Source organism: Mus musculus, chromosome 3 (genome assembly GCF_000001635.26).
Source record: "Mus musculus strain C57BL/6J chromosome 3, GRCm38.p6 C57BL/6J".
NCBI lineage: Eukaryota > Metazoa > Chordata > Mammalia > Rodentia > Muridae > Mus > Mus musculus.
The window spans coordinates 94,716,450-94,820,853 of record NC_000069.6 but is presented as its reverse complement, the minus strand read 5'-3'; the positions used below and the strand labels follow the sequence as shown (position 1 = coordinate 94,820,853).

The 104,404-nt window shown below is 45.1% G+C and overlaps 1 protein-coding gene, 1 long non-coding RNA gene and 1 pseudogene across 8 annotated transcripts; 2 read left to right on the top strand and 1 right to left on the bottom strand.

Moving 5' to 3' along the window:
• Positions 1–33,128: 33,128 nt before the first annotated feature.
• On the top strand, positions 33,129–60,785 carry Cgn (cingulin). 7 transcript variants are annotated; one of them, XM_030252817.1, is made up of 21 exons: positions 33,129–33,226; positions 40,835–41,703; positions 42,375–42,475; positions 42,584–42,653; positions 42,789–42,860; positions 44,618–44,745; positions 45,822–45,954; positions 46,439–46,651; positions 47,209–47,357; positions 47,594–47,726; positions 50,152–50,361; positions 50,686–50,892; positions 51,437–51,694; positions 53,567–53,737; positions 55,194–55,355; positions 56,303–56,392; positions 57,583–57,666; positions 57,754–57,872; positions 58,187–58,295; positions 58,917–59,080; positions 59,353–60,785. In XM_030252817.1, the coding sequence occupies exons 2-21, from the start codon at positions 40,864–40,866 to the stop codon at positions 59,492–59,494; spliced, it is 3,555 nt and encodes a 1,184-aa protein (XP_030108677.1). In that variant the 5' UTR covers positions 33,129–33,226; positions 40,835–40,863; the 3' UTR covers positions 59,495–60,785. The 7 variants fall into 7 exon arrangements, 6 of the variants coding, with proteins under 6 accessions (XP_030108677.1, XP_006502124.1, XP_006502127.1 ...); XM_006502061.2 differs by having other exon boundaries at positions 42,765–42,860; NM_001293727.2 differs by lacking the exon at positions 33,129–33,226 and adding an exon at positions 34,372–34,478.
• On the bottom strand, positions 59,562–62,618 carry Gm52626. Its single transcript, XR_003954663.1, has 2 exons — positions 62,528–62,618; positions 59,562–62,430 (listed from the first exon to the last, which is right to left on the bottom strand). It is a non-coding gene; the product is annotated as a predicted gene, 52626 (long non-coding RNA).
• On the top strand, positions 62,672–100,833 carry Gm15264 (predicted gene 15264; annotated as a pseudogene).

Genomic DNA, 104,404 nt, shown 5'->3' with positions numbered 1-104,404 from the left:
TTCCTGTAAAAAAAAAAAAAAAAGGTGTTCTTGCTGTCTTAGTGTAGCAGAAATTAGCCTCATGTTGCTGGTTGACAGTGTCAGGAGACATTGTGTGCTTAATTCAGGATGCTGTTAGGTACTCCAGATAAAACAATCTGACATACTTGGTCACTGCTTTAGCAACAGTATTAGAATTCCATATACTTATTCTCTGTGCCACCGTATCTGCTTGACCTTTGTAAATTAGAAAGTTCTAGTGAAATGGAACTCTTCTTATCGCAGTGTATATTTTAAAAGTGTAGAAAATAGTACAAGTTAATTTAATGTTATTTGCTGCTATTATTTATATTGATGTCTTCCCAAATGTTTTTTTTTTAAAAGATTTATTTATTACATGTAAGTACACTGTAGCTGTCTTCAGACACACCAGAAGAGGGCGTCAGATCTCGTTACAGATGGTTGTGAGCCACCATGTGGTTGCTGGGATTTGAACTCTGGACCTTCGGAAGAGCAGTCGGGTGCTCTTACCCACTGAGCCATCTCACCAGCCCCCAAATGTTTTGTGTATGTAAAATAATAAGTACTGGTTTGGATGGGTGAAGGTTCCATACTGGCGACTCTACACATAGAGGGAATTTGAGGATGGGGACCCACTAGCACAGTAGCCATTTCACAGATGAGGCCCTAGCGTGGTGACAACTGCCTTGCATTCCTCTTTCAGATGTGGGCCCTCTTGACCTTGTAATGTGGCTCGCTTAAACATTTTAGGGGGACGGAGTGTGTCTAATCTGCAAGTAGGACCTCCCCTCTTGTCAGTATAGAACCTGTGAAGTTTGTCTAAATACGGAAAGGTTAAGCGCACTTGGTGAAGATCAAGGGAAAAAGAATTTCTACAAGTTATTCAGGCTATTGATGTCAAAAGCGATTAGAGCCTCAGCTTCCATTCCATCTTGTAATGGAAAGTATTTGCCGGAGGCTTGCATGTCACGTGACTCGCTGGAGGAATTAAGTCTGGATCTCTTTCTGCGTTTCAGCCTTGAGTTGTATAGAGTTTCTAGGGTGTGTGGGAAAGACCGACTTGGAGAGCTGTTTATTTTCATCTGTCAGCTAAACCAAGGAAACTTGTTGAAGAGATTTACTGAGCTGTTCACTTAGATTAAGACTTTAGTGAATTAATTAAAAAAGGTTCTGAGAGGTAGAATGTGCCGGACCCCTACTGGCTCGAGAGATTGTACTTTCTTACTGATAGGACATGACAGCTGAGCACAGCGCGTGTGAGCGGCAGGGGAGTAATTCAAGAGAAGCGCTGACATGTTCAAAGGCATGCAGGTGTTCAGATCAAACTGGCCTTGACATCCAAGTTCATGGGTGCTGGACTGACGTCCTTCTGCTCAGGCGCCCTAAGCTCAGGCCGAAAACATGCTGTGGCGCCATTTACCAACAACAAACTCACAGCTTTTTTTTTTTTTTTTTTTAATTGAGCATTGAACTTGAGGCCTCGAGGCCTTGTGTGTTCTGGGCAAGTGCTCTATCTCCAAGCTACAGTTATGTTCCTACCCCTTGTTTTATTTCTTTCGAGACTGGGTCTAACTACAAAGCCCAAGCTCCAAATTCTCCTGCCTCGGCCTCCTGAGTGCTGGGATTCCAGAGCTGTGCACAGCAACAAGCTCTTATGTTACTCACTGAGTCATCTCCCAGCTGAGCCGCACAGACTTCGGTGTGTTAGTGCTGGTAAGGAGTTGGGTTTAGAGTGTCCCTGGGACAGTCCTCAGTTACTGAGCTGCTCAATTTCCAGCGCAGTTAATTGAGTTGAAAGTGAACTAAACCCATAGCCCTGTAAGTCTAGACAATGAACAGAATTGTAGAAGTAATCTTCTCACGAAGTGGGGGGCAGTATGCAGGTCTGGCTAGGTTTGAAGTCATATTCCTTTTCGTGAAAACGCCAACCATGAGGCTGAAAGCCATCGCCATCTGTATTGGCATTTTGAGACAGGGTCTCACAAGATATAGATAACCCTGGCCATGAAGGACCTTGTTATGTGCCCCAGGCTGCCCTTGAATGCAGAGATGTAAATAGATTACAAAATGTGTGCTTTAGTCACCAACTTCTGTGGTCAAAGTTCTTCATTTAAGAAGTAGGAGGGCCTGGTGAGATAGCACTGAAGTCAAAATACTAATGCCAAGCTCGCTGATTTGAGCTCAATTTCAGGAACTCATTACACACACTACATTAATAAATGAATAATGCACTTAAAATATATACAAAATAAAAGGGGAAACCTTGACCTCTTGTTAGAATTAAGATTTGTTTTGGCTTGGGTTATATTCTAGCATGATCTTCAGTTAACTTTTCCTTTTTTTCTGGTGTGTGCATGTTTTTGAGTGGATATACATGCAATGTATATGTGTGCATGTGTGTATAAAGCCAAAGAACAATCTCTGTGCTTTCTCAGGTGCTGTCTTAGTCACTGTTCTGTTGTTGTGAAGAGACAGCACGAGAGGATAATAGACTGAACCTCTGAACCTGTAAGCTAGCCTCAATTAAATGTTGTCTTTATACAAGTTGCCTTGGCCATGGTGTCTGCTCACAGCAGTAAAACCCTAAGACAGTGTGAAACTGAGAGAGTGAAGCCTGTGTTATATTGGAGACACCAAGATGTTGGAGATGACAGAGAGGTGAAACATTTGCCTAAGATAGCTGTATGCACTGAGTGGAACCAGCCCAAGAAAGAGAAGTATGTGACAGGCAGCACAACTGGATGTGTGTGTGTGTGTGTGTGTGTGTGTGTGTGTGTGTGCAGTGAAGACCTTGAAGTCCAGACATCAGACACTCAGCACCAAGGAGATTTAATCAGCCAGATGGAGAAGTGAGATGCTTCTGGATTGGACAGAGAGAAGTAGCTGGCATCTGCACAACTGTTTTATGGACTCCGAGAGGTGAGATGGGAACAGGAAGAAGCAGCAGCCCAGGAGGATCTAGGCAGCAAGGTTCAGTTGGCCAGGAGAACTGGAGCAGCAAGAATGTTTAACCAGGCACATTATGGGAAAGGTGAGAAGGCACACTCAGGTGCATTTTGGAAAGGAGAGACATCCTGCTGCCATTTTAGAGGCTCGGTGCTGTTTTAAAGTGGGGACAATGGGGCAGTACCAACAGGCAGAGCCATCTAAGCCTTTGACACCGGACATGGTGTTTGCCTTGCTGGGTTGGGGCTTGCTTTGGTCTAGGGTTTTCCCACTAGGCCACCATTCATCCCTCTGAGCATGATAATAATGTAAATTCTGTACTATTGTGTGTTGGAAGTGTATAATTTGCTTTTTCTGTTTTACAGGGAGTTACAATTAAGAGATTGCCCTGAGTCTCAATAGAGACTTTGGATTTTTAAACACTATTGAAACTGTAAGAGACTAGGGAAAATTTGAAACTAGACTAACTGTATTATGCAATATGATATGGCCACAAGACCATGGAGCTCAGGAAGCAGAATGTGATGGTTTAAATGATGGGTGTCTACCATAGTCTCAGGCATTTGAATATGTGGTCCCCAGTTCTCCCTCTGTTTGGGGGACATTTAGGAGGTGTGGTTTTGCTGGGAGAAGTCACTGGGGGTGGAGAATTTAGAGATTTAGAATTAGAATTTAGGGCTGGAGAGATGGCTCAGCGGTTAAGAGCACTGACTGCTCTTCTAAAAGTCCTGAGTTCAATTCTTGGCAACCACATGGTGGCTCACAGCCATCTGTAATAGGATCTGGTACTCTCTTCTGATGTGTCTGAAGACAGCTACAATGTACTCATATAAATAAAATAAATAAATCTTAAAAAAAAAGAATTAGAATTTAGAGACTTGTTTCCTCCCCCCCCCTTTATGTATAGGTGTTTTTTGTTTGTATGTTTTGTTGTTTTGTTGTTGTTGTTGTTTGCTTTTTGTTTTTTGAGACAGGGTTTCTTTGTATAGCCTTGGTTGTCCTGAAACTCAATCTGTAGACCAGGCTGGTTTGAACTCATAGTGATCTGCCTGAGTCTGTAAGTGCTGAGATTAACGGCATGTGCCACCACCGACTGGTGTGTATAGGTGTTTTGACTGCATGTATATCTGCATACCATGCTGCTCTAGTACTTGCACAGCATGAACAGAGCCTTGGGTTTGTGTATAGACACATATATGATTTGATTTGTAGATATCATATATATGTATTTCCTGGGACTGGCGTGATGGCTCAGCACCAGATCTGAGATTGTCAGTATTCACATAAATGCTGGGTAGTGTGCTGACCTACTTGTAATACTGGAACCCTGAAGGTGGAGACAGGGGTTCTCCAAAGAAAGATGACTAATTAGCCTAGCTGGATAAGTGCTCTCTAAGTCCAAGGGTGCTACCATCTTTCAACATAAAAGGTAGGAGTCAACTAAGGAACACCCCTGATATCAACCTCTTCTGGATTCTACTGGTACCAAGCAGCCATGAGGTGCACATACACACATGCAGGCACTTATACATACACATAAAATAAAAATAAATTGGGGCTGGAGAGAGGCTCCACACTTACTAGTTCAGGTCCCAGCACCCACATCTGGCTGCTTACAAATGCCTGTTACTCTCTCTTCTGGTCTCTGCAGGCACACACATACACATAAGTAAACAATAGGGTAAATCTTAAAAAAAAAAAGCAATCTTAATCTTTAAAGTACCTCATGCTTCTGGCCAATATTTGTTACTTAGTATGTAGTTATAAGTGAATGGGAGAATGGTTTTCAAGTTTGGTGCCGCTAGTAGGATAGAGTCTTTATTTCCTGCTGCTTTCCTGTCTAAGGATCAAAAGCCTGAAGAATGTGGTACAAAAAAGAGAAAAGCAGAAGAAACCTAAGCTAGACCTCAACAAGACTGCCAAATGATGACCCTTTAATGTAAGTGTGAGATGGAGTAAGATATCTCTGTGTCTAGAGAAGGGAGGCTGCTGGTTGCCTGCTCAACCTGCCTTTGATGCTTTCTTTTATTTTTATTTTATGCACTGAGCATTTTGCCTTTGTCTATGTTGTACACCATGTACATGCACTGCCAGAGAAGACCAGAAGAGGGTGTCAGATCTTCTGGAACTGGAGTTAGGGATGTTTATAAGCAACTATCATGCCAGTTCTGGGAATTGAACACTGGTCCTCTGCAAGATCAGCCAGTGCTTTTAAATCCTGAGCCATCTCTCCAGACTCTCTCTCTTTCTTTCTCTCTTTCTTTCTTTCTTTCTCTCTTTCTTTCTTTCTCTCTTCCTTCCTTCCTTCCTTCCTTCCTTCCTTTTTAAGATTTATTTATTGATTATATGTAAGTACATTGTAGCTGTCTTCAGACACTCCAGAAGAGGGAATCAGATCTCGTTACGGATGGTTGTGAGCCACCATGTGGTTGCTGGGATTTGAACTCTGGACCTTCGGAAGAGCAGTCGGGTGCTCTTACCCACTGAGCCATCTCACCAGCCCCCTCTTTCTTCCTTTCTTCCTTTCTTTCTTCCTTTCTTTCTTCCTTTCTTCCTTTCTTTCTTCCTTTCTCACTGGTCCTGTGCAAGATCAGCCAGTGCTTTTAAATCCTGAGCCATCTCTCCAGACCCTCTTCCTTCCTTCCTTCCTTCCTTCCTTCCTTCCTTCCTTTCTTTCTTTCTTTCTTTCTTTCTTTCTTTCTTTCTTTCTTTCTTTCTAGATTTATTTATTTATTATATGTAAGTATATTGTAGCTGTAGAATGCCCTCCTATCAGTCATTGTATACATCATATTACTTCTTTTTATTTTTGTGACAGTGCACTAAAGTTAGACAGATTGTTCCTTACAAACTAGATGTCACTAGTAACTATGTTACTTCACCATCATATCCCTCAGTTTATCTGTAAAATGAAGACAACATGAGCCCCTGCTCACACAGCCGTGAAAATTACACATCTGCATATATAGTTTGCTAGAACTGTGCTTGTCATACAGAGTGCTCAGTGTTGGTCAACTGTTTAGCAACAACACGGTTGTGGTCAGAGGCCTGGATATAGCTCAGTAGCTTCCGCAACTCGTTTAAAGTCACATAGTAGGGCCCAGTGAGATAGCTCAGTGGGTAAAGTACTTGCCACCAAGTCCAATAGCCTGAGTTAATCCCAGGACAAGAGAAGAGACTGGCTTATGCTCTGCCCTCTGCATGCTAAGTGGTAGGGCTGGATTCAAGCCCTGTTTGATGTTTGAAAGTGAGCGTTTCCAGGCTGAGTCTCAGAAGAACCAAATGCAAGGTAAAAAGAGCTGATGTAGGATAAATGAACAAACGGACAAAACATCCCACATCTCTCATTCCTGAGCATCTAGTTTCTGTTCCTCTTGCCCTCTTGTGTCCATAGAGCTCACTGTAGGCTCTAGGTTTTTAGAGTCAAGCCAGAGGGAATAGGTAACCCAGGGTTTATCTCTGTTCCTCTGTGTGAGCGTGGGGTATACCAGAAGAGAAGGGCAGTCAACAAGTTCAGGAGGGCCATGCCTACCGCATACTTCTTTTCTCCATCTCCTTCTTTCTTTCCTTTATGCTGGTGACCCAGCCCTGGGTGTCACACATGCTAGACATACACTATAGCACTGCTTCTCCTCAGTGCCCAGCTTCTCAGTCTCAAGTTCACTGACTAGGGGCCAGGAGTGTCATGTCAACCTGCCATAAAAAACGAGGCCCAGGAAAGCCTATGCAGTTGATAAGGTTTTCTTAAGGACGATATAGGGTTCTCAAAAGGATAAATTAGCCTCTTCCCTCCAGAACTCACCACTTAATGAATTTACTTGAGCAATTAAGGTGCAGCAGGAAGTGTGACTGAAAGCAGATTCTAGAGCCAGACTGTGTGAATGCTGCTGTTTTCTGTGTGACCTGGGGCAGGCCATTTCACGCATTTGCCTTTGCCTAGGGGCTAGAGGTGTAGTTCTAGGACTGTTTTGGACTGGGCTAATAACCCAGGCTTTTCCTGAAGTCCTGATTTATGGAGGACTATTCCAGGCAGAACCAGAAATGGCCTTGGGCCAGGGCCTTGGGGTTGCTGTGGCTTCAGATCCTGAGAACACAGGCTTCCCACTGTATGAGGCTATGGTTATCTGTCCCAAGGCTGCAGTGTGCTCAGACTGTAATGTTCTTGAGATATTCCGTGTTCCATCGTGGAACACTGTTTAACTTCCCTCTGACTTGATCCCATTGTATGATAGTTTCTGCTGGCTCTGTCCCACTTCTCAGCTGTAAATAGTGTATACAATGCTTTACTTCTCAGTAAGTGTGCTTGGTATAAGACATAGCTTGTACAAGACCTCTCATCCCAAATTTATCTTCTGATTGCCTGGTCCTATCACTCATGACCTGCTGTTGAGATCAGATGACAGAGAACCTGCCTACCATGTATAAGGCTCTGGGTTCAATCCTAACAGCATAAGTACATACATACATACATACATACATACATACATACAAGTTTCTTCTCTTAAAATGGGGTTAGTACAGCAGGGCATGGTAGTGCATACCTATAATCACAGGAAGTAGAGGCAGGTGGATCTCTAAGTTCAAAGCCAGCCTAGTCTATGTAGTGAGTTCTAGGCAGACCAGAAGTACATAGTGAGACCTTGCCTTTAGAGGGGCCAGGGGGCGGGGATGGTTTTGGGATGGACAGATGGCTCAGCAGTTAAGAGGACCTGGGTTTGATTCCCAGCACCCACTTGGTAGCTCATAACTATCTGTAACTCTTGTTCCAGGGGATCCAATGCCAACTTCTGACCTCTGTGGGCACCAGGCACACAGATATACATGCAGGCGAAACTCCTATACATAGGAAAAATTAATTGAAACCAGGTAGTGATGGCACATGACTTTATTTAAAGATTTATTTATTATTATAAATAAGTACACAGTAGCTGTCTTCAGACACACAAGAAGAGGGTGTCAGATCTCATTACAGGTGGTTGTGAGCCACCATGTGGTTGCTGGGATTTGAACTCAGGACCTTTGGAAGAGCAGTCAATGACAGAGAAACCCTGTCTCAGAAAAAAAAAACATGAAATATGAAAATAATAAATAAATAAAATTTAAAAAATAGGGTTAATACTACCTACCTTATAAGGTCATTAAGATCAAACAAGATAGTACTTATGGAGTAACTAGAATTGTAATTAAAATAGCAAATGCTTAACTTTTGGTGGGTGGGGGTTAAGACATGGTTTCTCTGTGTAGCCCTGGCTATCCTAGAACTTGCTCTATAGACCAGTCTGGCCTTGAACTCAGAGTTCTGCCTGCCTTTGCCTTCGCCTTCCAGGTGCTAGAATTAAAGGCATGTACCTCCACGCCAACAAGTACTTAACCTTTAATACATGAACATGATCAATTAGAGATTCTAAAATAACACTCATCGGGTGTCTTAGCTCACGAAGAATTCAGAAATGAGAAAAGTCGGGATAAGGGTTCAGATTTGTACTAACAGGTGTGGGGTGACCTGGTAAAGAATGCAACGGATCCAGTGAAACTAAACAACGGGCAGGGGTAGATGGGAGGACCCATCTTGGAGGAAAACAAGCAAAAGCGCAGACGCAGAGAAGAGCAGGGCTCAGACATGCATAGCAGGCGGTGAGCAGCGAGAGGAGATAAACACAGTGGGAATGGAGAGCTCGCCTATACGTGAAAGTCCTAAGACGAGACCTGATTGCATGAGATGTTGCAAGCTGGAGCTGATAAACCGGTGATGGGGAACTGCTGAGACTTTCCAGAGGTAAACAGCCCAATGGAAATGGGGTTTAGGAAGAGCCGACTGGAAGTAGCTCTCCTGAAAAGAACAGAAAAGAAGAGAAGGGAGGGCTACTGTTACACTAGACATACAGGACAGGGGACGAATTTGATAAATGCATGCTTTCACACTTATTTTCAGAAAATAAGGTTCACTTAGAGTAGAAACATCGAATAGCACATTAAAGTATAAAAGGAAAAGCAGGGTTGGAGAGATGGCTCAGCACTTAAGAGAACTGGCTAAATTTCCAGGGGACCCTTCAGCTCCAGGGGACCAGACGCCCTCTTCTGGCTTCTGTGGGCACACTCACAAGCATGACTTAACACTCTCCCTCTATCTTTCACACACATATGTGTAAACAAAAAATAAAAATAAACCGGAAGTGGTGGCACACACCTTTAATCACAGTGCTGGGGAGACAGGTGGATCTCTGAGTTCAAGGCTAGTTTGGTCTATGGAGTGAGTTTTAGGACAGCCAGGACTTCATAGAGAAACCTGTCTCAACAAAACAAAAACAAAAACAAAAACAAAAACAAAAACAAACAAACAAAAAACCAATTGATTGAAGTAGAACTTTCTGGTTTCTTAACAACTCAGTTGTGTCATGTGATGTTTTTCTGGAAGTTGTATTGTGAAAGGGCATGCGATGCTTTGCTGAAAACAGACACTTGAGCAGGCACGTGATGTTTATAAAGAATATAAATGAAACCCCATAAACAATAAACGGACACTCTTGGATTGCTACACCTCCCCATGCTTCACTTCTTCACCAGTCTTCACTGGTCTTTGCTGGTCTTCACTTCCTAGAGAGAAATGTGCCAAAGAACTTCTCCTGGTATTCCAGCTGCTTCTGGCTGCCTTGCTGTTTCTGTTGGATCGAACTACCACTACTGATTCATGTTTGGTGTTTGCTATTGAACTGGACTGCTGGTATTCTGACCACAGACAGTGGACTTGCCTCAAAGAACTACTTATAAACAGGTCCACTAAAACCCTTTCCCTATTAATCTTCTTTCTCCCCTACCTCTGATCAGTGAGTGGGCTAGAGTGGAGGTTGAAGCATTTAAAGTTTGGGTTTTTTTTTTTAAAGATTTATTTATATTTATTTTATGTGATTACACTGTAGTTGTCTTCAGACACACCAGACGAGGGCATCAGATCCCATTACAGATGGTTGTGAGCCACTGTGTGGTTGCTGGGAACTGAAGTCAGGACCTCTGGAAGAGCAGTCGGTGCTCTTAACCTCTGAGCCATCTCTCCAGCCCAGTTGAAGCATTTAAGAGCCCTAAATAAAGTAGGCTTTGAAAAATCTAAGCCTACAGATGATGGCGATGATCATAAGGAGATATTTATGATGAAAACTTTTTCTTTCTTACTCCCAGTTCAATTCTGCAAATACATATACTCATAAGCACACACACACACTCAGAGGTGGTATGTATGGTGAGTGTGTGTTTGACTGTGTGTGCACATGAGATATACTGCATGTGTGTGTAGAAACCGGAAGTTGACAGTCAGTGTCTTCCTCAGCAAGTGTGTATGTGTGTGTGTGTGTGTGTGGTGTGTGGTGTGTGGTGTGTGGTGTGTGGTGTGTGTGTGTGTGTTTGGTCTGAGGTAGGCTAGCTGCCCAGCAAGCCCCAGAGTCTTTATTTCAGTATCTCCAGCACTGAGGCCACACATCTAATCCTTAGACCTTGGGCTTTTGCCGCAAGCCCTTTGAATTAGTAAACCAATTCTCTAGCTCTTCCACCTTATTTTTTTTTGAGTAAGGTCTGTCACTGAACTTGGAGCTCACCAATTTGGCTAAGCTGGCTGACCAGCCATCTCCAAGGATCCAACTAACTGTCCTCACACTTGACACACACACACACACACACACACACACACACACACACACACCCGTGCCAGGATTATAGAAACAGGCCACTAGGTCTGAAGTTTATATGGGTGGCTGGAGATCCCAATGCAGGTCCTCATTCTTGCTTAGCAAGAACTTTGCTGTCTGAGCCCTTCTCCCCAGAACCTTGGAGTCAACTTTATATGCATCATTTCTGTTCTCTGAACCTGCCTCAAATACTGAACCAGCAAATTTTTCTCTTAAAGAAAATTTGGGATTGGATGTTTTTTCCTTTTGTTGTTTCTTTGTTTTGTTTCTGGGCTTTTAGTATTTGTCTGTTTGTCTGTCTGTCTGTTTGTTTTTGAGACAGTATTTTATTATGTAGCCTTGGCTGGCTTGGAACTCAGTTTTGCCTACCTCTGCCTCCTGAGTGCTGGGATTAAAAGTTTGTACCACCCACCACACCTAGCTTGGATTGGGTTCTTGGGAAAATCTCTGGCCATAAAATTAATTATGGCTGGTGAGATAGTTCAACAAGTAAGGTTTGCCTCCAAGCTTGGTAACCTGAATTTGATACCTGGAACCCATATGATAAAGGAAAAAACTCCCTCTGATGGCCACACACACACTACAGTGCACACGTACCTGCACACACACAAATATTTCACTAAGGTTTGTAAATAATCATGGTGGTGGTGCATGCCTTTCATCTTAGCACTTGGAAGGCAGAGGCCGGTGGATCGCTGAGTTCAAGGCCATTCTAGTCTACAGAGCAAGTTCAGGGTACACAGAGAAACCCTGTCTCGAAAAACAACAACATTAAAAATTAATTAATCTTGAGACAAGGTCTCATTCTGTAGCTCAGGCTAGCCTTGAACTAGAGATGCTTTGTGCCTTTGTCTCCTGAGTGCTGGGATCACAGTGTACAAGTGTTTTCAACTGATCAGTATGGAAGCCATTCTATGTATATTTCTACCTAGTCTTACCTTCTGGAATGCATTTTGTTGGTTCCTCACAGGAAACTCATGCCTGAAGGAAGCTTATCTAATACATTGAAGCCTTCCCTGGCTCGGGAACCCTAGACAGCACTTCCACATGACCCTGAGGATCATTTTAAATAACAACCCTGCCAAGCATGTGTCACACTAAATATAATACATTAGAGAAAGAGATGCTTATTTATGGAGCAAGCCAGGGGCCCAAAGAGAAGCAGTGTTACCTCATTTGGCCTCAGCTGGTAATATAATAGCCAGTGACATGTTTTTTTTTTTCCTGCTCTGTGCATGTCCATCAATGACCATGCAAGCACTCCGCATCTTGTTTGGGCAATTACAAATTGGTGATAGCAAGTTAGATGAACTGACAAATACAGAATCAAATAATAGAGTGAGCTGTGTATGAAGAGAGTCTAGCTCCGTGGGCACGTGACCTGTGCTGTTCCAAAGCAGCCTGGCTCTCAAGGGTCCCAGGCTTGCTTCAGTGCTTTGCTGACCTTACTGTATGGGAACTCTTATGAACAAGGGCTCCTGTCATTTTATTTCGCACTGAGCTATAAACTATGGAACTGTTCCTGTGTGTCTGTAATTTCACGAATGAGATCATATACACATCACTCTGAACTTTGCTTCTCTTGTCTGTTCTGTCTTTTCCTTTAAAGAACTCTGACAATCTTCTCTCTCTCTCTCTCTCAATTTAGGTATTTTAAAAATGTTATTTATTTGTATTATGTATGTGAGTACACTGTAGCTGTGTTCAGACATACCAGAAGAGGGCATTGGATCCATTACAGATGGTTGTGAGCCACCATGTGGTCACTGGGAAATGAACTCAGGATCTTTGGAAGAGCAATCAGTGCTCCTAACCACTGAGCCATCTCTCCAGCCCTAGCAATCTTCTCTTATTAACATATACAAATCTGTTTTCTTCTAACAGCCCAACACCCATAGTACAGGTAGGAGTATTACAATGTATGTATTGACTCTCCTATTATGACCCTTACTTTATGTGAAAATTTTTGGAGTTTTAGAAATTATTGATCTGGGCATGGTAGCAAACACTTTGTAATCCCCGTACTTTAGAGGTAGACAGGAAGACCAGTGTAGGCTCAAGGCAGTCTTGTATATGCAGCCAGCACCATATAGAGACATGCCATTTAAAAAAGGTGGGGGAGGGGAGGCTGGAGAGATGGCTAAGCAGTTAAGAGCATCGGTTGCTCTTGGTTGCTCTTTTAACAACCCAGGTTCAGTTCCTATCACCCACATGGCTGCTCACAACTGTCTATAACTCTAGTACCAGGGAATTTGATGCTGTTTTTCTGACTTCCATGAGCAACTGGTACGCACATGGTACATAGACATACATGCAGGCAAAACACCTATACGCATAAAATAAAAATAAATCTTTTCTTAAAAAAAGGAAAAGGAGAAAAGAAATGCTAAAAGGACTATGTATGTTTATACACAGCATGCACTTTGGCAGACCTCAAAATTATACTCGTCCACTGCTGTAGCAATGGGATTTGTCAGTGAGTCAAAATATAATTGTATTTTCAAATGACGGTTATTGGATGGTTGGTCACCAAAAAGACTGAGACTCTTCACTCCTACCAGGAACACTTGAGGATGCCTGTTTTTCTCACAGTGTGCTAGTGCCCGGCGTTTCCCAACCTGAAAACAAAACAAACAAACAAACAGACAGAACAGCAGTGAAACCCTGCCAACCTGATAGACAAAGCAATGAGGTCTTGGAGTTGCTCTGATTCGCATCTGTTTGATTATGTGTGAAGCAGAGGGCTTTCCTCTGTTTTGTGTTGGCTGTGTTCTTTTTGTGAAACTACGAGTAGGAACAAAATGCGTCTTGTTTCTTTCCTTTGTTCATCTTTCCATTAGATTCCTGTCTGTAGTTGGTGCTGGTGCCAGAGACTGGACCCAAGGCCTTGTGCATAAGAAGCTGTTCTGCCATTGAGCGCCAGTGGACTCGACAACAGCAGTGCCTTGATTAGCCTCCCCAACCCGGAATTCACATAGTGACAGGCCCTTCCCCTAGAGCTTAGCATGCCAAACTATCACAATCAAGATTTCATTAGGAACTAGAACAGGTAGCCCAGGCTGGCCTCAAACTTTCTGTGTAACCAAGGATGGCCTTGAACTCCTGGTTGTCTTTCCTCTACCTTCCAAGTGCTGAGATTATAGGTGTTTGCCACCATGCCAAGGTTATTATCATTTAGTGGTGTGTGTTCTTTTGACAAGGCCTCATTATTTAGCTCAATCTTGCCCTGAATTTATGAAAATTCTCCTTCCTTGGCCTCTCAGATACTGGTATTACAGCGTGTACCACCATGCCCTGCTCAGTTTTCCAATTCTTTATATCTTAATATTAGTAGTATGACATATTTATAACGATTACTGCTACTAGCTAAAGGACAAACTTTTTCTTTTCTTAGTTTCTTTAAATTATGTGTGTGGGTGTTTTGCTTGCATGCATGTCAATGCATCACTTGTGGCCTTGTGCCTGTGGAGACCAGAAGGCAGCGCTGCACACCCGAGACTGGACTTACAGTTTTGAGCCTTGTGTAGGTGCTAGGAATTGAACCCTGGTCCTCTAGAAGAGCAAGCACCCAGTGCTGTCATGTCAGCCCCTGAGGCATCTCTCCAGCCTCCTTCATTTCTAATTTAGTGTCTTCTTTCTGTTCCAGGATCCTATCCAGGACATTATATATATTTTTCATTTTACTTATTCATATTTGTTTCAGCTGCTCGGTTGTAGCAGAGGACTTTCTGCTGCTTGTGCACAGCTGTCATTTCTGATCATCTTGCTGAGTGGTCAGAGTGAGACTCCTTCTGTACCAGCCCTGTCCAGGACAGAGTCAGCCAGAGCTGGAATCCAAGCTGCTAGCCCTTGCTGCCTCCTGCCTCCTCCCTCTTCTCTAGGTTCTCAGAGATTCCCGTCTTAACTCTTTTTGTTCCCTGCACAATCTGACCTAAGCCTAGCAGTGACCAATCTTCTCCAAAGTCCAGTGTTATTTCCCAGCGGACCTTGCTGAAGGCTGGGCCCACTCCGCATAGTCCATCAAGTTGCGCTGCACTTAAGTATTTGTTTTAGATGTTTCATATTTGGGATAGGTACTAGGTTTGTTTGGTTTTTTTTTCCTTTGATTTTAAAATTTATTTTGATTTTATTTGTGCATGTGTGTGTCAGGGGTTGGGGGTAAGAATGCATATGCATGTAGGTGCCTTTAGAAGCCAGATGAGGTATCTGTAGTTACAGGCAGTCTGTGAGCTGCTAAATGTAGGTACTGGGACCCAAATTCCTTCCTCATGATTGAGCAGCAAGCCCTTTTAATCACTGAGCCATCTTTTCAGCACTGGCTTGGTTTTTATTATTAATACCATCATTTTTTGTTTGATATTTATGGTGTTTTACTTTCATGTATGCTTGTGCACCACATGCGTGCCTGGTGCCTTCAGAGACCACAAGAGGGCACTGAATCAGATGGAACTGTGGTGGGTACTTTATAAACGTGAACTGAATGAGTGGCTAAATCTATGTTGTCAGCTGATAAATCTATTCTGGTGAACTCATAGGCCTTTGCCATCTTATTATTATAGTTGATTTTGTTATTAGATTTTACTTTAGATTTTATTTACTTTATTATATGCATGTTTTGCCTGTGTGTATATCTGCATATATATATATATATATATACATACATATATACATACACTATATATATACATATACACACATACACACACTATATAGATATAGATATAGATAGATATAGATATAGATATAGATATAGATATAGATATAGATATAGATATAGATATAGTGTGTGTGCGTGTGTGCCTGTATGTATGTATGTATGTATGCCATGTATGTGCTTGATCCCCTGGGAAATCAGTCAGAAGAGGGCATCAGGTCCCCTGGAACTGGAGTCCCAGACTCTAGGTTGTGAGCTTCCATATGGTTCTAAGAAGTGAGCCTGAGAAGCAGCATGAACAACAGAACCAATTCCCCAGGCCCTCTGACTCCACTCAGTAGCCCAGGCTGCTCTAATTCACAGCTGTCCTCTGGTATTACAGATGTGAGCCACAGTGCCCATCTGGGTTTCCTAATTGGTAGTCTCTGGTATAATTCCAAGCAAAGAGTCACTCCTCACATTTGGGTGATTGAGGGCTGTGAGAAGTGGAGACAAGAACTCTGGGTTAGAGAGGTGACACGCTGGGGAAGCCCGTGCACCTACTTTGTGCCCTAATCAGAGATGAGACAGGCAGGCGCAGAGACCCGGAGAAAGTGGGAGACAGACTTGGTTTATGGATGAGAGGCCAGGATTGACAGAGTTGTCTTGATTTAGAAGCCAAAGTAGAAAGTATGAACGTGAATGAACCCCTGAGGGAGAGGAGCCAGGGACAGAGGAAAGACCTTCCCCACGGTTAGGGAACAGGGAAGAAACACCCAGTTCAGGGGAGGTCATGGGCCTGGTGAAGATTATAGAGCCCGCAGCAGTGGCAAAGGCAAGGAGAAAAGAGGATACACAGGTGGGAATAACCCACAAGTTACCGACGGGCAGCATCAAGAGTCTAACTTTTAGTTTCCTCACAGAAAGAAGCACAAGAACTTAATTCAGGCGGGCGAAACGCACTGTTTTGACTTCTGCTCCACACCCTGAGCCTGAAACAGTGTGGCACCAGGTAGCAGCAATTTATTAAATACGGCTGAATCGTGGCGAAGAACAGGACTTCAATCTAGATGCTAGAAGGATAGGCCGGCAGGACAAAGGAGCTCCTGTTTTCTCCTCGCCACGGGGAATGTTGAAATAGCAAAGACCTCACGCCTAATAACCTCAAGCAAGAAGCAGAGCTACTGGGGAGCCAAGGGCAGGAATCTCTCCAGCTTCCACACTGAGTAGCCGCTGCTAGCTGGCCCAGAATCCCCACTGAGCTCAGCCCTCTGCATTCCCGCTGAGCCCTGTGTTCAGTGAAGAGAGAGAGCCAACCGTGTAGTGACAAGATTGCTGTTAATGAGCTAGTGAGCACCTGCCAAGCGGGTGGGTAGCACGTTAGTTTTCTTTCCTGACTACTTTCGCAGAATTTTTTTTTTTTTTGTAAGTGACTCATCTTGTTTCATTACTCATAGTACAAATTTGTGAGCTAATAAGAGGTCAAAACTCAGGGAAAACAGATCCACCCTGTACCTCCAAATTCTACAATTGCTATCTTGCCTGTAGGAGGGATTCCATAGATGTATACACACATGGGAACTTTCCCACAGTACACTTTACATTTGAAGCTGTACCATTTGTCAAACATACTTTAATAAGCTATTTTCCAAAAAGAAAAAAAATTCCCAGTAAAAATTTTAAATCACACAACTTAGATATTTAATTTATATATGCTTATTTGTATATAAAATTCATCTAATTCATGTTTGTACTCAAATAAATTTGTTTTGAAATAAGATTTTTTTTATCCCCGTTCTGGTGCAAAGGAAGAAAGCCAGGGCCTCTCCCACGATACACAGTGCTCTACCTCTAAACTACATCATAGCTCTAAAATCAAGAGATTATTTTCAGGGAAAACAAAGGAAAGCCCAGAGAGACAAGACATAAAGCACGCCATTGTGGAATTTCTAGACATTCTAGGATAAGAACCTCTCCCTTTTCTGAGAACCAAAGGAGAAAAGTATTTTGTTAGTGGGGTTGAGAACTTTTGCAAACTTTTTGTTATTTTTATTTAACTGGTCTTTGTCTTGAATCTGCAGAAAACCCTCCTGGTTACAGCCCAAGGAAGGGATGACTTTCTCCTGGGAAAGCCGGAAACTCTGCATCCCTTTCTGCTGTCCCAGGACTCCATTGCTCTAGGTGTGCTATAGGATGTGAAAGACCAGGGTGGCCCACCCACTTTCTAGAAGAATCCAGGCCCCAGTTCCCAGTTTCTCTGCATCTAGAATGTAGCAAGCAATCAGAACTCCACAGAGGAAAGCTTCACAGGACTTTCTGAAGAGTGTTGGAAATCTTCTCCCCAAATTTAATCACCAGTGGCCAAGCTTTAACAACTCCTGGTTGGGTCTCCATCATTGCAGTCTTTGGGGTTTGATAACAGACCACAAACACAAACACTTCTGGGTTCTGTTTCAAATCCTAGAGACAAGTTGGTTGAGGTGGTGGTTCTTCTTCTTCTTCTTCTTCTTCTTCTTCTTCTTCTTCTTCTTCTTCTTCTTCTTCTTCTTCTTCTTCTTCCTTCTTCTTCTTCTTCTTCTTCTTCTTCTTCTTCTTCTTCTTCTTCTTCTTCCTTCTTCCTCTTCCTCTTCCTCTTCTTCCTTTTCTTCTCCTCCTCCTTTCTTTTCTCCTTCTCCTAGATTTATTGTGTATGTGATATGTCTGTACATCACATACAATGAAGTGCCCAAAGAAGCCAGAGGCCAGAAGAGCACATCAGATCCTTTGGAACTGGAGTTACAGATGATGGTGTATTGCAGTTGTGGTAAAAACTGTACTCAGGTCCTCTGCAAGAGAAGTCAGTGTTCCAGACTGAGCAGTGGGAGTGCACACCTTTAATCCCAGCACTTGGGAGGCAGAGGCAGGCGGATTTGAGTTCGACGTCAGCCTGGTCTACAGAGTGAGTTCCAGGACAGCCAGGGCTATACCCTGTCTCAAAAAAACAAAACAAAAAGGAGGAGGAGGGGGGGGGAGAAGAAGAAGAAGAAGAAGAAGAAGAAGAAGAAGAAGAAGAAGAAGAAGAAGAAGAAGAAGAAGAAGAAGAAGAAGAAGCAGCAGCAGCTAGTGTTCCTAACGGTTGAGCCATTTCTCCACTCCAGCCTGGCTGCTCTTGCACACCCCAAAACAAAAAGCTCTCCTATTAAAGGGGCAGGGGGTTAGGTCATGCACTTGTGTATTTATTTGTGGGAGGAGATATGCCACCACATACATGTGAAGGGCAGAGGACAAGCTGTAGGTGTTGGTTCTCTCCTTCCACTGTGTGGGTCCTAGGGATCAAACTCAGGCCGTCCAACTGAGGTCATCAGGTTTGGCAGCTGAGCGCCTTAACTTTTTGCATTGTTGCTTACTTTGGTTTTTGAAGTAGGGTCTCATGCTGTAGGTCAGCCTAATCTCACACTTGTACCAATCCTCCTGCCTCAGTCTCCTGAAAGCTGGGATTAGGCATGCCCTACTGCTTCTCGGTTTTGACTTGAAATTCAAAGTCTTGAGAGTTTCAGCTGCCTGAGGAGGTGGGTAATAAGTCAATATTTACTTTGTACACTGGAGTGGTGAGCTTTATGTAGCTCATTCATGATTGTGGAGGATAAACTGAGCTCTAGGAAAAACTAACTTCTTCAATCAACAGGCCTAAACGACAAGAGGCACGGGCCAAAGGTGCCTGTCATTATCTTCCCGTCTTTCAGGCTTTGTCTCAAAGCCACCTCCACAGAGGAACACCCTACCCAACCCCCACCTCTACATCTGGTCCTCCTGATCTTACTCTTTAAAGATACTTTTATTGCTGTTATCAGCCTCTGAATATATTTATTAATCTACCTGTGGTTTTTGTTTTGCTTTTTATAATACAGTCTCCATGTGACATCCCCGCCCCTCTCCGAGTTTGAGGTCAGTGAGGGCTAAATAGTGAGACCTCTCTCTCTCTCTCTCTCTCTCACACACACACACACACACCATATCACAGAGTGGGGAGGGGAGAAGAGCAAGAGGAAGAAGAACAAGAAGAGAAAGAAAGAAAAAGAAGAGGCAGAGGCAGGAGGAGGAGGAGGAGGAGGAAGAGGAGAAGAAGAACAAAGTTGTTCTTGAAAGGAGCTAGCATTGAACTTGTCATGATTGTCCTGCCTGAGCCTCTTGTGATGTGATTACAGGTTGCACCACCACACAACCAGGAACTGAGGTCTTACCTTCTGTATCACAACAATAATGTAAAATGGTGTCCTCCAAAAGCTGTCACCACCTAAACCCAGGAGGCTCTTCATTTGTTATCTTACAAGAAAAAAGGTATTGTCAAGGTGTGACTAAGTTAAGGATTTTGAACTTAGGTTTGGTAGCCCATGCCTGTAATCCCAGCACTTGAGAGGCTCAGGCAGGAGGATTGCCACAAGTTCAAAGCTAGCCTGGGAAATGCGGTGGGTTCATGGCAACCCCAGGCTACATTTGAAACTCTATCTAGAAAAGAGAGAGAGAGAGACAGACAGAGAGAGAGAGAGAGAGAGAGAGAGAGAGAGAGAGAGAGAGAGAGAGAGAGATTTTTTGTGAAAGAGATCTTGAGATAGGAGATTATTCTGGAAGGAGAAAGGAACTTCATACTCAGAGAAGGCTCAGTCAAATTTAAGGATGCTTCTGAATATATCAGCCTATTAAATTTAGCAGAGTTTATTTGAGCAAAGACCAATTTGTGAATGAGGAAGCACTCAGGACTAGAAGACATCCAGGCTTTTATAGGCTGCACACAGAAGCAAACTAGAAAAATGGCTTGATTGGCCAGAGGCAGGTGCCTGCCTTATTTGGGTATGGTGTGACAAGTTGGTAGCCTGTGATTAACTGAGACTCAGCTCCCGCGTGGTCCTGAATTAGGATTCAGTTTGCTTACATGCTAACTTAGGTTACAGTTTGTTACTACATAGGAACTCGAAATATGGAGACTGCCTGAGGCTAATGACCTCTCCTTAATTTAACAATGCTACCTTGCTGGCTTTAAAGATGTTTAAGAGGGCCAGGAGCCAAGGAATGTGGAGAGACAAAGAGGCCAGTCCTCCCCCGAACCTTCAGACTACACAGAGCCCTGCTGAAAGTGGGAAGCTAGGATTTTTGGCCAGAAATGTGATATAATAAATTTGTGGGTTTTTAAAGCAATTAAAATTGTGGTGATTTGTTGTAGTACCCGAAGGAATTTTATGCACACGCAGTCCCTAGCAAGCAGCGGGTACCTCATAAATGGGTGTTTCTTCACTAACTTCATTGTATCTTGAACCTCAGTCAATATTTTAAAGATTTTTCATTTAACTTCTGGATTTGATTTTTGGAAACAGTGTTGGTTCTCTGTGTAGCCTGTCCTGTCCTGGAACTCACTCTGTAGACCAGGCTGACCTCAAACTCAGAAACTTGCTTACCTCTGCCTCCCAAGTGCTGGGATTAAAGACGTGTGCCACCACTGCCCAGCTTAGTCAGTGCTTTTTAACCACTGAACCATCTCTCTAGCCCTCCCAACAATAAGGACTGGTAAAAAGCTGATTCACAATCCTTTCACTCTACCTGGTTCCTTTATTACGTCTGTCTTCTTTTAGCCCTTATCTACATACATGTCTTTTCCCCTAGTGCTAGGGACTAGATTCAGGACCTTGCACATGTGAACAGAGCCCTACCACTAAACTATACCCCACCCCTAAACTATGTGTACACATACATACATACATACTCATAATTGCATTGTGCGTACACACACATACATAGTTGTGGCTTTAGTCTGGTGTGATGGCAGACACCTTTAATCCCAGCAAAGGCAGGGAGATTTCTGAGTTCAAGCCAAGTCCGGTCTACAAAGTAAGTTCCAGGACAGCCGGGGCTACACAAAGAAACCCTGTTCCAAAGCAGAACAAAACCAAAACCAAATATATATGATGGCATTTTGTTGTTTTCTCTCTCTCTTTGAAATTTCATTATTTTTTTCACTGAGACTCTGGAACATAGCAAGAGGTTTGCTAGGGGTCATGGGATGTTAGCTAAGAGCAAGAGCAGCTGGACGAGGCGGAGAATCATTTTGAAGATCTGACCAAGTCTCAGTCAACCCCATGGAAACCGGGCAAAGTCGCCAGAGTAGTCTCACGGTCTTCAGGAGTGACCAGGCCTGGGTGTGCACACCATGTCTATTAGTTTCTGGGGTGTGGGTGGGAAGAATGCAGTCTTGACTTGAACATGATAGTAAATTTGGACAGAGTTGCTTTGGAAGAAGCGAGATAAGGACATTCCAGGCAAAGAGTACTGACCTCCTTGGTGTGTGTGGGGTGGTGTGTGTGGGTGGTGTGGGGAGAAGGACGGCTTCACAGTCCTCCTGCCTCAAACACTGATGCTGGAATTACAAGTGTGCTTCACCACACCCAACCCCAAAATACCTCCCCCCACCTTAGTTTTTCAAAACAGAGGTTCTCTGTGTAGCCCTGGCTGTCTTGGAACTCTCTCTATAGAGCAGGCTGGCCTCGAACTCATGGAGATCTGCCTGCCTCCGCCTCCCGAGTGTTGGGCTTAAAGGTGTACACCACCAGCTCCTGGCACATCTCTTTCTCTTATTATATGTATTTTTACATTTATTTAATGTGTGTGTGTGTGTGTAAATTCAAGAATGCACATGCCATGCCGGGTGTGGTGGCGCACTCCTTTAATCCCAGCACTTGGGAGGCAAAGGCAGGTGGATTTCTGAGTTTGAGGCCAGCCTGGTCTACAGAGTGAGTTCCAGGGCAGCCAGGGCCACGGAGAAACCCTGTCTCGAAAAACCAAAAAAAAAAAAAAAAAAAAGAAAAAGAAAAAAAAGAAAAGAATGCACATGCTGTGTATGTGTGTGGAGGAGGTCAGAGGACAGCTTGCAGGAGTGTATTCTTTCCTTCTACCAGGATTGATTTCAAGGTGTCAAGTTTTACTTGCTGAGACATCTTTCTGGCCCCAAAGTTATGTTTTGTCTTGTCTTGTCTTGTCTTGTCTTTTCTTTTCTTTTCTTTTTCTTTTTCTTTTTTTTTTTTTAGATTTATTTATGTTTTTATATGTAAATACACTGTAACTGTCTTTAGACACCCCAGAAGAGGGCATCAGACCTCATTAAGGATGGTTGTGAGCCACCATGTGGTTGCTGGAATTTAAACTCAGGACCTTTGGAAGAGCAGTCAGTGCTCTTAACCACTGAGTCATCTCTTCACTCCCCCCCCCCCCCCAGTTATGTTCTTTCTTAATGGCAATCCAATCCAGCCATAACTATGGCTACTTCAGTCCACCCTTTGTGTCATGGGGGTTCAGTTCTCTACACGTATTTGATAAGGGTTTCTTGGCTTTCACTTCTTGTGAGAAAACATAAATGAGAGATGAAGAAAGTTAGTAGATTGTTGGGTACTCTTTTCTATTCTTCTTTTTTGGTTTTTCGAGACAGGGTTTCTCTGTGTAGCCCTGGCTGTCCTGGAACTCACTCTGTAGACCAGGGTGGCCTCGAACTCAGAAATCCGCCTGCCTCTACCTCCCGAGTGCTGGGATTAAAGGCGTGCGCCACAACGCCCAGCTCTCTATTCTTCTTTTTTGGAGGGTGATGGGAAGTTGGGGAGCAATGACTGGGTCTCATAGTCTGGCCTCAAACTTTTAACAATCCTCCTGCCTCAGTCTCCTAAATGCTGGGTTTACAGGCATATGCCACCATGCCCAGCTTCCTCATTAACTTCTCTAAAGTGTCCTTAATCCAGGTCTTGCCTCCACAGTGTATCAGATGCCAGGGTCAAAACTAACTCCTGAGGGTCTAAGATGCCCTTTGCAGCATGGATGTGCTGCTTAGGTTGACATTCCTGGTCATACGTGGGCATAAGAGTACTAAGAGATGCTTCATTGTGTTGCTACACGTTCCTTTCTCTATGTAATAGCAACCTTGCTTTTTTTCCCCTCTCTTTTTCTTTTCTTTTCTCTTCTTTTCTGATAAGAGGCTTTTTACCCTCAACAACAAGGTTGTTTTTCTTCTTGCCTGGTAACCTCTATCTACACAGAGTTCAAACCGTCCAAGTGGCAGCCATAGAATGTCTTTCAACGAGTGCCACTTGCTAGAAAGAATTTGAGCTTTTAGGGACTGTGATTTCTAACCCTGCAGAACCAGGAAGCACAAAGTCCTCTAGGAAGTCAGAGGACAGTTTCATGAAGGGCTCTCTCCTTCTCCCTTTGTGTGGGTTCTAGGAAGTGAACTGAGTCTGCCAAGCTTGGGAGGCAAATTACCCACAGAGCCGTTTCACAGGTCCCAGAGTGTCAGTCTTTTAAGTGACTAGGTCCATGGATCAGAGCAGTGTTTCTGGTGAGGAAAGGGGCTGCCTTCAGAACCTAAAGGGCTCTACCAGGCACTGTGAATCTTTTTTTTTTCTAACAGGGGAATGGAGGTGCAGCAGCTTGTGTTTGTTTGTTTGTTGTTTGTTTGTTTGAGTCAGCGTCTCCCTATGTAGCTGTGGAAGACCTGGAAATTGCACAGATCCTCCTGCCTCTTTCTCTGGGGTTACAGGCATGTACCACAACACGTGGCAGCAATGGCACCGTTTACATGGAAACAGACGTCCCATAAGTACTGGATTCTTAAAAAAATGTGACAGATGTTGCAGGCCCCGCTTACTTCCGTATCCAGGAGGTCATATATTTTACAACACCAGCTACTTTTGCTCACCCTAACTCATTAGAATGATGCCATTCACGAGATGTCCTAGCAGGTTGTTCTAAGTAGGGTAGCCTCTCTGGCAGCTAGGGTGCTGTTTGTTACCATGCCCAGGGAGGTTCTAGGTATCAGTGATGGTTCAGATGTCCAACAACCCTCCAAATGCCTGTGTCTCCTCTCCTGAGTATTTTAAAGAGGAAACATGACAAGCTCCATTTTGGAAGGATGGAGATCAAATCAGGGATGCATTGCTCATACATTAGGGCGTTGCCAGTCTTCACGAACAGTCCACCAGTCAGTGAGTTTGAGTTCTGAAAAATGACCCAGGTCAGGAAGCTAACCCAGGGAGTATGAGTTAAAAAAAATAAGCAAACAAAAATTCAGGATCTCTCCTCAGCTTTCTGCCCACCCATCTTTGTTTGCTTTGCTTTTTAATGTGTGTGCTTGGGGGTGGGGGTGCACAAGCAAGTGTATGGAGGTCAGAGGTCACCTTCCTCAATTGTTCTTCACCTTATATTTGAGACACCATCTGTCACTGAATCTAGGGCTTACCAATTAATTGAGGCTGACTGACCAGCAAGCCTCAGGGATGGTCCTTGTCCCAGCTCCCCCACTGCTGGGGTAATAGGTATCTGCTGCTTTGCCTGAGTTTTTGGAAGGCAGCTGGGTTCATCTCTATACCACCAATCCACCACTGCACCCAGTCTTGTTTTTCTTTTCTCTGGGAGCCAAGGGTTCAAACTAAGGCCCCCAAGTTTGTGTGGCAAGCACTTTACGTTTTCAGCAATATCCTTGTTTAGCTCCTCATCTGTTTTGCTGTAAGAGACGGTTCTATTAACCATTTATTCCCATTCATAGTGTCAGACTCCTCTGACTGCTGTTCTAGTCTTACTAATCACTACAGTAATTGTGACTCCCACCGCCTGGGTTCTGGTAATTAAAAGCTGCTGCAAGCAGCTCCTATCTCACCAGACCATCTCTGCTGCTACAAAAGGGCCAGGCTAGAGACTGTGCGGCCTCCTCTTTGCTCTAGCTTGCAGATAGAGGCTACCGTAAGCTCCTTCTCTTCCCAGCGCATTCCTGGACTGTTCAGGTATTTGACTTTCTCTCAGCATGGGAGGTCACTTCCTCTGTTTGCAGGACTCCCTGGGGTTCCTTACCAGTGTTAATTCTACTCCAAGAGAGTGATGCCATCCACACCAGACTTGGTGGTACAAGTCTGTCCGTCCTAGCACCTGAGAAGTAGAGGCAGGAGTACTGGGATTTCAAGACCATCTTCAGCTACTTAGTGAGTTTGAGACCAGTCTGGGCTACACGAAACCCAGTCATAAAACAAAAACAAACAAACAACAACAACAACAACAAAACAATAAACAGGGGGCTGGAGAGATGGTTCAGAGGTTAAGAGCACTGACTGCCCTTCCAAAGGTCCTGAGTTCAATTCCCAGTAACCACATGGTGGCTCACAACGACCTGTAATGGGATCCGATGCCCTCTTCTGGTGTGTCTAAAGAAATTGACAGTGTACTCATATACATAAAATAAATAAATATAAATATTTTAAAAACCCAAACAAAAAGCAAACAATAGGCCCAACAACAAGAGAAGAGTGATCTATGCTGATATCAGTTCTCCCTAGGCACTTGTACATTTCATTCTCTAAATTAAGCACATCACAATCTATTCCCAAGGATTCTGGAGGGATGGTTTGGCAGTTAAGAACCATCTTATTTCAGCACCTACATGGTACAGCACAACCACCTGTAACAGCATCTGCTGTCTCTTTTGGTACACAGACATAGATGCAGGTACAGCCGCACATATGCATACAAACACACACACACACACACACACACACACACACACACACACACACACACACAGACACACACACACACACACACACACACACACACACACACACACACATCAACTCAGGGCCTTAGTGAGTTAAAAAGAAACACACACGCACAAACTACACAAGGGTAGGATGCTCCTAACTATGGTGAAGGAGGTTTATTGTAGCTATGAGGCAGAGACATCTCAAAGGTTAGGAATGAACTGGGCCATGAAGGGGGTGGGGAGAAAGCAAGAGAGAAAGAGAAGAGAAGAGAGGAGAGGAGAGGAGGGGAGGGGAGGGGAAGAGAGGAAAGGTAAGAAGAGAAGAGAGAAGACAACTAAAAGAGGAGCTGGAGACCAAGTGTCCGAGAGATCTCACAAACAAAATGGCTGAAATTATATAGAAATCAGAGAGGCCAAGGAGAGGGTTTAGGGTAGGGGGCAGGGTATGCCAGCCAGGGGAGATGCTGGAAGAGCCTGGTGGTCAGTGTTCCCTTTCATATGTTAAATAGGCACTTGAGTTAGCCATTTGTCTGGAGGCCTAACAGTGTCGAGCCTGCTTTCATAGCATTCTGGAGGCCTAGTCCTGCTCCCATCAGAGTCCACAGCTACCTCTCAATTCTAATCACTCAAATACTTTGAGGCCTAGTCCCTTTCTCCCCTTACAAGGCCCATTATAGCCCCACTAGACTGTGCTGCAACTGAGTCTTAATTAGAATTCTGGCGGGCCAGCGAGATTCTGAGTAGGAAGAGGCCTCTGCAATGTCTCCTTCCCGTGGAGGGAGAGCTAGCTCTTAACAGACCAGAGTAGGCCCTCTTACGACTCAGAGAAGTGTAGGCAACCAAAACCTTTTCAGTGCCTTCCTAGATCTTCATCCCGTGCTTAGGGACTCCTGGCTTTCCCACCAGGACCCTGAGCCTGACTGTAGATGGGCCTCTGGGAACCCTGGAGTTGGGTTTTTGGTCTTCAGATATTTTGTAGTCACCCACTGCTGTAGATAAGGGCCTCTTTGTAAGCCATCAAAGAGGCCCTCTGACCCTTACAGTTAATTTTCAATGTTTGTTAGCTGCTCTCAGCTTTCTGTTATCTTCAGGCTGGGCTCAAAGCAACTTAATAACAGTCAAGCCAACCAATTCCACGCTCTCTGTGTTCACTGCTATCTCTCTGCCTGAAATTGTTGCAGGATAGGGTTCTCCCACTTGACCTTCAGGGACAAGATTAACACACGGGCCAACCTCCACCCAGAATATATCTGTACCTTACCCTATCCAGAAGGTTTTTTTGGTTTTTTTTTTTTTTTTTTTTTGTTACTTAGAATCTCACTTATGTTGCCTAGCCTGACCTTGAACTCTTGGGCTTAAGATGTCCTCCTGCCTTAGCCTCCTGAGTAGTTCCACAGTAAGTGTATACCAGGAGGGGTTCTTTTCTCTCTTCTTCTCTTCTCTTCTCTTCTCTTCTCTTCTCTTCTCTTCTCTTCTCTTCTCTTCTCTTCTCTTCTCTTCTCTTCTCTTCTCTTCTCTTCTCTCCTCTCCTCTCCTCTCCTCTCCTCTCCTCTCCTCTCCTCTCCTCTCCTCTCCTCTCCTCTCCTCTCCTCTCCTCTCCTTTTTTTTTTTTTGAGACAAGGTCTCTCTACATAGCCCTGGCTTATTTTTTTACTTATTTATTTTTTAAAGACCACTCTTGAACAACAGAATCCATTCAAGTGGTTTTTGGGAAGCAGGTGTTAAGACAAAGCTGTTTTGGGCAGCAATGTCTGTGTAGGACAGGAAGGACACAGGGACAGATAGAGTGAGTCTTTGGTGCAGACCCAATACCTTTCACTGAAATGAACATGAGAAACAAAATTAGGCAAGCTGGGCCTGAGGCCAAAGTGCAGATCCTACCAATGGGAAACTCTAAAGCCAAGAGAGCCCCTAAGGGGAGTCCAGCAGTGGGCAGGAACTGCCAGCCCCTTCCTCCCACCTTAGAAGCTGTGCTTATTGACTAGAGGCCTCTGGGAAAAGTGCTGTCTTAGCTCTGACACTGGAGCTGGTCCCAAAGCCAGTGAGACTGGAATGAAAGATGAGATTGTCCTTTAAAGGAGCCAAAGCTGCTCTGCCAGGTGTCTCATCCTTGAATCCAGTGCCCCCAATCTTTTCACGTGTGTTGTCTGTGTATGTGCCCACATGTGTGCCCATGGCTGTGGTTCTTCAAGAGGTTTCCAAGTCATTCATTGCTCCCAAATACCTAGAATACCAAGTAGGCTACTCTAGCTGGCCAGTGAGCTCCAGTAATCGCTCTGTCTCTGGGATTACAAGTACACACACACACTGCACCCAGCTTTGAAATTGGGCTCCGAGGAATTGAACTTAGGGCCTCACACTTGTAGAGTAGGTGCTTTCCTGACTGAGCTATCATCCCGTCCCAGTCTCTGTTATTTCTGCCTGTCAACTTGCCTCTGCAGTACAAAATGTAAACTTCGAAAAAAAAAATTCAGATGCAGAATTGAAGCAAATCAATCAATCAGTACAATTCTGCCAAAACTCTGCCACAATAGACAGGGAAGACTGGAGGGATCCTGAGGAGCTGGGGGTGTGTATGCAGATCTCAGGTGCCAAGCTTGTCTCCTTCACTGACAGAAGGGAAGAGATGCGGGGTGGAATCAGCTGTTGTTTGGGTGTGTGGGGAAAAGCTGGCTCTCTACTCAGAATGTTGTTTTAACAACTCTGAAAAAAAATTACATGGAAAGAGCCTATTCCTTTTAATTCCACCAGAATTAGGCATAGATGGCTTTCTTGTCATGCCCTTTCCTTTCAAAGGACACCCTTACTTTCAGTTTACACTGGAAACTTTGAAGATACTAGATTTAGTTGCCCAGGCTATGAGAGATAACCTGGTGAGTGCTGGAGGACAAAGGCGACAGAGGATGGGGGTGGGAGTGGGGGTAGCTTCCTGATGGGTCTTTCTTTCCCTTGACAGGAATGATGCTGGTTAGAGTGGCTTGGAATTCTTTGTCCTGAAGAGTTATCTGCTAGCTGAAGGACAAGCTGGGAAAGAACATGACACACCTGCCCTTAAGAGTTCATAACAATGATATGATTATGAATTTGGCATGCTTGGCAAACTGTCATACCAACACTCAGGATATGGAGACAGGGGGATGGCCAGGACACCAAAAATAAATGAAGGAATAAAAATATGAATATAAAATCTGGATTTATTATTATTAATTTTTGGGGGGATAGGGTCTCACAGTGGAGCCCTGGTTTTCCTGGAACACAGAGATGCCTCTTCCTCCTGAGTGCTGGGACAAGGGAAGAGTGTGACACCACAGCCAACTTGGGCTCATCTTCTTAATTCTCCGAGGAAGCTGAAGATGGAAGACTGTAAAGAACTGAGATGACTTGGATGGAACTATAGCTCTTCCAGAGGTGGTTAGGACATGGTGTCTTGACTGCAGAATCGGTGCTATGTCTGGAAGTCACTGGTCTCCATGGCTCTGCTTCCCAGGCTGAGCTGAGAAGACCTGAGAAATGAGTGAGGAGAAGTAAATACCTTGTGGAGACCCTTGGAAGTCCCCAAAGTTGGAAGGGCATACGAAGTATTGCTGTAACCCGTTCTTCCTTTCCCCTTCCCTCTCTTCTTTCCTTTCCTTCCTGACTCCTCTATATCCCTCCCGCCTTTATTTTTCCAGACAGGGTCTGTCTTACTTACTTTTCTATTGCTATGAGATACCATGACCAAGACAACTTACAGGAAAAAGAGATTATTTGGGCCTTATAGTTTTAGAGGGATAGAGTCTGAGATCATTATGGTGAGGAGCATGGCAGCGGGTGGGCATCATGCCGGAGCCAGGAGCTCACATCTTGATACACAGCATGAGGCAAAGACAGATATACTGGAAGTGGCCAGAGTCTTTGGAAACTGTGACACACTTTCTCCATCAAGGCCACACCTCCTAATCCTTGCCAAACAGTTTCACTAGCTGTGGACCAAGTATTCAAACATATGAGCCTATAGGGGCACTTCTCATTCAAGCTACACATTTCTACTCTGGAGCCCAGGTTAGCCCAGAACTCACTATGTAATCTAGGCTGGCATTGACTTTGTGGCAGTTTTCTTGCCTCAGTCTTCTGCATGGTAAGATTATGTGCCTGGCTTATCTGGGACCATATTTAAAAATTATCTTTCCTAGTCATACCAAGAATAGAAATTCAACTCAACCAGGAAAAGCCAATGTGTTAGCATAAACTATTATTGTTAAAGACTATGAATTTAGCTAGGCATGATGGTGTACATCATTAATCTAACTACCTAGGAGAAAGAGGCAGGGTTGTCATGAATTCAAGGCCTGCCTGAGCTACATAGTGAGTCTGAGGTTTGCCTTGGCCACATAATGAGACTCTTGTTTCTAAAAATTAAATAAATAATAACCATAATAAATTATGTAAGTAAAACTCAAGAGCTAAACAACAAGAGACATCCTGACAAAGCTTCTAGGTGGTAGTCTCCTGTCCCGAGAAGCCAGCCTGCCTCCATCTTGGACTTGAAAACCATCTTATTATAAAAGCAAACTAGATTTGTTCCTGCTTATGATTAAACCTGTGTTTCTCAAGGGTTGGGTTATGTCCCACCTGTAGCTTTAACTACAAATGGTTCTGTACTGCCTGTTTCAGGAATGGCAGTCATGTCTTTGTTCCAAAAAGTTGTTTATAACCATCTTGCAACCCTATCTTTGTTTCATAATGTTGTATGACGATGTTGTTATGATTACCTGTTGTTATGACTACCTGATTATGCCCACCTTGCAACCATGTCTTTGTTTCAGGAGGGACTAACTTGTTATGCATATTTTCTGCTCCTATAACTCCGCCTATTTTGCTCACCAAACCCCCATTTAGAACTCCCCTGGCCCTGATCTATAAAAGCCTTTTCTTGTCTCCCTCACATCCAGTGCTGACCTCTCAAACCCTGCCTTAGGGGAGTCAGTCCATGTCTATGAATAAAAAAGCTTGCTTTAGCTGGGCAGTGGTGGAGCATGCCTTTAATCCCAGCACGTGGGAGGCAGAGGCAGGTGGATTTCTGAGTTCCAGGCCAGCTTGGTCTACAGAGTGAGTTCCAGGACAGCCAGGGCTATACAGAGAAACCTTGTCTCTAAAATCAACAAAACAAACCAAAACAACAAAACTTGCTTTAATTAATTTATCCAAGGTGGTTTCAGACAGTGGTCTTCCTCTCTCCATCTCTGGGATTAAGAGTCCCCTTTGTTCTGCACTGCCCTAGTGTGCAAGGCTGGCCTCCTCCATCAAGCCTTACCATTGCATCTATCACACAGGCCGAGCTTGGCCTTCTGCCAGGCCTCAGCTGGCTTGCTCCAAAGCCTTCTGTAGTGGGGTGTCTTGGTGTGCTCTTGCAACCTCATGCTCTGAGGCTCAGGTTGAAGGATGGAGAGGGCCAGCCTGGGTGTCATGGTTTGAATATGCTTGGCCCAGGGAGTGGCACTATTAAGAGTTGTGTCACGGTGGGTGTGGGCTTTAAAGCCCTCATCCTAGCTGCCTGGAAGTCAGTCTTCCAATAGCAGCCTTCAGATGAAGATGAACTCTCAGCTCCTCCTGTACTATGCTTGCCTGGATGCTGCCATGTTCTCACCTTGATGATAATGGACTGAACCTCTGAACCTGTAAGCTAGCCCTAATTAAATGTTGTCCTTATAAGACTTGCCTTGGTCACGGAATCTGTTCATAGCAGTAAAACCCTAACTAAGACACTGGACTACATATAAACTGTACAGTTTATGTTGATGTTTAACACCCCTTATCTTCCCACTACTTCCTCATTCCTTTGTTCACACTATAGGCTCCCTCTTCTGGCCATTGTACATTCTCTTATTCCCATTCATCTTTCTCCAGCTTTTTTTTTTCCCCTAGGCAGGTGCTCCTCTGTGACACCTTTTCTCCAACTGGTTGACCCTAGGCCCTTAGACATGACAGGCAATACTTTTCTACTGAGCCAAATCCTCAGCACAGGCTAGGCTAGCACTCTTCTGAACCACAGACCATTAACATTACCTGTTTTCCTTTCTTCCTTCCTTTCTTCCTCTTTCTTTCTTTCTTCCTTTCTTTCTTTCTTTCTTTCTTTCTTTCTTTCTTTCTTTCTTTCTTTCTTTCTTTCTTTCTTTCTTTCTTTCTTTCCTTTTCTTTTTATCTGCACAGTTAGAGAAACCTCTCTATGGGCTGGAGAGATGGCTCAGTGGTTAAGAGCAGTGACTGCTCTTCCAGAGGTCCTGAGTTCAATTCCCAGCAACCACATGGTGGCTTACAACAGTCTGAAATGGGATCTGATGCCCTCTTCTGGTGTGTCAGTTACACTGTACTCATATTAATAAAATAAATAAATCTTTTAAAACCAACCAACCAAAACCAGAAATCTCTCTAGTATGACCTGTAGAAAAGACCCCTATGGGTATATAACCTAACCTGTTTTCTAAAAGTTCACATCAGGTTATACCTTTTGGTTGAAAAGAAATCTTCTACTAAGCAAATCATTTGTGACTTTCCACTGGCCTCTATCATACCCCTCCTCACCCCCAGCTACAGATCATTTCAACAGCTCCACGTTTTTTGAGATTATTTTCAGCCTCGAAGAGAATCAATCACATTTCTCTGTGGCAGGTCCAGCAATCAGGTGTCTAAAGTTATCTGACTCAATTTCTTCAACACCCTCTTCTTTCACAACTACTCTTTCAGAAAAGGGGTGGGGTGGGGGGTTGGGTCTTTTAGTGTCTCTCCATGACACCTTCCCCCATGGTGTAGCTCTGGTTGGCTTGGAATTTGATTTGAAGACCAGGCTAGCCCCAAACTCTCTGCTAGATCAAAGGTGTGCACCAGGATAGATTTTCTTTTGAAATCTGGGGGGGGGGGAGGGGAAGCTTCCCCCCTCTTCTTCATCTGAGCTTAAAGCTCTCTGAGTTCATCCCCCAAGGAAGAAAAGTTGATGGTGGATGACTCAGGCTCCCATTTCTCCCCACCCGTGCTTTAATGTTGGATAACTACTCTATTTCTATCTTCTATAAATACACTAAATACAGTCTAAGGGGTACCCAGGAGAATTCAATTACCTTCACTTTACTAGTATTGGGGCCAATTCATCAGTCTGTCCGTTTGATTGTTTAGTTGTTTATTTTTAAGATCTCTTTTCCAGACCACTCTTTGGTGTAAAAGTAACCTGACCCAGAAGGGACACCACCTCTGCAATAGGTCGCCCAAACCGCACATATTTCCTCTCTCTCTCTCTCTCTCTCTCTCTCTCTCTCTCTCTCTCTCTCTCTCTCTCTCTCGCTCTCTCTCCCCCTCTCTCTCCCTCTCTCTCCCTCCCTCCTTGTTCCTCCTTAAGGGCTGTATCCCTCATAGAAGGCTTCTCATGGAATGCGGAGACCTAGCAACCCAGCTACAGAACAGGTAGGTGGACTTTCCCCTCCAGGGTCCACGCCCAGCATCTGAAGGCTGGGGGAGGGGAAGGGAATGATCTCCAGCTAACGCCACAGAAATGCTGGCTGTAGGGAAGATTCCTCTTCAAATCTAAATATATTACAATAAATATTTACTGAACAAATAAAGGAGAGAACTATTCAGAGGCCAGCAAGGTAAGCTAAGCCAATCTTCTTTTAACATACCTCAGCGATTGACACTAGGAGCCAGCTTTAATGTTACCTGCCTCAGTCTGCACGCAAAGCACCCCAGAGTCTTTTCGGTGTAGTGGGACCAAAAGCCCTACTTGACAGGCTTTCAGAAAAGATGGATTTACAATCTGTAGTTGAGCTCCTTTCTGCTTATAAAGCTTATTCTGATGCGTGTAAATTTACAGCACTCGGTTCCCAAGTCATTCATTCTACACATTTTATTAAGAGCCAACTATGTGCTGACCTCTGTTATAGGCGTTTGAGATGAAGCGTACAAAACAAAAGAAAATGAAGATCTCGGCTCTGGCCGAGATTTTCATAGGGAGATAAAATGAAAATGATTTTTAGGGTGATGTAAATTGGGTGATTACATCTTCCAAAGAAAAAGGGTGCAAAATGATTATGGAGGCCAGGAGCCCGAGGATGAGAATCCACGACTGAGATTTTGGTTCGGATTGCCGATAAGGCAGGCGAGCAGAGATGCAGAACGCGCTGACATCGGGAGACTACGAAGAAATTTTCTGCGGAAAGCGACAGAACTGTATTCTGGCTTATGCGGAGGCAGATGAAGGGCAGAAAGGGCTGTGAACCGAGATTTGCTTTGAGAAGAGCACGAGGAAGGCACTTCCCACAGAACCCAGGGGATGCTCTGGCGCTAAGCTACGCGGGTCCGCAGAGCCCCGACGCCCCCAAAATGGCCTCTTAGGTCCCCCGGTGCCCCGCCCTCGCCCCACCAGTCCACGTGACCCCACCGCCCCTCCCGTCCACCGGGCTGGGGACCCCGGTTCTGGGTTCCCGCGGTGTCTGCTCCGCCCCTTGCGGGAAACTGACCAATAGAAGAAGGGGTGAGGCGGGGCGGGAGGTGACGGCCAATGGGGCGGAGCTCCTGGGGAGTAACAGGTTGGTGGGCGGGGGAAAGGAGGGAGCTCAGAGCTCGGAGGGGCTGGGCTGCAGCAGCGCGTGTAGCTCGGCTGGTCGGAGCGCGATCCCCTGCGGGGTGTGTGAATCCGGGAGCACTGATCTGGACCGGGGTGAGTGAATCTGTCTGGAGCGAGGACACCTGCGATGCGAGTGGGTCCTCAGGAGTATGCTCGAGGGCCGGAGTAGAGGCATCAAATGCCCTCCTCCTGGGCACAGGTGCTGAGTTTAGCAGGAAGGGCGGTCAGAGTGCGGTGGCAGAGCTAAGAGCTAACCCCTACTCCACGGTGTCAGAAGCGAGTGGCTGGGAAGGTGCCAGGTGTGAGGCACCTGAGGGTTAGGTTATTCCCAGGGCATGCATGCATTTCAGCGCTACAATCTCTGGAGGTCAGGCGCCAGCCCTTGGGGCAGAATTTCTCTTGGAGACCAGCATGGGGGCGGGGGAGGGTTCATCCTATTGGAGCAAATGGAAGTGCCGCCAGAGGTTCAGAGACTGAAGTGGTGATATCCGCATGTGCTGGTTTTGGGGGTAACTACCCCCTCCCCGCCCCCGTCAGTCCTTACTGGTCTCTGACACTCTCCTTCTGGCTTTGGAAATGCTGAGGTGTGGGGTCATTCCCTGACCATTTGCCTACAGGTGAAAGCAGTTGCCAGTAAGACACTAAGGTCAGAATACGAGGGCACCCATCTCTTTCCTAGGTGTGAGATTATTTAAGGCTGTTTCTTTCTTTGCTTTCATGCCAGGGAAATTTTTTCCTTCTTCCTCTAGAAAGAACTGTGTGTATTCTACAAGAGAGGGGAATGGGAATGGAGAAGCATAAATCCCTCGACCCACATACTAGCTGAAAATGTTTGCTTTCTCGGGGATGTGAAACGAGGATTGATACTGGGTTTCATATGGCCCATGCTGGCCTTGAATTTGCCATAGCCCATGCTGGACTTGAACTTGCTGTACAGCTGAGGCTGACCTTGAACTGGTGGGCTGCCTTCCGCTCCCAGTGCCTGGATTACAGGTTCATATCACCACACCCACCTAGAAATAGTCTTCTTTCTTGAGGCTGATGTAAAAATTTTTCCTTCCAGCAAATACATATTTCCTTCTTTTTTTCTGTTACAAAGTAGTCTCTTTGTATATTTTTTAAAAAGATTTATTTATTTATTTATTTTATGTATATGAGTATACTGTAGCTGTACAGAAGGTTGTGAGCCACCATGTGGTTGCTGGGATTTGAACTCAGGACCTTTGGAAGAACAGTCTTAACCGCTGAGCCATCTCTCCAGCCCTATATTTCCTTCTTTTTCTCTAGTTCTAGATTGGGGGACACTGGTGAGATCTGGAAGTGCAGCTAATTTCCTTGACCCTTCCCAGAATCCTCTTGATTCCCTGAAATCCTAGTTGGCATCCTTGATTCACGATCTTTGATAGACTAGAGTACTTACTAGTGGTGCAGAAACATAGGCAGAACTCCCTAGGAGACCAAAAGACTAGGGGACTTACACCTCCACATTCCCAGGCCACAGACGAGGTATACGTTGGGCACCAGACAACTTCTGAGGTGAATTTCCTTGCCGTAGGCAGCGGTGAAGCAGAGTCAACCTTAGCTTGGCCCCTTTGATGCTCTGTCTGAAGACAGTTGCTGTAATTGGGAAATAATTAGCAACCGCTATGTTTGTAGACAAAGCTGCCTACGTGTTCCTTTCATCCTGGGTATTTGGGAGTATGGGTCTTGCTCTGGGGCCTGCCCATTCAGAGATTTGCCTGATTCTAAGAGGATTCTGGCTTCCTGTGGTTCTCAGGCTGGCTTGCCTGCCTTTACCCTTGTGGGAGAAGAGGGGGGTAGAGCTGCTTCTCTTTGTACCAGGGAGGGGAGAACCAAGGACCTGGGAGCTGACAGAGGTAAGTGGAAGACCAGGAATGCCACTTTGGGAACTTGAGAGGGAGTGGTGGAGGGAGACAAAGTTCCTGTCACACTCTGGCTTGTCACCAAGTTCTTTGTGCATCTGTAACTCCTGTCTCCTCCTCCCCACCTCCCGCCACCTCCTCCAGAGGAGCCTCGGCCTTGGCATATAGGCAGGACAGAGCTTCCACTCTTGGTCTTGTTCCTCTGCCTTTGGTGGGAACCTCTCTGGTCTGCTTTGCAAGGTTCCAACGTAGCCTTCCCGGCCCTCCCTTCTCTTTGCCTCTCAAACCAGTCCAGCGAGTTTGTAAGGGCCCAGTTCTTCATTGTGTTTTTTTACCCCCACTGGCCAAGCAGCTCTAGTTTGGCTCTCAGGTTTCTGCTTTTTCAGTGACTATGGTCTAGAGTCCACTTGGGGAGTTCTGTTTGGGCCTAAAGGAGCCTTCTTATCAAATGATAATGTCACTGAGCGTTCCGTTTTTATTTTGATCATTTATTTGCTTTCTTGTTACCACTGAGATTGCTGTTTTGTTTTGTTGTTGTTTGTTTTGCTTTTTTTTTTTTTTCAGTTTTTTTACTTTCTAAATGTTCCAGTTATTCAGTATCCAGCATATCTATTCAGTATCCAGCATACCGCCTGGCCCTGTGTCTATCAGCCCTTCCTCCATACACCTGAAACCGCCCCACCCCCAACCCCCACCTACTTCCTGCTAGAAGTCCAGGGACCCTGTCACTCCTAGTTGGAAGCCAGATGCGTATGGCTGGGCCAGAGGTGATGGAATTGGGGCAGGGCAGGCTAATGAGTAACTCAGGAAGAAGTGGCTGTCTGGTACAGGTGTAGTGTCCTTTCTCCCTGTGTTCAGGCAGAAATGGCAGAGGCAGACAGATGGCGCTGAATTAACGTCTGTCCTGGGCTTTTCCCAGAGTACAGTTGGTGAGAAATGCCCTGGGCATGTGCCAGGGAGGGAAAAGAGGGTCAGGCAGGCATCTGGTGAGAGCCCAAGCCCTGGACTTCACATTGTTGGTCTTGATCATTGTTTACCTGCCTAGAGCTTATGCAAGGCCTCAGAGCTGCCCTGTTCTCTTGGCCCCACCCCACTGTCCTCTGTAACTGAAGGCGGGTAGGTTTCGGGTTTTCCATGTTGAATCATTTAGAGCTCTATTTTCTGACCCACCCTAAAGATCTCTCAGTCCTGTCCCCTGACCCAAAGGTCGTGGAACGGATAGTGATTGAGGCTGGGGGAAGGGGGTCTTTGGAACCTAGGGGAATCATGGGTAGCACCCAGGCATTGTCTGGCCCTCTGGCCCAAAGGGTTGGGCACTTTGCTGTGCCTACACAGGAGCTCCATGACCTGATCTGGAAGATCTGCAGATATCCTGACAGGGCAGAACTTTATCATGAATAAATCATGTGATTCTTGAGAGCTGGCAGTTTAGGTACACCTGATTATAAGATCAGGACCGAATAGGGCAGAGAGTCCAGACCAGGAAGCTGTTACTAAGGCACAAAGAATGCTGTGAGTGAGGCGTCCGCGGGCATAACTTTCTGCTGCTGGGAGAGTCTGCCTTGGTTTGGGATACAGCCTTTAAAAAGTATTTATTTGTATACCCCATGCTCCAGGCAGAGGCCAGCTAGGAGGCTTGGTCTTTGTCCTGGAGGAGTTTATTGTCTGGTGGAGGAGACAGAAAACAGTCTATTAAGTAAATGTGTGGAGGTAAACTGAGGTAAACCTGCTGGGAGTATATGCAAATGATGGAAGCTTTGCAGGAAATGGTCTGCTTTTCCCAGAGAGACAAGCACCACGCTGCCTTCTTCTCTCTTTCTTTCGGCTATCTATTGAAGCTTGGGTGGGCTTTCCCATATACCCTGGGCATTTTATTTTCCTCCGAAGTCCTCCTCCCTTCTGCCATGTGGTTGGATGCTGACCTCCACTACTGAACCTGCACACTTAAAGGCAAGGCTTTCTCCTTTTTGCTTCTGGCAACTTCTTTCCATTTCCCGTCTGCTGGCAACTGCTGAGATTGACAGTTTGTCTGCCCTATTGTTTCCTCTCTCAAACTCTAATAAAATTGTATTTAAGCATCCTTCTGAGGCCCATTTATAAATTCTTGTATTAATGAGACTTAAGAACCCAAAGAGGGAACCTCAATTTTCTCAGCAACAATCCCTAGCTACTTAATAAGTTCAAGACCAGCCTGGGCTACATAGACCTTGTCGCAAAAAAAAAAAAAAAAAAGTTTACCTGTTATAAAATTGTTGCACATGAAGATGAAGAAGGCAAGCAGTCTGTTTATTAACACCCTGTTTATAGTTTATATTTTTATTTATGTGCTTTTTTTTTTTTTTTTTTTTTTTGGCCTGCTTGTCTGTATGAGAGTGTCAGATCCTCTGGACCTGGGTCCTCTGGAAGGGCATCTCCAGTCCCTATTACTTATTTTTATTGAGACAAAATCTCACTCTGCAACTGATCTTGAACTCATGGCAATCCTCCTGCATCAGCCTCACAAGTGCTGGGATTTTATGTACATGATTTCCCAAGTGAGAGCCTTTCTCTAGTGCAGCAGTTCTCAGCCTTTCTAATGCTGTGACCCCTTTAATACAGTTCCTCATGATGTGGTGACCCCCCATCATAAAATTATTTTCATTGCTATTTCATAACTGTAAGTTTGCTGCTGTTATGAATTGTAATGTAAATATCTGTGCTTTCTAATGGTCTTAGGTGACCCCTGTGAAAGGGTCATTCGATCCCTGGAGGGTTGAGGACTCAGAGTGGTTGAGAACCCCTGCTCTCAACCTCTCTGGAGGCTCTGCCTTCACAAACTTAAAAATTCTGTTAAAAGCTTGTGTGGGCTGTGTCCTGGAGGAGGTGCATTGCTTTCTCAGTCTCATGACCCCAAGTGTGAATCATTCTCACAAAAGGGGTTTTCCTTGCCCATCCCTTTCTCCAGTTGGGAAGGGATAGGGATGCTAAGAATGCCCTCAGTACCCGTCCCTCCCCCAAACCCTTTCTCCCCTGGACTCCGGCCCTCCTGCCCCTCCTGCCTCCAGCTGCCCCTCCTGCCCCGCCTGCCTCCAGCTGCCTGTTTCCTGGCTTCCTAGAGCTACTATCTCTGAGAGGGACCTTGCCAAGTTTCCTTGGCCAGAGCCTCTCAGGGAGGTTGAACTGGGTGCTATTGTTTTTCTGTAGTGCACACCTGAGGCTCCTCCTCCAGCTTGGTGCAGGGCTCCTGTGAAAACTAGCAGGAGGAGCAGGGAAGCTACATTTGTTGATGTTAATTTGCTTGAAACAAAACCTCCCTCCCAAGTTCCAGGAGTCAGAGCACACCTGGAACACATTCCATTTGCTGACTCTAAGTGTGAGCAATGTGGACCTGGGAGTTGGCCTGGAGATGGCCGTGGCTCTATCCTGCAGCCTGCCTGTTCAGGACTGACTTCTTGGACTGACTGGCTCACTTGAATCTGTATTGAAAGGGCTAGGGATGAAGCTCTGTTTGGTAGAGTGCTTGCCTAACATACATGAAACCCTGAGCTCCAGCCTGCATAAAACCAGGCCCAATGGCTACCTTTGTAAGACCAGTACTTAAGTGGAAATACAAGGATCAGAAGTCCAAGGTTATCTGTGTAAGGAGTGTGAGGCCAGCTTTGACCACATAAGACTTTGTTTTAAAAAAGAAAGAATGAAAATCATATTTAAGTCCTCCCTCCTCTCCGCCTCCTTCCTCTCTTGGTGCTAAGGATTGAATCCCAGATCTCACAAATGCTTTACCACTGAATCACAACCCAGCCCGAAGTCCTTTCTCAGATAGGTAGTACATTTATATGGTACCAAGTTCAAAAGGGACCGAAAGCAGTACAGCAGAGATCCCGGAGAGTAGAAATTAACTAACTTCACTGTCCAGCCTTCAGTACCCTTACCCTAGAGACATCACCGAGGCCAGCTGGAGTATCTTCCCCAGAAATGGGGTGCCACATTTTATGATCTATTTATCTTAATAAACTCTTCAGTAGGAGGTTTCTTTTTTTCAAGGGAGTGGGAGAATGAGATAGGCAGGTTTTGGGGTCCACCTTTACTTGGTGGACCCATGGCAATTTGTGTTGTATGTGAAGATCAGAAGATTATCTTCAAAGTCTTAATAAGCCACAATTCTCAGGATTGCATCAAATGAAATGAATTATTTGAGGGGTGTGGGCCTCAAAGTATGTTATATGTTTCATTTTGATTTTCTTCTTGCTATGTTTGGGGTCAAACTCAGGGCCTTGTACACACTAGGCAAGCTGTCTACTAATGAACTACTTTCTTAGCCTTTTCAAAGTGTGCTATCTGGACTGAGAGTATCAGCATCACCCAGGAGAAGTTGCTGAGGAATGTAAATTCTTAGGTCCTTCTCAGGACTAATAAGTCAGAAACTGGGAGTAGAAATGAAGGGACTCCCATACCCTTCATTTCTCCTGCTCAGATAAGATATGAGAGCCATTTTCTATAGAAGGAACTAACTAGGCAGCCAGCTTCCCTGATGCTGGGTTTCTTCTTCAGGCTCTTTAGCTAAAGCTTGTTTTCTTCATCTTCTAGGAACCCTCCTACATGTGAGGAAGGCACACATGATGGCTGATCCCCGGGGCCCCGTAGACCATGGAGTTCAAATTCGATTTATTACAGAGCCAGAGGGTGCTACTGAAATGGGCACCCTTCGTCGTAGTGGGCGGCGCCCTGCAAGGGATGCAAGAGCCAGTACCTATGGGGTCGCTGTGCGTGTGCAGGGCATCGCCGGGCAACCGTTTGTGGTTCTTAACAGTGGAGAGAAAGGGACTGACTCCTTTGGGGTCCAGATCAAAGGGGGCAACAACCGGGGGTCCCCAGGTGCACTGAGCTCCGATTCAGAGCTCCCCGAAAACCCCTACTCTCAAGTCAAGGGACGCCCTGCCACTTCTCGGAGCAGCACATCTGATGAGGAGCCCAAGGACCACTTGAATGGAAAACTGATCCGTTCCCAGTCGCAAGCCTCTCTGACCGGGCTTGCCTTTATGAGTCCTAGTAATAGGAGCACCAGCTTGCTGGAACTAGCCCCTAAACCGACTTCCTCGATTAACACCATTGACACTGCCCCCTTGTCTTCAGTGGACTCGCTCATCAACAAGTTTGATAGTCAGAAGGGGGGGCAGGTCCGGGGTCGCACTGGGCGCCGCACAAGGACACTTCCCCACGAACAGCGCAAGCGGAGCCAGAGTCTGGACAGCAGGCTCCCACGGGATACACGTGAGGAACGGGAGCACCAGTCCGCTAACCACTGGACCCGCGGCACAAAGTATGACAACCATGTGGACAGTTCAAAGAACCCATCGCAGAAGCAGAGCCCGTTCAGCAGCTTCAGCCGTTCGCGTCAGACTCAAGACTGGGTGCTTCAGAGTTTTGAGGAGACACGGGATCCAGCCATGGTGCAGGTCAGATGCCATCCCTCCCCATTTCTAACCTCCCTGGCTTTTCATCAGCCCACAGACTCCTTTGCTAACTCACAAAACTAGGAGAGAAGGTCTCTCTGCCTTTTGTCCTCCATTTTAGCTACTAAATAGCCACATACACAACATACTTCAAGGGTAAGATTCTAAGGAAAGTAGACGTGAGCATGGAGAGTTCTTCAGTCATCAGCAAACGCCAGTCTGCTAGGTCTGGCACCTTTCATAATGCAGGCTTGGAGGATATGGAAAGGTCCTTGGAGGGGCTTGGTAAAGACTGTGCTTTCTCTGATTTTACTCAGTGTCGTGACCAAGTGGGGAGCATCTTTATTTTGAGACAGACTTATGTGAATTCTAGAGCTCTGTGCATGTATATACTCTAGCAATCTGTTGGCGTCACTGACAAATTACTTAGGACATAGCTCACAGCTGGTTATTGAGAAAAGCCTCATCTGCAGCAATATCGCCGAGATCTAGCCTGCTTTTGGACTTTTTTTCCTGGGCTGTTCCTCAGGCCTGAAGCATTCCTCATTCTGAGAGGCCTTGTCTGTTTTGCCACCTCTGTTCCATTTGAACCACATATAGACTTCTGGCCTAATCTTCCCTCTCTTTCTCTCCTCTCCCTTTCCTTTCTCCTTGTCTTCATTTTTCTCTCCCAGTTCAAATCAACTCCAGACCTTCTCAGAGACCAGAGAGAGACAGCGCCACCAGGCAGTGCGGACCATGTGAAGGCCACCATCTATGGCATCCTAAGGGAGGGGTGAGTGGGGTCCACCCGGTGGGAGCATACACTTTCCTCCTGCCCCTCTGGCTTCCTTGCTTTTCCCTTTCCTCTGCTCACGCTTGCTTCTTTCCTTCCGTCCTCCAGAAGCTCGGAGAGTGAGGCATCTGTGAGGAGGAAAGTTAGTTTGGTGCTGGAGCAAATGCAGCCTCTGGGGGTGAGTGGCCTTCTTGGGGTCCGAGCAAGGGTCGGGGCTAGGGCCTTGAGGCCTCCAGGGATGGGGATGCGGGCTCCCTTCCCACCCCTTGTTTCTCAATACCTCGGGCAGATGGTTTCTCCTGCTTCTACCAAGGCCCTGGCAGGACAGGCTGAGCTTACCCGAAAAATGGAGGAACTTCAGAAGAAGCTGGATGAGGAGGTGAAGGTGAGGCTGGTTACGGGAGGGATGAGGACGACAGGGAAGATGCCGCTAGCCTTTCCTGGGGATGGACGAGGCTGGCTGGCTCTTTTTTTTTTGAGACAGGGTGTCTTACTGAGTGACTGACTATATCTGGCTGGGCTTAATTCAAAGCCCAGAGTGAATCTTCCTCACTCTGCTGGAATCAAAGGCACGTGCCACCATGCCTTCCTGGGCTGGGCTCTTCTATGTAGTAGGACAAGTACTGTCTGTATTATGTGAGACAAGAAGAAGTCAGTGTCCTCGTCCCAGCAAGGACTTTGAGTTTCTCTGGATCCAAGATGGGTGGAGCACATTGGAGATCTAACTACTTCCTTCTCATTTTCCCTAGGAGTCCCTATCTCAGGCTTGCTATTTACTGCTTATATAAAGCCTGAGAAACTTGCTTTCGTTCTCCGTCTGGTGGTGTATGTAGCTCAGTTGATAGAATGCTTGCCTTACATGTGTCAAGTTCTGGGTTCAATCCCTAGTACTGAATGCCACCAATCATGGTTGTCCTTGCCTGTAAGCCCAGCACCCAGGAAGTAGAGACAGGAAGATCAGGAATTCAAGGTCACCGCTAGGGATTTATCAGGCTTGAAGACAAACAGAGTTACATGAAACCATGTCTCAAAAAAAAAATTACTTATATTCTATGTGTCTCAAGTCTTTTTCTCATCATAATTATGATGGCAACAATAATAGTAGAATTTGTTGAGTGTAGTTTTTTTGGCAGATACTGTCCTGGGTAATACATAATCTTGTCAGTGGTTGTGCAGAGTGCACTAGGACCTTCTCTGATGAGAAGTCTGAAGGTCGGAGGAGAGCGTGAGAGAATTGCTGTGACAGTAAGTGGCAGAGATGGAATGAAAAGATGCGGCCATTCTTCCCCTAAAACCTAGACCTTTTTATTTTTCCTTTGTTTTGGAGTTGGGAAGGCTTCAGAAGGGCTGGCCCTGAACTCACTGTTGGCCAAGAATGACATTGAACTTCTAATCCCCTTTCTTTACCTCCTAAATTTTGGATTACAGATGTCTATGACAATGCCCAGTTTATGCAGTGCTGGGGATGGAACCCAGGGCTTTGTCTACGCTAGGCAAGCACCCCACCATCAAGCCACACCCCCAGCCCCACGCCCTTTATAGATGCTTCTTCCACTGCTCGGTGTTGCCCTGTACACAGTTGGAGTTCAGCTTGTGCTGGTTTGCAGTCCTCTAGTTAAGGAGAAAACAGTACAGGTTAATGGTTAAGTGGAATCAACTTAATGGGTTCAAACCTTGATTCTAGTAGTTGCTGGCTGTCTAACTAATCTTAGTTGAGTTCTTCAAGTATTCAAATCCTGTTTTCTTAACAGTAAGTAAAGATAATAATATACTCTTTATCCATTTGTTGCAAAACAGATTGCCTCAAAATGGAACATCTTAAAAGAATCACTTCTCAATGTCTGATGCAGATAATCAGGGATAATCAGCTTAATTGCGTAATTTTGACTCCTGGTTGTTATTACTAGGACATTTAGGGGACTTAAGGAGGTTTGGTACATTGATTGATTGATTGATTGACAAGATATCAACTCTGTAGCCTAAACTGCCCAATTGGCCTGGAATTATTAGTGTGCCGTCCAGGCTAGCCTTGAATTCCTAGTGATCTTCCTGCTTCTGCCTCCCAAGGTCAGGATTACAGGCATGTGCTACCACGCAGAGCTATACTAGATCTTTCAACAAGCTTTTCCATGTCTCTTCCAGAAGCGGCAGAAGCTAGAACCATCCAGGGTTGGGCTGGAGAGGCAGCTGGAGGAGAAGGCTGAAGAGTGCCACCGACTGCAGGAGTTGCTGGAGAGGAGAAAGGGGGAGGTCCAGCAGAGCAGCAAGGAGTGAGTGCGCAGATGGGTCATGTGACGTGCAGGTCACGTGGGTTAGCTTCAAGGCTTGGCCTACAGGTGGGTCCTCCCTGGGTTGAAGGAGGCAGAGGGGGAATCTTCAGAAGCGAAAGGAGCCAGGATTGGTTTTCTCTTTCCCTTCCTGTGGTAATGGTGATAGTGCATGATCTGGGGTTCTTAGTTTGTAAAATGGCCCTAAAAGTAATCAGCTACCTCACAGGATTATTGTGAGGATTTACCCAGTGATGCAGCAGGTGTCTTCTGTCTGTGAGTGATGTTGTTTATGTGAGGCTCTGATGAGGGTTCCTGAGGTCCACCTTACAGACAGGGCTCTCCACTCCAGAATCTTAGCTCCCGGAGATAGGGAACAGCCAGTGAAGAAATGTAGTGTGTGAGTGACTGTAACACGTGAGAAGGTGGTGAGGACTGAGGTAGATGCAGGAGGGCTGGCTCACGTAAGGACAGCTCCAAGAATTTTTTAAAAAAAGATTTATTTATTATTATATCTAAGTACACTGTAGCTATCTCCAGATGTACCAGAAGGGGGTGTCAGATCTCATTATGGATGGTTGTGAGCCACCATGTGGTTGCTGGGATTTGAACTCAGGACCTTTGGAAGAGCAGTCGGTGCTCTTAACCCCTGAGTCATCTCTCCAGCCCCAGCTCCAAGTATTAATTGAAATAGTTGGGTATAAAAGTTCATTTAGGGCTTGGAGCTGGCATAGTTGGTAAAGGTGCTTACCACAGAACCTGAGGACCCAAGTTCAGTCCCTGGGACACACAAGTGGGAGGGAGAGAACTGACTCCTGCAACTTGTCCTCTGACTGTCACACAGATTTCTCTCCCATACATATATATATTCACAGAAAACAAATAAAGAAAAAAAAAGATTTGAATAGAGACATGGCATAGCTGGTGAAGTGCTGACCAGTTTGGCAAGGTCCTTCTATCTCCAGCACTGCAAAGCAAATTATGAAGCGAATAGACATTTAAAGGGAGTTTACATGAATCAACGTGCGGTAGATGTGTAACTGCCTGACACAGTATCCAGTGATGCTCTCTATTGTTAGACTTCAGAACATGAAGCTCCTGCTAGGCCAGGAAGAAGGACTACGGCATGGGCTGGAGGCCCAGGTGAAGGAGCTACAGCTTAAGCTCAAGCATAGCCAGAGTCCCGATTCTGGAAAGGAAAGTCTCCTAAAGGTAGGAAACAGGGTGTGGGGTGAATAGTCTCGGTTCCCTCAGCATCCCCAGGCCCACTCGCCCACTGTTTGCTTGAAGTACGGAAAGCTGGTAGGTTTTCTCCAGTGCTTCTCCGTGTGCAGACTCAGAGGGAGTGTGAGGCTTGAGCCCAGAATGACAGTTTTCCTTTATTCTATGGGCAGCTTAGAGGGCAAGAAGCACCTAATACTAGACTAATACAAAGTATGAATGCATTTTCCTTTTGGAGGTGGGACTTGGCTAAGTTGTCCATTCTGGCTTGTAACCTGTATTCCTTCTGTCTTGGCCTTCTAATTATCAGGGTTAGATGCATATGCCACCCTGCCAAGCCTGCAATAATTTTATTTATTTATTTATTTATTTATTTATTTATTTATTTATTTATTTATTGCTTAATGGGTAAGTTACTTAACAGAATGAGTGAGTCCTAATATGACCATATTGTTTTCACCTTCCTGATGTCCAGGACTTGTTAGACACCCGGGAACTTCTAGAAGAACTCTTAGAGGGCAAACAACGAGTAGAGGAGCAGCTCAGGCTGAGGGAACGGGAGCTGACAGCCCTGAAGGGGGCCCTGAAAGAGGAGGTGGCCTCCCACGACCAGGAGGTGGAACATGTCCGGCTGCAGTACCAGCGAGACACGGAGCAGCTTCGCCGGAGCATGCAAGATGCGACCCAGGCATGTGACAGGAACTGGAGCTGGAGGAGGAAGACACGGCCAGGGAATGGGGCTGCCTTATTAGTGTCCTTTTGAACTTTTCATGGTTGCCACTAGGAGCCTTCCCTAAAGGAGATATGTGAGATGCAGTGAGAAGCCTTGGTTAGGAAACCTACCAGGGCAGGGAGAGGCATCACAGGCTTTAAGAACCTTAAGGATGTGTGGCCAAACTCCATAGGGAGATAATGGAGGGAGGCTTGTTGCAGATGGCAGAGAGGTGAACTGCAGCTTCCCAGCATTGTACGTCTTCTGTCTTAAAGGTGAGCTTTGGGGCTGGAGAGACGGTTCAGCGGTTAAGAGCACTGACTGCTCTTCCAAAGGTCCCGAGTTCAATTCCCAGCCACCACATGGTGGCTCACAACCATCTGTAATGGGATCTGATGCCCTCTTCTGGTGTGTCTGAAGAGAACAATAGTATACTCATATGCATAAAATAAATAAATAAATAAATAGATATTTTTTACAACAGTGAGCTTTGCCCCCTGAGCCTCCTGGTACTCATTTTTATCTTTCCTCAGGACCATGCTGCACTGGAGGCTGAGAGGCAGAAGATGTCTTCCCTCGTGCGGGAGCTGCAAAGAGAGCTAGAGGAGACCTCTGAGGAGACAGGGCATTGGCAGAGCATGTTCCAGAAGAACAAGGAAGAGCTGAGAGCCACCAAGCAGGAGTAAGACCCTCCTGCCTTTTGCAGGGCTATTTAACCAACTCTTGTACCCCTCTTGGACCCCACCCATGCCTTCTCTCTCACACTGACACTCGTGTTTCCTAAGCTGTGTGCTCTCCTTGAGTCAGTGTCTATGGCAGTGGCCTCCGGAGGGCTAGTTTCCATTGTCCTGTGAATCTCCCCTGTGTGAAGTCTGACCTTGATCTTCTATCTTTTGTTTAAAACCTTGCTGAACTCAGACTGCTGCAACTGCGGATGGAGAAGGAGGAGATGGAAGAGGAACTTGGGGAGAAGATGGAGGTCTTACAGAGGGACTTAGAGCAGGCCCGAGCCAGTACAAGAGATACTCACCAGGTTGAGGAACTTAAAAAGGTACTTGGTACTTGGTACTTGGGGTGTAGAGTGGCAGGTTGGGATGCTCTGCTGCCTCACTTGGGACCCCTCTGCCCACGCTCGTGGGGCTGCCTCCATGAGCGTGACTTTCAAGCTTCATCCTAGCAGCTCAGGTTTGGGTTCACAGCTTTGCGGGGCTGCTCTCCTTGTTGGTTATAGAGCTCTCTAATAAAAAAGAGCTGTCAACAGCCAGTTTATGGTACAGGCAAAAACTGCTGGCTACCTCCTATAAGACATCTTAGCTGAATATAGGTGGATTTGTAAAACTCCAGGGTCATTTTTGCAGGTTCAGAACCTTAATTTGGTCAGCACTGCAAAACCTGCTCTTTGAGGGGGAAATTCATTAACTATATGATAAAAAAACAATTTTTTTAGGATGTTTATTAATTTACATTGAGAAATATAATCCCTGGACTGGGATGCTGGTATCCGCTTGGCTCGCTGACCTAATTGCGGAGTCCAAGTTGTAATCCAAAGGCTATTTGGAAAGCACACAGCCTGGACATGGGGCTCAAGGGGTGTAGTGGGTGATGTGCATCTTCCCAGTATCCCAAGTCACAGTTTTGCTGGCGGGTTGGTGACACAACACTCCCAAGAGTCTCACTTCCACCTTTTTTTTTCCCCTAAAAGTCAATCTTTTTTCATCATGCATGGATGATAGTTCATGAAAGAGTTATGAGGAAGTCATAAAAGTTAAAATAAACCCAGTTTCATACTCTTGGTGTTGTAGTTTATGAAGGATAAGAACACAGCTAATAGGTCGGGTGTGGTGGTTGCATGCCTTTAATTAGCATTTGGGAAGGAGAAGCAGTAGATCTCTGTGAGTTCAAGGTAAGTCTGGTCTACATAGTGAATTCCAGGATAGCCAGGGCTCTATAGAAAGAACCTTTCTCAACTCCCAGGAAAAAGAACCCTCCCCCAGGAAAAAGAACTTCTCCACAAAAACAAAAACAAAAACAAAAACACCAAACCAAACCAAATCAAAAAAGAGCACAGCTAATTATTTTTGGATGACATATAACGTGTTGTTGTGAAGTTAAAAATACCTATTAATATATTAGCTGACATGACACAGCTTGACACAGTCCTCCAGAAAAGCTTATTTATCATTATGCCTCAGGTAGGAGGTATAATTTATCAAGTATTTGAACAACATATAGGTTAGGGACGCAGACGAACCCAGCCCGACACAGACGAGGCAGTGGCTCTGTTTCTCTGTCTTTGTAAGGGATTTTGTTAGTGTCTACATTATAGTCACTGCATATTCTGTGACCCTTTGGTCTTATTGGCTATTGCTAAGTTTGAAAAGTGTTAATAACTAAGTAGAATAGCTACTTATAGTTAAAATTATAACTAAAGAGAACCATAATTTATATTTTAACTGCCCTTTAAAAAGAAGTTTAAGATGTATTACTATTTACTGTGCTATAATTTTGTGTTTTGGTTTATTTATTTGGCAGCCAGTCATGTTTTATAAAGTTTTATACTATAAAATTCCTCTTTATTTTTTAGTTTTTTGAGACAAGGACTCACTAGATAGGCCAGGCTGGCTTTGAACTCACAGAGATCTGCCTGCCTCTGTTTCCTGAGTGCTGGGATTAGTGCACCACCATATTTGGCCTAAAATTTCTCATTTGAAAGCAGACAGTTGGTATATTTTAGAATATTCATTGTATTGTGAAACCATCACCATTCTCTAGTTACACGATGTTTTAATAACCCCAGAAAGCGCCCATGCCCATTGGTGGTCCTTCCCTATGTGTCCCGACAATTTTGTATCTCCAGACTTGCATAAGCTGAATATTTCAAATAATTGTAATTCTATAATAATGGCTTTTTATTTATGGATTTTTTTTTCATCTGGTGTAGTCAAGATTCAACTGTGTGGTATCAAAAATCTTTATCTTTTTGTTTATGTATGTGTGTTTAGTTTTTTGAGATAGGGTCTTATGTAGTCCAGGAGTGCCTGGAACTTGCTCTGTAGCTGAAGATGCCTTGACAACCTGATCCTCCTGCCTCTGCCTTCTGTGTGTTGGATTATAGACATGTCCCATCACACCTGGCTTCATCCAGTTTTACGGATGTATGATGTTCTATTCATTAAAATTTAAGGACATGTGGATTGCTTCTGGGTTTGACATACAGTGACTGATCTTGCTGTGACATTTATAAGCAAGTTTTTGTGAGAATTGCCACTTTTCTTAGGCACATTACTTGAACATAGTATTGCCTTGTCATGTGATTAGCCTGTGTTCAGCTTTTTTGATTCTCCCAATTGCTCTCGAAAGCAGCCTTATCATTTATATTTCTTCCCATCATGTGTGAAGTCTTATTTTCTCCACTTTCCAGAACCTCATTATAGCAGAGTCTCGCCACTGGGTTTTTTTTTTTTTTTCCTTTCTAGGAGCTTCGACGCACCCAGGGGGAGCTTAAAGAGCTTCAGGCAGAGCAGCAGAACCAGGAGGTGACTGGGCGACACCAGAACCAGGTGTTAGAGAAGCAGCTGGCAGCGCTGAGGGAGGAGGCTGATCGAGGCCGAGAGCTGGAGCAGCAGAACCTCCAGCTACAAAAGACCCTGCAGCAACTGCGGCAGGACTGTGAAGAGGCTTCCAAGGCAAGGGGAGTGGGCCCAGGGCTCAGGAGGTGGAGGCTGAGGGGTCAGGAGGGCTGAGAAGCCAGAGGTCCTGCAAACTTAACCTATCCTGGGTATGTACTGAGGAGCTCTGGAGGCTCCTGTGTGTGGGGAATAGCAGAATTTGGCAGGGTGGCTGCATCTGTGTAGGGGTAAGATTGTCAGGAAGGTTCCTGGCTAGGGCTACCCCTCTATCCCTAGCTCCTGTGAGCTTTTAGTGGGTTCTCAGGTACCCCTTTTTCCTGGGTGTAAATGCTTACCCATAGGAGCCCCTCGGTCTGAGCCGATTCTCCCAACTGCCCGCAGGCTAAGGTGGCATCAGAGACAGAGGCCATGGTGCTGGGGCAGCGTCGGGCAACCGTGGAAACCACACTTCGGGAGACACAAGAGGAAAATGACGAATTCCGAAGGCGCATCCTGGGTCTGGAGCAGCAGTTGAAGGAGGCCCGAGGTCTGGCGGAAGGTGGGGAAGCGGTGGAGGCACGGCTTCGGGACAAAGTGCATCGGCTGGAGGTAACACTTTTGTCCACCTTGGGGTCTCCCCGCTCTCTCTCCTGCCCTCCTCCTTTCTCAGTTGTGTGCCCTCATGCACTGCCACCCCTCGGTACTCAGCTTAGAACGCCCCCATGTACTGTGCTCCCATCTCGGTATGTGGCCATCAGTTTTACTGCCAATGTGCACTGCCCTTTTCCCTCACCGTATGTATCTATTAAGCTTAGGTTTGTTTTCTGAACTGATTTGGTGTGAATGTTTCAAACTCTGCGCTGGTATTGTTGTCTCCCACCCTTTGCTTGTTCAGTGCTTTGATTTCTGAGTCGGTTTGGATGTCCACTTTTTTTTTTTTTTTTTTTTAGGCAAGATCTGACTATGTAATCCCTCCTGGCCTGGAACTCACTATGCAGACCAGTGAGGTCGGCCTGTGTCAGCCTCACAAGTTCTAGGACTAGAGATGTGTGTCACCACACCCAACATTACCTTTTTCATCTTCCTATCTCCAATGCTTCAGCCTGAGTTTTCCTTTCTCTCAGCCCAGCCTTCCTCCTCTCCCGCCTCCCAGGTAGAGAAACAGCAGCTGGAAGAGGCTTTGAATGCTGCCCGGGAGGAGGAGGGGAACCTGGCAGCAGCCAAGCGGGCTCTGGAGGTCCGGCTAGATGAGGCCCAGCGGGGGCTGGCACGCCTTGGGCAGGAACAGCAAGCACTGAACCGGGCCCTAGAGGAAGAGGGGAAGCAGCGGGAGGCTCTCCGGAGGAGCAAGGCAGAGTTGGAGGAGCAGAAGCGTTTGCTGAACAGGACTGTAGACCGACTCAACAAAGAGGTGAATATGGGTAGTGTGGCCCCTTAGGAAGGGGTGCGAGCCCTACAGAAGCTAACCCTGGAGGTGGGTCAGGATGTATGGCACTACTTTTTCTCAGATAGGATTGGACCAAATTTTTCTTTTTTAAAAAAGTTTTAAACTTTACTATTACTGTTATCTTGTTTGTTTGCTTTTTGGTTGGTTTTGTTTTGTTTTGTTTGTTTGTTTGTTTGTTTGTTTTTTCTGAGACAGGGCTTCTCTGTGTAACCTTGACTGTCCTAGAAGTCATTATATAGACCACAGCCTGGCTTTGAATTTACAGAGATCCACCTGCCTCTGCCTCCCATGTGCTGAAATTAAGGAAGGGCGTGTGCCACCATGCTTGGTCCTTATGATATATCTGTCTATGTGGGGGCTTATATGTGTGCATATGAGTGAGTACGGTACCCCAGGAGGTCAGAAGAGGACATCAAGCTCCCCGGAGCTAGAGTTACAGGCAGTTTTGAGCTGCCCGATATGAGTGCTAGAAACTGAACTCAGGTCCTGGAAGAGCAGTATGTACTCTTTTTTGCATTCATTAATTGATTTATTCACTTCAATCCTGATGGCAGCCCCATCTCTCCTCCTAGTGCTCCTCTCACACAGCCCCTTCTGCCATCCCTTCTTCTGAGAAGAGGGAAGAAGGGGAGGTCTCCCCTGGATACCAACCCACCCTGGCACCTCAAATCACTGCAGGACTAGACACATCCTCTCCCACTGAAACTAGACAAGGCAGTCTAGTAAGGATCTACAGGCAGGGGGAAAAGTCAGGGTGAGCCCTGGCTCCAGTTGTTGGGGGACCCACATAAAGACCAAGTTGCACATCTGCTGCATATGTTTGTGGTGGGGAGAAGCCTATGTATGCTCTTTGGTTGGTCAGTCTCTGGGTGCCCCCAAGGGTCCAAGTTAATTGATTCTATTGGGAGTCCCTATCTCCTCTGGGTTCCTCAGTCCTTCCCCCAACTCTTCCATAAGAGTCCCTTTGTGGACTTTATCTAATGTTTGTCTATGGGTATTTGCATCTGTTTTGGTCAGCTGCTGGGTGGAGCCTCTGAGAGGACAGTTATGCTAGGCTCCTGTCTACAAGCAAGACAGACTATCATTAATACTGTCAGGGATTGGTGCTTGCCCATGGTATGGGTCTCAAGTTGGGCCCCTCATTGATTGATCATTCTCTCAGTTTCTGCTCCATCTTTGTCCTTGGATTTCTTATAGGCAGGACATATTTTGGGTGGAAGGTTTTGTGGGTGGGTTGATGTTCTTATCCCTCCAATGAGAGTCCTGCCTGGCTATAGGATGTGGCTACTTCAGGCTCTGTATCCCCTTCTGCTAGGCGTCTCAGCTAAAGTCACTTGAATAGACTCCTCAGAGACTCCCCATCCCAGGTTTCTGGCATTAGTAAAGATTTAAATTGCAGGAAGAGCCAAAGAGACACAGTAACTGAGGGTTTGTGGTAGTTTAGTCGGCAGATTTTCTATCTTAGAAGTACGTCTTATAACTTGAGTTTGCAGAAATGTGGTCATTGAAGATTTACTTAGTATCAGCCACTTTATAGGTATTTTAAATCATTAACATAATTCAGTATCAACTCAGCAATGTAGGTGCTGTTATTATCTCATTTTATAGACAGGAAAATGAGATCAGAGATGATAAGTAAGGGCTAAAACTCCAACGTCCAGAATTTGAATATATAACGATTAGCCATTCCAGGGATCTAGACCAGGCAAGCTAGAGACAGCTGCTTGGCAGAGCGGAAGCTCATGGGAGACTCTTGGAAGCTGGGTCTAGAGAAGGGACTGAACATTTGTTACAGAGGTGCAGTGCTGACAGAAACCTTTTCCCTCTGCGTTTTAGCTGGAGCAGATTGGGGATGACTCCAAGCTAGCCCTGCAGCAGCTCCAGGCTCAGATGGAAGATTACAAGGAAAAGGCCCGGAAGGAAGTAGCTGATGCCCAGCGTCAGGCCAAGGATTGGGCCAGTGAGGCTGAAAAGAATTCAGGGGGGCTGAGCCGGCTTCAGGATGAGGTAGGAACGTAGACAACAGGAGCCTGTCCATGGCTTTGAAAGTCTTTGCCTTCTCACTGAACCTATGGCTGGAGTGCTAGGCCCCAGACTCATGTGGAACCACAGAAGAGGGCATCCATCTCTAGAGCAGCATCCTTCTCTAGAACAGCATCCATCTCTAGAGCAGCATCCCTCTCTAGAGCAGCATCCCTCTCTAGAGCAGCATCCCTCTCTAGAGCAGCATCCCTCTCTAGAGCAGCATCCCTCTCTAGAGCAGCATCCCTCTCTAGAGCAGCATCCCTCTCTAGAGCAGCATCCCTCTCTAGAGCAGCATCCCTCTCTAGAGCAGCATCCCTCTCTAGAGCAGCATCCCTCTCTAGAGCAGCATCCCTCTCTAGAACAGCATCCATCTCTAGAGCAGCATCCCTCTCTAGAGCAGCATCCCTCTCTAGAGCAGCATCCCTCTCTAGAGCAGCATCCCTCTCTAGAGCAGCATCCCTCTCTAGAGCAGCATCCCTCTCTAGAGCAGCATCCCTCTCTAGAGCAGCATCCCTCTCTAGAGCAGCATCCCTCTCTAGAGCAGCATCCCTCTCTAGAGCAGCATCCCTCTCTAGAACAGCATCCATCTCTAGAGCAGCATCCCTCTCTAGAGCAGCATCCCTCTCTAGAGCAGCATCCCTCTCTAGAGCAGCATCCCTCTCTAGATCAGCATCCCTCTCTAGAGCAGCATCCCTCTCTAGAGCAGCATCCCTCTCTAGAGCAGCATCCATCTCTAGAACGGCATCCTTTTCTAGAGCAGCATCCCTCTCTAGAGCAGCATCCCTCTCTAGAGCAGCATCCCTCTCTAGAGCAGCATCCCTCTCTAGAGCAGTGGCTTTCAACCTCTGCTGCACATTAAAGTCACCCAGAATGATTTTTTAAAATCTTTTTTGCTTTTTTTTTTCCTGCTTTTTTGAGACAGGATTTCTCTGTAACTCTGACTGTCCTAGAAATCAGAGATTGTGTGCCTGTCTCCCAAGTGCTGGGATTAAAGGCATGCACTGCCACTGCTACGCTGAGATGTTGAAAAATCTTAATTCTAAACATCATCTCATATTACATAGATATTAATTTGGGACCTAGAGCCAGTAGATATTTTTTTGTTTGTTTGCTTTGAGGTAGGGTCTTAACTATGGCTGGCTTTGAACTCACAGAGATCTCTTTGATCTCTACCTGCTAATGCTGGGAGTTAAGGCCTGAAAGGATTAATAGTCTTAAAAACTCTCTAAATAGGCATAGTTATGCCTGCCCCCAAGTTTTAAGACAATAAAGAAAACAACCTAAAAGTGACTCTTCCTTCAATACTTTGCCATTAAGCTGTGGTCCCAGCCTGGCTCTAAAGAGTGTCAGTAGTGAAGTATTTCTCCCCTCGGGCAGGGCACACCCATCCCCCATATTTCAATTAGGCTGAGCTGTTGTGTGTTATCTTTGGGTCCAGCTGCAAAGGCTGCGGCAAGCCCTGCAGACATCCCAGGCTGAGCGGGACACAGCCAGGCTGGACAAAGAGCTGCTGGCCCAGCGACTGCAGGGTCTAGAGCAAGAGGCTGAGAACAAGAAACGCTTCCAGGACGACAAGGCTCGACAGCTGAAGAGCCTAGAGGTAAAGCCGCTGCACAGGTTAGGTAGGGACAAAGGGCTCTGGTACAGGTGAGACTGAAGTGGGGAAAGGAGCCAATTTATTCCAAGCCTTTCTCTGTACTAGAGAACAAAATCGAGAAGCCACAACTGATGGTTTTACTCGGTTACAGTGTTTTAGCAATTGTGAACTAAATGCAGATACTAAGAAATTTATAGATGTCCTGAAAATTTTTGATTTTTGTCCTCTGTTGCGTTTGGACAGTGGTAGCACTGACCTTCTAGACCTGAGTTCTACATGTTGAATGGTAGTCTTCAATTTGCTGTACTTGGAAGTGAGAATAATAGCAACAAGGGTATATTGCACTGTGGGTGTGGCATGTAAGACTCATCTCATCCTCTGTGTCACCCTGTGAGGTAGATAGTCTAGTCGCCATTTTACAGATAAGGAAAACTGAGGCACAGAGATAATTAACTTTCCAGTGAAGTGAGTCTAGTACTAGAAAGCGGTAGGTCTGATTTTCAGGCCTAGGTGGTTGGCTAAAATCTATGCTCTTAGCTTCTACCTGGTACTGTGTGGCTTGAATTTGCTCCACACTTTGGAAATGCCTCCTGAGCCCTTCCATCTTGGCTTCTGCTGGGAGACTTAAATTTTACTTTGAGGTTTTCCATTAGGGAGATAGTTCTCCCAGAAGAAATAGCTGCTTGCAGACTTAAATTTTACTTTGAGGTTTTCCATTAGGGAGATAGTTCTCCCAGAAGAAATAGCTTCTAGGGTTTGCCTTCCTGGTCAGCAGAGGGCGCTGGCTCCATGGCAGCACTGAGCAAGCTGGAGCAAGGACCAGAAGGGTTCTGGAAAGTACCAGCGAGAAGAGTCTGTGGGGCTGAAGTTTTGATGAGGCTTTGGTCTGGGTTTGCCATTCTAGGGTGCAGAATTAAAGACAGAATTGGCCTTTTGTTCTCCTGCCACAGGAGAAAGTCTCGCGGCTGGAAGCGGAGTTAGATGAAGAAAAGAACACTGTGGAACTGTTAACAGATCGGGTGAACCGTGGCCGGGATCAGGTGACTCCTCCTGACCCCTCACTGTGCCTTCTCACTTAACACCCCAGCTCTGTCAAAGACACCTTAGCTCTCCTGTGATCCATAACCTGGACAGTTCTGGCAAGGCAGAGTCTGCTTCAGGCTCTCGTCTGCTTTGGAAAAGGTAGACTGGAGGAAGGAAGCCAAGAACGGGAGTCTGGGGAAAGGGTCCCGGTGGCCTCGGCTGCTCTAACCCTACTGAGGACTTTGAATTCAGGAGTGCTGGCTGTGGAGTTTCCAGAGCCTTCTTTTACATGAAGGCTCTTCCCATTTGAATAGCTCTAATCTAATCTTTCTCCCATTTGAATAGCTCTAATCTCTTCTTTTACCTTGACACCCAATCACTTTTTATGTTTTGTTGTTGTTGTTTTTGAGACTTGGTCTCTCTATAGGTCTGGTTGACCTTGGAACATGCTATGTAGAGCAGGCTGGCCTTAAACTCACAGAGATCTGATCACCTTTGCTTGCCTCCAAGTACTGGGTTTAAGGGGTGCACCACCATGGCAAACTTGCAGACATTGTACACTTTAATTTATAGTAGTTCATCCCTTGTCTCTCTTCCCATATCCCTATCCCTATCATAATGCAAAATGCATTCAGTCCAATTTCCAAAGCCCCTATTCAGAAGTCCAGAGTTCAAAATCTCTTCTGAGCCTCAAAGCAGTCTTTTAAGTGTAAGCTCCACGCCCACGTCTGGAATCCAAGTCTCATGGTGACATCATCTGGCTCTAATAGTCTCAAGATCTGCTACCTGCAGCACACATACTTCTCTCACCAGCTCCTCTGGCTACCTCCATCTTTCTACTGCAAATGTCCCACATGTTCCCAGTACTTTAGACATTTTCGGGTCTTCAGTGCAACTTAAGCTTCACTTTCACAGATTGTGCGGCAGCCTTTCAGGGCTTCTTGCTGGAAATCTAACTGATTTACAGGGATACAGTCCATCATCGTGAGGCAGCTTCATGGCAATGGGAATGGCTTTCTCAAATCTCGTTAGGCCAGGGAACCCTGAGAGAGGAATGCTGGATTCTAGGTTGAGAGTTCTTAGTTACCTGAGAACTCGGGAGACTCGGGGTTCAGAGTGTCCGTCAGGAATCTGCTTCTGCCGATTCACTTTGCTGGTTTAGCCTTTGTCTTTTCCAAGTTTGATTCCCTTCGCCCATCCCTAACAGGTGGATCAACTGAGGACAGAGCTCATGCAGGAGAGATCTGCTCGACAGGACTTGGAGTGTGACAAAATCTCCTTGGAGAGACAGGTGAAAAGGAGTCTTGGGAATAGAGTCAGGGGACCAGTCAGAGGACCAACTGGCGAGTTAACCATGGGATCTTCCTGTCTCTCACAGAACAAGGATTTGAAGACCCGGTTGGCCAGTTCAGAGGGCTTCCAGAAACCCAGCGCTAGCCTCTCCCAGCTTGAGTCCCAGAATCAGCTGCTGCAAGAGCGGCTGCAAGCTGAAGAGAGGTGATATGAACCTGTCACCCAGACCTCTCACCCTCCCTTTCGTCCTCTGGGCTTTTCTTCTCTGGGTCTTCCTCTGTCCTCCATCTCACATCTGGCCAACCTGGCCTCATCTTCGGGGAGTCCCTCTTGGTCCTGATAGAGAGTAGAGCTGTGGAAATTCTGGGGTGTGAATGGCTTCTGTCTTCCTGGATCTTCCCCATCTACTGGTGACGCTCAGGACAGAGATGTCTTTGGAGGCAGTACAGTGCTAAGTAAAGACTTCCTTAGCAATAGCAACAGCCATAGAGCGCCCTTCCCTTCCTTCTCCCTCTTAGAGAGAAGACAGTTCTGCAGTCCACCAATCGCAAACTAGAACGGAGGGTTAAGGAGCTCTCCATCCAGATTGATGATGAACGGCAGCATGTCAACGACCAGAAGGACCAGGTGACGACATGACACCCAGGGTTCTCTTAGGCCAGGGGAGGCCACCATCCCCCATAAGTCTTCCACACTTACATTTTGCTTTTGGAAGGACCAAGATTAGCTCAAGAGTAGTCATGACCTCTATTGAGTGTGATGGTTTCTCTAAGTGTTCTATGTTCATTACTTCATTGAATAGCTTTCATGTTGTGCTTGTGTGGGGTGCATATGTGTGTGCACATGTACAAATGTGCACATGTGTTTAGAGGCTGGAGGACAACCTTGGGTGTTATCCCTCAGCATATTCCAGCCTTTTTTTTTTTTTTTTTTGAGGCAAAGTCTCAAAAAAATTTTGGAATTTGCCAAATAGCCAAATAGGTTAAGGTTGTCTGGCTGGCTAGTGTACCCTAGGGAGATTGAACTTAGATTCTATGCTTGCATGGCACACATTTCATTGTCTGCACTATCTTCTCAGCTCCCTAACCCTTCTCAGAAATTTCCCTGAGATTGGAGAATTTACACAAGGTTACAGTGCGAGTTGGGGAGGTGGGAGAGTATATGGATTGTCTGAGAGTCATTGCAAGGGAGGTCCCATCCCTTGGTAGTTGATGCTTTTGTAATGTGCGGACATGGTACTCTGCTTAGCTAACCCTGAGGGTGAAGGCTTTGAAGCGGCAGGTGGATGAAGCAGAAGAGGAAATTGAGCGGCTGGACAGCCTGAGGAAGAAGGCACAGCGGGAACTGGAGGAACAGCATGAGGTCAATGAACAGCTCCAAGCCCGGATCAAATCCTTGGAAAAGGATGCCTGGTATGATATGGCAGCCCTTCTGTACCCCCTTCTGCACCGCGCTCTTGGGGAGTAGGGAGTGGTCCCTCCCAAGCTGGGGAAATATGTAGTACCTTATCCTGCCTAGAAGTCAGTATGGTTAGTTCTTAGTATCTTAGCCTCTGTCCTTCACTTTATCTTCCTAGGTCCCTGACTAGCAGGAGACCATGTGAGTAGTATTAGGTCTTAGAAGAATGACTTCTTTAGTACGAAAGTGTGATTGTCTCAGTCTGTTCCTTTTCTCTCTGACTCAGGCGGAAAGCTTCCCGCTCAGCTGCTGAGTCAGCCCTCAAACAAGAGGGGCTGAGCTCTGATGAGGAGTTTGACAACGTCTACGACCCCTCATCCATTGCATCACTGCTTACTGAGAGCAACCTGCAGACTAGCTCATGTTAGCTCAGGCTCTGCTCAGGATCCCAGCCAGCCCTGCTCTGCTCTGCTCTGTCTTGCCTGCTTCAGAGTCTTTTTTTTTTTTTTCCTACAAGTGATCCAATTCAGACTTAAGACTGGTACAGGTCAGAGTGATGGTGATAAACTTTAGCAATGAGCGGATGGGTGCACTTGTCCTTTTCACTGGAGGAGTGGGTGTTTATTCCTGCTGAGTCAGTCCTTCCTATAGGACCTCTCCATCATCCCTTACAGTGGGACTAATGGTCAGAATATACACTGACTGGGACTGTGAAGGACAGGAAGGGATGGATATTGCCATGTATGTAAAGCTTTATTTCTTTAATATTTAACCATATGGCTCAGGGAAATACCCAATGTTGTTCTGCTCCCTGGATCCCCGCAACTGTTTTCCCTCCCACTCTGGAGCAGGGAGGGAACATTATGGGTAATGGACATGCAGGCGTGGCGCTACCCACTTCTCAGATACTTCTTTTTGCACAGACATAGGTCCTTGCATCTCTTCAGTTGCAATATTTTTGTTTTCCCCCAGTCACTGGGTCCAGGAGATCGTGTGTCTTTCTTTTCCATCCCTGCCTTGCTGCTTTACTCTCAGTGCCTTACCAGTGTGAGATGGATGAGGATGCTGTTCTTGCCTTTTATAAACCTGCACATTCATACCTCTCCAAAGACCAGCCTTTCCTCATTGGGGGCCCTCAGCCTGTCCTCCTACCCCAGTGACTGAGCAGCTACAGGCTGCTCTGCCAAGCAGCCCCTGGGAGAAGGGCTTTGATACGCCTGGTAAGGTGGTGGGGACTGGTTCTGCTCAGGGTTTCCATCTTCCTTGCCCTCTGTGACTGAGGATGCTGCCATAAGGTGGTTGTACCTGGGAACCATGGCAACTGTTGATACAGGTTCTAAAGTCCAAACATCTAGTCCCTGTGGCCTCCTTATGGCTTCTCAGATGTGCCCAGTTCTGTGGGAACCAACAGATCCTTGCTTTTCTCAAGAAGTGGGCCCTGATTCAGAGCCTCGCCTGGGGTTGGAAGCTGACTCTCAGTAGAGATGGGAAGGGGTCCTGGAGAATGTATTCCTCCTTTGAGTTTTGGGGTGTGCCAAGCTCTTGTGGGTGAAGGTAATGGGGATGGTTCGCCTCTTATCTCCAAAGTAAGTTCTGGTCTCATCAATGACTTGTAATTTCATGATTTAAAAGAAGATATTCTGCAAATCAGATATTTTCTCCCAATCCAGCCTTGGTTTATTTTAAATTAAATATTAAAAATGGCATATCTATATGAAATTCTTGTCTTCATTTTTCTGGTTAATTTGAAGGCCTACTCCAAAAAGTTTTTTTTTTCTTTTCTCTCTCTTTTTTTTTTAACGTGTGGTGTGTGTGTGTGTACACATGTGAAGACTACATTTGTAGAGGTCAGAAAACAACTTTTGAGAGAGAACAACTTTTCTCATTTTCCACAGTGTGAATCCTGGGATTGAACTCAAGTCGTCAGGAGTCTTGGCCACAGGCACCTTTCCCTGCCAAGTAGATCCTATTCCAAGAGTCCTTTAAAGTGTACATTAAAATGAGGCTTTAGCTCATTTTTTAGAGGTCTCTTGTGGCTGATCAGGGATCTAGGAAACAGACTACTTGTAGTAGAACCATCCTGTCCTAAGAAGCTCTGGGAATAGCTTATACAGAGTGCTGTATGAGTTACTTGTCTGCTGCTGTAATATAAAACAACAGCCAAGACAGCTTAAATAAAGAGGTGTGTATTTGAGCCTACAGTTCCAGAGGGGTAAGAGGTCATCACCATCATGGTAGAAAGGTGATAGCTCAGATCTCAAACCACAAGCAGGAAGCAGAGACCAAAGTAGGAATGGTGGGAGTCTTTGAACTCTCAAAGCCTGCCCCTGTGACTTGGCTGTCCCTCGAAACTACATTTCCTCCAAACAGTACCTCCAACTGGAAACCAGGATTTCAAATGACTGAGCCTGGGGGGTGGGGGGGCTTTCCCAGTCAAACCACCACAAATGCCTTCTTTGAGGATAGAGAAAGGACCAGAATTGAGTTTTTCTCCTATTCTGGGTCACTGATATCCCTAGTGATTATCTTCCAGGTATAGACAGAGCTTTGTATCCATTTATCACTGGCAAGTGACTCAGAGTCCAGTCTAGTCCCCGCCCACCTCGTTTCCCCACACCCACCCTAACACTTTAAGGACCTAGCTGTTCACCAAAATGAATTGCTACCTCTAGTGGTACTGCCTATTCAATCCGATTAGACCTTATACACAGCGCCTGCTGTCCCTGTGACCATCACTCAGTGAGATAGCCTTCTACCCGAGGTCAGCCCTCAAGATCCCAGCCTAAGCATGGGAAGCGACTGCCTTTGGTGCCACTGAGACTCTTTTTCTCTAGGGTGCAAATTCTTGTTTTCTTTTTTTTTCTTTCTTTCTTTTTTTTTTTTTTTTGGTTTTTCGAGACAGGGTTTCTCTGTGTAGCCCTGGTTGTCCTGGCACTCACTTTGTAGACCAGGCTGGCCTCGAACTCAGAAATCTGCCTGCCTCTGCCTCTGAGTGCTGGGATTAAAGGCGTGGGTCACCACGCCCTGCCTGGGTGCAAATTCCTTTTAAGGCCATGTGTCCCGCCTCTCCCCACCATATAAGTCTAGTTTCTGCAAAGCAAGCCCCACCCAGAGCTTAGCTGGCTTTGACTTCGACCTGGGCTACTTGCCAGGAAAAAGCACCTGCCAGACTGGCTTAGACTAGTCCGAGTGAGCTGGTCTTTGGTGCCTGCCTTTCTACCTGTGTGGTAGAACTCTGAGGAAAGATGTACTCAGCTCTAAAAAGCCTACAGGCTGGCTTACATTTCAGGAAAGACCACAGAAGCTTGTGCAAGCCCCAACTCAGACGACCAGACCGATTCTTTCCCGCACCGAACCTGGAAAACTGAAAGGAAAAAGACCAATGAGATACCACAAGATACCTTGTCGTACCCTTAGTAAAATTCCTAAGCGGTCACCCGACCTTCACTCCCAAGCCTCACCTTTACGTAAATCGTCCATAGCACGGGTAGGCGAGTCCTGAAGCCTCTTGGCACCGCCCACCTCTCGCTTCCGCTCTACCTCATTGATAAATACCGCCCTGGGCGTGGCCCATCTTCAGCCCCGCCCCCGACGCGCCTATACTAGGGGGCGGTTCCACGCGCGCACCCGCCTGCGGGCCTAGTTTCCCCGGGACCTCGGAGTTGAGGAAGCTCATACGACCTCCGCGTGAAGATGAACGGGACGCGGAACTGGTGTACCTTGGTGGACGTGCACCCGGAGAGCCAGACCGCGGTAGGTCGTCACCTTCACCCCGCCTTCCCACTCAGGCACAGTGGCTTTCCAGCTCCGCCGCTCGCGTGCCTCAGGCTCAGGTAGCCCATTTCACCTGACGCCGGGCTCAGTGCGGTCAGCCCCGCGTCGCTCCGTGGGCTTTTTCCTTTGCCCTGTGGCGGACTGTGGAGTGGGAAGCACAGGACGAAACACTGGCAGCTCCAGGGCTGGGGAGGTCCTGTCCTTGGCGCGGACACTGTAGCCCCGGCTCGGGCATGGGGCGCGTTACTCAGGCGTCTCGTGGGCAGCTAGATTGGGTCGTGGAAGACGCTCGAGGGACCGGATCCCTGCGCTGTTTCGGACGTTGCGCCGGCCCAGGTGTGTTACGCCTTTCCGCGTTTCCCGATGGCCTCAGAACCCCTTCAAAGCCTTCTGTGATGGCGATCCTTTAACTAGGAAAGGGGGCAGAGGGTCGAATCCTAGGGGTGGGAAAAGAGAGGGGAGAGCTTGGGTGGGCGGGATAGGTCTCAGACAACTAAGAAATTGGTCCCAGATTTTACCTTTCGCCCAGAGGATGTATGGGGCTCTCCACTCGATGGTCACCTCTTTTGGATTTCTCCTTTTTTTTTTTTTTTTTTTTTAAAAAACTTGCTTTTCTGATCTCCAACCCCCTTTTGGCCAGCCAGTAGCTTCCTTGGTTTTGCTTCCATGTCCAGATGCCAAGTCCCGGTAGGGGATGAAGGGGGTGCCTCGGAACTCCGGTGGAGACCTGAACCCACCTGGAGTGGGTTAGGAAGAGAGAGGGGGCGTTCTCCAGTGCAATCCAGTCTGCCCTGCTCCCCTTATGCCCTCCTCACTCCCTCACTCCCTTTATGCCACCCTCAACTGACCACATGATTTTTTTTCTCTCCAGAGGGAAAGGCCTGTAATTTGATGCTGTATGTTTCTAGGCGTTGCTGGGGGATCCAAATACACCATAGATCTGTGCTAATTAATTTCCAAGTTGTTGTGGGAGAATGAAATGAGAGCCAAAGTGATGGGGAGTTTGTGCGCCCTCCCCCCCCCCCCCCCCCCCCCCCCGCCCCATGTGATTCCTATGCGCCTGCCTGTCTCAGCATGTCCTTGAGGCAAAGCTAACTCAGCTACAGCCTGATTATGGCTCTTCAAAGAATAGTTGTAGAATAGGTGCTCATTAGAAGTTCAGAGTACAGGTGATCATTGAAGTCTGTTCACTGTTCCCTTGACATTTTTGCCTAGAAATATGAATGTTTCTTCCACATTACAAGTCTTGACATTGCCCAAAGCCCAGCCCACCCCCCCAACCTACCCCAGGTAAGAGAGGTTGACCAAATCAGATAAACAAAACCAAAGTTCAGCCAACCAACTAGTCATACCCTATTGTCCCAGCCTCAAGTGCTCAATGCTCTTGGTGCTTTGGAATGGTTGAGTCAGGGAAAGAACATGGAATGAATAAAAGGCGTCATGGGCTTTAAAAACAAAAAAAGAAGAAGTATTTATTGTATTTATATGCATAAACTGTAGCTGTCCTCAAACACATCAGAAGAAGGCGTCAGATCTCATTACAGATGGTTGTAAGCCACCATGTGTTTGCTGGGAATTGAACTCAGAACCTCTGGAAGAGCAGGCAGTTCTCTTAACCACTGAGCCATCTCTCTAGACCCATGGGCTTCTTTTAGACTTAGAAAAAAGACCCACCTCATATAGAAGAAGGATCTTTAAAACCACAATCCTGGCAGTACAGAGAAGGATATGTCACCTGTTGCTGTCCCTTGATGCTTTTCTTTCTTGTTTGTTGGGACAGAAAGCAGAGGTAGAAAATAGCAATATGTCAGAGGGGAGACAGACTAGTCTTGAGACTTATTTTATGGCCAGGTGGTGGTGGCGCACACCTTTAATCCCAGCACTTGGGAGGCAGAGGCAGGTGGATTTCTGAATTTGAGGCCAGCCTGGTCTACAGAGTGAGTTCCAGGACAGCCAAGGCTACACAGAGAAACCATGTCTTGGGAAAAAAACAAAAGAGGGAGAGAGAGAGAGAGACTTATTTTATGATAAAGCCAGGAATGAAATAACCCTTGCCTGGTTTACTCTTGGAGACATTCCTGGGCTCTTGAAGAAGGACAGAGAGTAAACAATCAGTCAGTCAGGAGGCAGGCTTTGTCCTAGATTCTTCTCCTCTGAGCCAACCTCTAAATAGAATTTAAGGCTCTGGACAGTCCCTGGGAACCTGTCGTGTCGTCAGTCATTTACTCATTCCATTGAGCATGGTCAGTGAGGGTGCAAAAGATGTGAGTTAGGAAATGAATCAACTGATTTATGTGGTGCTGGGAGTCGAACCCAGGTCTTTGGCCACACTAGACAAGCATTTATCTAACTGAGCTATATATATCTCCAACCCCATCTTTGTTTATTGGGAGTGCCTTTTTCTTCCATAATCAGCTGTTTTTATTCCTGTTACTTAGCAACAAACAAAAAACATAGTGGAAATGCTGGGCATAGTGGTAAAAGCCTTTAATCCCAAAACTTGGACAGCAGAAGTCGATGGATCTCTGTGAGTTTGAGGCTAGCCTGGTCTACATAGTAAATTTCAGGCCAGCCATGACTACATAGAAAGACTTTGTTTCAAAACAAAAACTTTAATGGAGGAGAAATGGCATTTAAAAACCAATAATAATAACTAACATGCCCAGAGCGATGGCGAGGATAGTCTTTCTGACAAAAGCTTTGTGTCAGCTGTATGTATGTTTAATGGGATTTAAGGTGCAGACCACCTTATCTGGTTGTAAAGTGTATTTTAATGTCAAAAGTATTTGTTTAAAAGTGACATTGGTAAGTTATATTGGCATATAAAGTACAAATAAATCTCAAACCCATTAGACAATCCTGTTACCTTCCTTTGGCTAAAGTAAACAGCAGAAAGTAACCTAGCTAGCTAAAGAGGAGTTTACTAGAAGGAAAAGATCAGGGCCTAGAAGTTAAAGGAAAGCTTCAATTAAAAGGTCCGAACCGAGGCAGTCCAGGACAGTAATGTGGATGATCCCTGCTTCTGGATGATTCTGGCCAGTTCAGGTCATTTTGCCATCCTGAGATTCCAGGGAAAGGGGCCATTGTCCCCTGAGATTATCCTTAAGTAGGAATGGGCAGGGGTCCTTGATTGGCAGGGTTAGAAGATTGTCTAGTGAAGGATGACATGCTCCAGAGCAAAGCCAGATGTCACCAGTGGGGGACCGTGGAGGCAGTGTATAAAGGAGCACATGGCCACATGGAGTCTGCGTGGGTGACCTCTGCCTGCCTTCTCCTTCGCTCCCTCATTTTCTCCCTCCCTTTGACTTTTTTGTTGTTGTAGTTTTGTTTTGTTTTTTGAGACAGGGTTTCTCTGTGAAGCCCTGACTGTCCTGGCACTCACTTTGTAGACCAGGCTGGCCTGGAACTCAGAAATCCGCCTGACTCTGCCTCCCGAGTGCTGGGATTAAAGGCGTGCGCCACCACGCCCGGCTTTCCTTTGACTTTTTTTTTTTTTTTTTTTTTTTTTAAGATTTATTTATTACATGTAAGTACACTGTAGCTGTCTTCAGACACACCAGAAGAGGGTGTCAGATCTCGTTACAGATGGTTGTGAGCCACCATGTGGTTGCTGGGATTTGAACTCTGGACCTTCAGAAGAGCAATCGGGTGCTCCTACCCACTGAGCCATCTCACCAGCCCCTCCTTTGACTTTTTAAAGGGAAAGAATATATGTTAGAGGGATAGAGAGATGGCCCAGTTGTTCTAGGCACTAGTTACTGTTACAGAGAGACCCTGGTATGATTTTCTGCATCCACATAGTAGCTAACAACCATCCACAATTTCATTTCCAGGAGATCAGGTACCCTTTTTTAACCTCCATGGGCACCAAGCGTGTATGTGGTATACATATATACATGTGCCGTACATATTAAATAAACAAATAATATAATGTAAAGAATACTTGTACATAGTGTGTATTTATTTTTTGGCATTTTGAGACAAGATCTCCTGTACCCCAAGCTAACATTAAACACCTGCTCCCTCTCTACCTCCCAAGTGCTCAGATTTCAGCATGGGCCACCATGCCACACACATCCTGCTCTTGTACATGATTTTAAAAACAAAACTAATATCAAATGTTTTTTGAAGGAATGTATGTGTTCTCTACTTCTAAGTTCTGCTACATGGAAGTGGCCACTTTGAAATCTTGGCTGTTTGTTCTGGTGCAAACCTCTGTTTCTAAATAAAATACTTATAGTAGCGTGTTTCTTTTCTCTTTTGAAAATTGCAGTTGTTTACTTGGGGGCAGTAGCACAGGCATGCCACGCACATGTGTAGAAGTCAAAAGACACGTCAGGGAAGTCCATTCTCTCCTACCACGTGAGTCATGGCATCAGGTCTAGCAGCAGACACCTTTTTTACTGCTCCATTTAGTTAGTTCCTATTCCTCTCCTTCCTCTCCTCCCCTTTTCATCAGTTCTTGTATTGAGGCTGTCTCACACCCAATGTTGATATCTTTAAACTTCTGATTTTCCTGCCTTCTCCTGATTCCTAAGGTTGCAACCATTTGACAATGTGGCTGATTTATGTGGTGGTGCAGGTCAAAACTAGAACTTTGGGCATGGCAGGCAAGCCTCTAATTGAGCTATACCCCAGCCCAGTCCACACCTATTCTCCACTGGGGAAACAGGAAGCATGGAGAATTGAATCTGGGGCCTCATGCATGCTAAGGAGGTGTTCTACTGCAGAGCTGTGCCTTCTGTTTTAGCTTTGTTTTTGTCAGTTCTAGGCAGTCATTGGCTCCTATTGTAGGAATTAGAGGAAGGTTAATATCCCCTCCCTTTTTTTAAAATTTTTTTTATTTTTTACAAATTCCTTTCTTGTGACTGCAGTGTAATCAGAATTTTTAGTTAACCCATGATCCCCATTAATAGGATTGTGCTTGACAGCATGAATCTGGGGCTGTTAGGTTGCTTGCCTGGCATCCACTAGCCCTGGATTGGATCAGACTGTGCAAACTGGGTGTAGTGGCACATGCCTGTAATCCCAGCAGTCAGAAGATTAGTCAGGGAGTTCAAGGCCAGTGTGGGATACATGAGAACTTGTCTCAAAATAAATTAATAATTAAAAGTAAAGAAAAAAAGCTGCATAACTGTGAGTCTGACTAAATGCTTTGCCAGAGCACTTTGATAACTAATTTCTTCATTCTCAGTTTCCTCATATGTAAGAGGAGACAATAATCATGCCTTCTCATAAGATCATTATGAGGATTAAGTAAGATAATATGCAGGCAACATTAAACACAGTGTTTGGCACGGGGTTAGTGCTCAGATGTTAGTTTTATTCTCTGTTTGCCACTGGTGTACTCTGGATTGTCCTAACTGGATCTGGGCACCCAAGCCTAGGGTGGAGGAAATCTGAGGATGCTGTGTGTCAGTACGGTTATATGTAGAGGGCAGATGCTGACATCAGGATGTCTTTCTCAGTCTCTGGGGATCTATACTCTGGTTATCATCATGCTTGTATAGCAAGCACTTTACCCACTGCCTGGTCTTTATCTCTACCTACCCCCACCCCACCTGAGGCAATGTCTCACATTGTACCAAGGCTAGCCTAGAGCTCATGTTGCCCAGAATGGCCACAGATTTGCTGTGATCCTCCTGCCTCAATCTCCAAAATGCAAGGATTGTAAGCATGTGTCACTACGCCTGTCCTGACTTTGGTCAATTTTTATTCCTTCTCATATTGGCATTTGTTTATTCTTATCTGCTTATTCCCCTTTCCCTGATATTACAGGACCTGTAATATCTGCCAGTGGGGCACCGTGGGGAGATCCAGGATGGATTGCTGAGTGACCTTTGCTAGTCAAGAGGGCTGATTTTTCACAGTGACGTTGATGGTTAATGGACCCTCTCCTCTTCTCTTCCCTTCCCTTCCCTTCCTTCCTTCCTTCCTTCCTTCCTTCCTTCCTTTTTTTTCCCTTCCCTTCCCTTCCCTTCCCTTCCCTTCCCTTCCCCTTCTCCTTCCCCTTCCTTCCTTCCTTCCTTCCTTCCTTCCTTCCTTCCTTCCTTCCTTCCTTCGTGTAGAATAAAGAATAGAGTTTATTCAGGGCATGGGGGGAATTAAGAGGATAATAGAGGCAGAGAAAGGCGGGTGGTGGTGGTGGTGGTACAGGCTGGCCAAGGGCCAAGAGTATGCAGTGAGGGGGGGGGGCAGGGAGTGGGGACAGAGGGAGCAGGAAGGCAGGAGAAAGAGCAAAAGCAAGAGCTCTCTTCTTTCTCTTGAAGCCAAAGCATGGCAGACTCTGGGCTCTCTGCATCATTTAATGTTACCCTTATCCTTATTTACAACACTTTTTCCAACCTTCACTTCCTCCCTTCCCTCCCCTCCCCTCCCCTCCCCTCCCTCCCCTCCCCTCCCCTCCCCTCCCCTCCTTTCCTCTCCTCTCCTCTCTCTCCTGTAGGAAGCCAACTCTAAGATGCTGCCAGTTTCCGGTGTGCCTTTGTGGTAAATAACAGCACTGGGCTGGTGCTAGCCTGAATCTGGCGCCAACCCCTCCAGAGTGGGTGCATGCAAATTTGATGCTGGCAGACTGACCAATCCCAGGGGGCCACGGAGCCTTCTCCTGTGCTGGGGTGCATATAAGCAGTTCTCCCTGGGTGCCCAGGGGCCCCCGTAGCAGCATCTTCTGACCGTGTTGTGTCTTCCTTGCTGGCTGAGGTGGGCGCAACAACTGGTGGCCCGTATGGGGACCTGAGGACAACGAGCATATGAGCAAGAGAAAGAAAAAGGGTGAGAAAGAAAAAGGAAAAGAAAAGGGAGGAAAATTAAAAGGAATCAGTCATAAAGAAAAGAAAACAATGAAGATATATCCCTCTTTAAAGGATTTAAATTTATCAAGCTTTGCTTCCAGTGACTCAGAACTTAGCAAAGATGATGAAGCTGACCTAGAGGAAGAGGCAGCTCGGTATGAGAGGGAAAGATATGACCCGGATTGGTCATATAGAACCAAGCCAATGAAAAGGGGGGCATCGGCTAATAAAAGAACAAAATCGAAAGTGCCAACAGCTCCACCTTAAAACCCTGATTACACAGGAAAAAAGGAGTCCTCTAGTGCTGTTAGACTAGGTACCTCCTTCTGTCCAGAGGTGTGGAAAGAAATAGGATTAACCTTTCCGGTTTTTGTTGATAGACAAGGGCAGCAGTATCATGAGCCAGTGGATTTTAAAACTATCAAGCAACTGGCTGAGTCAGTCCGTACCTACAGTGTGAGTGCAGCCTTTGTAGTTGCACAGGTTGAGGTGCTTGCTAGATATTGCCTCACCCCGGGGGACTGGAATAATATTGCTCAGGCTTGTTTGTCGTCCGGACAGTATTTAGACTGGAGGTCCTTGTACTATGAATATGCAAACAGTCAGGCAGCAGCAAATTTGGCCACAGGACAAGATCCCCAGAGACATTGCGATGCAGATATGCTCCTGGGTCTGGGGCGCTTTGCATTAGATCAGACAAATTATCCTGAAGCAGTCTATACCCAAATAAAAGAGGTAGCTACCAAAGCCTGGAAGGCATTGCCGAACAAAGGCACAGCCTCAGGCAATCTTACGAAAATCTTGCAGGGTCCCACAGAACCATTTTCAGATTTTGTAGCACGCCTCGTTGAAGCAGCCACTAGAATTTTTGGAGACCCTGATACAGCTATGCCTTTGATGAAGCAGCTAGTATATGAGCAATGTACTAAAGAATGCAGGGCAGCCATAACACCCTATAAACATAAAGGCTTAGAGGTATGGATGAAAGTCTGTCGAGAACTTGGGGGCCCGCTGACCAATGTGGGCCTAGCAGCGGCTGTAGTGCAATTAGGCAAATCCAATAATGATGCTTGTTATAAGTGTGGCCAAAAAGGACATTTTAGAAGACAATGCCCCGAAAATGAGAAAAGGACTCCATTAGATAAACCTAGGCAGCCAGGATTATGTCATAAATGTAGAAAGGGAAAATATTGGGCTAATGAATGCAGATTAACAAAAGATATAGAGGGTCGACCCCTACAGACAGGATATGGTGGCGCCAGGCCAAAAAACAGACAACGGGGCCCACGTCCCCAGGGCCCTCAAATATATGGGGCTCTTCAGAAAGCGTCTCTCCGTCATCCGAGAGACCATGGAGAGCCACTGCGGGTTCCGCAGGATTGGACCTCCACTCCACCACCAGACTCGTACTAACCCCACAGATGGGGGTGCAACCCATTGATACAGATTTTAAAGGCCCCCTTCCAAAAGACACCGTGGGGCTGCTGCTTGGACGTTCATCGTCTGCCTTAAAAGGATTACAAATTACCCCTGGAGTGATTGATCCAGATTATATGGGGGTTGTGAAAATCTTAGTGGCATCCTCCATTGACATTTCAGCTATCTCTCCCCAGGAGATAGAATTGCTCAATTATTACTGTTGCCAAGATTACATAAATATTTCTCAGCTGATAATAAAATACGAGGAGAGAATGGACTACGTTCTACAGGTTCTCGATTTTCTTTCTTATCTATGGAATTAGGAGACCGCCCCATGTTAACTTTGGAGGTTGAAAGACGATTCTTTCTGGGGTTGTTAGACACGGGTGCAGATCGCAGCATCATCTCCACTCATGATTGGCCGTCTAAATGGCCTTCACAAACATCATCTCAAAGCCTACGAGGTTTAGGCTATGAGACTGCTCCTCTTGTCAGTACTAAGGAATTAACCTGGAGAAATGAGGAAGGTAAGTCAGGAAAATTTATCCCTTATATTGTAGATATTCCCGTGACTCTGTGGGGCAGGGATGTCTTGACCAAGATGGATCTTAGATTAACTAATGAATATTCCTCACAAGCTCGGGAGATGATGTCTAACATGGGCTATACTCCAAGTAAAGGATTGGGAAAGTCATTACAAGGCAGTACTATGCCAGTACCAACCAAGTTTAAACTAGATAAAAAAAGTACTGGGTTTTTCCTAGGGGCCATTGTGGGCAGTATACCCATTACTTGGAAAACAGAGGAACCTATATGGGTTCCTCAATGGCCTCTTTCCTCTGAAAAATTGGCAGCAGCCAGGGAATTAGTAAAGGAACAATTGGAATTAGGACATATTAAACCCTCCCAGTCACCATGGAATACCTCTATATTTGTAATCAGGAAAAAAAATCAGGAAAATGGAGGCTTTTACATCATCTTAGAGCTATTAATAATCAAATGCAAATTATGGGCCCAATACAAAGAGGCCTGCCCCTGCTCTCTAGCCTGCCTGCTGATTGGCCTATAATAATAATTGATATTAAGGATTTTTTTTCTATTCCCCTTGCATTGTGTGATAGTGAGCACTTTGCTTTTACTCTCCCTCTGTAAATAACGAAGAGCCTGATAAATGGTATCAATGGGTCGTTTTACCTCAAGGCATGGCCAATAGTCCTACTATGTGTCAACTTTTTGTAGGAGAAGCATTGCAACCTGTCCGTGACTCATTTCTAAACTTGAGGATAATACATTACATTATATAGATGATAACCTCCTTGCCTCCAAGAATAAGGAGAGTTTAGATAAAGCTTATATAAAGTTAGTAAAAGAATTAGAATCGAAACAATTGTTTGTAGCACCTGATAAAGTTCAAATGGGAAAATTAGGAGAATTCTTGGGCACCCGAGTTATTCTACATTCCATCACACCTCAAAAGGTGGAATTGCGCAAAGATCATTTAAAAACATTAAATGATTTCCAGAAATTGCTAGGTGATATAAACTGGATTCACCCATATATGAGGCTACCCAATTCTGAATTAACTCCACTCTTTGCTATGCTGAAAGGTGACCCTCAATTGTCATCCCCCCCGTGCCCTCACTCCTGAGGCCCGAGTTGCCTTAGGAAAGGTAGAGAGGTGCTTAGAAAAAGCTAAATTATGTAGATGGAAAGAAGGAGAGGACATACATTTGTGTGTCCTGAAGACATTTCACCAACCGACCGGAGTATTGTGGCAATCAGGTCCACTATTGTGGATTTATCCTCATGTGTCTCCTAATAAAACTCTTGAATATTATCCCACCGCTGTAGCCCATTTAGCAATCTTGGGCATTAAGTCATGCATTCAACATTTTGGAGCCCCCCCCCAAAAAAAATTATTACACCATATAATGCTAACCAAATACAGACCCTGAGCTCTTTAGTTGATGAATGGGCTCTGTTGCGTTGTAGTTATGATGGGGAATTAGATAATCATTATCCTAAAGATCCTTTATTACAATTTTTTACTGAACATCCAGTGATTTTTTTCCAAAGGTTACAGCATCTAAACCCATACCAGGTGAATTGGATATTTATACAGATGGTTCTAAAACAGGTGTTGGCGCTTATGTGGTTAATTATCAAAACCCTGTTTTATTACAATATGATCCTGGCACCCAGCAACTAGATGAATGTAAAATCGTATTAGAAGTATTTAAGAGGTTTGAAAATTCCTTTAATTTAGTGTCTGATTTAGCATATGTAGTGAATGCAGTAAAAGCATTGGAAGTTGCAGGACCCATCAAATCTACCAGCCCTGTATGTGCCATTTTGTTAGAATTACAAAACTTGATTTGGAATAGGAAAAGTAAAATTTTTTATTCAGCATATTCGGGCTCATTCTGCTCTGCCAGGCCCTATGACTGAAAGGAATGCCCTGGTAGATGCAAGTACTTGTATGGAATTCATTTTTCATGTTACTCCATTAGAGCTTGCAAAAGGTTTTCATCAATTGTATCATGTCCCCGCTGCCAAATTGCAGCAAAAATTTAATATTTCCTGGGCCTCAGCCTGAACTGTTGTATTGCAATGCCCACAATGCATGCAGTTTCATCACCCTCCCCATGTTGGGATTAACCCTCGTGGATTGATCCCTCTAAAAATATGGCAAATGGATGTTACACATGTTCCAGCTTTTGGAAAACTAAAATATGTCCATGTTTCTATTGACACCTGTTCAGGTATCATGTATGCCTCCCCTATGTCTGGTGAAAAAAAACCTGCAATGTTATTAGCCATTGCTTAGATGCATGGGCAGCTTGGAGAAAACCAGCTAATTTAAAAACTGATAATGGACCTGCATATACATCAACATCCTTCCAAGTCTTCTGCAAAACTATGCAAGTTAGTCATGCCACCAGCCTTCCCTATAACCCACAAGGCCAAGGTATTGTGGAAAGGGCACATCGCACCTTGAAAGAACTGTTACAAAAACAAAAAGAGGGAATTGCCTACGGATAAGCACCCAAAGAACAATTATCTTTAGCTTTATTTACCTTAAAATTTTTAATTTTGAATGATCATGGTCACTCAGCTGCAGACAGGCATGCCATGACCTCGCCTGTAATTCAACATGATGTAAAATGAAAAGATGTCTTAACTGGTAAATGGTATGGCCCAGATCCCGTTATTTCGAGATCTAGGGGAGCTGTTTGTGTTTTTCCACAGGATAAAGAACATCCGATTTGGGTACCAGAAAGGCTGACACGAAAATTGCTTATCTTAAAGGAAATTGGTCAGCCAAGGCAGAGCAGCTGTCCAGAAAGTTGCTCCTTCAGATTGCCAAACTCAACGGCACTCGACTCGACCCTGTCACCCTGGGAGACTTCACCTCCTGGATCACCAATGCCTTCTCCTTTTTAAAGGAGTGGGCAGGAATGTTGGTCTGGGGAGCAGTGGTCCTCCTGGGGTGTGTCTTCTGCATCTGGCTATTGTGTCGACTAAAAAGAGAGCATGCTCAGCATAAAGCAGTGGTCTACCAAGCTTTGTTGGCAATTGAAGATGGCGCATCTCCCAATATTTGGCTGGCCTCTTTAAAAAATAAAAAGTTCGCCCTTGGTCATTTGGCAGTTGTAGTCACACAGATCCACGGTATCCAGAGACGGGTAACTTTCCTCATGCACAGACCAACCTAAGACAAGGGGCTTGGAGGCAATACGGTAACCCTATGACGGGTAAGGCTTTGATACTAGAGGATCGACCTAAGACAGGAGGCCTAGACCAGCCTCATTTTATTAAAAAAGAGGGAGATGTAAGAAGCCAACTCTAAGATGGCGCCGGTTTCCTGTGTGCCTTTGTGGTAAACTGTGGAGAGCCGCAATAACATTTGCCATCACAAGATGGCGCCGGCTTCCGCAGTGCCTTATGCCACCTAAACAAAGAACAAGCTGTGTGCAAGAGTAATGCGCGCCAAGTCATAAGCCCACCCTGGGGCGTGTCTATGAGATCTTGGGTAAGCGACCAGTCAGGCGTGGACACGCCACGCCAGGGTGTATATAAGCAGCGCCTTTCTGAGGCACTTTGTCTTCCTCATCAATATGCAATAAAGATTGGCTGCAGAAGGATCCTTGTGTCCCGTGTGCTTTCTTGCCGGCGAGGAAACAGCACGGGACAGTAAACAACACCACTGCGCAGGCGCTAGCCCGAATCTGGTGCCAACCCCTCCTGAGCGGGTGCATGCAAATTAGATGCCTGCAGACTGACCAATCCCAGGGGGCCATGGAGCCTTCTCCTGTGCTGGGGTGCATATAAGCAGTCCTCCCTGGGTTCCCGGGGTCCCCGTAGCAGCATCGAGGAGTTCCTGCAATAAAGGCTGTTAAGAAGAATCCGACCATGTTGTGTCTTCCTTGCCGGCCAAGATGGGCACGACATCCTTCTTTTTCTTTTGTTCTTTCTGATTAGAGACAGATATCACTGTGTAGCCATGGCTGTCCTAGAACTTGCTATGTAGATCAGACTAGTCTTGAACTCACAGAGATCTCCTGCCTCTACTTCCCAAGTAATAGGGTTGACAATATATACTACCACATATGGCTTTTTCCCCTCTTCCTCTTCGCTCTCCTCTCCCTCCTTTCTTCTTCTTGGCAAACATGATAGTAGGTTTGAAATTTGTTTTATCTGCTATAGGCTGAGCCTTTGTTTTTCCTGTGGATCAGATGTTTCCTGTAACTGTAACAGAAACTGAAGTAGCTTATGCCTGAGGCTACTTTTTCTTTAGTTAAAAATTGAGCTGAAAGAGGCTAAAGAGATGTCTCGGTTAAGAGCACTGGCTGCTCTGCTAGAGGTCGTAGTTTGATTTCCAGTACCCACATGGCAGAACTCAAACATCTGTAACCCCAGTTCCAGGTGATCTGACACCTTCTGGCCTCTGGGCACCAGGCACTCATGCATTACATAGATGTACATGTAGATAAAATACTTATGTACATGAAACAAAGATAAATATTTTAAGAATTGGGATGTGATTTATTATAAGTTTGCCATGAGTTTCAACCATTTTTATAAGCCTTATTAAATAACTGTGCTACATGATGCACCAGCTTAAGGTATATAATTCTGTGGTTTTCTTTAGTGTATTCAGAGTTACATGGTCATCACTGAGGCAATTTTAGAACCTTTTGCTCACTTCATAGAGAAATCTCATCCATTGGCAGTCACTTCCCATCCTCCCCAGTCTCCCAAGCCCAGGCAGCTACCTGTCTGCTTTGTCTGTATTTCACCTATTCATATGGACCCTTCTTGTAGGTATAGTCATGTGTTTCATGGTCCTCCTGACTGGCTGCTTTCAAGTTGCATGCTGCTTTAAAGGCTCATACACATGTAACATGTTAGTTCTACATTTGTTTTATTTGTTTATTTTGGTTTTGGGTTTTTCAAGATGGATTTCTCTGTGCAACAGTGCAAGCTGTCCTGGAACTTGCTGTGTATACCAGGCTCACTTCTGAACTCAAAACTGCCTCCCGAGCACTGGGATTAAAGGCGTGTACCATCACTGCCTTTGTTTTTTAGAACTGAATGATAGTCCATATCTAACTATATTATCATAGAAATATGTTCATCATGGAATAACTGATGGACCTTTGAGTTGTTTCTACTCTTTGGCTGTTGTAAATATTACTGGTATGAAGTTTTATAAGTTGATGTGGACTTATGTTTCCTTTTTACTTGGGAGTGAAATACCTGGGAATGGAATTGAATATTTTCTTTCTTTTTTTTTTAAAGATTTATTTATTTCATTTATGAGTACACTGTAGCTTCAGACACACCAGAAGAGGACATCAGATCCCATTACAGATGGTTGTGAGCCACCATGTGGTTGCTGGGAATTGAACTCAGGACCTCTGGAAGAGTAGTCAGTGCTCTTAACCTCGGCGCCATCTCTCCAGCCCAGGAACTGAATATTTTCAAAGAGGATTGAGGGGCTGGAGACATAGCTTTGTTGTTCGAGTGTTCAAATAGCATGCGTGAAGTTTCTGGGTTCAGTTCCTTGAACCACGTAAACGTAGCATGGGAGGTAGAAAGAAGCAAGCTGATTAGTTCATCCTTAGCTACATAGTGAGTTTGAAGCCAGCCTAAGATACACACAAAATAAGAGCGCTCCTTGATCATTGGTGATTACTCCAATGAAATGAATTCTAATATGATTGAAGGCCTTTTACCGTGACACCTGGGTGGGGAAGAAACTCTTGGGTGGAGGAATCTTTCAGGTTTGGAGACTATTGTTTCAATCCCTGCCCCTGCCCCTGCCCCAGACTCATCCAGTAAGTCCTTCCCTCCCCTCCCCTGCCCTCCCCTCCCCTCCTCTCCTCTCCTCTGTAATTTTTATTATAGGAGTGTTAGGTAACATTTCCATTAATGTTTAAAATATCACCAGAAGGGCTGGGGAGATGGCTCAGTCAGTACAATACTTGCTCGGCAAGCTGAGGACCCACGTGTATAAAACCCAAGCCTGATGGCAGGACACTCGAAACCCTGGTGCTGGGAGATGGAGACAGGAGGCTTCCTAGGCTTCACTGGTCAGCCAGTCTAGCCTACTCTGTGAACTACAGGTCAAGGAGAGACCCTGACTAGAAGAAACAGATGGCTTGTAGATGGCTACCTGGGAATGACACCTGATGTTGACCTTTGGCCTCCACAGACAAGCACACCCATGGGCATACTCTCCTACATGAACATGCACACAGACATGCACACATACAAACCCAAAACCACAGAAATATATGTAAGAATAGGTCTTTCTCACCCCGCCCCCACTCTTGTTCTTTCCCTTGATCCACCTTTGATCTTCTCCTTTCTTTCCAGGGTCTCATACATAGTTCAGGCTAACCTCAAACTTGCTGTGTAGCCAGGATGACCTTGAACTTCTGATCCTCCCCCAACCACACTCGCTCTCTCGCTCTTTCTGTCTGTCTTTCTTTAGTGCTATTCTTGTGTGTTTGTGCAGCACAAATGCCATATGCATCTTAGTTAGAAGCTCAGACTGGAGCTACAGGTCTTAGATTTGAATCCTGTTGTGTGGAGTAAGGTTGCAGGTGAACACGTGATGGCTCGGGAACAGCTAGGAGGCAGGCAGTGGGAGTGGAAAGAGGATAGATGGGCGGCAAGTTCCGTCCTGATGCTCTCTAACATTGAAACCTGAGCAAACAGGTTTCAGGCCGGGGAGGGGAGGTTACAGAATCCTCTGTCTCTGATTAGTTGCATGATGATACTCTTAACTTCTCAACCTGTTTTTAAAGTTGGAACGTTGGTGCCTACTATATATGATATTGCTAGTATTAAATGAGTTAGCACATGTAAAGTCCTTGGAACAGATCCCAATAGGGTCCCACACAGAGTAATTGCTGTGTGTGGGAGTTGGCAATTACTGCTGTGTTCATGTACTTAAATAAATGAAAAGCCATGTTTTGGGAATTAGTGTCTATTTGTTTTCTTTAATTTAAAAGCTCAAACTCTGGATCACTGTGTAGCCAAAGCAGGCTTCAAACTCTCATTTGCCAGTTTCTCAAGGATTGAGATCACAAGTGTAAACCAGTTTTTGGTCTTTTTGTGGTTTAAAATTTTCAAAAATTTTTATTTTATGTATGTGGGTGTTTTGCCTGTATATGTATACTGTGCACCACAGTGCCCATGTGTTCACAGTGTCCACAGAGGCCAGAAGAGGGAATCAGATACTCTTTAAGTGGAGTTATAGACAGTTGTAAGCCACCGTGTGGATGCTGGGATCTGAATCAGGTCTTCTGCAAGAGCAGCCAGGGCTCTTACGCTCTGAGCCATCTCTCCAGCACCACCCCACCATACACCCTAGTGTTTTCAGTCTCACTGTATAGCCAGGCTGGCCCTGACCTCTCTGCTTCTGTATCACAGATGTGCCCGTCCCAGAAGAGCATCCATCCTTTATGTATCTATGGGCCATTTGTATTCCTTTTTTATGTGTGTGAGTACACTGTCACTGTCTTCAGACATACCAGAAGAAGGCATCTGATTCCATTACAGATGGCTGTGAGCCATCATGTGGTTGCTGGGAATTAAACCTGGGACCTCTGGAAGAGCAGTCAGTGCTCTTAACCACTGAGCCATCTCTCTAGCTCTGTATTCCTTCTTAAGATTGCCTTTTTTGGCTTTTGCTGATCTCTTCATGATAGTCCTTAGCCACCGTCTGTTGGCTTTGTCCAGTATCCCTGACTGTTTGCTCTAAATGAAAGAGCCTGGCTGGGCAGTGGCCGAGCATGCCTTTAATCCCTGCACTCAGGAGGAAGTGGCCGGTGTCCAGAACAGTCAGGGCTACACAGAGAAACCCTGTCTCAAATAAGCAAACAAACAACACTTCCCACCCCCACCCTCCCTGTTTCTTAAAAAAAGGGAATCTGGAAGATTCCCTCGGTGGATCACCTGAATCCATTCAAGTGTCTTCAGAGAAGCTGTGGTGACAGAGGTGCCTGTCACTGCTAAATAAACTGTTCAAGGATCTATAAAGGCAGCCAGACATGCTGGTAAACTTCCATCTGATCTCAGTACTTGTGTGGCTGAGGTAGGTACATCTCTGAGAGTTTGAGGACAGTCTGGATTATATAGCAAGCTCAAGGCCAGCCAGGGTTATACGACGAGATTGTTGCCTTGAAACAAAACAAAACAAAACAAAACGAAACGAAACAAAACAAAACCAACAAAAAAGGAAAAAAAAACCAAAAGGTTATAAAAGAATAGTCAAGTGCTTGTAATATCATATAAAATGTGGAGTTTCGCCGTGTGTGGTGGCGCACGCCTTTAATCCCAGCACTTGGGAGGCAGAGGCAGGCAGATTTCGAGTTAGAGGCCAGCCTGGTCTACAAAGTGAGTTCCAGGACAGCCAGGGCTATACAGAGAAACCCTGTCTCGGAAAAAAAATGTGGAGTTTCTGCCTTCTTCTCTGCAATGAGCCTTGGTGGAGAAGGAGTATGACAAATGTTCCGTATAAGGCCTTGTATTTATTCTTTTATTCATTTTATATATGTATATACTGTGTCTTGAACATATCTACATCCCTTTCCCACAGCTCCTCCTTAACATGTCCCCCCTTTCTTAATTTATTTTATGTGTATTGGTATTTTGCCTGCATGTATGTCTTTGTGTAAGGGTATCAGATCCCCTGGAACTGGAGTTACAGACACTTGTGTGCTGCTGTGTGGGTACTGGGAATTGAACCCAGGTCCCTTGGAAGACCAGCCAGTGCTCTTAACTGCTGAGCCATCTCTCCAGCCTCTCTTCACCCACTTTCATACCTTCCTCAATCCACTGAGCCTTATTAGTGCTGCCTGCTGCCTGACTACTGACCGATCTTGTTGACTTGATGATGTGTCCAGGTGACCCCAGCTGCGTGTGTTCGAGAGCACAAAGGCCATATCATGTCCTGAAGACAGTATGTCAGGCCTTCCTTCTCATCCTCTGGTGCTTATGTGCTTTTTGCTGCCTCTTCCATGGTTATTTTACATTTTTATTTTATTCTTATTTATTTATCTTTGGTTTTGAGACATGGTCTTAACTATACAGCCTTGGATAGCCTGGAACTTGCTATGTAGATCAGGCTGGCCTTAAGCTCAAAGAGATCTGTTTGCTTCTGCTTCCTAAGCTGGAATTAAAGCTGCTCCAGTCTAGACAGATTGCTCTGTATGACCTGGTTTTGATTCCCAGCATCCACATAGCTGCTCACAACTGTTTGTAATTACAGTTCCAGAAGATCTAACACCCTTTCTGACCTCCTTGGGCACTGCATACATATGATATACTTAAATACATGCGGACAAAACACCCGTATACATTAAATAAAAAATAAGAGCCATTAAAATTTTAAGTCATGTGCCACCATGCCCAGCCATACATACATACATACATACATACATACATACATATATATATATATATATATGTGTATATATATATATATATATATACACACACACACACATATATTCTTATATGTACACTGTAGCTGTCTTCAGACACATCAGAAGAGGGCGTCAGATCTCTCATTACGGATGGTTGTGAGCCACCATGTGGTTCCTGGATTTGAACTCAGGACCTTCAGAAAAGTAGTCAGTGCTCTTCACTGCTGAGCCATCTCTCCAGCCCTCAGTCTTATATTTTAAAGACGGGTTCTCATGTAGTCCTTAGACATACTGTATGGTTGAGGATGACTTTGAATTTCTGATCTTCCTCAGTTTTCTATTTCCCAAATGCTGGGGTTACAGATGTGCAGCATTATGCCTGGTTTATAGGGTGCTGGGGATCAAACCCAGGTCCTCATGCATGGTAGGCAAGCTTTCTACTAGATGAATTACATCACTGACCTTCAACTTGAGCCTTGAAGGCTGAGTAGGATTTGTGTAAGGAGATGGGGTTAGGGGTTTAGTAGCAACTCTTCCAAATGCTATTCCTGTCCTACAAGGAGATGGAATGTGATCCAGGTACTGTTATGGATCATTTTGATCTATCAAATGAAAGATTTTCTTTAAGGTTTATTTATTTTTACATCATCTGTATGAGTGTTTTGTCTATACATATATATGTATATGTACCATGTATTGCATGTCTAGTGCCCATGGAGACCAGAAGAAGGCATTGGATACCTGGAACTGGAGTTACAGGTGGTTGTGAGCTGCTAACATGTGTGTAAGAACAAAACCCAAGTTTGCTCTTAGCCACTGAGCTGTCTCTCCAGCCACTATATTTTCTTATAAAACCTTTTTTATTATTTGTGTATGTGTGTGCATGTGCCAGTGTGTGTGTGTGTGTGTGAATGTGCCAGTGTGTATGTGTGTGATTGTGTATAGGACAGGACAGCTTTGTAGAGTTGTTTCTCTCTTTACACATTTACCCACTGAGCCATCTTGTGGCACCAAAGTTGTTTTTAAAGTGTGTGTGCATGTGAGAGGGAGAATAAACTGACAATCTACATAGGAGTTGATTTGAATAAATTTATTTATCTATGAATAATAGAATATTAGTTACCATTAAAAGTAGTTTTAGGGATGGAGAGATGGCTCAGAGGTTAAGAGCATAGACTCCTATTCCAGAGGTCCTGAGTTCAATTCCCAGCAACCACATGGTGGCTCACAGCCATCTGTAATGGGATCTGACGCCTTCTTCTGGTGTGTCTGAAGACAGCCACAGTGTACTCACAAACATAAAATGAATAATAAAATTTTTTAAAAAGTAGTTTTGGCTGAGGCAGCAGCATCACAAGTTCAAAGATGCCAGGCGTGGTGGCGCACGGCTTAAATCCCAGCACTTGATAGGCAGAGGCAGACAGATTTCTGAGTTCCAGGCCAGCCTGGTCTACAGAGTGAGTTCCAGGACAGCCAGGGCTACACAGAGAAACCCTGTCTCGAAAAACCAAAAAAAGAAAAACAAAACAAGTTCAAAGACAAGCTGGGCCACCAAGTGGATCCTGTCCTAAAAAAGTAGAGGACAGGATTCCCTATAACTCTTACTCTTTTCAAATTCCATCCAGTGTATTCCAGTGATTGACATGGACACCAACTGAGTGAACCACAGGGATCCCTTCCAGTGCTGCTTCAGAGTCAGAGTCACGCCTGCTCTCCTGCCTCCACCTTCTGATAGCTGCCAGCCTTTACTCTGTCTGTCTGTCTTTCTCTCTCTCTCTCTTTCTTTCTTTCTTTCTTTCTTTCTTTCTTTCTTTCTTTCTTTCTTTCTCTCTCTCTTTCTCTCTCTCTCTTTCTCTCTCTTTCTTTCTTCTTTCTTTTTCTCTCTCCTTTCTTTCTCTATTTCTTCCTCTCTCTCTCTTTCTCTCTCTCTCTCTCTCTCTCTCTCTCTCTCTCTCTCTCTCTCTCTTTCTTTCTCTTTCTTCCTTTTACATTTATTTTGTGCTAAATCTATTCCTAAACTGTAAGTCTTTTTCTTCTGTGCAGTCTCCTCTTCTGGCTTAGAAAGTTTATTCCTTTTCAGTGATGGTCAACTCCATGTGGCAGGGCAGCTCATATATGGATTAATAAGATCCTGAGTCTGATACTGGGTGCTTTGTTCACTTGGCTGTGTCAGTGACTGGAGAATTCACAGCTAAACCGTTAAGTTGAGCATTACTTCCTACATTTCTAAGCATGTGCAACAAAACTGTAGCAGTGTTTTTAGCAAACAATCCTGTCCAGCCCCGCTGTGGCCTGGGCACATCCACTGACACCAGCAGTGTAAGGTCAGAGTGGCAGACATGGCTCCTTTAAAGGGAACCTTTTACATAAGTACTTCATGGATTCCCCTGGCCTTTTGATAAACAAACTTCAGGTGGTCTGGACAGCTTCAGTATTCTTAAAGTGAACACAAAGACTTAAACCACTTGATTTGAATAACTTTGTAGGGATTTCTGGATCCAGAGGGTAGTAAACTATTTTCAACAGGTTACCACAGGCTGTGAAAAGAAGAGGGTGTCTCCATTTTTTTTCTCATTCATTCAAGAATAATACATAAATGAACTCGTATGGCATCTACCTTTTTTTTTTTTTTAATTTTTTCCTACTTGTAATTTTCTGGAGATTTCTAGAACATTTATCAGTATTTGTTTCTTTTTATTGCTGAATAATGTTCTAACATAATGGATTTACAAATTTAACAGTTCCCAGGGTTAGAGAGATGACTCAGCTGCCAGAGCACTGCTCTTCCAGAGGACCTGGGTTTGACTCCCACCACCCGCATGGTGGTGAAGTATCCTGGCTTCCTTGGTTATCATGTATGCACATGGTAGACTGATGTAGGGCAGGCAGAGCACCATACATGTAACATCAAGTGAAAGCACTGTCATCTGCTCTCTGGGTGGGACTGGATGGAATTGGCACTACTTCCTGAACAGTCTGTGAGCTGATAGAGTGGAGAGAACTCCTCAGGCCTGGTGAGTTAGTTCTGCTGTGAGAGTTCAGATTATATCCTGGCATTCTCAGGAGCTATAGTCTCACATTCATTTTGGATTCAGTGGCTCATAGTGGTAGAGGTTTTAATTTGTTGTTTTCTCTCTCATTTTTAGGAATTGGTTCATTTAATCTAAGTGATCAAATTTATGCTCAGAGTTGTTCATAGTATTACTTTATTCTTTTGATAGCTACAGGGATTTTTAGAAATATTTGTTTCATTATCTTGCAGTTGGGAGATGGCTTTGAAGCAAGATTTTACTGTATAGCCCAGACTCAAACTTACAATCCTCCTGCCTCTGCTACTCAGGTGCGAGGATTGCAGGTATGCTTCACCATGCCAGGGTTTATGTAATGCTGAGAACTGAACCTGGGACTTCACCCATCCTTGTCAAACATTCTACCAAGTGGTTCTGTACTTGTAGACCAGGCTGGCCTCCAATTCTCCTGCCTCTGAATCCTGAACTCTTTGAGTACAGGTGTATGCCACCATTTAATCTAGACAATTTCTCATTGTTATCCTTTCCCGGGGGTTCTAGATTGTGTCAAGCTGACAACTAAAACCAGCCATTGCAGTTTACAAGTCTGCCTTTCTCTTTACTAACTGGTAAGATGAATGTATATCAAAGAATTGTCTTAATTTTCTTGACTGAGATGGTGGTGCGTTCCTCTAATCCCAGCACAAAGACAGGCCACTCTCTGTGAGTTCAAGGCCAGCCTGGTCTGCACAACAAGTTCTAGGCTACATAATAAGAATTTGTCTCAAAAAGGCAAGTGCTGCCACATCTGACATTCTATGTTTTTCTAAAAGACAGATAAAATTGTATGTATGTGAATAGTGTGAAATGATAATCAGCTGATCATATGCTAATGCTAATCAGAATATGTGCTGCCTCTCATGGTTATCATTGTTGGTGAGAATGTGTCACTTTAGAAAACCTGTGGCAGGGAGGCTGGAGAGATGCTAGAGTTGAAGAGCACTGGCTGCTCTTGCAGAGGACCTGGATTTGGTTCCCAGTACCCACATGGTGACTCACAACTGTCCGTAACTTCAATTCCAAGTGATTTGATGCCCTCTTCTGGCCTCCAAGGCCACTGCACTCAGATGGTACACATGCTCATGTGCAAGAAAACCACTCATACACATAAAATTAAAAAAAAAAAATTGGCCGGGCGTGGTGGTGCACGCCTTTAATCCCAGCACTCGGGAGGCAGAGGCAGGCAGATTTCTGAGTTCGAGGCCAACCTGGTCTACAAAGTGAGTTCCAGGATAGCCAGGGCGACACAGAGAAACCCTGTTTCAAAAAACAAAACAAACAAACAAAAAATTTTTTTAAAAATTAAAACAAACAAAAAGTCTCTCCTGGAGCATGGGAGACCTGCTTGCCATGCAGTCAGGAGACCCCGAGTTTGATTCTTGATGGCAGTCCATGCCTGAAATCTCAGTGCTAGAGTCTGGGGACAGGAGATTTGGAGGTGCTTTGCTGGCTTTTCAACCTAGCCAAATTGGTGAGCTCCAGGGTCACTGAGTTCCCTTTGTCTCAAAAAATAAGGGGGACTCAGGACTTCAAGGACAGACTGCTCTAAATAGTGAGTTTCAGGACAGCTGGGGCTACATAGTGAGACTGTGCCAAACACCAGGGGTGGGCAACAGTTGAGGAAATTACCTGACATTGACCTTGAGCTTTCAAATGTATACACACACACACACACACACACACACACACACACACACACACACACACTGTAATTACTCAAATGCATACACACATATATATATATATATACACGCACACACATCTACTCAAGTGCAGACACACACACACACTAATCTACTCTGCTAATGTTTTTTGGTTTTAGAGTGATTGTAAGGGAGAGTATGCTGATGCATGGTGGTCAGAGGAGAGTTTGCAGGAATTGGTTCTCTCCTTTTACTGCAGAGATCATGGGGATTGAGTTAGGTCACCATGCTCAGGGACAAAAGCCATGCTGGTTAATCTTACTCGGTTTGCCAATCTGTTTCTCTCTTTTCAAAATACCTTTTTTATTTATTTATTTATTTATTTATTTATTTATTTATTTATTTATTTTATTGATTTTGAGATAGTGTCTCACTCCAGCTAGCTTTGTGGTTGTGGCCTGGAACTTTCTATGTAGATCTACTTGCTGTGCCACCGACATTAGTTCAAGGATGCTTTCATCCCTGGATGCCAAGCACACCCATCTTCTGAGGTTTGGGGTGCAGTCAAGTGGTAGAGCGCTACCATGGACAAGCAGTCTGGGTTCCATGTCTTCCTCCCACGCTCTCACTACCACGTCTGATGCTCACGCCGTCACACTTTGACAGTTCAAGCCCTTAGTTTTTTTTCCCATTGGAATTGAGGCTCAGAATGTCTCAGTCCCTCTGTGCATCCTAAATCCCTAGCCTGCTTTTCTCTCGTGTTTGTTTTCCTCTCTGAGGTCTCAGTGTCCCTACAGGTGTTTACTCTTCTGTGAGTTAGGAAAGAAACTCTCCTTTATCCTGTGAAATTAGGCAATCTCAGAGTCATACCCATTATTTTGCCTTCTGTAATTTAAACAACTTCCATATTCCTAATAGAGGCTCAGTTGGATTCAGGCTTTTGTTTCTTTGTTTGCTATTGGCTTGTTGTGTCTTTTTGAACACGTCTCACTTGTGTTACTCCAGGCTGGCCTTGAATCGATGATCTTCCTGCCTCAGCCTGTTAAATGCTAAAATCCTAGGTGTGTGTGTGTGTGTGTGTGTGTGTGTCTGTGTGTCCATTCCCAACTTGGAATTTAGGTATATTATTGTTTGGTTCTAGGGGTTATCCTAGGTTTCAAACACTTGCTAGCTGTTGTCAGGAGTAGAAACTCTGGTGTTAGGAGCCAAGTATGTTAGTGTACACGTGCAGTCTCAGCACTGGCCAAGCGGGACAGGAAAATCAGCAGTTCAGGGCTGTCTTGGGCAACATGAGGCCAGGCACCAAACAAAAAGACTACTGACTTGGAGCTAGCAGTCCAGGGATAATTTCTCCAATGTCTGAGGAAGAGTAATTTGTGCCTTGTGTTCCTGTGATCTGAGCATCAAGGTATGTCCCAGGAGCTACATGGAGCCATAGGCTTGTATAGTCATTCTCAGGTGTGTGGACAGAGGCCTGCTAGAGACCTAATATCCAGGGTGACCTGACATTGGGTGATCTGAGAATGCTTCTCTGGGGCTGTCTTTGAATAGGGAGAGACAGGCCTGCTGGAGAGGACACTCTGGCTGGTCGTTGTTGTGGGCTTGAAAGGTAAGGGGTCACTGTTGCTGTTGTTGTCATTACTAGGGCAGCGTGGACATTCTCAGGCTGACTCTCCAGAGTGAACTGACAGGAGATGAACTTGAGCACATAGCCCAGAAGGTATCATGGTGTCTGTTGGGGGCAAGGCCTCCTCTCAGCCAGTTCTTTCTTGCTGCTGGTACCTCACCTTAGTGTTGCCTGGAGCCACCTCTGTTGCTGCAAGCCCAAGAGCATCTCCTTTCAGACACACCCAGCTAGCTCAGCCTCCTGCTTTGGGAAGTGGGAGACACCCCCTCCTCCCACTAAAATGAAAGATATCCCAAGTTTTCTACTAACGTTCCTTGTCCTGTGTCCTTGTTGCTGTGTGGCTGCTCTTGGAGGGGAAAGGAGTCAAACTGAAGCTTCTTGTAGGTTTCGAGGTGTGGGTCAGGGCAGGAGATCCTCGTTGCTGTGTGGTTTCTGAGACTTCTCTCTGTCTCTTTGGCAGGCAGGCAGAAAGACCTATGCCATGGTGTCTGGCCACTCCTCAGGTCATTCTCTGGCTTCAGAACTGGTGGAGTCCCATGATGGCCATGAAGAGATCATTAAGATGAGCTCAGCCCACCCTCCTTTTTCTTTCTACTTTACCACTGCAGGTACACAAAGGGGGCTGCTGATTGACAGAGAGCTTGTAGGTAGAAAAGTGTGTGTGTGTGTGTGTGTGTGTGTGTGTGTGTGTGTGTGTGCGCGCACGCGCACACGTGCACTAGCTCCTACTCAGCTTCAGGGATTTTAATACCCAAAGTCCAGAGCCTGTAGTGAATGGCTTTGGCTGAACCTGGACCCAGGCATTGGGATGAACAGTTTTCTTTCTTTTTGAAAAATAATTTTCGAGTAAACTGGAGAGATAGCTCAATGGTTAAGCACTTACTGCTCTTGCAGAGGACCTAAGATGGGTTCCTAGCACCCATGTCAAGTGTCTCAAAACTGCCTGTAAATTCGGCATCAAGAAATCTGATATCCTCTTCAGGCCTCCATAGGCAACTGGACTCATGTGTACAGTCTCCTATGCAGACATAAATACATACACATAATTAAAAACTTAAAAATATGTGGATAGGGAAATCGCTTTGAGCTTAAGAGCATTGGCTGCTGTTCCAAAGGATGTGGTTCAAGTCCCAGAACCTACATGGCAGCTCCCAATTGTATGTAACTCTAGTTCCAGGGAATCTAATGCCCTCTTCTGGCCTCATAGGGCACCTGACACATTTAGTAGTATACAGACATTCATGTTGGCAAAATAGTGCATATAAATAAAAAGTAGACTCGAGCACCGGGGTACCTTGCCATCGGAGTCACCCGATACCCGCAAGGACCCACACAGGAATCCCCACGGGATCCTAAGACCTCTGGTGAGTGGAACACAGCGTCTGCCCCAATCCAATCTCGCGGAACCTGAGACTCGGTAAATAGGGAAGCAGACTACCCAGGCCTGACCTGGGGCACAAGTCCCTTCCGCCCCACTCGAGCAACGGGGTACCTTGCCAGCGGAGTCGCCTGACACCCGCAAGGGCCCACACAGGATTCCCCATGGGATCCTAAGACCTCTGGTGAGTGGAACACAGCGTCTGCCCCAATCCAATCTCTCGGAACCTGAGACTGCGGTAAATAGGGAAGCAGACTACCCAAGCCTGACCTGGGGCACAAGTCCCTTTCACTCCACTCGAGCACTGGGGTACCTTGCCAGCAGAGTCGCCTGACACCCGCAAGGGCCCACACAGGATTCCCCACGGGATCCTAAGACCTCTAGTGAGTGGAACACAACTTCTGCCAGGAGGCAGGTTCGAACACCAGATATCTGGGTACCTTCCCTGCAAGAAAAGAGCTTGCCTGCAGAGAATACTCTGCCCACTGAAACTAAGGAGAGAGCTAGCCTCCCAGGTCTGCTTATAGAGGCTAACAGAGTCACCTGAAGAACAAGCTCTTGCCAGAGACAACTATAACAGCTAGCTTCAGAGATTACCAGATGGCGAAAGGCAAACGTAAGAATCCTACTAACAGGGCTGGAGAGATGGCTCAGTGGTTAAGAGCACCGACTGCTCTTCTGAAGGTCCAAAGTTCAAATCCCAGCAACCACATGGTGGCTCACAACCATCCGTAACAAGATGATGCCCTCTTCTGGAGTGTCTGAAGACAGCTACAGTGTGCTTACATTAAATAAATAAATAAATAAATAAATAAATAAATAAATAAAATCTTTAAAAAAAAAAAAAGAATCCTACTAACAGAAATCAAGACCACTCACCACCACTCACCATCATCAGAACGCAGCACTCCCACCCCACCTAGTCCTGGGCACCCCAACACAACCGAAAATCTAGACCCAGACTTAAAAACATTTCTCATGATGATGATAGAGGACATCAAGAAGGACTTTCATAAGTCACTTAAAGAATTACAGGAGAGCACTGCTAAAGAGTTACAGGCCCTTAAAGAAAAGCAGGAAAACACAACCGAACAGGTAGAAGTCCTTAAAGAAAAACAGGAAAACACATCCAAACAGGTGATGGAAATGAACAAAACCATACTAGAACTAAAAAGGGAAGTAGACACAATAAAGAAAACCCAAAGCGAGGCAACGCTGGAGATAGAAACCCTAGGAAAGAGATCTGGAACCATAGATGCGAGCATCAGCAACAGAATACAAGAAATGGAAGAGAGACTCTCAGGTGCAGAAGATTCCATAGAGAACATCAACACAACAGTCAAAGAAAATACAAAATGCAAAAGGATCCTAACTCAAAACATCCAGGAAATCCAGGACACAATGAGAAGACCAAACCTACGGATAATAGGAGTTGATGAGAATGAAGATTTTCAAGTTAAAGGACCAGCTAATATCTTCAACAAAATAATAGAAGAAAACTTCCCAAACATAAAGAAAGAGATGCCCATACAAGAAGCCTACAGAACTCCAAATAGACTGGACCAGAAAAGAAATTCCTCCCGACACATAATAATCAGAACAACAAATGCACTAAATAAAGATAGAATATTAAAAGCAGTAAGGGAGAAAGGTCAAGTAACATATAAAGGAAGGCCTATCAGAATTACACCAGACTTTTCAACAGAGACTATGAAAGCCAGAAGAGCCTGGACAGATGTTATACAGACACTAAGAGAACACAAATGCCAGCCCAGGCTACTATACCCGGCCAAACTCTCAATTACCATAGATGGAGAAACCAAAGTATTCCACGACAAAACCAAATTCACACATTATCTTTCCACGAATCCAGCCCTTCAAAGGATAATAACAGAAAAGAAGCAATACAAGGACGGAAATCACGTCCTAGAACAAGCAAGAAAGTAATCCCTCAACAAACCAAAAAGAAGACAGCCACAAGAACAGAATGCCAACTCTAACAACAAAAATAAAAGGAAGCAACAATTACTTTTCCTTAATATCTCTTAATATCAATGGACTCAATTCCCCAATAAAAAGACATAGACTAACAGACTGGCTACACAAACAGGACCCAACATTCTGCTGCTTACAGGAAACCCATCTCAGGGAAAAAGACAGACACTACCTCAGAGTGAAAGGCTGGAAAACAATTTTCCAAGCAAATGGTATGAAGAAACAAGCTGGAGTAGCCATCCTAATATCTGATAAAATTGACTTCCAACCCAAAGTCATCAAAAAAGACAAGGAGGGGCACTTCATACGCATCAAAGGTAAAATCCTCCAAGAGGAACTCTCAATTCTGAATATCTACGCTCCAAATGCCAGGGCAGCCACATTCATTAAAGACACTTTAGTAAAGCTCAAAGCACACATTGCACCTCACACAATAATAGTGGGAGACTTCAACACACCACTTTCATCAATGGACAGATCGTGGAAACAGAAACTAAACAGGGACACAGTGAAACCAACAGAAGTTATGAAACAAATGGACCTGACAGATATCTACAGAACATTTTATCCTAAAACAAAAGGATATACCTTCTTCTCAGCACCTCACGGGACCTTCTCCAAAATTGACCATATAATTGGTCACAAAACAGGCCTCAACAGATACAAAAATATTGAAATTGTCCCATGTATCCTATCAGACCACCATGGCCTAAGACTGATCTTCAATAACAACATAAATAATGGAAAGCCAACATTCACATGGAAACTGAACAACACTCTTCTCAATGATACCTTGGTCAAGGAAGGAATAAAGAAAGAAATTAAAGACTTTTTAGAGTTTAATGAAAATGAAGCCATAACGTACCCAAACCTATGGGACACAATGAAAGCATTTCTAAGAGGGAAACTCATAGCTCTGAGTGCCTCCAAGAAGAAACGGGAGAGAGCACATACTAGTAGCTTGACAACACATCTAAAAGCTCTAGAAAAAAAGGAAGCAAATTCACCCAAGAGGAGTAGATGGCAGGAAATAATCAAACTCAGGGGTGAAATCAACCAAGTGGAAACAAGAAGAACTATTCAAAGAATTAACCAAACGAGGAGTTGGTTCTTTGAGAAAATCAACAAGATAGATAAACCCTTAGCTAGACTCACTAGAGGGCACAGGGACAAAATCCTAATTAACAAAATCAGAAATGAAAAGGGAGACATAACAACAGATCCTGAAGAAATCCAAAACACAATCAGATCCTTCTACAAAAAGCTATACTCAACAAAACTGGAAAACCTGGACGAAATGGACAAATTTCTGGACAGATACCAGGTACCAAAGTTGAATCAGGATCAAGTTGACCATCTAAACAGTCCCATATCCCCTAAAGAAATAGAAGCAGTTATTAATAGTCTCCCAGCCAACAAAAGCCCAGGACCAGACGGGTTTAGTGCAGAGTTCTATCAGACCTTCAAAGAAGATCTAATTCCAGTTCTGCACAAACTATTTCACAAAATAGAAGTAGAAGGTACTCTACCCAACTCATTTTATGAAGCCACTATTACTCTGATACCTAAACCACAGAAAGATCCAACAAAGATAGAGAACTTCAGACCAATTTCTATTATGAATATCGATGCAAAAATCCTCAATAAAATTCTCACTAACCGAATCCAAGAACACATTAAAGCAATCATCCATCCTGACCAAGTAGGTTTTATTCCAGGGATGCAGGGATGGTTTAATATACGAAAATCCATCAATGTAATCCATTATATAAACAAACTCAAAGAGAAAAACCACAAGATCATCTCGTTAGATGCAGAAAAAGCATTTCACAAGATCCAACACCCATTCATGATAAAAGTCTTGGAAAGATCAGGAATTCAAGGCCCATACCTAAACATGATAAAAGCAATCTACAGCAAACCAGTAGCCAACATCAAAGTAAATGGAGAGAAGATAGAAGCAATCCCACTAAAATCAGGGACTAGACAAGGCTGCCCACTTTCTCCCTACCTTTTCAACATAGTACTTGAAGAATTAGCCAGAGCAATTTGACAACAAAAGGTGATCAAGAGGATACAAATTGGAAAAGAGGAAGTCAAAATATCACTTTTTGCAGATGATATGATAGTATATATAAGTGACCCTAAAAATTCCACCAGAGAACTCCTAAACCTGATAAACAGCTTCGGTGAAGTAGCTGGATATAAAATAAACTCAAACAAGTCAATGGCCTTTCTCTACACAAAGAATAAACAGGCTGAGAAAGAAATTAGGGAAACAACACCCTTCTCAATAGTCACAAATAATATAAAATATCTCGGAGTGACTCTAACTAAGGAAGTGAAAGATCTGTTTGATAAAAACTTCAAGTCTCTGAAGAAAGAAATTAAAGATCTCAGAAGATGGAAAGATCTCCCATGCTCATGGATTGGCAGGATCAACATTGTAAAAATGGCTATCTTGCCAAAAGCAATCTACAGATTCAATGCAATCCCTATCAAAATTCCAACTCAATTCTTCAACGAATTAGAAGGAGCAATTTGCAAATTCATCTGGAATAACAAAAAACCTAGGATAGCAAAAACTCTTCTCAAGGATAAAAGAACCTCTGGTGGAATCACCATGCCTGACCTAAAGCTTTACTACAGAACAATTGTGATAAAAACTGCATGGTACTGGTATAGAGACAGACAAGTAGACCAATGGAATAGAATTGAAGACCCAGAAATGAACCCACACACCTATGGTCACTTGATCTTCGACAAGGGAGCTAAAACCAAAAGACAGCATTTTCAACAATTGGTGCTGGCACAACTGGTTGTTACCATGTAGAAGAATGCGAATCGATCCATACCTATCTCCTTGTACTAAGGTCAAATCTAAGTGGATCAAGGAACTTCACATAAAACCAGAGGCACTGAAACTTATAGAGGAGAAAGTGGGGAAAAGCCTTGAAGATATGGGCACAGGGGAAAAACTCCTGAACAGAACAGCAATGACTTGTGCTGTAAGATCGAGAATTGACAAATGGGACCTAATGAAACTCCAAAGTTTCTGTAAGGCAAAAGACACCGTCAATAAGACAAAAAGACCACCAACAGATTGGGAAAGGATCTTTACCTATCCTAAATCAGATAGGGGACTAATATCCAACATATATAAAGAACTCAAGAAGGTGGACTTCAGAAAATCAAATAACCCCATTAAAAAATGGGGCTCAGAACTGAACAAAGAATTCTCACCTGAGGAATACCGAATGGCAGAGAAGCACCTGAAAAAATGTTCAACATCCTTAATCATCAGGGAAATGCAAATCAAAACAACCCTGAGATTCCACCTCACACCAGTTAGAATGGCTAAGATCAAAAATTCAGGTGACAGCAGATGCTGGTGTGGATGTGGACAAAGAGGAACACTCCTCCATTGTTGGTGGGATTCCAGGCTTGTACAACCACTCTGGAAATCAGTCTGGCGGTTCCTCAGAAAATTGGACATAGTACTACCGGAGGATCCAGCAATACCTCTCCTGGGCATATATCCAGAAGATGTCCCAACCGGTAAGAAGGACACATGCTCCACTATGTTCATAGCAGCCTTATTTATAATAGCCAGAAGCTGGAAAGAACCCAGATGCCCCTCAACAGAGGAATGGATACAGAAAATGTGGTACATCTACACAATGGAGTACTACTCAGCTATTAAAAAGAATGAATTTATGAAATTCCTAGCCAAATGGATGGACCTGGAGGGCATCATCCTGAGTGAGGTAACACATTCACAAAGGAACTCACACAATATGTACTCACTGATAAGTGGATATTAGCCCAAAACCTAGGATACCCAAGATACAAGATACAATTTGCTAAACACATGAAACTCAAGAAAAATGAAGACTGAAGTGTGGACACCATGCCCCTCCTTAAAAGTGGGAACAAAACACCCATGGAAGGAGTTACAGAGACAAAATTTGGAGCTGAGACGAAAGGATGGACCATGTAGAGACTGCCATATCCAGGGATCCACCCCATAATCAGCATCCAAACACTGACACCATCGCATACACTAGCAAGATTTTATCGAAAGGACCCAGATGTAGCTGTCTCTTGTGAGACTATGCCAGGGCCTAGCAAACACAGAAGTGGATGCTCACAGTCAGCTAATGGATGGATCACAGGGCTCCCAATGGAGGAGAAAGTACCTAAGGAGCTAAAGGGATCTGCAACCCTATAGGTGGAACAACATTATGAACTAACCAGTACCCCGGAGCTTTTGACTCTAGCTGCATATGTATCAAAAGATGGCCTAGTCGGCCATCACTGGAAAGAGAGGCCCATTGGACACGCAAACTTTATATGCCCCAGTACAGGGGAACGCCAGGGCCAAAAAGGGGGAGTGGGTGGGTAGGGGAGTGGGGGTGGGTGGGTATGGGGGACTTTTGGTATAGCATTGGAAATGTAAATGAGCTAAATACCTAATAAAAATGGAAAAAAAAAGTTATTTTTTAACTAAAACAACTTTATAATATAATAATATATAGTTAGACAATTTACATGTGACACAGTCAGTGGTTTCTAGTGTAATCATTGAGTTGTTCAAACATCATCACTTTAAATTCCAGGTTTTTTTTTTCTCGTTTTGTTTTTTTGCTTTGTTTTTAATTAAAGACCAGATCTGTGTAATCCTGTTTTAACCTTAAATTCTCAGTATTTATTCTGCCTTAGTCTCCTGAGTCCTGGAACTTCAGATGTATAGCATTAGGCCTGGCTTCAGTTCAGAAACATTTCTCCAGCTCTGGCTACAACTTAATATATTTCTGGACTTGCCTATTTTGGATTCTTCTATATACAGAGTCGATAACACGTGACCTATTTTTCAGTTTGTTTCCTTCTTTAATATGTCTATTTTTAATTAATATGTTAATTGTATGTATTAATGGGACTCAGTGTGACCTTTCCATGCATGCCTGCACTTAGCATATTTCATGCTTGTATCAGTAACCTTCTAATTTGCCCATTAGTCCCTATGTCAGTGCCATCCTGATTATCGATTACTGTAATTTTGTAGCTAATTTTGAAAATGTCCTTTAAGGTTTTTTGGTTGGTGCTCAGGGTTCCTAACACTCCTCTGTGGGCTTTAATCCCAGTTTACCAGTTTTTGCAAAGAAGCCAGCTCAAAGGGATGGAGAGATGGCTCAGTGGCTAAGAGAACTGCTTGTTCTTGCAGAGGACTAGGGTTCAGTTCCTCGTAACCATGGTGGTTCACAACTGTCTGAAACTCCAAGTGCAGGAGAGCCAGCACCTTTTTCTGACTTCATAGGCACGTGGTGTACATGCATACATGCAGACAGAACATTTATACACATAATATAAGTAAATCTCTTTTAAAAGGGAGCTGGCTAGAGTTTTAATAGGAATGTGTTGAATCTGAATTTTTTTTTTTTTTGGTTTTTCGAGACAGGGTTTCTCTGTGTAGCCCTGGCTGTCCTGGAACTCACTCTGTAGATCAGGCTGGCCTCGACCCCGAGATTTGCCTGCCTCTGCCTCCCAAGTGCTGGGACTAAAGGCGTGCGCCAGAAATTAATTTTTTAAGGTTTTCTTTATTTTTTTTACAATAACTAGTTTGTAAATTTCAAAATAGAAAACCTAATTTATTTTGCTATTTAAAATATTTATTTTAGATTTTATTCATTTGATTCTGTGTGCACAAGCATTTTGCTCCATGTCTGTGTACCGTGTGTGTACCTGGCCTGGTGCCCACATATCTCAGATGGGGGCATCAGCATCCCGTGGAACTGGAGCTGCAGATGGCTGTGAGTTGCCATGTGGGTGCTGGGGACCAAACCTCGGTCCTCTGCAAGAACAAGTGTTATAACTGTTGATCCGTCTTTCTAGCCTCTCCCCCATTTTGCTATATTCTTGATATAAGTAAGGTCTGACATTAGAGGCTAGGCTAGATTGGAGCTTGCTCTGTAAGGTTGGCCTCAACTCTTGATTCTCCAGCCTCTGCATTCCAAGTGCTGGGTTAAAATACATGTTCCACCATACTGGGCTTTGGAATCTATTATTATTTTTCAGATAGGATTTCACTCTTAGTTCATACTGACCTAGAACTCTTGCCTTAACTTCCCAAATGATGGGATTACAAGTGTGAGCTCCCACATCCAATTGTAAATGGAATTTTATTATTTTATGTAGGTATTTGTGTGAGCATTTGTCAGTGTGGGTGTATATGGATGCATGTACTTTTGTGCCTGTGCACATATGCAAACGCCAGAAGAAGCCATTGGGTGTCACTGTCTGCCTTTTCTTTTGAGGCAGACAGTGACTCTTCCCTAAACCTGAGGCCTGTGCGTTCTCAGCTAAACTGGAGGAAGCCAGCAAGCCCTGGTGATCTTCCTGTCTGTGCCCAGCTTGGAGCTGGGGTCACAGGTACTTGTGGGGAAGCCAGCTTGTCACCTTGGTGCTAGAATCTCAACTCCAGTCCTCATGGTTTCAGAGAAGTGCTCTTAACCATTGAGTCACCATCTCTCCAGCTCCTGTAAATGAGATGCCATCTTTGGATTGCTAATTGCTAGAATATCGGGAGAGAGCCAGTTTTACACTGAGGTAGTGTCTTTTAGCCTTGCTGCTCTAGAATTGTCATCTGTGGGGTTTCTTAGGCTGTTCTCTCTGCAAGGTTACAACATCTACAAATCAGAATTGTTTACTTATTCCTTCTCAAATGGAATGCTGTTCATTACTTTATTTTCTTTCCTTACTCAAAAGAATTGCATGCTTCTTGAAGAGGACAGTGCTGTCCCATAATCTAGCAGGGTAACCATTGTAAACATTGTGCTGTATACCCTCCTAGAAATACATGTGCACTTTTTAAAAAGAGAAAATCAAATTGTGATGGTATACTCTGTTCTCTCAACCCCTCCCACACTTATAACACATTGTACCATCTTCTGTGTCTGTATCTCTTGTTTTACTGGCTGCATAATATTCCACTAAAGACTTACTAACAGTCAGAGACGTCTCCTCAGCTGGAAAATGCTGACCTATGCTGAGCAGAGCATTAAATCCCTCCCTCGGTTGGTAGTGCTTGTCTTGCATGAGTGGTGCCTGCATTTGGTCCCCAGTACTGCTACCCAGAGTAATGGGGACCCATTTTTAACTCTGCTAAGCTGAATCACCAGATAGTCACCTGGTGTGTTCCTTCCTCCTGAGTATGGGGCTATGTGTTTCTTAACTAAACAGTGCAGGTGTACTTGAAAGGGAGGTCTGGGGACAAGATGACCCATGAGAAGAACATCGACCAGCTGAAGAGTGAGGTCCAGTACATCCAGGAGGTGCGGACCCCTTTCCTTGGACGGAATACCTACATGTCCTGAACCTTAGATTTTCAGAGCTACCTTTTTTTATGGGTTCTGATGGTTTTCCCTTCTGTTCCTTTTATGTCACTTAAGTTCCCCCATGCTATGCTTTTTTTTTTTTTTTTTTTTTTTTTTTTTTTTTTTTGGAGACAGGGTTTCTCTGTGTAGCCCTGGCTGTCCTGGAACTCACTTTGTAGTCCAGGCAGGCCTCAAACTCAGAGATCTGCCTGCCTCTGCCTCCCAAGTGCTGGGATTAGAGCCGTGCACCACCACCCCCCGGCCCCTATGCTCTCCTGTGCATCAAATTATATTTATTTATACATTTTTACTTGTTACTTGGTTTTTTGAGACTGGATCTCTCTGTGAAGCCATGACTGTCCTGGAACTCTATGCCGACTGGGTTGGCCTTGAACTTAAAGAGATCTGAAAGACGCTGTCACAAAACATTTTTGACCTTTTCAATCTCATCTATTAATCAACCCACTCTGTCATCTGTTTGGTTGTAATCTCACCTTCCCCAGTCTTTCCCTGCCCCTGCCTGGCTTCTTAGCACTTACTACTGGATTCTGTAGTGCACATCTTATTTGTCTTTTGTGTCCCATGTCTTCTCAACTAGCATGTCAGCACTGCCAGAGGAGGCGATTAATATATCTGGTTTGTACAAGAGAGGTTGGGTTGTCAGCCCCATTGAACACAATTCCTCTGTCTGCAGCCACTGTTAGAACCATGCCAGACTGAGAATAATATGGGTTGGGGAAGTGACCCAAAGGTGTTTCCTTTCCCTACCCTGAATCTCAAGTGCCAGGCCTTCTTCCCCAGGCCAGGAACTGCCTGCAGAAGCTCCGGGAGGATATCAGTAGCAAGCTTGACAGGAGTCCAGGAGACCCTCTGCGTCAGCAGGAGATACAGGTACGTTGGAATGGCGCTGACTCTCAAGACATGGTCAGGAAGGGAGAGTGTATCAGGGATCTGGTTTCCTGAAAATTATCAGAGTTTGTGTTCCCAGTACATAGTCATAGACAGTCAACTATGGATGCAAACTTCTTATAAGTTGATCTTGCTGAACTTGGGTGAACCTAAGTAAAATGGAAGTCTTTTTTTTTAATAAAGATTTTTGTCTGTGTTAATTTCATCTCTCAATCAATCTCTCCCTCTCTCTCTCTCTTTCCCCATCTCTCTCTCCATTGAGATAAGGTCTTTCTGTGTAGCCCTAGCTATCCTAGAACTTACTATGTAAACCATGATGGCTTCTAACACAAAGCGATCCACTAGCCTCTGCCTTTCAAATGCTGGGATTAGAGATGGACACCACCATACCCAGCTAAGATTTATTATTTTCATTTTATATGTATGAACGTTTCCTTGCCCTTGTTTGCATACCATGCATGTGCCTAGTGTCCCAGGAGGCCAAAAGAGTGTTAGGTTCCTGGAACTGACATTAGAGATGGTTATGTGCTGCATATGGGTGCTGGGAACCAAAGTCAGGTCCTCTGCAAGTGTGGCCACCTCCTCAGTCCAAAAGTGGAAATCTTGATCCAGTCCTGCCTCAGCCCTGGACTCCTTAGGGGTTCACCATTCTTCCCCTGTGTCCCTAGCCTGGCCTAGGATGTAGGATGTGGAAGCATCAACAGTGGAGGGACAAACAGTGTATAAATCTAATCTGAGAGGCTAGTGTGGGATTCTAGCTGTTTCAAAGTTCCAGGAAAGGAGTGTTCTCAGAAGTAGGGAATGCCTTGTCGACCTCTCACTTGGGCTCCTGAGATCAGACTTCTGTCTCCTTTGTTTGCCTTTTGGTTTGAGTCAGATGGCCTTTCTCCAGAAGCCTCCTCCCTGTCGGGAAGGGAACAGTGGCCTAGTAGCTGGTGCAGGGTGGGTTCCTTGTTGTCTTGACTGGGTTTCCTGTTGTGACTGTTTCCACCTTTACTTTGCCTTAGCTGAAGCAGCACTGCAGAGGCAGTTGTCACACCTGTCTGGTGAGAGGCACCAGAGTATTGTGTGCAGAGTCAGGCCACAAAGCCCAGGCCTCTTGTTGGCACAGATAGCAGTCGTCGTGTGGTGAGCAGTCTGGCTTTGGGTTAGATAGGATCATAGCAAAAGCTTTCTTTTTGATGGATGCTTGGTCAAAACCTGTCAGGATCCCCACCACAGAGAGCGCAGTGTTTATGGCAGGCAGCAGCTTGTACTCCTGGGAGGGACGAGTCTCACACGGTTTCCAGTCCACTGCAGGCATTAGCCTGAGGTCTGTTTCGTCCACCCCACAGGTTATAGTTCCCTCAAGGCCATTTTCCGACCCTCTACTTTCTGTTTTCTCGTGGAGCAGTGGAAATCTGTCTCCCTCCCTTGCTCCTCTCCTCTCTTCTGTTTGTCTCCATTCCACCCTTTTCCTGCTTCCCACTTCTTCCCTCCTTTTCCCCCCCTCTCTCTTTCCCTATAAGATTAAAAAATGTTTTCACCTTTATTTTGCATGTGAGCCAGCACACATGTAAATGTGTATGTGCATGCACTTATGCCACAACACACATGTGGATGTCAAGGGACAACTTGTGGGAGTTCTGGGGATTGAACTCAGATTGTCAGATTTGGTGGCAAGTGCCTCTGGGCCATCTCGCTGGTTTGTACCATTTGACGTCTTAGAAATATAATGCTTCAAAATTCTTTGCTTGGTTAAATTGTTTTTAACTCCTGATTTTATTTTCTTTTAACAGGTGGTACTAGAAAAGCCAAATGGCTTTAGTCAGAGTCCCATGACTCTCTACAGTAGCCCACCTGAGGTAGGTAACAGGGCTGGCCATCCCACCTCATACTTATTTGGTATAAAAAGTAAACAACAAAGACAAAAAAGGCAAAAATACCCTAAGCTAACTGCTTAGAAGCAACGACTGTTGGTAGGGGGGGTCCTCCTACAGCATCATCTCTGATTGGCTGCTCCTTGGATGAACAATGAAAGCTTTAAAGGAGTTGATGCCTTGGTCCTCTCCCAGGAGATGAGGACAACTGTTCTGAGGTGTGGTCTGAGCAGGAGGACTTTATTTTAATGTTCATGAGTATTTTTCGAGTGTGCCACATTTATGTCCCACAGAGGGTCGAAGAGGTTGTTTGATCTCCTGGAACTAGTGTCTCAGACAGATGTGAACCATTATGTAAATGCTGGGAGCTGAACTTGGATCCTCCTTGGTGGGGACAGGAGGTGTGGCAGGAATAACTCTTAACTGCTAAGCCATCTCTCCAGCCTAGCATCAGGTGGAAAGCAGAGGTGGGATTCCTGGAGTAAACTCGCTAGCAAGGATAGTGGTATTGGTAAGGTAAGCTCTGTGTTGGATTGGGAGATCCTGTCTCAGAAAGTGGAAGAGTTGGTGAAGGATTTGTGACATCAGCCTCAGACCTCCATGCATGTGCACACAGGTGCACAAACACACCCTCATATATGCGAACACACATCTCCTCTCTCTTTCCCTCTCCCTCCTCCCTACCCCCTCGCTGACATACACACACACACACATACACACACACACTCACACTTGCCTAAGTTGGGTGGGGGGACAACCTGCTGTTTTTGGTTTTTTGAGATAAAGTCTATGAAGCCCCGGCTATCCTGAAACTAGATTGTAGACGAGGCTGTTGTCAAACTCACTGAGCTCTGCCTGTCTCTACCTTCCAAGGGCTGGGATTAAAGGCGTGAAGCCTGTGCCGCTGCACCTGGTTGGGGTTTTGAATCTCGGGCCTTTGTGTACTTGGAGCAGACACTTCACCACAGAGCTGCATGAACAGCTCAAAAAGTGGGGAGAAAGCCGGGCATGGTGGTGCATGCCTTTAATCCCAGCCGTGAGTGGGCAGAGGCAGGCGGATTTCTGAGTTCGAGGCCAGCCTGGTCTACAAAGTGAGTTCCAGGACAGCCAGGGCTACACAGAGAAACCCTGTCTCGAAACAAAACAAAACAAAACAAAACAAGGAAACAAACGAAAAAAGCTGGGAGAAAAGTTCCCTTCTACATCCTAACCAGCCACAAATGATCTGGTTTCTCTGTATCTTACCAGTTTATTTCCTCCTCTTCTCCTCCTCCCCCCTCCTTCTCACCATCCTCACTTTGGTGCTGAAAATTGAAGCTGTCCTATGGTTGTAAATGCACTCCATCACTGAGAGATTGTCATGGAGTTTGAGATCACCGGGAAACAATCACACCAGACTCAATTCAGATTATAATTTGCCAGATTTATTAAAGCTGCCAGCAGGTTGCAGTCTCTAATCCAATTCAGAGTTGTGCTGCCCAGAGCAGGGTAAGGAGAAAATCACAATTACTTCATTTCTGAAGAATTCCAGCTATGTGAGGAACTGCCTTACTCTCTGTCCCCTGCACAGAGATAAGTGAGTTTACAGAAGCCAGAGCAAACAGTTAATCATTTTACAACAGACACACAATTCTGAGAAGGGGCAGGGAGTCAGGGAATTTATCTGTTAGGAATTTAGAATGTGTGCCTAGCACAAAATGGAGTTTTCCTTAGCCATTACCTATACCTCTAGTTTTATTTTTATATTTTTTAGTTAAGCCATCCTAATAAGAGTGTAGTGATAGCACATTTTGAGGTGTGTGTATTATTATTTTTATTATTATTATTATGCCGCAGCAGTGTGCAGCCCAGGCCACCTGCAGCTCACAGTCCTCCTGCATCAGCTTCCCAAGTGCTGGGAATAGCAGGTGTGTGCTATGAACCCTGGCTTGATTTTCTATGGCCGAGTTGTAAATTTTCAATTTTCTGTGCATTTTATTTAGATGCATGTCTTTTCTCACATATTTCATAAATACTTGAAATATAACCCCAGATGTCTTAAGCAGTTTCCTTCCTTTCTGCCATGACAGGTGCTCCAAGGTTTGTCCTGTTGACTGGGACACACGCAGTCTGATGAGTTGCTTTGATTGTCCTAGGCATAACTGGATTAGCCGCCCCTGGCCCGTCGGCTATGCCCACTTTGGGTGTGTCTGTGTAGGGGCTTCCAGAGAGAGTAACTGAGGGATGTCTACTGCATGGTCTCATCTAGTGGGCGGAATAAAAGGGCAAGTGAAGCCATCTGAGCAATGCCTTTGCCCTTTCTGTCTCCAAATCTGCTGAGATAGGAGCGGCCACTCTCCTGCTCCTGAGCCTTCTCCACCAGTAAGGGCTGCGAGCACTTATCCACAGGGGAAAACAAGCTGCTGCTTGTCAGCTATTTCACTATAGCAACAGGAAACGTAACTAACAGAAACCTGTGCTGGGAGTGGGGTCTCTACTGTGTTTCCTGACCGCATGCTATGCAGGCCTGGATGGGGTATTTAGAACTGTTTTGTGGAATGTACAAGGATTTAGAGCTGTGAGCTAGGGAAGCCCTGGAATGCTGTAAGCAGGGATCAATCGTGTGTGTGTGTGTGTGTGTGTGTGTGTGTGTGTGTGTGTGTGTGTGTGTGCACTCGTGTGCACGCGCGCACGCAGTGGCGGTTCAGAAGGCTGGAATGCCAGTAGAAATGCAGGCAGTCAAGACTGTGCTCATGATATTTTGGAGGGGAACAAAGAGTGTGGGAAGTAGGTTAGAAGGCCATTCATATTATTCTCTGGCCTAAGATCTGGCTCTGTTCAGCCCATGTCCCAAAAATCTGAGGCTGGATTCAAAAGTAATGGACTGAAATGCTTGATAAAGGAAATTTCAGAACAGCATCCTATTCGTTCTGTAGCATGGCTACTATGTAGTGTTCTTAAGCCATATGTGTGCATAAGGTGAGGAGAGTATGGCAGAAAGATGTGGAAAATGTTCACATACAACTTGGTGAGGAAAGACATGTGGGCTGGTTGAAAGCTGATGACAAAGATTCTGGACAAAACAGGCACTTGCTATGGAGATTAGTGTATTGAAAAGAAACCTTGTCCTCCACACTGCGAGCACCAAGCACTCATCTGGAGCCACTGCTCCAGCACCATGCCTGCCTGTCTGCGGCCACCCTGTCCTGATGATCAGGGACCCACCCTCTGTAAGCCCCAGTAAACTCTTTCTTCTGTAAGGTGCATTGCTCATGCTTTTTTCACAGTAATGGAAAACTAGGGGTTTAAATTAGGATTGTTTTAAACAAGTTGGTTTCTCAGGGACATAAGTTCCCAGCAATGCTGAGACTCCGAGCTCTCTGGTCTCAGGTGGGACAAAATAGCATCAAGGTCCCTTTGTCTTGCCCAGTACTTTCTCTATGTGTTCCCAGAGCAACAGCACCACCTATGGATGTTGGAGATGCCTTCCATTTTCTTCCAGGACTGAGGGGAGATCAAAGCAAGTGCTAGATGAATTGCCTGCTGCACACAGTTGCAGTTTGTGGTGAGATGTATAGA

Bases quoted from the DNA above. Each gene is read 5' to 3' on its own strand.
- Cgn (XM_006502061.2), top strand. From the start codon at position 40,864: ATGATGGCTGATCCCCGGGGCCCCGTAGACCATGGAGTTCAAATTCGA. The intron at 50,893-51,436 runs GTAACACTTTTG...CCCGCCTCCCAG, and splicing joins ACAAAGTGCATCGGCTGGAG to GTAGAGAAACAGCAGCTGGA. The intron at 57,873-58,186 runs GTGATATGAACC...TCTCCCTCTTAG, and splicing joins CGGCTGCAAGCTGAAGAGAG to AGAGAAGACAGTTCTGCAGT.